The sequence below is a fragment of the Salarias fasciatus genome (genome assembly GCF_902148845.1).
Source record: "Salarias fasciatus chromosome 7 unlocalized genomic scaffold, fSalaFa1.1 super_scaffold_4, whole genome shotgun sequence".
Classification (NCBI taxonomy): domain Eukaryota; kingdom Metazoa; phylum Chordata; class Actinopteri; order Blenniiformes; family Blenniidae; genus Salarias; species Salarias fasciatus.
In genome coordinates, this window is record NW_021941229.1 from 5,341,107 (window position 1) to 5,453,887 (window position 112,781).

A 112,781-nucleotide genomic window follows, 5' to 3' on the forward strand; every position below is an offset into this window, starting at 1 on the left:
AATGTGGAAATAATGTGTTTTACAATAATACTAATTTAATCAAGCATCTGCAGAGGTTTCGTATGAAAAGAAGAACAGGAGGAGTTTGTGCTGCTCGAGGCTAAGAAGCCTGAAAGCAGCAGACGCTCACGGAGGCATTTCAGAGGCTGCTGATCTATTAATCTGATTTGTTTCAATCTTTTACCTCTGTGCTTGTGTTAAGTAATCATAAGCGACACACTCTCGATGTGCGCATAAGACAAAAGAGAACAAAGTGAAGAGGAGTGGAAAACAGAGAGAAGAAAAGACACCCAGTTCAACAAAACAAGATGTTGTGATAATAACCAGAAGTTCCAGTTCTACACGTCAATGTTGTAAATATTCTAACAGAAATCAGAAGACCTGAAGAAAGCTTGAACGTAACACTGAACTGCACGTAAACGTGTCCGATCGCGTCAGAAATGATCCATCATACCAGCAATCAAGCACTGCTGTGCCCGTTCCTCTTGTTCCTTTATGTTATTTGTGTCACAGTGATCAGGTGACGCGCTCTGAATGCAAGGTGAGGTGTACTGTACTGTACTCCACCCACCCACACACACACACACACACACACACACACACACACACACCAGGAGAGCCTTTAAAGCAGTGAAAGTTTTGATGCCAACAAAACTGAAGTATTTCCACATTAACACTATGAGAAGGCAGGAGAACCAGTTAGAAAACCTTTGAATAACAAAAAAGAAAGATGTGAAGTATAAAAAAAAAAAAGATGTGTGTGCCAAAGTACATGTGTAAAACCTATCAAGACTTCAGAAATGATACTTGAAGGGCCCCAAATGGAAATGTGCAGGGATGTGGAAGTGAGGAAAATGAGATTAAAAAGTGAAAGCAAGGAAAACTAGATTAAAGAAGATGTTGGGGGCAGAGGAAAGCATGAGAGGGAGCAGAAAGCGTTTTATCTCTGATCAGACATGTAATGTAGTCGTGGGGCTTTTATCCGAGAGGTTTGAAGAGAGCGGAAGACGTCGGAGGGATCAGTCACGGAAACAGACACTTTTCATAATGGAAGAAATAATCAATCCCATTCAGGAACACATCCGAGCTGCTTCATCCAGGCCTCAACCGATCGAACGAGAGACCCATCAAACGGTTCTTCACCGATGCCGCGTGACCACGCATTAAATGAGTTCTTGGAAATTATGGTTTAGTCAAACTTTCATGAGGTTTGTAGGTTTTTAAGGCATTTGGTAAACGTATGCACAAATTCAGTGTATCACTAACCTGGGAATCAAAAAGGCTGCTTGAACTAAGACCCAGTTTCAACTCTCAGAACTACATGGAAAGCACTACTTGACAATCACTGCAATAGAAATTTAACTTTGTCGTCTGTCCACACAAATGTCTGTGTACACCTATTGTTAAAGCTCGAGTCCGGAGTTTCAGTTCGTTTCCAATTAATGCATCATTTTATAACAAAGCTTAAATGTGTTATTCTGGTCCGATACTACAATATAATATTAGCATAAAGCAATATAAAAATGTATTTATGAGCCCCGCCTTCGTCTCATAGACCCCCATGTTATCCGAAAAAGTGCCGGTCAGCTTCAGCCAATAGATTTCGAGCTTCCGCTTTGTCATGCTATCAATCAACGTGTGCACGCAGCCAGAGAGCACGGCCGCTCGCCCAGGCAGAGGAGAGTTAGCTACGCAGCAGCCGCCCCGCTTACCTTGGATTTATCCATGGTCTGCTGAACATCCACCGTAAACAGCTGAACGTGTCGGATGCTGTAGGACTCGGAGGCTCTCATTTTCAGCCCACAGGTAATGAGCGCGCACAATTAAAGGGGCGTGGCTTGGTTGCTCACTAAAGTAGAGGGAGGGCGGAACCTGGAGACGTTGAATTAAAAAAAACTCTCATTCTTTCAAAACTCCGGACACGAGCTTTAATGTTTATAGCTAATCATACTGACTACATCCTTTTATTCTGTCTTTTACATGTAAACAGACATTGTTTTCAAAACACTGTCGAGTGAACGCAAAACTTTTCTGAAACTAAAACGCAAAAACAATGGGGCACGTGCACTATACTCCAACAAATCAAGCAAAGGCCGTTGCTCAATATTGACATTACCAGCACAAACAGGCTCTTCACACACTCCAAAATGTCAGATTCAAAAGATCAAGGTCCTGTTTGAGAAAACAGATGAGTGCGACAATGAACTCTGAGCAGACAAACTCAGAAAAGAGGGAAAGAAATGAGATGTTGTCATTCTCGAACGGTTAATTTGTTAAATCGGCCCAAATCATCTTGGGCTTTGTTCAGTTCTTGCACGATATAACAAAGCCGTCACCAGAGGAGGTCCAACACAATGATTCACCATGACAACCACGGCAAGAATTAAATATTCATCTTCATCACACCACTAGTTAGCGTGGGCACATTTTCAGAAAAAAAAAAAAATCAACTGAAGCCATCCATGAAAGGCAAAGCAACCCAGAGAGGAATGCCAACCAGTTCAAATCCAGCAGAAATAAAGGAAATGTAATATGGAGGATTGTATTGTGACTTGTTACTCTTTGACCCACAGCAACTAAAAAGTGCGATCAAGTAAACAAATAGATGTAAATAATGTAAACAAATCAAGCACATAAGGAAACCTCTTCATAAAAGTCCCCTTTGGCTAACACTATGGCAGTTCATTTTCCCACATTATTTGAGCATAATCATTTAATTTAAAAAAACTGCCGTTTGCAAATACCAATAGTAGAAAAAGTATCCTCCACACATGGCACACATAGTCCTCATCCAACAATGGCAAAATTCAAATCAGTTCAATAGGTCAGTGACGTCCACTGTCTGATACCTGATTCAGAGTCAGGACAAAGAATATAGACGAGCTCCCATTGCGAAAGAAACTCTGAGAAGAGCCTTCCGGTGGATACAATCTCAGTGTTTATACAAGCTAACTTTCTGAAACAGAAGGCTAAGTTTCCCCTCACCTCAGGGTGAAATCACTCGGATTTCTCACCAAAACTGACTGAAATGTTACTAAAGACGACCCAGTTTAATGTGAATTTGTCACACAGAACCGCCCACAGCTAAAATCTGTGTGTTGCCTTTCACCAAGGACTCCTTTTCCTGCTGCGTTGTCAAAATCAGATAAAATAATTTATCCTTTTATGTTAAAAAGTCCTATTTTTGTTAGAATGAATGTGTCCATGAGCACTAAGATGTAATGCTTTAGTGTATCAGGAACCAGAGACGACGTTCACAGCTGGAAAATCATGCTGGCTGCCTTGTGAGCGCACTCACCCTCCAGCAGGACTGTCTCCGGTGTTTGCCGTTGTTGTAGGCGTGACAGTGCGGGTCACTGAGCGTCAAAGAGATGAAATCCTTTCTGGAAGGTGGATACATCCTCTTATCGAGGCAGGCAGGTGTCGGTCATAGAACCTGGAGTCAAGAAAAAAAAACTGCTTATAGATGTTTGATTTATAAGGAGCAAAGGACTGAAACAATCAATCCATACACACTTTTTTTCCCTTTTAAAAAAAAGAAATCAAAAGCTGCGAAAACTCGTCAACACTTGAAGGCACACCACGTTTCAGTGAAGAAGAATACACCATACATACAGAGAAGCCATGCAGACTGTATCATGGAGTCCTACTCATACTTGGCTGACAAAAAATGAAAAATGTATTTCAGTCTGAATTATGTAGAAGCTCTCGTTCTGTTGCTTTCTGTTGGACTCTCCTGGTCCGTCACCGTGCTCTCAGTGTCATGAGCCCCACGAGGAAAAGGAGACTAATGAAAGCACTTTTTGACGAATTACTGCACACTGTGAGGGTACCTGCAGCATAAAGACTTGCACTGTTGCCCTCTGCTCTTTCATTATGCGACATCCGCTGCCTTGATAAAAACGTCTGACACTGTGATTATTAAAGGAAAACAGCCAGCACACCATTTGTTTTGTTGTTTTGCACACACTTCATGGATAATCCCTTAGTGCATTTCATAAATAAAGCATCAGTGTAGGGAATATTCATTATTTGCTTTTTTAATATGTATTAATCACCATTCACTTCAGCACCACAAACGACCTTAATAACCTAAAAGAGAACATTCTCTGTCTCTAACTGGGCCGTTGCATGACAGATGGCTTAATTCAGTGTTTCCAAACATTTTCCTTTACATATACCTCAAATGAGATTTTCGAATCACAGTTCTCGGATTTGCAAAATATCACAGAGAAGCTACATCACAAGAAGGAGCGTCTCCCAGGTTTTTTCGGGACTCAAATAGTTTTCCTTTGACCAGCGTGACGGTATTGAAATAAGCTATATTGCACAACTGAAAACAAAATTTCGATCAAGTAGACAAACCTTATGGACACAAACATGGGAGAGTGTTCGCTAAGGGGCAGTTTGTTGGGGTAAGAGTGGCCTAGAGGCTCGAGAAGTGAATTTGGGAGCATAAATGTGCCGTGTAGGTTTGAATCCCACCGCAGACAGGTCACCACTGTGGGTCCCTAAGCATGACCCCTGACCCTGCATCCTAAAAATACAGTGGCGGACCGTGCATTTCACATTAAGGCCTTCAGAACAGATCCGCCTGAACCAATCCACCTCTCAATAACTATTTTGTCTACAAAAAAAAAATCCTATTATGCATATATGCACATAAAGAGTTGTTGCACAGCAGATAGATACTTGTGCAGCCAGAATAAATGCCTTTGCTTAAGTACACAAGTCTCCTACTACATCTGTGCACATACAATGAGCATCAACAACTTAATAAAACAGCAATATTATTCAGGAAAAGAGGAACATTTTGCTCACCAAAATCCCGATTATTTGAAAACAAAATAAATCCACCTTTCCTTCCTCAAAAAGAGTTCAACTGCTCTGTCATATAGATTATCTGTGCGTTTCAGTTCCATAAAGCCAGGGCTGAAAGTCCAGCTTGCCCTGTGGTATTTCTGGCTTAAGTTTTATTTCTCTTCAGGTCTTCTTCTTCTTCTTTGGAATAATTGAGGTAGGCAACCAACAACTTAGGTGCATACCGCCCCCTACTGTATCTCTTGGTGAATGTAAATCAGAGGGCCTGGATATGCTGTTGTTAGAAGCTAGAAGGCGCTGAGTCGCCAACTCGAAATCTGATTGGTTGAAGCAACTGTCTGATTGGTTGAAGCAACTGTCTGATTGGTTGAAGCAACTGTCTGATTGGTTGAAGCAACGTCTGTTTGACGCTTCACTTTACTTCACTGCGCCATCAGGAACGGATAGCGAAGGCCTCGGGCAGATTTCTTTAACCCGAGCAACAGATGATGCCTGAAATCTGATTGGTTAAATGATTTAATATGAAAAAAACATGTCTGGAAGCAGCGCAACCACGGGGAAACTATGAAAGGAACTGGAACATACCGTTTGGAATCATTTATTAATTATTTATGGGCATAATATAATTTACATCAGTCTGTAATTCAGATAATTTTTAGGCCAGCAGAGAAGGCTTTGCAGGCCCTGACGGCCCACCACTGTAAAAATAGGATGGGTAAATACAGAAAAGGGAATTACCAAAAGGGTATTAATAAAGTACTTTTTTAACTCTTCTTAGCTTAATTTTAGTGATAAAACACACTAACATTGATCAGACAGTTACAACAACAAACACGTAGGTGAATACAGAAGCAAAATTACAGTAAAGCTTATGTATGTAATTTTAAAACTTAATAAGGAGATTTACTTTCGGAATAAGATGCATACTTATCCCAGTGAAACCTGGATGATCTTGAACAAGGGGACCGGTGCAGCATAAACTCTAATCTAGATCCATAATTTAGAATAATCCTCAATGACAGAAGCAAAACATAAAAGATGGCACTTGGGATCGTAGCACATATTCAGCACTAAAAAACGTGACATGAGCAAAACTAAATATGATATAATTACAACATATTGAAAGATTCAGCTGGTCACTACAGAAGTTTTAAAGGTGAAGTTGAACGATTTACAGGTAAATTTGAACCAAGCAGAGCTACTACACAGCAGGCTATCAGAGGTAAACAGGCTGTCCGCAGACAGATATTCCTGACATGTCATTTAAAGCCACATAGAAGCAGAAGTCACAGACTGGGTGAGGCTGCCAGCTGTCGTTTCCTCACCTTTGTACCTGCTCGTTTTCCTCCCAGAGACTCTTCTTCCTCCTCCACTCCCACACAGCTGCTCAGCTAGCCGCCGCGGGCTAGCCGCCGCGGGCTAACGCGGCTCTCCGGCTCCTCGCCGGATGAACCGTGTCGCCTTCCGGCTGTCAGACGAGCTCAGGCGGGGCACAGGCGTCCGTCCGACCGCCACACGGCCCGAACCGCCGCCGCATGGAGCTGACAACACATCAAAACGAACAGAGACGAGGCTAAAGATGAGGGACGGAAGACCACAGGGAGACGACGCGGAAACGACGTGACGCTGTGTGTCATGTGACGTCAGCACGTGCTCCGGCGGACGTAACTTCAACCCTAAATCACCTTGATAATAATAATAATAATAATAATAATAATAATAATAATAATAATATAAAAATAAATCTAAAAATAAATAATGTTAAATATTAACATGTGCAGGGAAAAAGCAGCAAATGGTGACTGGAATAGGAAAAGAGAATGAAGGTTGAATCAAATTAGCCTTTATTTATAAAGAAACGTTCATGCATAAAAGCAACACAACGTGCTTTTCAGCATTTAAAAGAAGAAAACATTACAAAAAAAAAATTGTCCCTCCCCTCCCGCAATATATACACACCGCACACACAGGCACACAAACGCACACTCACGAAGTTAATGTAGAAAAATAAAAAACACAATTTACAAGAGGAATATTGTACAGAGTCTTACAACACCGGATCTCCCATGACTCTGTACTACACTGTGGTGGTGTGAGTCTGTTGCTGGAGGTGCTCCTACTGTTGTTGGGTTGTTGGGTTTTCTCTGTAAAAGTGTCTAGAAATGACAATATTGTAATTGGAGCTATATAAATCAAGCTGAACCGAACTACTGCTGATCAGGTCATCAAGGAGTGTCTGAGAGACATTTTTCAGGATGGACCTCAGTTAGAACCAGATCCTCCGTGGTGTTGGCCTCTCTCAGCCTGCTGCCCCAGCATGTTGGTTCATAGAGGCGAGAGATTTCCACGAAACACTCAAAGAACCCCCTCAGCATAGTGTGACAGATGTTGAAGGACCTCAATAAATGGCCTTTCTTGTAAATAGTTTTGGTCTTCTTCACCTAGTTTATGATCAGTGTGTACCATCAGGTACTGATGCTCCTCCACAGTGTTCAGACTGGGCCCTTGGATGAATACGGAGGACACAGACACCCTGTTCTTCTTCAGGTCCACCACCAGCTTTTTGGTCTTTGTCACATTGAGTGGCAGATGGTTCTAAGTTATCCACAGTCGTCCTGTACTAAGTCTCATCACTCCTACTGATACAACCAACTACAGCAGAGTCTCCAGAGAGCTTCTGGAGATGACAGGTCTCAGTGCAGTATGGCTGAAGTCCATGTAGAAGGTGAAGAGGAATGGAGAGAGGACGATTCCCCTGAGGGGTCCCGGAGTGTTTCTGACCACTATTCCTGGTGCACATAATGCAGTCTGCCTGTCAGGGTCTTCATGATGTGGGATGTCAGTGTTACAGGCCTGTAGTCCTGAGATCAGCAGGGACGTAGCGTCTTTGGCTCATCAGGTCTACAGGACATCTGTCACAGCAGGAACCCTCTGACGCAGGCTCAAGTTGAAGACATACTTACCGCTAAATTAAATTGGTGTCGGTATTGGCCGATTCTCAAGTGTGTGGTATTGGTATCAGACATGAAAAAATGCTATCGAGCCATTCCTGCTATGAATACTAACAATAATGTAGATTCAACTTTGACCTCCAGTGGACTGGAACGGTGAAACCATCATACTCTTTTCTTTCAAATTTTCTGGTAATTGCAAATGTTTTTCTGAGAGAACACAAAAAATTCAAGAACAGTAGAGGCTTATAGTGCAGAGATTCTCCTGTTTAAAATGAAAACAAGGATTTTTTATTATTATTATTATTTTAAACAAATGTAATGTCGTAGGTTCCAGCCAATAGGGGCCGAGACCCTGTCAGGTCCTTCACGGCTCAGGTGGTGTTATGAAGGACATCCGGTGCAAAACTAAATCAAACATGTTGATCACATGATCCACTGTGGGAACGTGGGAAGGAGCGGTCAACATAATGTCACAGATGCCACTAATCTTTGGTCCTGTTCTTAAATTCTATGAGGCTCCAACTTTCTTTAATATTGGTTAGGAATTAGATTCCTGTATATTAAGTCAGATCTGTGAAAAAACATCACTAAGAGCGGAACAATGTAATCAATCAAAGAAATCAGTGTAACAAAGCCTCTATTGTGTAATATTATTGCGGTTGTGACAGATTTTTTTTTCAAATATGCATCATTGTTCCAGAGACCTCCAACTTGGAAGTGTTCCAAAATCAGAAATCATTTTATGCATGTACATTTGCCTATTTTCTTTGTTAGTCTATGTATCGCCTTAATTCATTCAATATTATTGAGAAGCACTGTTTTGTTTCACATTAGTATCTGATAAAACACATCCAGGTCTTCTTAAAGGACTTCTGTAAAGCTGCTCTCATGCATAACACTCACATCTGAGGACTTCTCCGTCCGTCTGTAGGCTCTGCAGCTTCTTGGCATCGAGCCTTGTGCCTCAGCATAATTTACAGTGCAGCTCCTCAAGGGTCTCAAACCAATCACAGTGTAATCATTTTGCAAGAGAAACAATCAAGGACAGCAAATTGGGCTACGGGTGAACAAAGATTGAGAAAAATATTCGCCAGCCTTTCTCAGAGCCTGTCTTGTACTTTAAAAGTGTCTGAAACTTTCTATCTGCCGTCCTCTGTTTTGTGTTATCCTGATCGGGTTTGTGAGGCGAAGCAGGAGTCAGAAGGGACAAGAAAACTCTAATAATTACAGAAACTTTGAACAAAATCACATTATTTATTGAAAAAAATAGAAGACTTGAAGCTGCAGTTGCACTGGCGTTGCTCATTATTCCTGCAAAAATGATCTGCTCTCCGTCTGGAAGCCGACTTCGACACAAATAACACTTTGTCTGATGCCCCGTGGTAAATCTTCCTGAAAGTATTTAATCATTTAGAACACAGTGGACAAAGTTTCATGGACAGAACTAGTTTTTTATGTTTTCTTTTTTTTTATGCCCTCTTTTGTGGTTTCTTCTCTTTAACCTTGTTTTCCAATGTCTTCCTCTCCCATCAAAAGTCACTGTGTCTACCACAGGACTTTACCACAGGAGCCTACTTTAATTGTGAGAAATATTTATCTTTGTTTATAACGTACTGTATTTATACAATATTTTAACTGGTGCAGGCTTATTTGGCAGGACGATCGTGGATAAGTGTGTGTTCAGTGGTGGTTTGCAGGATTAAAAGCAGCCTCTCGTGTATATTTTTTATATGTGCAAAATGTTGTTTTAAGTTTATGCTTTACTGCATTTTACAAATTAAAAAAATAAGCTGCCCTTTTTTTAACTTTCATTCATAGTATGAGCCATAAGTGAATATTTTCTCAGATTATTAAACACATGAAGCATGCAGTCTATTTAATTACTCAGTACAACTCAGCAAATGCTTATTCCCAACGCTGCCATGATGAAGAAAAGATGAAACACCATCAACAAACACTCGGTTACAAGTAGGTTTTTAATTCAGCCGACACGATTCTTTGAACAACCAGATGGAGGGATCACACGAGACAGATGTCCAGCATGTCGTTTCATATCTTTCAAAAAGCCATAATTTGTACAAAACAAGTGAAGTACCAATGATCGGTCTCAGCCAGCTAAGGCAATCATACCAACATGATTTCAAATCTCTAAATACAAAAAGAAAACACAGAAGCTTAAACACATGGGGGAGAATCGCAGACCCAGATCAAACTCATCTGGTTGACATGTTGCACTGAAAGTGGTACAAAAAGAAAAACTAAAACGGTTTCAGCTGCTGATGTTGGTTGAGCTTGCAGATCACGCTCTCACTACAATACTCCCTGAGATCTTACTGAAATCCATCCCCGTCCTACACAACACACGGCTCACTGCTCACCAGCTCCCAGATACAAAGCCACAAACACTGCCAAGCAGCGACGAGGTGGGCTGCTTCCTCACTGGTCTCATAATATCTCATCTTTTCCTCAAAGCTCCTGTATTTTGAGTATTAACAGGCATATCAGTTTAGCCAGGACTTTAGTCATACTTTATTTGTGGTGAAACTGTTGCACAGACTGTGATGTACAGTGAAAAATATCAGCATTTTTACTACTTACTCTTTGGTATGAATAATGCTTATGGACGATGCTTCTCACTGGCATTGTGTGAGGGTTGGAAGCACTGATTGGTTTCAAGCTCTGTGAGAAAACACTGAAAAACCCTGCTAATGAATGAAGCAGCAGATTTCGTGTCTAATATGAATATTCATGAAGTGTGATACCTGAGTCATATGAAAGCACCAACACGTTACAAAATGCCTCGCGTTTCACCCAAACAAGCTCAGCTGGTAGCAGACAGCATCAAGTATGAGGAAACATGACCCCTGCGGTCAGTTTTAGGATTAAATTAACTCAAACAGAACTTTATCAGCACCTTGTAAGTCATCAGAGAGACTCACTTCGATTACAGTACTACAGAGTGGTAAGAAGAGGCGTGGAAAAGCAAGAGAACCACAGAAAAGCCGTGTTCATGGGAAGAACACATTGTTAAGAGGTCTGGAAGGAGAATCTAACGTTTTATATACACAAGACGAAACTGTAGGAGAATCCCTAAATACACAAAAAACATTCCAAAAAAATGTATATAAAAGATAAAAAATACATTTTAAATTATTTAATACAAGATCAAAGTCTCTGTAAACAAAAGTGACGTCTCCTGGTTCCGCCTGAGCTGGGCGTGGGGGTGAGGAGCTGGAGGAGAAGGTCCTGCTTGTCTTCTCTGAAACAGGTTTCAGTCCCGAAGCGGCGGCGCTTCCCTCCACCTCTAGCTGAAGCACACGGGTCCGATCGTGAGGCCGAAGCGGTGCGTGAAGTTTGCCCCTCCCATCAGAGCCACGTCTCTCAGCGGGAGCAGCTGCAGGTCCTCGAACTCCATGACCGACTCCCGAGGGCCAGGCGGCATCTCCTGTCCCGGCTGACGCACGACAGCAACGCAGGAGTTTACATTTCACCAGCATGAAAAGCTTTCTGAGTCACTCTGAAGCCGACTGTAGCTTTGAATGCACACTGTTTTTACATTTACACTCTGGTTAAAAAAAGATTACGAGGATTGAATGATTTCTGAATGAACAAGATTCGGGGAAACAATCGTATTTAATCAAGCGTATGAAGAGAATCAACAACAACTTAAAAGAAGCGATTAAAGAAAGTGTTTGTGATTGCTGAATACTGACTCGTACCACACAGTCGTTCAGCGTTCCGAGGTAACTCTGCCTCCTGGTGTCGGTCAGGAACTTCACGTCCCTCTCCGTCTGGCCCAGCCTGTGTCCCGGATGGCACGAGTACGTCACCTTCTGAACCGCCGCCGTGCTGTGCAGCCTCAGGAAGCGCATCTGCACCACGTTAGCGCCGGGGTAGGAGAACTGAGGAGAGAGGTTTGACACTATGGAACAACTTCACAATAAGGAGGAAATACAACGAGATCATGCTGTGAACAATATGTGTACAACAGTATGCACGTTTCATGGCCATCGAAGGTTCTCTTAAATTCTGGGTTTTGTGATACTAACTCTCACCTGACTGAAGGGTTTCCTCACCTGAAATCCCTGATCCAGCCTGCTGAGCCACTGAAACGCTGCGTCCTCTGTCGATTCTTCCATCCAGGCTTTCATGGGCAGCTGCCAGCACAGAGACAGGAAAATAAAGGCTTACATTTGCAAACAGATGCAGGTCCTGCCCTCATACCAGGCACATGCAAAGGTCGATGATGGTCAGACGGTGGCCAATGAGCCTGGATCAGCGTGCCATTCGAGCATGAAGCACAAGCAAAGAGGCAAAAAACCTCATCACTTAAAGTGACTGGAAACCAATTCACACTGTTGTTTGGTTGACTGAGCCGGTAGTTTGTATGGAATTAGCTGTTTGAGTGGAAGAGGTGAGAGCAGGGGACATGTTTCAAGTTTTTATACTGAGAGAAAGGCAAAGAAAGGGGCACTGATGATGTGAATCACAGCATTGAACGCCATTTGGATTGTTGGATTGTCGATCACATGTAAAGATTGATTCCTTCTACAGGTAGAACCTGACTTTTAACAGGTAACATCAAGTTGAGGCTGTTCTTGTTGCTTTTTAGTCCTTATAAGATTATTCTGAGCAAATAAAAGGACGAAGTGGTGCTTGGGATGAGCTGCATCTTGTCAAAGACGTGTATGGACCACAGTCTGAAAAAGGCTGAAAGAATTTGATGATTCATTTACTCAAAGTTTTTAGTGAAAACACAATGTTTAAGTTCCACGCTTACAAACCAACATTCTGAAATCAGTGTTCACTGTGGGCTCTGGTGGTCGTTTTCCTTATGAAGCCAAACGTGTGTGCAGAGAACAGTACGCTACAAACGCCACAGAAGATGAAGTTACAGGTGAGTCTCTATAGAATCAACTATCAAAGATAAAACAACAATTCTTAAAACATGAAAACATCTACTAAAAAATGGCTCAAAAGTAAAGGCTCTAGGATTAAAGTTTGAGACGGTTGAAATGCAAAAAACGGAAGGACTTTTGGATGAAAGCAAGCTGGTGTCTAACAGGTGGATAATTCCACTAAACACTATTTAAAAGGGTTCTGCAAACAGCTGAGTCCAACAGGGAAGTTTTCTTTCTTCTAGATTACGCTTGAGGTTAACAAATCATACAGAAGGGCATGGATCCTTCTCTGGGTTGGACTTCAGGTCTGCCTGTCTGGGGTTTCAGTTTCTCTGCTTCTATCCTCTAACCCCAGCTGGAACTCCACTTCTGTATCTGGTTCTACATGTTTCTTCCTATGCTTGCACATGTGGAGTGTTGTTTATTTTTTTTCTCTGTAAAGTTGAATTGAAATGACTGTTTGGCACTATTGAAATAAAATTGACTTGAATTGCAGTTGACATGTTTGTTTAGTGCGTACAGGACGTTTTGTCCAGTACTCTGGCTTCCTTCAATTGAAAATAATTGCTAAATTGCCTGTAGTTCTGACTGTAACTGTGTGTGTGTGTGTGTGTGTGTGTGTGTGTGTGTGTGTGTGTGTGTGTGGCCTGTCCAGGGCCTAAGTGCACCCACAAGCCACATGTACTGCACCCTGTTATCTTGTACATATGTCGCCTTTGCTCTTTAGGTTTTATTGCTGGCTGCACCACAAATTGTCCATCACGGACAAAGTTGACTTTCTGGACAGGATTCATCCCACTTGCGGTAGACGTGGGCCAGAGCAAAAAGAGAATCATGACTTAAACACTTCTACAATCAATTTGAAATGAATGTCTATCAGCTGTCGGAGCAAATGGAGTACCTGAAGAATACCTGCAGCGCTGGAGGGGAAACATTAAAACTCTGAGCTACGACACTGCGCAGTGACGGGACTATAAAACCAACCAGTGGATTTGTTATTGTGTTTCTCAGGTGATAGGTGGGTTTCATTAGTTGGGTTATGGACAGACAACAAAGCTGGGCTGCTATTATAGTGACTCTCAGTTCTAAAACTACCAAGACACAGGAGAACATGGACTGGGAGTCACGGCAGTCTGGAGGAAAACGTTATGTGGATGTGCAGTCAGAGCATTTTTAAAGTGTTTTAACCAACATTCGGAGCATTTTCAAAAAGTTCCACCTTGGCACATACTTTCAAAAAGTTTTCAGTGGCTCCAAGCAGCACTGTTGCGTTGCCCTTCAATTATGGAAGACCACTCTTGGTAAACACCGAATGGCTGCATTAATAGCTTGATTCCCAATTTGTTCTGCATATTTAGCTCATGGTGATCATTTAAACATATCCCGATCTTAAAGAGCAATCTATTTTCCCAGTGAGTCCGTGCTGAAGATATGCCGAAGGACAAAATATGTCACATTCTGTCATGATTCTACATTTGGAAGCCAGTCAGCTCGTGTGCAGACACTGCAACCAAGCACTGACCTGAAAAAAAGGAAAAAGAGAAAAAAAATCTCCTGAGAGGTGACAAGCTGGATGACAGGTTCAAGATCAAGACCGCACAGATGTGTTCGCAGCAGACATGTGAGGCGACTGGCAATTCGCCGCATTGAAATTCATGTCCTACAACACGGCCGCGTCAGGTCCGTCGGAGCGCCATTGATCCAGAGGAGCAATTTCCTGTGCGGTCCTCGTACCTGCGACTCCTGAGGGTGAAGGCAGGTCTGCGCCGCCGCGGGAGAGAAGCTGCAGTAGGCCAGCAGAGCGTCGACCACGCTGCCCTGGTTTGGGTCAATGTAATACATTCCTGTGGGGGGGGGGGGGGGGGGGGGAAGGTCAGTGAGCGCCGAGCACATCAAACTGACAGCAGCATCGGCAAGAAAACACAGGACGGGCTTCAAAAATAGATTCTTTGCACGATATCTTAAATTTTGTATTTCTAGGATTTGAAATTATATTAGAACGTAAAGAAAAGTGCGACAAAATCGACCAAACACTAAAAAAAATAGTTGCCTTTCAAAGCCAGTGTTTATCTCTGTGACGTACGGCGATGCTTGAAACACAAACGGTCCGGCTTTAGAGGGGGCTGTAACTCGGCACAGATACATTTTGACACATGACACCGGCTCCGGGGGAACGCTTCACCGAGTGGCAGTAAAACGTCCACGGCACCCCGGAGACAGCGCCCGAATTAAAAGCTATCATTTAGGTTTACTGTGCCTAAAGAGGCGTAATAAACTGCCTGACCCGGACACGTCACGGGGAGATTCTCACTCCTTCTGCCCACGATAAAGAGAATACAGAAGCACTGAAGAAGAGTCGACAATGAAATCGTTTGCATAAATAAAAGATTGTAGTGGAAGTGATTTGAGTTTTTGTGTGTTTTGGAAGCTCTGAGGTTCATCTTGTTTTGTGATGATTACAGAGGAAAATCTTTTTCTTTATGTTAAGACACTTGGATACTGCAAAGACTCGGTAGTACTCCGATTTGCATTTAAAACACAAATTCTAAGAGAGTTTAGAAAATATGACAACTGACTCAGATTTTAATTATAAAATATTCTAATGTATATATAACAAATTTATCAAATAACAAAACGGCTGGTTCAGATGGTATCTCAGCTGAACATCTAAAGTTAGCAAGCGTGAGACTCGCCCCACTGTTGTCTCTCTGTGTTACTGCTTTTCTTGTGCATGGATTCCTACCTGATCCCATGCTAACTGTCCTGTTGGTTCCAGTTATTAAGAACAAAACTGGTAAAGTTGGTTGTTCAGACAATTACAGGCCCATAGCCCTGGCTAGTGTAGTGTCCAAAATCATTGAGAGTATCCTGTTGGGCAGGCTTGCTAAGTTCATCAGAACCACAGACAATCAGTGCATTAAAAATAAAGTAAAAATAAATGCACATAAAGGTGCATTAAGGAGTTTGCACGTTTTGTGCGAAACAGCGCCCCCTGCATGCCTTGGGCGTAACGCAGCTTAGTGAAAAACTCGTCCCTGTGGCTCGCATGCACGGAAGAAGGGGACTCCGTCTTCGCTCGTTTAGAAGCGCTCAAGTAAGATTTAAGTTTCTTCTACCTGGTGGAGTCTGTGCTGGAGCTGTGGCAGTGCTAGAAGCCGGTCTTTTCTTACTTTCTGGAAGATCCTGCTCAGTTGTTGCTCACTAAGCATCTGGCGGAGTAATGGCGGACAAAACGAAACTTAACCAGCCGGAGCGAGCATTACGTCATTCCTTTCAAATTCTCCCCAAAAAAATGCTGGTGCCGGACCGGCACTGTGACTTTCATGTGACAATTTAGCGCTGTTAGAGGTACTTGTAATGAATATGTCAGGGCACACTGTACACATCATTAAAAATGTGTAACATATTTATGGTGGAAAATAAGTATTTTTAAGGTTGTAAAACTCCTTAATGCACCTTTAAGGCCAACCGAGGAACAGACCTGTGTATATATGCACTTAAAGAAAATATTTGTAAGTATAAAAAGCAAAACTCATCAGTCTTTGTTTTTTTAGATGCATCCAAAGCTTTTGACAGGGTAAATCACAAAAAGCTGTTTATGAAATTCCGTGCAAAAGGTGTACCCAGCTATATAGTACGCTTGCTGGCATACTGGTACGAGCAACAAACAGTCGGGGAATCTGTCTACCCCCTTCAGTCAACAATGGTGTCAGACAGGGGGGGGATTCTGTCCCCAGTGCTATTCAATTTGTATCTCGATGAACTGTCAACTAAACTAAGAGCTTGCAATACTGGCTGTGTTACTGGAAACATTGTTATGAATCATTTAATGTATGCAGATGATATAGTATTATTTAGTCCGAGTACAGCTGGTCTACAGCAGCTACTCAACATATGCTGCGCCTATGGCCTGGTACATGATATCAAATTTAATACTGCCAAGAGTGTGACTAAGGAGGACAAGTACATGCTGTTTCCTGAATTTCATCTGTCTCATGATGTTTTGACTGTTGTTGATAAATTCAAGTACCTTGGGCACATCATTACTGAGGATTTGTCAGACGATGAGGACATTTACAGACAATGCAGAGTACTATATGCTCAGGCTAATACTCTCACAAGAAGGTTTAGCTTGTGCACTGAAAATATAAAATTATGCTCTGCATGTGCTTTTGAGAAAGCCGAGATGGACTAGTGCCACAGAAATGTTTGTCAATGCTAGAGTTAACACTTTACAGGCACTTTAACAAACTCCGATGTATAATTTTATTTGTAGACTCAGCAGGTCTGAGAGTGAAATGATTGTTTGTCTTACAAATGTCACGTTGAGCGTTACACGTTTCCTGTCTGATTTTTGGAGACACCGGTATGCATGTCTTTTTAACATGCCAATTTAATTGTTGTTGTTTTTTTCCTTCTTCTTCTTTTATTTTTTTCTTGTATGTCTGTTGTTCCTTTTTATTGGACTAAGAGTCTGGAATAAAGATGAATTGAATTGAATTGAATATATAAAGATGATTTACGATATTTTCATTAATAACACTCATACGCACTGAAACAAATATTGAACCTAGAATTAGGGTTAGGGTTAGCGAATGGCTCACAGAAAGGACAAAGGAGAGAAAACTCATTATTAATCATAATTATGAGGATGAGATTCCTCATTTGAAGTTTGAAAAGGTTACAAATATCCTTCTGTGGCCGTCTAAGTTTTGGACTTTTCAAGGACGAAGTGAAAAAGGGACTGGCCTTCCCTTGAGCATCTCAACTTTAAAATGTTGGATGGTTGAAATTCCACATTTGTGGGTGTTTTCTGATGCGAACCTGCTCCACTGAAGATAAAAGATTCAGACGAAGCCATTGTTGGAAATTAAACTGTTGATTTTGTGTGTTGATTACAAGTTCAGAAACGATGGCGTTAATTGTGATTTATTTAATTTTAGTTGATTGACACCACGAGTCTGTACACGTCGCATAAAACGATCGTGAAACATCTTACACACACGGAAGACCATTTGTCAGTGTATTTAAACTGTCCGCGGTGCGTTGGAGGGACTGACCGCTGCTGTATTCGGGGTGACAGAGCCGCAGCTCCAGACACGTGGTGGCAGGACGCTCCTTGCTGCCGTCCGGAGGATCCAACAGCAGCCGCAGCTCCTGCTGCAAAGAGTCCAGGACCGTCTGGATCAGGGGGTAGTTGGGTTTATCGGAGACATAAATGAGGTCCTGGACAAGAGAAGATTAAAAAAAAAAAAACCATTCAGTGTAATGGATTATCATGACTAAAAAAAAGTTTAAAGGAGGGTTAAAACGACTTGCCTTGAGTTGAGTCAGTGTCATATTTAACGATGGTCCTGGAGGACCTGGAACCCCAGGTGGACCCTAAAACACAGAGCTGACATTATAAGACCATCAATACAAGGCTGGAGTGTCCACAAGTCTGGTTCATGGTCCAAACGTTCCAATCAGGAGAGGCTGCTCTACGCCTGTTTATCAGTGTGTATTTCCACACAGCCTCACACCAACACGCAAAGACAACACCACTGACTGAAGACCTGGCACAGCCACTTTACTCTGACTCAAGGCAGCCATACAGCTAAATCCATCTCAGTTTAGAACCCTGAAAAACATGGGCTGAAACTAAAATGAATAAAGATGCCACCGTTTTGAACTAAGATATTGATGCAATGTGTCGCCTGTTTGGAGCAGGAGTTACAGGGTTACTACGGATTATTCACTGAGTGTCTAGTAGGATGAACTATGCATCCTGCTGAATGCACGGACTTTCCTTATCAACATAAAAATGACAACTGCGTACATCTATCTATCTATCCACCCAGGCCACAAGATGGCGCTCTTGGTTGTTTTTATATTGAAACCACACTCGTGTGCATAAGCTTAACAATTGAGAGTAACCAATATTGGCATGGACAGATGATGAGCTGGTTGTTATTAAGGGTGAATCTCTACTATCAAACAACCAATACAGACGATAAAACTGGAAAATGAACTGGGACTCATGACGCTCTGGAGGCCACCATGTTTGTTATTGCCCTTTTTACCACTCAGCACTACTTTTAGCTCAGCAGTGGCACACATGTGCAGTAGCATCGCTCCCACTGTATTCCTGGACAGAACACGAGGGTTTCAGAAAAGCTGAACCTTGGGAAATATTTTCAGGAGGTTTCATTTTCAGTGGCAATGATCACCACTGTTGTGTAAAAGCACAATGAAAACGCAAAGAAAGTTTATCGATTTCATAAAAATGGGACTTAACCTGTGAATTTTTTTGAACTGAGAGAGGAAATCGAAGTACCCAGAGGGGAACCTACACACACACACACACACACACAGGAAGAACATGCAAACTCCACAGTGAAAGCCCCAACCAGTATTTGAACCCATGGCCGTCTCGCTGTGAGGTGAGACAGCTCACCACTGCTCCACAATGAAAACCTGCCAGAAACGTACCGGGAGCCCCCGCCGTCCAGGCAGTCCAGGTAGACCTTGGTAGCCTTTCAATCCCTGCAGGGGGAAAAAAAATCCACACGGTAACCACAACATCAGATTCACCGCCGTTCGCGCCGCTCGCTTCCACGCATGTGGAAATGAAGGCTTCCACAGCGTGACAGCTGGATGATTGCAGTGTACGGCGCAGCGCCGCTGGCTTCAGGCACTTTCAGGATATGAGTGGGAGCTGGAGAGCGCTCTATGTGTGGGGACAGCAGCGCTCGAGTTGATAATATCCTACCTTTAATCCAAACAAACCCTGCAACAGAGAAGAGAGCAGCAGAGGAAGAGGGCATTAGTCTGATTTTCAACTACGAGGCGCATTTATCGACAGAGAGCTTCCCAGCGCGTTCGCCGGCTGCATTAAGAACCTGTCGGCCATGCAGTCGCAGATTTTATAACCGCAGTCGATAGATTTTTCTCCACCGAAGACACAGTGGACTTAACGTGGACATAATAGGCTGCTGAGCTGGGAATAATGTGACAGACTTGCAGGCGAAGAAAAGAGCAGCTGGCTGATAGACAGCAGTCTGGGCTTTACGGGAAAGAAAAGGAGTATTATCCAACGTTTCCAGAACACGTCCCGCTGTCTCCATTATTCAGACTCAATCTGACAGATGAACTGAGGATTTTAAATAACGGCAGTTTAAGGATGATAACAATGTTTACTGTGCGAACTGTAACATATCTCAAATGCACTTACAGGGAATCCAGGAATTCCTGCAGCGCCTCTTGGTCCCGGGGGGCCGATGTTCCCCTTGATAGAGATTCATAAACTCATATTTCAATGTGGAAACGCTTAAAAATGCAGTCAAATCCAAGCTGTGTGTACCTGTTCTCCCTTCAAGCCGACTGAGCCTGGCAATCCGACAAGGCCTCGAACACCCTGACAAAAAAATAAAATAATTAAAAAGTTAGCTTGACGTTGCTCGTTAGCGTAGCTGCTCTGATCAGCAGTGAAATCCTTCAGTGCTTCCAGAGAGTCGCTGTTCTAACTGGTGACGCTGAACTGAAATCCTACCTTAGTGCCATCGGCTCCAGGGGGTCCAGGCGGTCCCATATCTCCCTTTTCACCCTGAGGATGAGGAACAAAAATAATTCTTTGAAATTTGTACTATTTGCTTGGCAGTTCTTCGGAGCCTCAAAAGAGACCCGAAAACACAGAGTGTTGAGAGACGCTTCAATACATTAGTATTTTAACTAACTGGTTCAAAAACCCATATTTTTTTGCTCCAACACATAAACTTTAGGTACTGTACTGCCTGCTTTTCCAGATGCATCAGGTTCAACAAGGTTACTGTCACACCCCGCCTGTCAGGGGTTTCATTAACGGCGTCTACATGTGTTATTTACCGGTGCTGATGCCGTCTTCCTGCAGCTGCTCAAAGTTAAAAGAAATCCCCTGGTACCCAAAAAAGCTGTTTGGTAATGAGATTTTTTGCTTTATGCTATGCTTGACAGTTTAAATGTTCCAATAAATTTACTTTATAGCTTCCTTTTCAAAGATCATCCTAATTATATAGTATAGTTCGATGGCGTTTTGTCGTCTTTCTCCCGCTGCTGTTCTCTCAAAATGCCGTTTCAGCCACCACTGCCAAGTGCTGATTGAGGACTTAATAGGGTTTTTAGCCGTAAGATTTAAAGTCTTGACCTTATTATGAAAAGTGCTTGAGAATTATTTATGTTTTCATTTGGTGCATTATAATTAAAACTGAAATGAATAAACGGAGTGTGTATGAAAGGGCTTCGTTTAACACTCACTGTCATCTCTCACTGAAAAAAACAGTGGATGGCGATATCAAAAGGATCAGTGGTGCTAAATGTTTTTGGTAAATGTTTCATGATGTGAAAGAAGATCTTTCACATCTTAAAACATTACATCTTAGCTGAAAGCAACAGGTCAGAGGTCAGGTTAAAAGAGATGGGTTCTTCAGGCCTCGGTTAGATTTAAAGTTGGGTCAGGGTGACGATTAAAGCCACGAATTAGCTCTTGGATGAGAGCATTAAAGCTACATTAAATGAGCAGGGAGGTCCCCACAGCTAAAACTGTAAAAAAAAGAGTGTGTTTGTTGAAATATCATCTTACTGGTGGACTGCAGCAAAGGGAACCAGATCTTGGTCTCAAATGCAAATCTTCTCCTGAATACTGAATCTGTTGGGTTTCTTTAATTCTTACCTCTTTCCCCTTTTCCCCCTGGTCCCCGGGCTCTCCGCGTAAACCCGGAATTCCCTGTGTGGCACAAGCAAAGCAAAATAAATCAGTTTCCTGCCTGGAGAAAGGCGCCCCTGCCGTGAAACGTATCACTTGGCGGCTCTTTTCTCTTCAAGTCGCCGGAGGTGACGGACTGCTGAAGGAGCAATCCTCCCTGCTGCGGGGGTGAAATGGCGAGCTACGATGCATGAATGGATGTCCGGCGAAGGATTAATTGACTTACGATGAGGCCCGACCACCCGGGGACGCCGGCGACCCCCGTGTCGCCCCTGCTGCCCTGAATGACAAAAACACAATCTACTGTCGGATCGTACATCATGATTAAATGAGGCGTGCAGAAAGCCCCCCGCCGCGCTCTGAGACTCCTCACCTTTGGTCCTCGCTCTCCCCGGACGCCTCTGACCCCGGCCTTGCCTCGTTTCCCCTGAGGAGGAGGTTTCCATGTTTGTCAATGAAGAGAAAATGGAGGAAAAGCACACAACCCATGTTCAAATTCCTTCTTTCTTTTCCCATTTTACAACAGCACGTTGCAACAACTCAACACCAAACACAGGCTCAATATGGATCTTGTGCAATTTAGCACAACTGCAGGGTCTCTGCAGCATCTTCACATTAATCTTATCAGCTGCCTGCAAAAAAACTGAAAAACTAAAGCCCCAGTAGCTTTTGTTCCATAAAAATGATGTTTTCTCTCGTCGCAGCATTTTAGAAAAGTTCCACCTACACATCAGCTGTCGTGTGAACACCCCCCAAAACATAAAAGTTTCCTGTTTTCACTTGAAAACATTGCTGAGGTGAATCTCAGAGGTCGTACCTTCCTTCCGCCTGGACCCGTCTTCCCCGGCGGTCCAGTCTGGCCGTCGTCTCCCTGTTGGAGGGAAACAGGGACAAACACCAATCAGCTGTTTCATCTAAAACTGTATATCGCAATGTTTAGCAGCGATTACGCTACGCTCTTAGTACATAGACAAACATTTTTCACTCTAAAGTTCCATGCAGGTGAGTTTAAACTTGAATTAACTGCCATCTTCAAAGTAGCTACAGACATCAGATGAAGAATTCAAGGTTCTTACATCAACTTCAGGAAGGAAACACAGAAAGCTCAACTTTACTTCGGTGGTACGGAGTCAGTCAGGTAGTTTAGTCTTTATATGAGTCTAAGAAGCTTTGAAGGAGTCACCTGATATTTCAATAACGTGGTTTTGTTTTCTTGGGGAACAAAACAAGTAAAGAGTGAAATGGTGTCTTTTTTAACAGGAACATTTTTAAGCTGAGCTGCATTTCAGTGAGTGAGACTAAAAGCTCAAGGGCTGCTCTGTGCAGACATAAAAACAGACACATTACTCAAACAAAGTTCAGGATATTCTGCTTGGGGTGGAATTTCAGGATGAATCCAAAATGCAAGGTAACCTTTTCAGGTGAACTGAATGTGATCTTCTCTGAACTTTTCGGCACATTTTGCACAATTTGCTGTTTAACGACAAAATATACAACATGAACGGATCAATGAATGGATTGTTTCAGTGAGAACTGGTATTTAAACAGTCCTCATCTTCATGTTGTTCACATTTTGGCATCATGAGACCAGCAATCATTTTAATGAGGGTGATTTATTGACATATATTATTTGGAACAATACCTCATTAAACAAAAAATCAATGTTTTATTATTTTTTTAAATATTTTTCCTCAGTTTTTAGCATCTAGCTGTTACCTTCTCTCCTTTGATGCCCGGATTCCCTTCAGGTCCTGCTCTTCCTGCTGCTCCCTGTAGACAAACAGCCCATGCTGTCACACAGAGTCTAAACAACACATTCAGAGACTTAATGACGACTTTCTCAAATCCATAATTAATTAATTCTCAAATGTCTCAATGTCTTTTTCAATCAGGCAGACTCACAGGAGCCCCGGCGGGACCAGGGAGGCCCTGCGACCCCGTCTCACCAGGAGGCCCCTGAAACGATGAGGGAGACACACGAGTAAAGCGAAACCCGAGGTTCAAACTGTTTTCTCCATCCATAGTGCGTTCAGCTTTACCTCGAGCCCCTGCAGACCTGGAGGACCCTGGATTCCTTCCAGACCCTCCTCACCCTGGATGAGGGATTAACCTCCATTAGAAATACACTGCAGTGTTATCGGACGGATTCTTCAGCAAGCAACACGCAGTGTCACTTACCGGTTCCCCCGGTGGACCTGGAGGTCCAGGCTCCCCATTCTCTCCTTGTGTTCCCGGTTCACCTTTGGCTCCCTGGTCTCCCTGAGGTCCCACCTGTCCAGTCGGACCCTGCCACGAAGACACAAGTACAGCACTCACAACTTGAAACGGTGTTATGGTGCTCAGAATCAGGTGGTGTGAGAGAAGGTTGAGGACGCCATGAAAGATGCTAGCTAACTAGCATTAGCCTCAAAGCCATGCTGTCAGGGTGGGTTTGTAGGAGAAGCTTCTTGGACATTCCACCTTATTACCACAAGAAAGTGTCTCCAAATCTGGCTTTTTGTTGAAATTTTAGTCATTTTTAATAATTAACACTAAACCCACAAATACTTGTAATGATAAAATGAAGTAAATCTCAGAACATAAAGCAGTTCTGTTCACTGTTTCCTCGGCAGATGACCCAGGAGGCGATACTTACGGGCGGTCCGAGCCTCCCCATGTCTCCTCTGGCACCACGGGGTCCATCAATTCCCTACAAACCAAACACACACAGAGAAAACTCCATGGCTTTGCTCAGAGTATGTTCTGTACTGTGTTGTATAAGAGAGTGTGTTGTTTTACCAGAGGGCCTCCTGACCCTGGAGGTCCAGCCGTCCCTGCTTGTCCAGACTCCCCCTGTAGAGACGGATGAGAAGCTTCAGCAGCCCGTCTGCAGAAACGTCCTCTAATTCAGCTGATTAGGCCCCAGCAGAGCTCTGCAGGCGGGGAGCTAAACTGAATTAGGGCGGAAACAGGAGGGTTTATTTACAGTCAGGCAGGGGTCCTCTCAATCAGGTGATTACTGATTGGAAAGCTTGAGCGGTTATCAAAATGACCTCCTGCAGAGCGCCAGTAACGTGACGCAGAACGAGTTCCTCAAAGGAATCATTTCATGGAAACAATTCTGTTTACTTCAATCTCATCTGATGCTAAATACGAGACTACGACTGGACTAAATACTAAATCAATCAATCATCCTCAACTCTGCGACTGTTGTGAGAGACATCTTTCATTTACTTTCTGTCCTTGGGGTCCGTCTGGTCCTGCAGGTCCTGGAGGTCCTGCGGCTCCCTAGTATCAGCAAAAAATACGCCACAGAAGAAGGAAGGCATCGTTTGAACATGTGTGAGACTACCTGCAGCGTTCATACAAACAGAACCTGAACCGTTCAGCGAGTAAATGTTCTTTAAAGTCAACAGAGCAGCTCAGTCTCATCAAGTTACCTCCAAACCTGCCAGACCTGCAGGGCCCAGTTCTCCCATCAGTCCTGGGGAACCCTGCAAAACATGTAGAACAGTTTTAAAAATCTCTTTTGGAAAATTCAGCTTGATGAGTAGAGCTGGATAATGACTTCAGTTCATGTTTCATTAAGATTTTTCTTGAATTTGAGAGAAGTGGCTGGCGGTACGGGTCAATATGGCGGGTTCAGCAGGATTAGTAGACAACAACAATGCAGGTTCAACTCACCATCAGCCCAACGTGGCCTTTCTCTCCTTTTGGACCTCTGTTACCATTTTCTCCGATGTCTCCCCAGGGTCCCTCCCGCCCGGTCAGACCGGGGGCTCCCATCTCGCCCTGCTCACAACAACCACCACAACAACAACAACAACAACCACAGCCTGATCGTTAACCGTTATTACCCAGGATATCAGATTATTGATCTAAAGTCCTCAGCTTCCTCGGAGTAAAAAAGCAAAGCTCACCTTTTCTCCTTTGGGTCCAGAATCTCCTGCGTCACCAGGAGGCCCCATGTCCCCCTGTGGGGGAGGAAAGGTGTTTTATCTTTTAAGAAACTGAAAAGTCTCTGCAGGTTCTTTTCTTTTTTGTTTGTTTTTTACACTAAACACATAAAGATATGGGGTGAATTTATATGGGTCTCTCTTGCTCTCTCTCTCTCTCTCTCTCTCTCTCTTACACATTAATGGAGAAAGTGGCATGAAAAGATGAAAGCTGAAAGGTTCATTCATGCTCTATGTTAAAGGAATACTCTGAAGATTTTTGACGCACGCCTTTTCCCTATCATTGACAAAATTAGACAAGCTCATAAATACCTTTTTTGTGTGTCTGCGTCCAGTAACGGGTTCCCAGCAGTTAGCATCGTAATTAGCTTAGCTCAATTGCTGTGCAAAACGTTATTTTAACGGATTGAAAAGATAACATGTCTTTTAAAATGTTTTCTAACCATTCGGATTTACTTCACGTGCTAATACGCCGTACCCTGGACCACTGGAAGGAGTATTTTGTCCACTTTCGTCAGTCTGGCTCTGTTCCCTATTGACTTCCTGCAATTGAGCTAAGCTAACTACAGTGCTAACAGCTGGGTTCCAGCCACTGTATGCAGAGACACAAAAAAGGTATTTATGAGCTTGTCTAACTTTGTCAATGATAGGGATAGGGCGTGGGTCAAAAATCTTCGGAGTATTCCTTTAAGATATCCTTACAGATATGCACAGCACCATTTCTCCAAGGCAGTGGCATTAACACCAAATTATACCCACATATATATATTTCCAGGGCAGAAATGAGCCTTAAATACCGGCTGCCAAGCTGGAGAGCCAAGAATGACCTATAAACCACCTCCACGGGGTTTTTTAAAAGCGCTTTATGGAGCGATGAAACCGAAGTTGATGGTGCAGATGTCCAGTGAGCGAATGCTAATGAACACAGCGGGACGCCACTAAAAGCAAAGCACCAACAAGAGGTGCAGACACGAGACTTCTGTGGCCGTAAACGTAATGCAGATTTTATGGCGATGCTTTTTAAAGCATTACCTCTTTGGACAGAAGATCTAAAGAGGGAAGGGTTGTAATTTTTTTGCTTTTAGCATCATATCAATGGGATGTTTCACCAAGCAGAAGAAAAAAGTTCGTATTCCACGTGTCCATGGTTCCATTTACACATTTCAAGTGAAAACACTTTTTTTTTTTTCATGTTTTTATTTCAAAGAAGTTTTGAGCTCAAACAGGGAAAAAAAAATCATTCAGAATTGGAACAAATGTCTTGTTGGCAAAGCCAAACTTTTATCACAGTCAAATGACAACAACAAACAATGACAACAGTCATTGTTGACAACAGTCAAAACAACAATGAAAACAAACATTTGTGACACTTTTGTTCCAGTGATATTTATCAGATTTTAGATTTTTTTTTATCCCGCACTACTCAATATTCAATAATGACCTGGTGATTGATAAATGCATTTTATGATGAGCACCACAAAATTCAGGAATTTAAAAGGAGAATGTCGTCGATCCACAGATGGCCACACACACACACACACACACACACACACACACACACACACACACACACACACACACACACACACACTCTCTCACTGAGCTTAATGTAGTTTCCAGAAAAAACAACATCAATCTTAGGGAGGACAAAGAACCTCTTTAAATTACACTCTAATGGAAATTTCTGAAAAAGGCTGGATGTGTCCCTCCTTCTATCTTGGGTGGTGTTCAATAAATACAGCGTAATAAAATGTTGTGTACTGACAATGACATGTTATGTTGTAAACACGAATTTAAGCAAAGGACCTGTCCGAGGCCTCTTCACGAGAAAGAACATTTTCAGGTTCTGCTGCATTCTTTCATGAAGCTCAGCTAAGAACCACAAAAATGACAAGAAATGCCTTTTCTTCCACGGCCCATTATATAATCGAGATGTAAAATCGTTCAAGGGGAGGCTAAGCTAAGCACTGTCATCACTGCATCTTCAGACGAATGCAATTCCACGCTTCAGGTGGCAGCAGCCGCTGAAAGAATGCTTTAAAATCATTTCTCTGCTTCTTTCACAAATGATATCTTTGTATATTGTCAGCTAAGCGCAACTGAATTCTACCAGGAAATACAAAAACAGGAGATGTTGGACTTCCTGTTTGTGTGTTTCTTTGCATTCTTCACGGCTGTGGTAAGAACGAAGCTCCTGCAGTGATATGTGTGAGGCAATATCTGTAATCACTTAAACCAGGGGTGTCCTACTTGAGGCCCACGGGCCAAAATCTGCCCGCAAGATCTTCTAATCTGGCTCACCAAACCACCCAGCAAACGGTGTCATTAAAATTATAGATTTTTTTCAGTCGTATTTGGTAGGAATCACCAATTGGGCTGTTGGTTGACCCTGAATTAAGATGTGCTTCATTCAAGCCGATAATCTGATGAACTGAATAATGCACCGACCTCTTTGCCGACTGGCCCAGCTGGTCCGGGGGGGCCTTTCAGGCCCTGGAACCCTCTCTCTCCTGGTGGCCCTGGTGGACCGGATTTTCCATTTGGACCGACGTCTCCCTGTCAAACAGGAGGGAAGAAGACGAGAAGTCAGTTTGCACAATCTGGAAGCCTTTATCAGTCCCACCGTGGGAGATGCTTTTAAAAAGTTGCATTTTCAGTGGCGCCAAGCAAATGGACGCCCGGTTTTCATTTGAAAACACTGGTGTGTTAGCAATGCCTAAATGGATGGAACTTCATTGCGGTTTGAATTTTAAACTCTGAGTAGCGTCGATGTTCATCAGAAAAAGTCATGTGTGACGACGTTTTCACTGACCTGGTCACCTTTTGCTCCAGGTGGTCCCTCCACACCTGTCTGTCCAGGAGGACCCTGGGAAAAAAAAAAAAAAAAAGTCAAGGAAAACGAAATAAAATATCTTCTGTCTGAAATACACAAAGCTGGCAAATATAATAGATTAAAGGAACACTCCGAAGGTTTTGGACCCACGCCCTTTCCCTATCATTGACAAAGTGAGATAAGCTCATAAATACTTTTTCTGTGTCTGGGCGTCCAGTGGCTGGATCCCAGCTGTTAGCATCATAGTTAGCTTAGCTCAATTGCTGGAGGAGAAGAGGAGACAGAACCGGACGGACGAAAGTGGACAAAATACTCCTTTCAGTGGTGCAGGGAATGGCGTATTAGCACGTGAAGTAAATCCGAATGGTTATACAACATTTTAAAAGATGTGTTTTCTTTTCAACCCGTTAAAATAACGTTTTGATACACAAAGACCTGCGTATGAGCAGTGCTCCGCAGAAGGATATACCGGAGCACAGCAGTAGAAGCATAGACTCAGCCGCTGTGCTCCCTCTCCTATTCACCTTCAGCAATTGAGCTAAGCTAACTACGATGATAACAGCTGGGATCCAGCCACTGGACGCCCAGACACAGAAAAAGTATTTATGAGCTTATCTCACTTTGTCAATGATAGGGAAAGGGTGTGGGTCCAAAACCTTTGGAGTATTTCTTTAAGAACCTTTTTTACTGTGCTTTTCAGCATCAAATCTGGTTTTTTTTTTCTTTATTTTTCAGGTGTTTCACTTTAATAAGTTCTGTGCAATGAGAATGTTAAAATTGTGCAAATGATTCCTTCCAGTCTTCCACTCATTGTGTTCATGGTGCTTTCCTGACCAACACCGGAGGTGACATAGATTAGATTTAAGTTTCTAGTTAAACAAAGGATCCATGTTCTGTCGACAAGCTTCATCTGACTCTTACATGACAAATCCTGCTGTTACGCTACAATAAAATACTTTAGTCAATCCCTTGTTTCGCTCCTCTAAGAAGCATTGAGTATATTAAATACATTTTATTACGGGATATTGCGACTGGTTCCGTTTGTAGAAATGAGTTTCCAGACATCCACAGACCTGCTCTCCACGGTGTCCTGTGAGTCCTGCTTCGCCAGGTGGTCCCATTAAACCCTGAGAGATTGAACACAGTGGCGGTCGAGGAAGGTCACTTTCACAGATATTTTATAATGAAGTGTTGTTGGAAGGCCGGTGCTTCACCTTCGGTCCTTTCTCCCCCGCTGCTCCCAGTCCTCCATCAGCGCCCTGGGGACCCTGATCACATCAAACACTTGGTTTAGATGCTTCTCTCTTATGATGATTCGATTAAAAAAAAAAAACAAGTTTTGTTCGACTGTTAGGAAAATAACAGCTCAAGGTAGGTACCCACTCACTGGCATTCCTGTGGGCCCCTGCGGCCCCTCAGGTCCCGGTGGTCCTTTATTTCCTCTGGGTCCAGGTTTTCCAATAGGGCCATTTGAACCTGGAACACCTGGAGGGCCCTGAAAATGTAATTAGATTACATTTTATTTCAAAAATTTCAAGGCACTTTGACAGTGAAAAACCAACAGCTCCACCGGAGCAGAACATTGAAGATGTAGCGTCGACGCCGAGGCTGTGTGGAGACTGAAGTTATCATTTATGGAAGGAGAATAATTTATACGTTAAGGCATTTAGTTAGTCCTGGCACCGGTACCTGGTATCAGAAAGTAGCTAAAGGTTAGCACTCGTCCTTTAAAAAAGCGATTAAAAAAAAGCACCTCTAAAAACTAGAAGGTGCTTAGTGAGCTGATGCTTAAGAATCCATGTAAAATATCAGTATTCATCATAAATATTCCTTCTGGGTCCAACATTTGGCATGTCAGGATTCTTTTAAACATTTATTGGTTTTCACAGCTGCTTTCCCCTTGAATTGGATGTTTTTTTAAGCTGCGATCGGAGGTGAATTGCAGACAGTGCTTTTTATTTTCTGTCCCTGTTTCACGGTCACATTTTTAACTCCACATACTGGAAACAATAATGAGGCAGTTTGTTCCCTGGAGTTCAAAAACTGCCCAATCTTTCATTGGACTCAAATTTCTTTCCAAAACTTTGTGGTCGAAAACCGAAACGAGAGGACAAATTTCTCATGAATATATAAAACACAATACAGACTCAAAATGACCATTTCTCATATGTGGTTCATGGCGGAGGCATCTCCTAATTAAAAAGTGTAATATTTGGAATGGTGGCTGCATTTTTAAAGCTACCTTTCCTGGTCTGTCCCCCTCAGTGATTCTGAGGCAGCGACTCATGACCTTTATTTACCATAAAACTCCTCCTCTCTGATCCACGGTTTGAAAAACACGCCACTGATACCAAACACTGGCAAACACAGATTTGCTCCATCCATCCATCCATCCATCCATCCATCCATCCAGTATACTCCTTAATCCAACTTATTATTTTCTATAGCCTCGATCTGGTGGCTGATTGAATCACCTCCTTCTCAGAATGATACAAATTCAAGAAAAATACACCAAAGATTTTTTTTATAATGTGAGTTAATATGTATTTGGTGACAAAATCCCGACAGACACATTCAAATTGTATTTAGAAGTTTTGTCTGTGGTGATTATCCTCCGTCAGATATTCAAAATCGATTGTCGGTGAAATTCTTAATATTTCTGGAGATATATAACAAATCTGAAAACAAATCGACACAAACTTCTAAGTAGCTGGAAAACAACTGTCTCCTACATTATTTCTATATTATAGTATTCTCTCACATTGGTCTTCAGAGTGGTTTTCGCTGCACTGATTAGCTTTACTCCTCCTCTAATCTCAGGCTCAGAAGATTTGGATGAAAATAAAGCCCCAAAAATGTGTTATGTCTGATTTGCAGATGAGGGGATATGCAGAACTTTGAATTTTAACGCTCAATAAAACACTGGTGACAGCCCTCCTCCTCCTCCTCCTCCTCCTCCTCCTCCTCCTCCCCCCCCCCCCTCGGGGCGCTGGGCAAAGCCAACCCTAAATGTGCCGCAGTGCAGCGCTCGTCCAGTCAGAGAGAAAGCAGTGCGTGTCCAAAATGCAAAAACGCGATTTGCCCGAGCGAAAATGCATCTCGTGAAGTTTGGATGCAAATTCGGCGACTTCTCCGACTTACTGGTGGGCCGTCGACGCCTTTGGGTCCCTCGTCTCCGAGACGACCCTGTGAAGAAAAAAAGCAGAAAGCATCGAGTACGGAGACGCAAGACATTCATCAGTGCTGCTGGGGATGTCTGTGCTTCAGACGAGCCGTTTCGGAAGAATGCGCCTCATCTCCAGCTTTTAGCTTTAAAATATATTAAAAGACGCATTATGTAACATGTGAGTCTGAAGCATCAGACGCAGCTCCTCCCGAGCCTTTCAGCAGAGAGGTCATCTGTTTAGCGGGGTTGACCTCAAGGCCTCGTCCTCGTGGGCAGTGAACAGCACACGTCCAAAGAAAGGTGACCGGAAGCCATCTTAATCAAACGCAGGAGGTCCGAACGCTTCACCCTGTCCGTCAGCTCTGCCACGCTAGGAAACTCCATCTGATTCTGATTCGTCCCAAAGTCCCAAAATCCTTCACCATGACAGTTCTGCCATCTCTTTCTCCAACCTAATAGATTCCTCCTCCCATCATCCCTGAGACTGCTGAACTCTTTCACCTGATGTAGGTTTTCCGACTTACTTTTAGAGGACATGCCAATTTTATACACTAAAATATGAGCAGGGGTGCACATAAGCGGTGCGCTGGTGCACATGCGCTACCAAATTAAAAAATGCGTACCTGATGAAACATTGTAACGCTCATTTGCGTATCAAGATTTGGGGATAGCAAGGTGTGCATCTGTGTGTCGGACAGGCCAGTGTTCACCCGTACAGTCGGACCGGGGGGGACGGTGCTCACTCAGAGCTTTCTTTACAGGTGTAATGTTCTGCTGTTGTGAGTAAAATGACGTGCAGAATACTTCAGACTGCTCTGTTTAGTCCCGCGCTGGGGGTACGGCAGCCGCACAGGGGCAAAAAGCTCGCCGCGCCTCCAATGAAGCCCTCCGGCGCCCCCCAGGGGAGGGGCGCCTCACACTTTGAAAACCGCTGGTTTAAATGATAAAAAGCAGATACTGTACAAACACCTTTATTTTTCAGAACTTTAAACACCATTTTGTGAAAGTTTCAAGGTTTCAGACATTCTGTTGCACTGCTTCTCTTCATTTTCAGTTGAAATTAAAGCAGGCTATGTAGCACCGTCCACACATCCCTCTATTTTGTTCTTCCTGTAGGTAGGCGTGGGAAAGAAATGTATTTAAAAATGTGAGGACCAACCCAACCCAAGGTTCTCCCCTGAAAACCAGACAAAAAATATTACGTGCACCCCTGAATATAACTGACTCAGACTTGTAGTTGTTGTTTATCAGTAAATCAGTATCGTGCTTCTTATTGAAATGCTCAGTCAAATCATTCTCTCAGCCTTCAAGTCTGTTTATGAACAGACTTCAATGAATTTTTGTTGCACATTATGTTGGATTTACAAAGCTCCGTTTCCTGAATTACAATGCGAAGCGCTCGGTATGACTGAATATAACACTGACAGCTGCTGGCGTCTCGGTTTAGGTCCGCTGTCAGCGAGATGCTGAAGCTAAAAGGAGAACTCTGCCCTCTCACCTGAGGCCCTCGGGGTCCTTTTTCCCCAGGTGGACCGGCCGGACCCTGCAGGAGGAAACACACAAAGCAAGTCAGAACATGCAAATCACGTGCACGACTCACACCTCCACCTGAGCGCTGTAAGCGAGGCACTGTTTGTGTAAGACGACCCTGTGTGAGCATAAAACGAAGATATATTTCAGCTCAAAAAAGGCTCAGGATCATCACTGTCAACAAGTTCAAGGATAAAGAGCAGAGCTGAATTTATAGTATATGAAAATCTAGCTATATCTATATATCTGTGTTTATATCTATATCTAGTTTCATTTCATTTTCTCTTATCCTATGGTTTCATGAGAAATATGTCAAAATAAAAACAGCTGAAAGAAAATTCAGAATTAAATTAAACAAAGCTTTCCAATATTGATTTGTGCAAAAAACAACTAAAAAAATGTTTCCCATGATAACCACACTTTCAATCAAATCTACTTCCTGAAAGAAATCAATAGGGTAAAATGCTGGATGTTCCACCGTGGTGCCTTCAGGCGCATTTCATAATTTACCTGCTCAGGAGCAGGAGGAGCGGCTCAGACTGGATTACACCACTTTTTACTCCTCTTTAGCTTTCTTTTAATACCCTCCATGGATTATCTCTGTTATAAATTCAGATTTTTAAAGATTTGTTTTTCCCTAAACCTTTACTGAAGCTGCTACAAGTTTAAATTTGAAAGAAATACCCCCTCTCGACACGTTCTGTCAACTCACATCTTGATTTTCTTTTTGAGAAAAGAGTAAAGAGTAAGACCTTCACAGTGTCAAGTCCTGACTTTAACAATGTGTTTAGTGCTGAAAGTGGAACCTGCCGAATCCAGCTCCCCCGAGCTCTGCCCTGACTTTCCTTGATGACAGATTGATGGATTTCGCCCCCCCTGCAGCAGCGGGCAGTCGTGGAGGAGACTGTGAACTTTAAAACATAGTCTCACTTCTATTAGTGAAAGTAACTATTTCCATGCAAGACGGACTTTTCTTTTCCCCAAAACAAGAGGGCCGAGACCAAAGAAAAAAAGCCCCTTCAGACAAGAAATGATGTGTATAGGTCACAGTTCTGAGATGAAGCGAATGTTGAAGGTCAGGAGTTCAGTACTGAGACGATATTTTACAACCCTGAGTGTGTGAGTCAGCCTGCAGTCTAAAATGTCACAGCCTTCATCCGGATAATTTTAGCAAGAGCGTACACAACAAAAGCAAAAAAAAAAAAAAAAAAAAAAAAAACTGCCCACAAAAATAAGTATGAACCCGATGACGTGGCTTTCCAAGGACTCCGACCATCGTGCTTCCATTTAGTGTCTGGGTTCGACTCCACTGATTCCATGTTGTTTCTCTATCATTGTAGCTCTTCCCGTAAAGCCCAGCGTTTAGTTCTAGATGTGACGATCGCAGTGACCTGGAAACCAAAACGTCTCTTCTGGGACTTCAAATGTGTGTGTGGACTGAGGAAAATGAAAACGTTGGGCCTGAATCTCGCTTAGATTCAGAGGTCATTACTTCATGCAGAAAAATGGGTTGAATTTTGCTGAAACATATGAAAAAAACCTGCTCCGCCACTGCAGGTGTCACCTGGCTGATAGTCTGAGCTCTCGAGGCCGTTTAAGAAGGCAATCTATTTGTCTTATATCAGCTAAACTGTTCGTACACTCCACTGGGAGATTTTCACCCATTGGCCCAAACCAAATCAATCCCGGCGACCCGTTCGCGTCTTTAACTCCGGCACGTCGCGCACGGCGGGCCAGCGCTTTGATTTACAGGCCATCCTTGGTCTGACCTCTATCGGAACGGCTCTTAATCTAATCCGCCGCACAATTCTCAGCCCAGCTGAAGAGCAGCCGAGGGCTGAGGCTCAGGAAATAGAACTGCAGAAGAAACTCTGGACACTCACAGCAGGCCCCGGCTTTCCAACCGGCCCCGGCAGTCCTCGTAGGCCTGGCTCTCCCTGGAGGAAAAGCAGGAGAGAGAAATGCAACCGTTTGCAAAGCTTTTTTTATTTTGCACACCAAAAATATTACGTGTTTCCTAAAGAAGCCCAGCACTGCTGTACATTCAGGTGAACAGAGAGACAACCTCACCCTTTCTCCACGGAAACCCGGAGGTCCACGCATGCCCGCGGCTCCCTGGATCCCCTGATGAACGGCACAGAGAATATCGTCAGCTAGCAAACAAAATCTACTACGAAGAAAGAAAAAAACAATCACATGAGACGGCCTTGGTCTATCTGAACCTGAAAACCTGCAGTTCTCTTCAGCTTTGGCTTAATAATTATGTAATAAAGTGCCGAGTTTAGCCGAACTCTTCCAGTCTGATGATTTGCAGGGAGGCAGCTGGCAGGATCAATACTTTCCTGATGCACATGTCTGGAACCAGCAGGGCGGTTTGCTTCACTTTAAAGGAATACTCCAAAGATTTTGGACCCACGCCCTATCCCTATCATTTACAAAGTGAGATAAGCTCATAAATACCTTATTTCTGTCTGTGCGTCCAGCGGCTGGGTCCCAGCTGTTAGCATCGTAGTTAGCTTAGCTCAGCTGCTGGAGGTGAAGAGGAAACAGAGCCGGACTGACGAAAGTGGACAAAATCCTCCTTCCAGTGGTCCAGGGGACGGCGTATTAGCACATGAAGTAAATCCAAATGGTTATAACACATTTTAAAAGGCGTGTTTTCCTTTTCAATCCCTTACATTAACGTTTTGATGCACACAGATCTGCACAAGCATAGTGCTCCGCGGAAGGATATACCGGCGCACAGCGGCTGAGTCTGTGGCTTCAACTGCTGTGCGCCGGTATATCGTTCCGCGGAGCATTATGCTTGTGCAGGTCTGTGTGTATCAAAACGTTAATTTAACGGATTGAAAAGGAAAACACGTCTTTTAAAATGTTTTATAACCATTTGGATTCACTTCACGTGCTAATACGCCATCCCCTGGACCACTGGAAGGAGGATTTTGTCCACTTTTGTCAGTTCGTCTCTGTTTCCTCTTCACCTCCAGCAGTTGAGCTAAGCTAACTACGATGCTAACAGCTGGGATCCAGCCACTGGATGCACAGACACAACAAAGGTATTTATGAGCTTATCTCACTTTGTAAATGATATGGATAGGGCTTGGGTTTAAAATCTTCGGAGTATTCCTTTAAAAAGGCCGTATTTACTGAACACGTGTCTGTTTGTGATTCAGCAAAATCACAGGAATGATGCATCGTCTGAAATGCACTCACTTCACTTCAGAAATTCATCAGCTAATTTCTGTTTGTTTTTTTTGCAGCTCTGGTAGAAAATGGTGTTTTACTATAATATATCACATCGGGATTTGTACGAATAAGTCTGTGCAAGACGACAACAACATCAAGATTTGGCCCATGAGCCTTATGTTTGACACCAAAAATGTAGTGTGTGTCCGTGTGTGTGTGTCCATTCTCTGCTGAGGAATCACTTACATACATGCCTACTGGGCCCTGCGGCCCCTCAATCCCCGCCGTCCCCGTGAAACCCTGCAAACAGAAGACGTGTTGACTGGAAACATCAGTCATTCTTCTTTGAACAGGAGTGAAACGTGTTACAGGAAATGAATTATCAAGGTATAGTGATTCTGTTAATGGTCGTTTTGTTCGTCTCACCCTGTCTCCTGGGGGTCCCGGTGCACCCGGTGGTCCCGCCTTCCCCGGTGGCCCCTGTTAGAGAAATCCCACAAAGAATCTTCACGTCAAGGCGGATCATCAGATGCCGAGCCCATTAAATCTGCAGGATTATTGACAAACAATCAATCCTCGGAATCGTACCGGGGATCCCGGCGGGCCGTCCGCTCCTCTCTCTCCGGCGAGTCCCGAGAAGCCCTGGGAATGAAAGGCGTGCTGAGAAACAAACAAGACTACAGAAGCTCCGAGCGAATGTGGCAAAAAGAAAGCCTGTAATTTATTTATTCCAATTAGCAGACGCGCAGCGAGCCGTTAAATTATTGATTTAAAAGAGTGGCTTCAGTATTTTACTGATCGGTATTTAATCAGGCAGTTAATTCACGGCTTCCTGGTCATTCCAGGGGATTAGAGTTATGAGGCTGCAATTCAAGTGTCATTATGGATGAAAGACTGGAAATGAGGATTTTTTTTTTTTTAAACTGGGACGTTGGAGTTTTTTCCAGAAGCTTTACAACATTTCTTTTTAACAATGAAAAGTTTTGGTTCCACTTCGCCACACTATCAGTCAACATGGGGATTAGAGTGTGTTTAAAGGTTAAATTTCACCATCTGCTTCCACAACCTGGAGAAAATCAGACTGTAAATTTAACAAATCAAGACCCATAACTTTGGAATGTCATCAACAAAAGTAAATCAATTAAAAGCCACCAGACATAACAGCTTCTGGAACAATAAATGAGTTTATGCTCACTGTAATGTAAGCAAGTAAGTAAGTAAAATGTATTTATACAGCGCTTTTCACAGACAACGTGTCACAAAGTGCTTCACAGTTTAAAAATCACAAAAAAGACGATTCACAGTACATGAGAACATATCATACAAAAAGAACAAGTTACTACCAAGACAATACTGACTGGGGTCTAGAATGCCTTCTGAAACAAGTATGTCTTTAAGAGTTGTTTGAAGGCATCCAATCAAAGTAATTACAATTTTTCTTTAAGTTACTAGAAATAGCAGCTCTGTCCATGAGGCTTCTCAGCTGAACGTTTCCCCACATTTGATTTAAATTTATTAATTTAGATTTTCTGTTTCAAGCAAACCTCCTCCTGAGGTGAATAAAATATCCTCCACGTTACAGTGATTGGCCGTTTTGGTTGATCACCTGTGAAGAAATGGAAGAACATACTCCTGAAGTATGGAGGGCAGCTTTAGATTAGCTGAAGAAACCGTTTCTGCTGGATTATTTAATCCCTCAATATCACGATGTTGGCTTTGGTTTTGAAGGCTTTTTATTAAATGCTGATTTGTTGGGGACAAGGAGACACAAAATGTGACTTAAATCCTGTTTCCAAGACGTTTCAAGAGAAAACGCATCACGTTTAGCGTTTGAAAATGATGTCTGTTTACACCGAACTCTAAAAACGATGGATTTCTCCTGTTGAGCCACTAGTGGGTGCTGTTGTCCATTTGTGCAATGAAGCCAGTTACAGATTCAGCAGCTCTGAGCACAGTTGTGCTCCAAGCTCCTTATTTAGTGAAGGGTTTGCATGTTCTCTCCATGCATGCAACATGTTTCTTTAGTCAGCCCAGTTTCTTGACTTATATTTCAAAAACATGTGGGCTGAGTCGTGATTTTCCTGCTTTGTCATGGTGTCAGTTCAGTTTGGATTACAGCGTTTGGATTTCATATCTCAAAATAACTGCAATATAATGACATTGTATTATATAATGGTATGATAAAGTGCAGGAAATTTTGACTTAATTATATAATAACATGTACATTTTGTAATAAATACAATATCTAATTTCCCTCCATGTGTTTTCCAGTAAACCGTCACATATCGCAGTGTTGCCTGAAAGTATAAAACACAATGTTTTAGAAAATAATGAATTAAAAATAAGTCACTCTTCTGTTTGTTCAACTGTTATGGTGTGCATGCTGCAAAATCCAGATTGTTTATAATGTGTATAATTGTAATGAGTATTGTGCAGCAACAATGGCATGATTTTGTAAATGAGACAAGTGGTGTAGGGTTTTATAAGTTTGTTTTTTAACTTCTTGCTACTCCATTTGAGCAAACAAGCTTTGATTCATGTTCTTTTATTTTGAATTATTGCTCAAATAAATATACAAAATCAGATCAAATCAGTGTGTGTGTGTCTCAGGGATTATTGGAGGAAAAACGGTCAAGCAGTTTTTCCCCAGTTGATGCCACCGGTACGCTAATAGTATAGGACAATTTACTTAGATAATTTTCAGAAAGCATTCGTGACAATTACTGTAATGAATACTGATGAATACAATATTGTAGACTTGCTATCATCACATAAAGAACTTCGAATTTTGTTAAGATAAAAATAAGGAATCCACACATTTTCTAACAGGCAGGGTTATGTTACAATTCATGAGAAAATGTTTGAATGAAAAGTGTGTGTTACTGAAGCATGAAGTGAAAGCATGAATCATGGGGTTATGATCACATGGTGCTTTTCATGGCCTGCGGCAAATTTATGACTTCAACCCAAACGGCTACACACATTTTAAGACATTTTTAAGACACCAGTTCAGATTTTAAAGACATCTTGGGACCCGATTCCTCGTTTTCACAGAACACACTGATACGTGTTGCCCGGCTGGGACTCCTGTTTTATCGCCCGCTGGTGAATCTGTGAAGCGCTCTATAATTACGTCTAGTAAAAAGTGTAATGGTGTGTTAGCTGAACCCCGGGGGTCGGGGGGAGCGAGGTCACCCGGCGGTCGAACGCCTTACCGCCGGTCCTTTACTGCCGGCGCTGCCTGCTGCACCCGAGAGACCCTGAAACACAGAAAACACCCAAAATGCAATTCCTTTCCAGCGGAGGTCAACGAGAGCGCCGGTTCAGGCTTTTATCACTTGCTCCCACAGAAATAATAAGTTCTGCACTAAATAGAGAAAATGCAATCATGTAATGGCTCTCTGAGTTACAATTAAACTCCCCAGCCAGATAAAGGCTTCAGAGTGAAGGAAGACTGCCTCCTGCTGCCCGACAGCTCCTCATCCACAGCGCCGCCGCCGCCGCCTCTCTCAGCTCCAGGCTGGAGGCTTTGACAGTTTGAGGTCATTTCTATCCGAGCACACTTCCACAGCATCGCTCCTAAATATCTGTATTCAGCGGGAAGAGCAACGCAAAGCGTCTCATAAACAGAGAAACCCCCCACGAAGCATCCGGGAAGAGGAAATCTGGCGAGGAAAGAGAGAAAACACTGATCTGACGCTACTTCTGTATCGATCCCTTCAGGACTCAGGAAGCAGAATAATTATAAAACGATTCATATAATCTCCTTCTACCCCTCATCTTAAACTCCGATCAGTGGCGACCTTAACCCTGAAACCACCGTCAGGTGAACGGCTACAGGTTAATCTCTGAGAACAACACAAAGAGAAGCATGAAGCGCGCACAGCCGTTTGAGGCGAGGAGATTGGAATATGATAGAGAATGGGAACCTGTGTACCAGGCTTTCCTTCTGCTCCCCCTGGTCCGGGCGGGCCTGGCAAACCCTGCGAGAAACACACAAAAACACAAGCGTGGCACAAAGGAAGCAAACTTGATCGTTGATTGGCTTCTTTCTCTGTTTGGTCGTCATGGATGAAGGTCCTGCCTGCTGAAATAAGACTAGAACAGAAGAAACTCTCTCTCTGGGTGTAGATCATACACTCTGCAGCGTGAACTTTAACTATCAGCCCTTTTTAGTTTTCAGCATTTTGAACCTTGGATTATGTGTGTAACTTTACCGATGGGCCCGGCTGGCCGGGGTGGCCCCTCGGTCCAGAGTAACCCTGGAAAAGAGAGGAGGTGGAGGAGACGTCAAGGGCGGCAAAAAGTGAACCTTGATAGAATTTACAAACAAAAATACTGATTCTTCAGAATTAAAAAATGTGGAGAACTCCCATTTGAACTGTATTCCAAACACAAAAGCATCGAAACAGTGTGGCGACGCTGGGATCCATCTCACCTTGTTCCCTCTGGGTCCTGGCTTGCCGGGGCGTCCATCGGGTCCTCGGTTCCCCTTTAAGCAGGTGAAGATCAGATCAGAGGAGTCAAACACGTTTCAGTTCAGGGGCCACACAAATCCAGCTTTGTCTTGAGTGGGTCGGACGGGGAAGATAGTGTCGTGATAACGTTTACATCTTCAGTTCGCTGTGACACAGAGTGTTCGCGATGAAAATGTCCAAACCTTCCAATGTGTGCTGGATCGGACTGAATGGTTTTAATCAAATTCTGAGCCTGAAAACAACATTTTCAGGCTGAAACGTGATGTTTTCCTGTTAAAGCGGTGTATGTTGTTGCACAGATTGCCGTGGCGGTGGAGGCGTTTCCAGACTCATTACTGGTGCACGGCTGTATCGACGCAGCAGAGTCCAGCCGCGCTAATGAGCGTCTTCGACCAGCTTTTCGGTCAATAGCACAGCGTGTTGCTCCTCTGAAGGCTCCAGACAAACCATGTGTCTGCACAAACAACGGACCATTTCCTTGCTTGTTACGTGTGTTTAGTCATAATCCCACGGTTCCCTGAAGTCGTGGTGTTTCCAGATGTTTCCAAGAATCTGTCCTCTGGCTTCACGAGAAAACAGACAGATGTGTTTGCATCTGCACACGGGAGGACGACCTTCATATCACCCCTGATAGGAGGACGGTATCTGTTAGCAGATGTATTTCTGTATGTCTGTAACATCGTGGAGGAGAGGCTGAGCGGACCACGATGAAATATTGGTGAAACTAATGAGTTTTTGGACGATTAAAGCCGTTTTTGGAGCGGCGTTACCGATGCCCCGTCCACTAGACCTATACGGATGTCCGCCGCTCGATTTTGGATCTAAATTTCTCCCGAAGCACTGTTCGGATCTGAAAATCCTTCCGGGTGAGTATATTGTTCTACTTCATTCTATAAACAACGTGAAAGCTGTTTAAACCGAACTCATCCTTTAACATGGAATTGTATCTCTGCACTGGTACATACGCTGGTATGGCCCTCCCTTGAAAAAGACATACTTATCTCAAAGCTGCTTTCTGTTAAATTAATAAGACAAAAATAAATAAATAAAAAGAACCCTGGTGATATAATAGGTTTTTCCACAACAAGAAGTGCTTACTTTACAGAAATTAGGTAAAAAGAAAAGCAAAGACTCTTGAATGATGAGCGTCCTCTATTCATGGTGTCACCAACTCTCCTCCATCTATAGCAGGGGTGTCAAACATAAGGCATATGGACCAAAACTGGCCCACAACAGGCTTCGATCCGGCCCGCCAAACTAGCAAATGGTAAATGTAAAAAAAAAAAAAAAAAGAACTTCTTAAGATTAGTGGACACAACACTGAGTAATTGTTGTAATATAAAAATTTTCTTCACATATACGCTGCAGCGCAACAAAGAAAAACCGTAAAGTTTAAATATGTTAATTCCAGTAGAAACTGTGCTGTGTTTGGCCCCTGATCACTCCTGGTCTCCAGCATATCGATGTTGAAGACGTCATTTTATCGCCTGTTTGTGGAGGCTGTAGTAACTTCCTGTCTGAATAACACCTGGAACGGATTTCCGAACTTCAGAAGAAACGGATAATGAAAAACACAAAGACTGTCTGTCTGTGCGTCGTCTGCTGCTCAAACTCTTTGGAGTCATTAATAAAACTGTGTAACGTGGATTAATGAGCTTATTTTTGAAACCTTTTTAACATTAATCTGCTTTCATGTCCTGTTTGTAGAGAAGACAAACACAGTATCGTTCATCTCTGGATTATTTCTGGTCCCACAATCAGAGGATGATTCCAGCTGTGACAAGTAATTCCAATTATTCTCTTAATCCCTCTGACATGCAGTCAGTTTTTCTTTACAATTATAAAAATGTTGAAACACTTCCTCTACCTCAGTCAAATAGTTACTAGTTAAGTCACTCAATGAAAAGTGTTGGATTTACATTCAGGAGGCTGCTGGGGAGCGTGACGCTACGCAGCGACCCGCCGGTGTTTGGATCAACACGTGAAGTCATCTGAATCATCACTGACCTTTGAACCTCGGCTGCCCTGTTTCCCCTGCGGACCCGTTTCGCCGCTCGAGCCCTGAAAGAAGGAATCATTATAAAATGAGTCAAGCTCTTGCTGTTGTCACCACAGCGCCGCTGCTGCAGTAAACTGATGAAAAAACACCATTAAAGCAGCGAGTCACTGTCACAGGGTCAGCACAGACCAAACACGAGGCGCCGGCGGTCATACCTGGACGCCTCCGGGACCCGGCTGGCCCTGGACTCCTGGGAACCCTGGAAACCCGACGGGGCCCCGCTCTCCCTGAGGACCCTGGATCCCCACTGCCCCCTGAACACCCTGGAAGAAAAACACAGCACTTCTGACTTCTGCTTCTTTAAAAGGCGATCTGGACGTTTCAACGTGATCGGTGCTTTGATCTGACGTTCTGCTGGAATAACAAATTATAAAACTGTTGCAGTGTTTAAACATCGACTCGTCTGGAAGGGTTAATTTAACACTTCACATACAAACTCTGGGAAAATGTCAAATTCAAATTGGAGGGTGTTAAATTTGTTTTCAAGTTCGCTGTGCCCTCCCGTGTCTCTGAAGTCACTTCCCTGCTGAGTCTCAGGTCAGGGTCGGAGGAGGTGCTTTTAATTTGATATTATGGAGCTTCTCACAGGTCGGCAGGAACTCATAATACACACTGACACCACTTAACCCACGGCAGGCTGTCGGAGCCTGTGTTACTTTATTTTACGGCAGTCTAGCTGCTGATGTTTTGGCAGACTGTATTCTCGATCCTTCCTGGATTTTTAAGCGTTGAGTGAACTGAAACAGCAGAATTAGACAGTTGGTTTTTGCTTGATTTGTGGCTTTTCTTCGTTCCTTCGTGTTCGAAGCTGTCGGTGATGATCTGAGCAGCCTGATTATTTTCATTGCCAACACTTCAGAGTCCTTATTCCTCCTCAAATTTATGAAATGAAGTAGATAAACGCAGATCAGGATCTCCAGCAGTGATCACTTCAAACCCATTATTTTCACTACATTTCATCAACGAGAGACGATCAGCCTTTGTTGTTAAATACTTCTGACTTAAGGGGAATAAAGATTTGAGATGTAGAGTGAGATGCAGCTGAAGTGTGACTGGTTTCAAGGAGGATTGATTTTGGATGCAACTATTTAAAAAAGGGTAATATGTGAAAAAAAAAGCCCATACGTTCATGATGAGTCAGGTTTAAATCCACATCGATCCAGCAGCACCAGAGACTTTCTGTTTATTGTCCGTTTCCGCAGACACATTGATTTTCCGCTGTTGGAGTGAAGCAGCGCCACATTCAGCTTCTCCAGATTTTTAATCGGATAAAGTTCCAGTTTGCCATCTGTTTGAAATATCAGAGCAAACGGCCGGGGGGAGTCTGGCTGGAACCATGACGTCCAGCATATCCCGGAGAAGACTTTTCGGCGAGGGTTTGTATTCCGGACCCACGGGAGAGTTTCTCCCGTCTGAGGCTCTTATGGGCCTTTCTGTGTAGAGTTTGCATGTTCTTCTTGTGCATTTGTGGGCTACACAGTACAAAAACACGCATCTGAGCGCACCTGGTGTCTTTAAATTGTTAGTAGTCTTTTAGGATCAGATTCTCAAATCTATAAAAATGGATTGATTGAAGTATTTTTTGTACAGAGGACAGATATCTGACAGGAAAAATCTATAAAAATGCCACTCGGTTCACAATTACTAATAAATGTGTTTAGAATCTCTAGTTGTCATACGAAGCAATGCAAAGTCAGTTTGTTCTCTTTGTCAAAAAGTTCGTACTTTGTCTCCTTTCGGTCCCGGATCTCCCTTGTCTCCATCTGGGCCTCTGCTACCCTGTTGAGAGGAAGACAATTCAAATAGAAGCAGAGTCCAGCGTGTGTGTGTGTGTGTGTGTGTGTGTGTGAAGATACACAAACACCGACCGTGTCTCCGCGAAAGCCCACGTGACCCGGGCCGCCTGGTGAACCCTGAGGGGAAACAAGCGAAGAAAGCCACTCCGATTGATGGATGGATTATTGAGTTTTTAACTTCATGGGAATCCTCCATTCAACATCATTTAAAATCTACTGATTTATAGTGAATGAAAAACTTTTACTTGAGCACAGGTTGATGAAACAGCATCCAGTCATCATGCACTGAGACTTTATCACCACTAGATGGCACTGTGACGCTGCAGCAGCTCTTCTACAAGCCACCTGCTTCTCCAGTGCACATGGAGGATGTGTGTGTATGTGTGTGTGTGTGTGTGTGTGTGTGTGTGTGTATATATAACACTGTGAGGGTTTAAGGGTAGCAGTGCAACATACCATGGGCCCCTCGAAGCCCGGGTCCCCTCGGCCACCCATGGGCCCCACAGGACCCTGGCATTAAAAAAAGAAAAGCGAGCAGGTAAAACAACACGATGATGCCAGCGTCTCTCACATTCTCTCTTAACGCAGAAACTTTTAATCCTTGTAGAATAGAAAATGAACAGAAAATTCAGTGATATTCATCCACAGTACAGACGGAGAAACATCCGTCAAAAAGAGGCCTACTGGAAAAAAATCGCAGCAAATTTAAAGCGACACTAAGGAACTTTCAGTTTTCGTTGATTTTGGCGGTGCCAGTGGACAAAAGCGGTAGTGTTTTGCCTGAACGAATACCACAGTTCCCATGAGGACTAGCGCGTGGCATCGTAAATTGCTGCTCCTGGTGGCGTGCTGTCGGACTGAACTCGCCTACATTTGTTTCCAGTGGCTGTGTGAAGGACGGATAGCGACGAGGTCATGAATCTAATGGTGGCTAAACAATGTTATATCATGATGTGACGCATGCCGTAAAGCAGTCCGCACATTTGCAGTTTTTTAGTGTGCAGGGTTCCTACCACCCTCCTCACAGCTGCTCAGTCCAAGTGAAAGCAATACTGACGCCCTCAGCCCGTGACAGAGGGGTCAGTCAACTAGTTGTAAGTCGATGTATCATCACAAAAGATATTAAAATGTTTTATTAAGGTTGAAAATTGCCTTGGTGTCGCTTTAAGGAAAATGATTAATACTTCTCTCCATTTTCATCAACATGGATTCATTTGACAAGTCTTGTCAACTCCAGTGAATTTTGGAGGCATTTCAATTGCCAGATTAGGTTCAGGATGTTCGGGGGGAGAGGAGCAACACGTCAGTTTCCCGTGTCTGACCTGCAGAATGAAGCAGCCTGGCTGAATCAAACCTGCTTCTAAAGAAGCTGGCACATTTCAAAATGTGACGGAGAGACAAAATCATGAGATTTTCAAAAGATCTGATATTTATAATTCAGAGGCTGACCAAATCATCCATATTTCATTATCTCTACATTCAAAACTCATCTAAAGCAGATAAATCGCTGAATGTATTTCCACCCGGCTGCAGTACGACAGCCGGTGGAAGGGCGGACCCTGTGCCTTGATTCAGATGTGTCAAACACCGGACACACTGCTGCATTCTGAGTTTGTATCTGCTTTCATGGGAACATTTTTAACTAAATGTACATTTAGGGTTTCGAGTCGTTTTGAATTAGAAACCATTTGTTATTGAATAGAAATCAAAATGAGGAAACCAAACTCACGGGATCTCCTTTGGGTCCGGGAACGCCCGTCAGTCCCGGCTGTCCCTGTCAGGATGCACAGATTGTCAAAAACCCCTGCATGTTATCCACAGCCAGTAAGATGCCTTTATGTTGTCCTTACCTGAAGTCCTCTGAGTCCTGGAGGTCCCATCTGTCCCTCCAAGCCCGGAGGACCCTGGTTGGTAGGAAAAACATGGAAAGTAAGACATTTCAGGTCAAACACACTCCAGGTAAATCAGTACGGTAAATGCAGAGGTTGAACCTGTGGGCCCTGGAGGCCGGCGCTGCCAGCAGGTCCCAGGTCGCCCTGAAACAAACACAGACATTATGAAGGAAACTGATCACATTCAGGCCGAGAACTACGAAACTATGAAACTATGAAACTATGAAATGTTTCAATGATGTGAAAAACCAACTGACAAGAAAAAAAAATGTTTTAAATTTCCAATTTCGATTAATTCCAATTTTTTTCTGTAATTAATTTATCAATTCAAAGACATTAATGTTTCACTGAGTTTATTACAGCAAAACAAATCACTTCTGGAGTCTTAGACCTAAAATCATCATAATATCTTGGTCTGAAATGAAAAAGGGAAAGTGGATTTTTGGAAATCAGTCTGAAAAAGCAACGTTGTCTTTTCTGTGTGGATTAATTCTTAATTCTGCTCTGCTCTCATATTGAAACTGAACCCACTGAGCTGATGCTGTGAAAAGATGCACTGCAGTCATCTTCCTCCCCGCCTGAAGCCCAGGGAGGTCACCAGAGGTCAGGTCGTGTCATTGGGAGTTTTGATGATGCCAAACACTTCTAAACTGCTGATCAGTAACTGAGAGGAGGTGAGTTCACGTCACTTGAATAGTAATTATACCCTTGAGCCATTAACTCCTTGAGCTCCGACTCGTCCCGTAGCACCCGGTGCACCCTGCAACACACACACACACACACACACACACACACACACACACACACACACACACACACACACACACACACACACACACACACACACACACACACACACACACACACACACACACACACACACACACACACACACACACACACACACACACACACACGAACAGCAGGCGCTGATTGAGAATTTGCACAAACTCAACATAAATACCTAAGTTGTTTAAATCGAGCTGTGTGCTCACCGGAGGGCCCGGAGGACCCGGGGGGCCGTTCACGCCGCTGTCCCCCTGAGAGACAAGACCGTAAGAACAGAACGCTGCAGTACAGACTGTCATAACTCCAAACCTTCCCTCTGGTCTCACTGCCACTTTAATTATCAAGCAAACTAATAAACTTTCTCCCTCAAATGTCTCTATTGATACATGAAAACCAAAACAAAAATCAGGTGATATTGTATAAAATGTAATAAACAGCAAGCACTGATCTGTGATTTACTTAAATTCTGTCTTCGGTATAGAATGCAGTGAAAACAAAACGTCATTATTTTGACCTCCTGCATGAATTACACCTGTTAACTGAGTCTGGGTGCAAAATGGAGCCTGGTTACATTCATCACCAATGAAAGTTGAGAAAAATGAGCGAAAAAATGAGTTTAAACTGTCTAAATCAGCGATGTTTAAAACTGGCCCACAAGAGGCTCCAGTCCGGCCCACCAAACCACCCAGTGCAATGTGAAAATTTCAAAGAAAACACTTTTTTTTTTTTTTAAACAAATTTCGGAAGAATAGCAACGCAACGCGACACTGAGACCTGAGCTGAGATATCGCTGAAGCTGTGATAAACATTAACTACCTGGTTGATACCAAAGCAGCCTCAAAGCCACTGCTGCCAGGGTGAGTTTGTAAAAACATCCACAGTGAGTGCAAACAGCTGTAGAAGTTGCCCCCCCCCCCCGACATTTCACTGTATTTTGAAGCAGATGGTTAAAAAAAAATTGACAATATTTTGAAACTGCGGTCATTTTCGGTTTGATTTTAAGAAAACAGACATTTTCATCACACATAGTTTGCACCATAACAAAGAAACGATTAAATTAGGCCACATGGGGCCCCCCCCAAATCCCTAAAACCAGATGAGGAAGGAGTGTTACTGTGTTAAAGAAGTATCAGGCAGGATTTCAGTTCTCACACTCTTTCTGGATGTAGCTAAAAAGGGAAGTGATGCAATGTTTTATACTACATTCAGTGATTCACACATCTTAGCAGCAACTTTTTTTGTAATTTGGAATGGATGCTAATTATTGATCACATGAACCCAGTTCAGTAAACAGGTCTTAAAAAAAAAAGAAAAAAAAGAAACACACTTCACATATTGAAGTAATTTCTTCACAACACTGAATGATGCAGTGACGAAGACCAACTGTTCAAAATCATAAAAGACTAAATGAAGAAATGCAAATAAATCTGTTTATTTATGTCAGAAAGCAAAGCAGTCAGTTCTTCACTCACATCAGGGCCATGTGGTCCCTCTGGTCCCAGTCCACCCCGGATCCCCTGAGGCCCCTGCAGACAAGACGGAAGTCAATCTAAAGCTGTGAATCACAGTTAAACGTATCTAAAGACTCACGAGGAGACTAATAAATACACTGAACACTGCATGCACCAATGCACAATACATTTTATCTGAAACGACCCTTGATTAGGAATCAAGGTGAATTCAGCTGAGCGTGTTTTTCTCCTAATAAGACGCCAAACATGTGGGCTGAGGGCTGGTGTTTCGTCTGTCTCATTCTTTTCGTTGGTCCTGTGATGTACTCCAATCATGTCGGGAGATAGAGAGTGAAGCAATGCCCTCTGGGTAATAAATACTCGATTTAACCAAAGGGGTTATACATATCATGGAAATCCCTCCCGACAGCAGTGTTTTTGGGGTTTCTTCTTGGATGCTCAGAAGAGGAGACTTACTGGAGGTCCGACGGGACCAGGAGGACCGAGTAGCCCATTCGAACCCTGAGCAAAGAAAATACTCATCAGAAAACTAATATGATGTGGAATTACAGCAAAAGGGAGAAAAACATCTATCCATGAAGCGAACAGTCAAATCAAGATGAACATCTGGAGTCACAGCAGCGCGAATCCACTGCAGCATGAACTCCGACTCATCAGGTACCAAATCATTCGCAGCAGATCTTTTAAATCAGGGGTGTCAAAGATAAGGCCCGTGGGCAAAAACCGGCCCGCAAAAGTCCGACTGTACTGCAGTGGAAGGGTGAAGACAATCGGACGCATCACGCTGTACCTTTTCACCAGGTTCACCGGCGTCTCCTCTCGGACCCTTCAGGCCAATGAGACCCTAAGAAGAAGAAAAATCAAAAATTTGCATCAGCGACACTTGAAACTGTTGGTTTCTCGCAGGTGATCGAAGGCCTGAATAAAAACATGAGCAGGTATCGATATAAAGCACCTATAATCAACATTCTTTATTACAGTGTTCCTTGTGACGTTCTCTTTCCTTTATCCATGTATGAAGGCTCCTGGTGCCATGTTGGAGAGTTTAACAAACCAATTCTCTTTACGTATGCAAGGCCGACTTGGTGAAGTTTGGTTTCTCTTGTGTTGAGTTCCTCTTTTATTGTCTTAGTTAAGATTGGTTTAATTAACAATGATAAGCTGGATTGTTTTTACGAATGACTGAAAAAGCCTGAGGAGAATGAGGACTGTAAACGCTGTTGTTATCGTCCATCTGCTCCTGAGCGTGTGGAGAAGAACTCTTTACTTCTTCTGCAGAGTGAGGAACTAGAGAGTGGATATAGTCTCTTCAGACGCTTCCATCATCTCTGACATGACGTGGTGATGAGGATCCTGTTTGATTGGTCATGACAGTAGTGAGTGGGTGGAGGAGGAGCTGGCTGTGATCTGAGCGCTCGGCTGGACTCCTGATGGATACTGAGCCACAGTCAAGTCGCTTGTTTCAAGTGGTTCTGGGAAAAAGAGCCTGCAGCAGAAGAGGAATCTGACTGTCTTTCTTTGTCTTTCATCAGATCGTGTCTGATTTACATCAAGTGCCTGAGTGAACGTCCGGGTTCTGGCCACAAAAAAGGATTTGCTGTTAAAGTTGTAGATGCTCAGTTTCAGCATTTTTTATGATTATTATTATGGTCAAGTAGAGTGTTACTTTATGATTGCTATTAAAACAATAACACATTTTTTCATTGTAAACTGCCTCTTAGTTGCTGATTTTTTTGTCTAAATTCAGAGGATTTTACTTTTGTTTCTTCATAAACCCTTTCCTAAATCCATTTTCGTTTGATTAACAAGCTTCCATGAAGCCTCCAGGTCTGTGGACACAGCTGCAATTTGACATCAGCTTCACTGTTTTGCCAGACATGCAACATATGCACGTAGCATACAAGTTTAAAATAAAGATGTTCGACAGGCAAACCTGAGCTTTCACCACCTTTAGTGTGAAGACCAAAGATTATGATTCCATATTTATCTTTTCAACTTTGTGAATCTCTGCAAACTCCTGTTTTGTTTTACTGTATTTATGCTGCAGCACTTGTATTTTCTCAAGCTGTGAGCTTTTCCGTCAGTCCTGCTGAAGAATGCCATCAGGGCAGCAACAAATGAAGCCACTGTTTACCATATTATGCTGTGCATGGTGGGAAAACAGGTTTACTAAAATGCAAAGGCACAAAAAAAAAAAAAAAAAACCCTTTGCATTCTTAATGTAGTTTTAGATAAACAGTATTTGTTCCAGGCTCCACACATGTTTAATTTCACAAACAGTAAATCCCAGTTTCTGTCCTACAAAAGCAGCTGTGGCGTTTAATTCCTCACCTCATCACCTTTTTCCCCCTTGGACCCTCGCTCTCCCCTGTACCCCCACGGGCCCTGCCGTCGTGGAGACACAAGACGGAAAGATTTCCACAGATGAAGAAACAGATCGGGCTGAATCATTTACCGTCTACGATACAGTTTGACAGGATTGACAGAGCGCTCACCGGCGGTCCAGGAGTCCCAGGCGGTCCGGGCTGACCGTCCTCCCCGTTTTCGCCGTCCCTGCCCGGGGCCCCGGGCCGTCCCGGGGGGCCCCTGGGACCTCGATCACCCTGCCACAAAAAAAAACAAAACAAAACACTCAGTCATCATTAACACACCGACATTCTTGTTCTCACAACATAACAAAACGTGAAAGTCTGAACCCAAACCCGGCGGGTACACGGCGGCCGCCGGGGGCTTCACAGGCGGCGGCCGGCGGTATAAATTAGAGGGCTGGACGGCGGAGACACCGGCTCTCTCCACCGCTCAGCGGAACCATCCATCACAGAGACAAGCCATCACCTGAATCACACTGCACTGTCAGGACGGGCCGGCTCGGCCGTAACTCTGCCGGCGGGCAGGTGGGAAACACGCAGAGGTCCAGGGCCGAATGGTTAAACCACCTGTGCCGCCACCGCCGCGGCAGGATAAATACACGGCTGCACTTGCTGGAAAAATGAATTACGCTCAGAGCAGTGTACTATTTATTCAGTACACACACAGTGACAACCGGTGATAAGTTTTAAAAGCATGTAACACATAAACTACACCACGGTGTCTTCATAGAGACTGAAAATGTATATATTCCTTTTAACTACACAGTGACAGCTTAACGGCTGTTTTTCCCCATTTCCATTCATCTGGTGTTTCTGTCTGAAGTATTGGCGATCCACTGGAGATGTACTAAAATGTATAAATATACACTTTAAGATTAGACTACACTGGGGGTGTCAAAAGTACATTTCAGGTTTATCATGTGAAAGTTCATTACATGTGAACTTCAATACTTTGTTGTACAAAAACAAAGACAGATATTTCGAGTTATAGTCATTTATATATTAAAATACATTATTTGGTCCAGCTCACTTGAGATCAAAGATTTCACTAAACTGTGCACAAATCATGTCCTAAAGTGTTTTATGTGGCTTATCTTTTAAAGTAGAGATATAAGTAGAGAGATGCATCTTTGTTTTTTTTTTCCTCAAAGTTTTGCCAAAGTTTTGAAAATTATGTTTATTTACATTGAAACGGCAGAAACAATGTAGTTAGCAGAGCAGTAGCAGGGATTCAGAAGGTTGCGCTGTCCCCTGCTTCCACAGAGACAGATTCGGAGCGTATCAAAAAGTTCCACCTCGGAAGCTGTTTTCAAAAAGCTGAAAAAAGTTGTTTTTTCAGTGTGTTGGAGCTCTGTTATTGTGTAAACGGACACCTAAACTGCAACAAAAGTGTGTATGTGAGACTGAAGCTGCTGGTTACGATGAGGAAGTGTACTGTAGATCAACAGTTACCCTAAACCCACAGATTACCCGAAATGCATTTAGAATTTAAATAACTGTTAACTGAACTTGTCTGGATGTTGGTAGATTTTCTGAGCTCCTAATACCTGATAAAACTTGTGATGCACGAGCACTTCACATCGCAGTCATATGCGTCAAAGTTCAAGGTCAAGGTGAATCACTGGGGTGGCTGAAGGGACGATGTGCAATTCATATAAATATATATATAAGTAACGGCGTCATCTGCATAAAACATGACAATGTTTAAAATGACTCAATCATGTATATGTGTATAAAATAAACAAAAGACAGGACACATGCTGTTCATTGTAACTCTGCAGAAGCTGTAAAAATGTGCTATGGAGGCTCCGTACTTACATTTAACATTGCATGATCTCTGCTTTTTAATGTACTCGAGTAGTTCTCCCCTCACTGTTCCTCACATCATGCACACACTGATTAGCCACCATGCACAAACAATAACAGCCAGAGCACTGCTGTCCTCAACCACACGGGTTCAAACGGAGCAGACGCCAAAGGCGAGCGAGTGTTTCCAAACCGCATTATTCACCATTCCCCAGCCGAGACCTCACACAACACATGGCAGAGCCGCCGTCTCCCACTGCCCCACTGGACGCCCACCACCGCTGTCTATGCTTTTCAAGATGATCTTAAATGAAGGCAGATGAAGGCACATTAATGGCAACCAGGCAAAGAAGCGACAGAAATGCGGAACATCAGTTAAGCAAAAACTTATTTTAGCAGAAGTACTCCGAGTTTATTCTGCAAATATGAGAAAAGTGACTTCATAGGGAGTTTCACGCACCGAGGGTTTTCAAACACCCACTCCCTCTCACCAGCGACACGACAATAAATTCTACCAAACACTTCATCTTCATAATGGAGCGCATGGACAGGCGCTGCTCAGAGGCTCACACACACCGGTTCACATCCAGGGTCACCAAAGACTAGGTCTCACATTACAGTGAGCTGCAGCATAAAGATCATCATAAAATAAGACATTTATTTAGATCAGAGGTGTCAAACTCAGTTTAGTTCAGGGGCCACGTTCAGTATAATTCCATCTTGATTCACAGGATCTATCTATAATTAACTGTGTGTGTTCGCTATAATATTTGGTGCATCTCGTTTCTCACCTTCAGAAATCCTCATCTGATCAGACATTAGATTGAACAACTTCAAGTATGTAATAATTTCCTTTTCGTGGAGCGAGACGTGCTAATTGGTCTCCTCACCATCTCTCCAGGCGTCCCCGGCCGTCCTCGCTCTCCCGGTTCACCCGCTGGCCCCTGAGGAATCAAACCACTTCACTCCATAATGTTCACATCCATGATTTGCAGCGATAATAGAGGATAAAGCTGATCTCTGACCTGCATGCCGGGCTTGCCCATCTCTCCAGGTGGTCCCTCGGGGCCTTCTTTACTCTGCAAGCTCACAAAAAAAGGAAGCGGCCTCAGGTTCAGGACGACTAATGAAACCACTAAATCCCAACAAAGACAGGATCCCAGTGAACTCACAGGCCAGCCGGAGCGGAGCAGCTGGTAGAAGTTGGTTTGCTGCAAGAAGAAAACAGTTAATTTAGACAATTAATTACATAAATATGACGCATGTCAGTGGTTACACACGCAGACAAAACCAAGAAAAAAAAAAAAAAAGAAGCTGTTAGACATCGATCTCTGCTTTCCCCTCACAGGATGAATGGACGCATACCTCCACAGGTTCAAAGCACACAGTAACAAATCGGCCCTGCGAACCGCTCTCAGACTTTTATTCCAGCCATCTTTTTTCAATAAGAGACTCCAGGTTCTCCATCACACTGACATACTGTGTGTACGTCTGTGTGTGTGTGTGTGTCTGTGTGTGTGTGTGTGCACTATACACTATACAGCCGCAGCCAAAGAAGAGAGATTGAACAGATGAGGACAGACCCTCAGTTTGCACGCACAACGGTCGGGTCGAAGGTTTTAGGGATGGACCAGAGACCGAGTGACTGGAGGGGAACAGAGCCGGCGTGAGTCTGTCAGGTGGCATCCTCACCGTGAGTTATCACAGGGATGAAAAAGGAATAAAAAACGTCTCTCGAGAGAATGTTTGAGGTGACACTGAGAATGGAGATGGATACAGAAAAGACAGGATATGGGGATGGATTTCAACTCTCGGTTTATCGAGTCACACCTGAAGAAAGTCACGTTTTTAAGTGGATCTGTTTACAAGACAACGGCGCTCTGAGTCACTGAAAAGACAAGTTTTTTGAAATGCTGCAGCTACCGAATGTGCGCTACGGCCACGGTAAACACTACTTCTGCATATATCTGTCATAAAAACTCATCAAATGTTGAAAAGCGAGCTGTTTAATGAAGTTCACAGAGCCGAGTCACTGGACTGTGGCGTTTCCTGCAGCACGTTGCAGGATCAATGTCTCAACTTTGAAGGAAGAAATCACAGAGTTGCCATAAAGTTGACTTACAGCAGAGCTTTCTAAAGACGCGGGGTACTGATGTGCAGTAAAAAAGTAAAATGCGGTGGTAGAATTGGTGGAGTCTTCTGGTGTTACTGTTACTGTCTCGTTTTATCTTGTCCTGCTCTTAAAGCTCACAGTTTAACATTTTTCTGTCTGCCTCGTATGTCTTCTTGGTCCAGGGGAATACCCGGTCTCTCTCTTTCTCTCTTTGAATCTTCAGATTCAGGTCATATTTTATTCTTACGTCATGCTTTAAAGATCACGTTTTCGTCTTGTCTCGTCAAACCGTCTCTGTCTGCTGCTCCCTTCATTCCTTCTTTAAGATCGCTTGTCTCATAATTCATCCTTCCAGCTCTTCTGCTCCTGAAAGTCAAACATTGTGGTTCAAGCTTCTATGTCTAATCTGTTTTCTCGTAGTAATCAGTAATATCGGATCAGCCCCAGTTTTTACAGACGCTGTCAAAATCGAGCTTGACTGTTCATGAATGAACTCTTGAACCATTACTGTCTCAAACCATGTGAATGATGCCAAACTGATGATGTTGTGAATGAAAACGATGTTTACCAAGTTTATCTGGGAAGTTTTTCATTTCATTGAACGTAAACTATCTGCTCAAAAAGTAAAAAGACAAAGAATACTGATGCTGCTGCTGATAAACTGTGATTATAGTCATTTTCAACAGTAATTATTCCACGTTGCTGAAATACAGACATTTTCATCACATGTAGTCTGAGCCACAGTTTTTTGGGGTTTTTTTTTTAACAATGAACAGGTTCAAAGAAAAGAGAGAGGAACGTTTAGTTGAAAGATGAGAGATAATCAGTTCAACAACTTGCAAAAGCTAAGAAATGTAGTTTAAAGAGAAGCACCTGGAAAGCAGCCCACTCCTCAGCAGTGTTCCTCCAAAGGTACAGGGTGGGTAACCCCGGTAGTCCAGGAGGTCCCAGCTCCCCCTTCTTCCCGGGCCTCCCTTCAAAGCCCGTCTTGCCCTACGGCCGAGAAAGAGACGAGGTCCAACATTCATGCCAGACAGTTTATGTGCAATTCAGAAGATTGTGTTTTCCTATATTACATCACAGAGCGATCCGATACAACGCTGGGGGGCTCGGCCGTAAACACCCGATCCGGGTAATGACAGGAGGGACAAGGCTTTATTGCAGTGGGGATTAAAATGTCTGAGGCTTTAAAATAGGAAACCGTCTGAAATGCTGTTTCAGACGACTGAACCGGGGTGGACTTAAATCTTGAGAAGTGCAGGACTCAACACAACGTATTAGTTTCTCATAGCGATGCACCGTTAGCTACCCTGAAGATGCCATAAGGCCTGATTTATATATCAAACGCAAACGATCCACGGATGCTAAGTGTTTAGTGTACCGGCTATTGACGGTGCTGACGGATGACGTCGACTACTTGTCAAGTTGTACCGCAGATTTTGTATGTCTACGCTGCACAGAATCAGACCCAGTACAGATGTCAGTGGATCCCGTTTCCCGCATTCCGTTACCTTGTCACCTTTGAACCCAGGATGGCCGGGCTCACCAGGGCAGCCCTGTGGAAACAAAACATCTCTGAAAATCTAAAATACAGAAATATGAAGAGGAGGAATCAACATTTAAGATGCAACAATACTAAAAATAGTAATTGTTAAAAATCTTGAAGGTTCGTTAAAAAAAAACAAAAAAAAAACAACTGTTAATTAATTTCAACACTTTAGCCAATAAAACATCAGATGCTGTGTTTATCACTCTTGCTTTTGGGAGTGTGAAGGTTTAATTTTCTCCTCTCGGGCTCCAGTGCTATTTATGCTGCACATGCAGCTGCACCCATGGGTGTGCTGGTTTCACGCCGAGCTGCGGTCAGCCACATGCTGCATGCTGTTATACCGAGGCAGCAGGAAACAATGAGAACACTGACCGACTAAAACCAGGCTTTAAGAAAATGTAGGGTTTATTTTGTGGGTGCTGACTGGCTTTGCATTGTGATTGGGTTATTAGATGTCAGGATTTTACTTTACTGAATGAGACATGTCCAAATTCAGTTAGATCATGGGAGAAAGATTTTCAAATTAAAACAATATATGCTTTGTGGACGCTGCAATAACTAAACATTTGTTTTAAACTGCTGAATTTCGCCATAATTTCTGCAAAAGAGGTTGGCAGATCCCACATTTCCCATGCAGAGCGTCGTCACAACAGCAACAGAATGAACCTAAACAGCATGTTCTGGTTCATGATGCAGCCCAGTGCGGTGGTATCTCACAGCGGGGATTTCCAGCCGGGGGTCAGGGGTCATGTTGCAGAGGGGCAGCAGAGATAACAACGGGGTGCTGAGGGCTGACCTGAGAAATTTGAACACGCCAGAGAAAACCCTTTGTGTGCAGACTTTGCATGTTTTCCTTGTGCATGTGACATATTACCAAGTTTGACGTTCAACTGTTGAGTGGGAAGCGTCAGACATGAAGACCTGCGATGCAGCGCATGGGGGGAGTGAAGCCAACAGGATGTTTTATCTCATGTTCCGTACAGCCGGACTGAATCACGGTAATCGTGCCAAGTGATCCCACGGATTTTATGGCGGCGCGAGTCCAGACGTGGCCAGATGTGCTGTCTGCTTTCAGTTCTGTCTGCCCCGCAGTCCCCGTCATGACCCGCCACTTAACCCAGGTAAGGCCTGGGGACGGGACGGGACGGGGCGAACCGCTTCACCAATCAGACAATGAGTGCCGTAATGAGCAATGCGATGACAAACTGCCGAAGCTTCTTAACTATGTAATCCTCCGAGCGCTCGCGTCACGGCATCAAAGATATGTGGATCAACACATGCTGGATCGCCAGAACAGCTCCTGATCGGAATCAGATGCGGCTGATGGAGAACAGCTCTGGAAGCCCTTAAACACAAACAGTTGTCACACTTCCCTCATTCACTGGACTCGTCCTAACATTTTTATCTCATTCAGCATCAGATAGGTTTGATGTGATACGTTCGATTTAATGTTAAAGCCTATATATCGCAGAATGGGGGATTGGTTTTCCTTTCTTTATGACACCGAAGGGCTGGATGATATATGAATACTGTGAAAGTATCAAAGGACCGATGCCAGACTCACTAACCCTGACTGCATGGACTCCATTAGATTAAACATTTATGCACATTAAAAGAGAATTATATTGATCTACACACTTTTCTAATGTCCCTAACCCACGGTCTCCCCACATCTTAATACACTTTTAAATTTTTGATCAGGCAGGAAGCCTAGACTACAAACCCTGCTTACTAGACACAAAGCTTACTTTGCATTTATGAATAAATCAGACAGCAACCCAAACAATTTCCATTTCTTCCGAGAGCAATGAAGCCGATGACTCTTGGTTCCAGACAAAGCGACTCACCTCTGGCCCCGGGGGACCCATCCTGCCTGCTGGCCCTCTCTGGAGCCGGTACGTTTTGCCGTCTGAACCCACCACCAGGTCTCTGTCTCTGGACAGAACAGTCACGATGGCAGGCCGGTCTCTGTCGGGTTGTTTACCGTCGTACTTGACTCTGTGATCAAAGTGTGTGGGGCTTTCTGTCACTGCGGGGCCCCCTTCCCCTTCTTCACTTCCTGAATCAGCAGATGAACCAGAACTGACGACTTTATCTGAAGGTAAAACCGTCCTGGCGCCTCCTCCAAGCTTGTTGGAATCTGTGGACATTTTGGGACCTGGAGGAACCTTAGTCGGTGAAGGAAATCCTGCTGACGGCTTCTTAGAGGAACTCCCAACGTCCAAGTCGACGATACCCTCCGAAGGTTTTCTGGGAAACAGGGACGGAATCCTTCCCCCGGAATCCGTCTTCTTCTCCGTGGTTATGTTCTCCTCCAGATCTTTTGATGATACCTCCGGCTTCCCTTTCTGACTGCCTTTAAGTTCATTTCTTGAGGGTTTCCACTGAGGGTTCACTTGTCCACTGTTTTGGAAGACTGGATCCAACAAGTCGGTGTCCTCATCCACCACGAAAACATCCCCGCGACCCACTGAGCCTTTCCGGTTTGGTCGACTGGGCAGCGTTCCGTCCCCTCGAGAGCTCCCTCGTCGCAGGAATGAGTTCTGTCGAGAGAGACAAAGAATTGGGATTCATTTGAATCGTTCCATTTATTTTCTGGTTTGTTTTGATGTTGACAGCTGGGTTATGGATGTCCAATTGTGGAGCCAAGCTTCATCGTGGTGGAATGCCAGAGGGGCATTAAATATACTTACTGTCTCGTCAGACAGAAGAACAAAAGACGCAATGACAGCTATATTCACATTAATCAGTGTTTATTCATTATCTAATCAGGGAATCTAGAATTTATGATGACTAAACATTGATATTTAAAAGCTAAAATTGCCTCCTAACTCAAGTCTTACTCAGAAGAAAGAAATGCTGGTGACCGTATCCCCTTCTCCACACAGACATCTGGTACCGTTTCATCTGCCTTCTAGTCAGTTCATCTTTTCTTCATGGTTAGCACTGAAGTATCTGCTGCTGAAAGCTGCACACCACTATTCATCTTGTCTTTTCTTTTCGGAACACTTAAAATGGCTGGCTGGAATCATCACTTCCGCGAGGAAACCAAAGCTTCTACTGGCGAGAGCAGTCAGGCCCCATTTACACCACAACGTTTCAGTGAAAAATCATCATTTTTGTGTTTTCCTTTCATGTGATGAAGCCGAAGAGACAGCCGACGTAAACACATCGATGCACATTAAGCCACACCGCTGACGGAAAGCCGTCAAATCTGCGCGGTCTTATTGTATTGAAAGTCTCTTCTCGCACTTCTACTTATCTCCAGATGAATCTTTCTCCACACTAATCTGAGTTGTTCCTTCTTTAAGCTGCGGTCTTAGAGACTGAGGAGATTTTTTTTTTCCCTGATATATTCTTTTATCACAACCTCACCCACGTCTGGAGTTACACACCCACTGCGACTGTCAACACGGTCTTTGTTTGAAGGGAAGTGGTTTATACAGCTGACAGCTTTATTCTGAAGAGCTAAACTATTTCAAATCATTCTGTACTTCTGCTCCCTTTAAAGCATCTTAGCAAGCGTTCAAAACATTTTCTTGTCTTAGGCGTGGTGCAATAACGATCCTCAGTCTGCAGGTACAATACTTAATTAATCCTAATTTTAATCTCATTTTTCCATACATAACTGGATTTATTGGTACTTTGCTCAGTAACCATCTGACTTCTCTCCTTCCATACAAACAGTCCAGAGCCAGAAGTGACGGTGCAAACACTTTAAAATTAACACTGCAAACTCTGTGTTTCCCCCTGACTGATCATGTTGCAATACACACTCACACACACAACAAAGCGAGTAAAACTGCTGGGCCTCGGGGAACGGCGGTGCAGTGAGAGAGGGCCTTTCAGGGAATGGGACCAAAGAGCTATAAATTTTGTTTGATGACCCCAACGGGCAGAAACGGAGAGCACTAAAGTGGAGCTGAGAGGCATATGGAGAGCAGGAGGATGGGAAAATAAAAAGGCAGCAGCGTAGGGGGGAAGCACCGAGAGCATTTATCAATATGAGTGATATACAGCCCCGTGGCAGAGAGAACAATAATAATAATGTTAACGCTTCACCTTATTTCAGAATCCCGAGACGCATTCTCACAATGTTCCTGGAAACTTTGCTAAAATCCAGTGAAAAAACCAGACTGTGAGTTCAATTCCTCAAATATCAGACACATTTCAGAAATACCTAAATACATTTGTAGTGTAGAGGAGGAAAAAAATCTCATTTCCTCTCTGGTTAAAGCGATTCTCCCAAGACATGAATCGATAGAGTAGACACTTATCATATTATCAGAGTACAGAATACCAGACATGCTTGACAATCTGGAACTTAATCAAATCCTTTTCATATTTCAGATGTTTCATCGTCGGTCTAAGTTAAAAACCCAACATCAATAAAATCCAGTCAACTGGATCAATGCATGTCTGAAAACAGGAAGCCTTTACTTCCTCTCTCCTCCTGGAGCTCATTCAAACAATCAAGCACTGCGTGTTTACCTCCGACAGTTCGACTGACATCCCCTGACCTCATTTCTCTGAAGATTCTCTGTAAATGACCTCCTGATCTGGAGCTCCCAACATTTGTTACCTAACTAATTAGGGACTGATGAGAGAGCTTTAAATGGTAATATGCTCGGTGCAGTGGCTTCAATTTCAATCAGTGTTTTTGTATTCGAAGGCTCCAGTCTTCTACAGCCCCACTGGATAGATAAATGATTGGCTCAGAAATTGCAACCGGTACATCCAGATGTGAGCAAAACAAAGTTATATCAACAGAGGGACAGACCCTATGAGTGCAGGGCTAGAAAGAGGATTTATCCATCAGTGTTGAATGATGAAGTTCACTCGATGATACTGTATAGACATTATATATATACTTGTGAACACTCAGCTGAGTGAAAACAAACAATACACAGTTAAAATATTTTGTAATAACTGCAGAAACAAACTAAATGTGTAATTATTTAAATGCTCCATTTATTGCTGTTTAATAAGTTGCTTTTTTTGAAGACTACAGTTGTTTTGATGAAATGTGTATCTCAGATCTGACATTCCGGATCTCCATCTGCTGTGGGAAGCAGCAGGACTTGGGTTGAGCGGTTTCAACAGATACTGAAGTTATTCTCCTCTGATTCACTCAAACACTGCTCAAGTTAGTTCTCTATTATTTTGTGGCTTTTTTTCCTTTCATTTCTAGTTTAGCTGAAAGGTATTATGTTAGCATGGTCATCACACAGGAAGTGGAACATTTTTGGCATAATTCATCTGAAGAACCCCTGTTTTTGTGGAGATGGATGGTTTTTCATGGGTATAAGTACCAGACTTTGAACAAAAGTGCTGCCATATGAGCACTGGCGGGATCCAAACAAGTGAAATGACAAGAAGCAGACCTCAATTTACTTCCAAACAAACTTGGAAGCAGCTCAGCAGCATGAGTGGTCAAATGGACCAAACACAAGCTGTGACAGGTGTCAAATCCTCAAACGGCTCCTGCTGCAGATCTTTGATCAGGTCCAGCGTTAGATTACGGGCTGCTGTCTGAACTCCGTCACTGCATTTAAACCAGCAGCCGTTGCCAGTGAGCATGCAAACCAAACTGGACCGATTCCTGCTGCAGAACAGGGCAGACAGCAGAAACAAGCAGGAAAAAATAAAACTGGAGTGAAGTATTGAGATCCAAACACTGGATCTATGATGCATCATTGAGGCAAATTGAAATATATTCCTCTGTTTATCAGGGAAGCTTAACTCTGATCCAATAGTATCAACTGAGTTTTGAAACATTTCTATCAATTTCATTAATTTCAACATAATGCATCATAACTCCTCACCTAAATACTCTTCACACTATGTTTTGCTGGCCTGTGCTGTATTCACATTTTAATATAATTTCACCTGAATTAGGCTGAACCTCAACAGCAAAACCTTCCAAAGCTCTTGGTTCATGTGTGCGATTGGCACTGATAACATGCTTTAACTGGCCATCAATGCCAATGTAAATGTTTTGAATCACAATGAAACAGAAATCACCAATGAATGTATTCCATGTATTCCAGGCTCTTATTAGTTAGAGTAAATACAGAAGCATCATCGGCGAACTTTAAGCTCCCCAACATGACATTTAAGTCTGAAACGAGAGCTGAAGCTGCTGTTTAACGTCAGCCTCTGCAGTGCCACATAAAAACACGATTCTCTGTGCTCCATAAGAAGTAGAGTTATAAATACAGTCATTTTACAGAGGATCTCCCAGACGTTGGACTCCATCCACCTGCCGTTATGCTGTCAAACCAGCCTAATAATCCCTCTGAGCCTTTATATCACAGGCCGAGACAATCTCCTTCTGAAAGCTCAGCAGGAGCAGGCTGGAGCAAGCACACTGCCCGTGCACGGCGTTTGTGTGTGTGTGTGTGTGTGTGTGTGTGTGTGTGTGTGTGTGTGTGTGTATGTGTGTGTTCATAGCTTTGTATCCTCACAGCACATGCACTGGTGGTACAGCGTGAAACGTCCTACTCCAATATACTGCAGGTGAATTAAGACAGTCAGGATGTATTGCTAGAGGCAGATGAGCAGACAGAATTATTTTACAGATGTTCATAAAACTTCCTTTTTACTCCTGTCAGGCTTTTTTTTTTTTTTTTTTGTTCTTGTTTGTGTATGTGCTTCTTCCCTTTTCCCACCCTCAGGCACCTAAATGCCATTTTAAATTTAAACTACCACTGACACCTTTTAGGCCCAATAACAGGTCATTATTTGTGCATGTAGCACACTTTACTGATGTTACGACTCTTTTAAAGATGTTTTCGATGTTTGACTTACAACAAAACAAACTTTTAGGTTTTATGGTTGCGTGCATAAAGAAATCTAGCAGGCGTGGAGTTACTATGAAAACTCTGGGACACACTCAAGTAAACTGAGGCCCCATTTACACAGCGTTACATTTTCATGCCTCCATACGAACAAGAAAACATCTGATTGGTTCCAGATTTTCTCTGCAGCAGAGTAAAATGATCTTAATCATATAGGCAGTGTCATTAAGTCCCACCTCAGAATATAAAGATGAATTATTCATCTTGGAAGGAATGGTTCATCCCCCACAGAGTCCTGAGAACAATATCATGCAGTCTGTTTTGAACCGAGTGAAGAGACAGAATAATCTGAGTCATGCTTCATCTGCAGAGGATCAGCGATACGTTGTTTTCAGTCTATAGGAACAATATTTCTGCGGAATTCTTTTGTGAACACTGTGCAGGTTTATGTCGAAGAACTGATGCAGCTGCTTCAGGATATTTTCTATCTGCTGCAAGAGAAGCGTTTCAGAAAAGTTCCATTTTGATCTTGTTTCCACAGAGACGCAGAAGCATTTTCAAGAGCTCCACCTTCAGATCCGATATCAAAAAAGTTCATTTTCAGTGGCTCCGAGCACGACTGACACCCAAAACACAACGAAAGTTTTACGTTTTCACCTGAAAACGTTGCATAAACAGGGCCTATATTAGCCGTGAGATCCTGCCAAACTCTACAGTCGTTCCAGGGACACAGTTCCTCCGTCCAGGCATAAGCTGGGTATTTTCCACTGTGGTGAACATTTCACTTTGTAAACATGACATAACATTCACAACTACAGCAGGAAAAAGAAAAGATTGGCTCGTCTCCCCAGCATATCAAGGCCAACACCAAAACAATGTCTCTATTTTTGTTTTCCGCTGAACTGTTCCAGCCTCCAAGGCAACTGCTTGTCCGACTTGCAGGGACTTGAATCTTCCTAATTCATCACCTTGTTGTCTTTTATGATTCTCTTACTTACGGCCCCATTGCGTGTTCATGCAGTTGATATAACGTAACAGTGTTTCAACAGTTCTGCTTATGAATCTGTTCAAGCCTTTAGAAATACTTGCTGAATAAGAGTTTGGGCAGATGTTGACAGGCACACTTGGAACAGATTAATGGTTTTTCTTGCTAATCTGTGTGTCCTTCCATCGGTGCAAGTCCCTTCAGGAGCCCGATGAAGCTGAGCTGAGCGGGCTCCATCGAGGCCTCGTGGTCAAACAGGATCCCTGCAGGCTGGAGCACTGTCTTTACCATGCACTTACACTCGCACACATGCAGACTGTGTACACTTGCACCTACAAAGGGCTAATCAAATGGCAAGGTCCGTAAATCTCGCCGAGACACAGGTATGCAGACTCTCTCAGACCGGCATGGTCTTGCAGGCAGCAGGAGGCAATTTGGCCTGGAACAATTCACGACGACAAGCGGTCTGATGTTTCAGGAATATACATGGAAGCACTCCCCGGCTCCCACTTCTCAACTTTCCACTGCACTGGGTGCACAGCCTGCGAACTGGTAACTCACAGTTTAGCAGGTATTGCTTTAAAAACACCAGTTTATGGATGTAAGGCCACTCTGAAGCAAGAGATGGAGATTTCAGGATCTTTTCAGTGCAACATTAACGACTCACCATCACCACCACCCGACAGCACAACAAGAACTAAAGAGTTTCAGACAATCAAGACTGTTTTTGGTAAAAACGAAACAGACTTTAAAGATGAAATTACTGCCTTTCTTTCAATTTGAAAGTCAAAACCTGCTGATTTTCTGGGAATGACGCCAGAATGACGTCAATCTGACTCCACACGGCGTCCTTCTTACTGACCAATCACCTTTACCAACAGGAACAAGAAGCAATCCACTGACTAAAGAAACTCTTCAACATATCACTCAGATCAGAGTCAGTGAGTCGAGTTTCCTTGTACGCCAACGTCATTCATAGTTTACTGTTCTCTGTGAACATGTGTGTAATTTTAGGACAAATACAAAAAACAGCACCCACTAGTGGCCCAACATGAAGACCTTTCTGGAAGGAAATGATGAAAAACTGGAAATAAACTGGTCTTTGCTGAACAATTTGCAGCTACAATAATGAATGTGTTCACCTTTTTTTCAATGGCTGTTTTCTAGACAATGCAATGATGCAAAAAAAACTGAAGTCTGATAAAGAGAATCCACAGTGGAGCAGAATGACTGAGGGATAATGAATAATCTCTGACTATAATTTGATTCAGTACGATTAATTCAATAAAAATATTAAACGAGTGAACACAGCCAAAGCTGCTGAAACTCAAGAGTTGAGCTAAGGTCACTACAGTGTTTAACATTAACTCTTATTCTTATTCATATATGCACATAATGTAAAAGGATGCTGTCAACATAATTACAGCCGTGTTTCTGTTACTGTGCCGTATTGTCACATCGCATCGCAGTGTAACATGACCGATCGTGTGTGTGTGTGTGTGTGTGTGTGTGTGTGTGTGTGTGTGTGTGTGTGTGTGTGTGTGTTCTTGAGCTCCGGTCATGTGCGTACATGTTAGCTTGTGACTCAGCGCTGCTGGCCGGCTCAGCGGGTCAAGCGTGGCACTAACACCATCGCGGTCTGGAGGGATTTCGTCCCCAGCAGGACCACCCATGTTAAGAAACCCTGCGGTTCGCTGGGATCAAAGCTTCCAGCCGCTCTCCAGTGGTGGTCCCCGGTTATATAATAAAATAAGATCATGAAGGACAGGAAGAGAACGACACAAAGAAACGGCAGCGCCACAAACATAAGCTACTGAGAGGACAACAATGCAGAGGTGTAGCTTTTAAATAAAGATTTCTGAATACAAGAGAAATGATTAAGGTGATCTTTTCTCCACTGAATGGACTGAAACAATAATATCATTGGCTGCACTTGCAGTCAAGTGCACCACAATCAAATTGAGAAAACTCGGTTCATTTCACTGAATGGGGAAAAGACTGCGTCTAAATTTGAACTTGTTAAAATAAGAGTCAGTGCCCACCAACACAAATTATTTTTTTTATCTTGTTCCAGTTTGCAACCTTCAAACCTGCAGCAAAAAGCATCCTTCAAAGTCTAAAACTAGACTTAGAGGGGTGTGTTCTTATAAAGTCAGCAGATTGGATGAAAGACGGTTCTCGTGAAATTAGAACAACATTGAAGATTTACAGCCTGCAGTCAACTGTAAAAAGGAGTCCAACATCCTGAACCGTGCACAGAGGGTGTGTAGAATCTAACAGCATGGATGAATGTTGCAGTTTTACCTTCCCGTTGTGCTGTCTTTGACCTTGAGCGTGCAGCCCTGTGAGACCCAGCAGCAGCAGCAGCAGGTAGCATCCACCACGGCAGCGCATGACTGCAGGAGACTCCGCAGGTCTGTCTGCACTTCAAGCTCTGCTCGCATTGTGCCCACAGGCGGACCTCCGCACGGGAGGCTGATCCGGCTCCCAGCAGACACACCCACACACCTTACCGGGTGCACACACACACACCCAGCCCCCGGCCGCACACCACGTCTCTTTAATGCACTTAATCCGGTGCATGATGGGACAGGAGCTCCGGCCAGGAGCTCCAGGAGTGCATGTGAAGGATTCATATAAACAGAAAATGAACATTAACAGGGACTATTTAAAAACAAGAGTTGTGGCACAGAATAGTATAGATTAGAATCCAGTGTCTGTTTTTTTTTTCCTCATTTCCAGATGCTTCAGGTTGCGTCACTGCAACGTCCCGTCTGGCCTCCGTCATGCTGCAAGTTTTTATTTCTGACAGTTTACTGTACATAATTACCCAAATTTTCAGGGATCATTTTGTTGACGCTACATCTTAAGATGAGATTGAGACTTCTTTTGGCCAGTCCAGATGTGTCAAACATAAGTCCTGTGGGCCAAAATCGGCCTTCAGAAGGCTCTGATCCAGCGAACCACCAAGCAAGTTGAAAACATTGTCAACAAAACATTGATTTTTTTTTTAATGTATGTTCCTCCAATCAGTGAGAAAGAAGTATAGAAAAATGCAGAAATTACTTCTGATGTCTCTGACAAAGCATTTTTCCTTTATTCTGCAAAGCTGAGACCACATGGCAGATGTGCTAAACTCATTCCATCCCTAAAGCACAGCTCTCGATTCGCCAAACCGGAGAGTGAAGATCTGATCGCAGCACACACTGCGACGTCACGGAGAGCTTGAAAAAGCTGCTGGAGTGAATAACTGCTCTCTGGAAGCAGAAGAGGGAAGACGTGAGGGAATCCCCTCAGCTTTCACACATGGACGGCTTTCTGCTTCGGAAAAGGGGGGGGGGGCTGCAGAGGAACAGGAACAACTTCCCCGGAGAAATTAGGGGAGTGGAAACCACAAATACCCAGAGTGAGTGTAATAACCACAGCTGAGGGAAAATTTGAAGCGGAGAACCGGCCGCAGATTATCTGTGGCCGGTTTGATTCACGCCGTCGTGCCGGCGCGGCGCAGAGCGGAGCAGCCGCCCGTCGCGGGAGGCATGACTTCGTGTCGATTAGGGGAAGAAAGAGAGGCGGTGCAGTGGGAATAAATGAGAGCAGAGTCGTGCTGAAGCGAGATCTGGCTGCTTGGAGACTGCAGGGCAGATGTGCGAAGAGGAAATCAGTGATCTCCTTCTGCTTCCAAACATCTTCCCCGCCCATGGGACCTCGCCGCTCGGTAATGGCTTCCAGAGGTCCCCTGCTGTCTGGGACGTCCTGCTGCGAACCCTCCGCCCTGACGGCGATCATCTGCTGACAACTTTCCATCACTCGTCATTTAAAGTGTTTGATTTTCACAGTGCCGATACCCCCGGTGCAGATTACAGCTTCCGAGAACAAAATTATTATTGTGTGGGAAGGGAGAGACGCAAAAAGAGTACGATTCCTTCCAACGACGTCTCTAAATCCTCCGGCTCGTCTTCGTCCTCTTTAACAAGCACCTTCTCCCTCATATCCTCCGTCATCCACAGCCTCGCCACTTGTCTGTAATTACTTGTATTGGAAGTCGTTTTAAATCCCATCAAGCAGATGAAACATGACGGCCGTGTCTTCGGCTCTGTGCATAAAAGAAAAGTTTGACAGTGTCCAGAGCTGTTGGTTGATTAAAAAAAAAACCCAGAGGGATTGCATGCAGATGCTCAGTTTCACAACAAGACACAGACCATGTTTCTGTGTCCTCAACGCTCTAATTCAGCAAATAACTGGCTCGAAGTGTTGCATATCGAGATCTGCGTCTTTGATGCGTCCTGCAACTAAGAGAAAACAGCAGAATGACATAATTGAATAATCTGGAACCTATTCCAGAAGTCGGGAAGTCGGAGTTGTTGAGTTCTGGGTATTCGAGCAACAGTCTTGGAAAAGGTTCGCTGGATCCCGTTTGAAGTGAAAATGCATCATTTTGAGTTTTTGTTTCAGAAAATGTCGTCTTTACACGGCAACAGCTCGAAAAAGACGTCTGTCTCCATGGAAATGGTATCATGTTGTACCACTAGAGGGTGCTGTTGATTGATTTTGTCAAGAAGACACATGCATGTGCATATTGCAGATTAACAATGAGAACATGGACATTCCTAAGGAAAGACGAAGAAGTCGGATAGTTATTCCAGTGACTATCAACTCTGAAGCTACCAGTTCCAGGAGGATGTGGACTGGAAGACACTCTGCAGGAAAACATTTTTATTGCTGCCCATCAACTGAGCATGTATAGAAGAATTATTTACAAGTTTTAAAAGAGTTGCAATTCCATTTTTGTTTAAGCCGACCTTGAAAATGAAGCAAAAGTTTTGCTTTTTTCCCTTGAAAACATCATGTCAGTGCGGTCTGAACCTGCTCTCTGCAGTTTAAGTACATGAGGTTTGTGAAATCTCTTTATCTACACCACTGACAACCAGATAAATTCCAAACTTGTCATCTGCAAAACAATTGGTGCCAATATGGTACAAGTGTAAAATAAGCTACTGAAGCGAGAAACACGTGGCTATTAAAGACTGCGTGGAAATTCCAACCTCAAAAGTGAGCATTCACATCTTCCCAACAGACCGAACCGAAGCAACAATCACACCAGTGTTTGACGAAATGGGGCAAGTGAGAACACAGCTCTGACAGAGGACCTTCAGAGAAAACAGCTTCAGCAGACCCAGGCTGAAAAAGCTAGAAGTATTTTTATTGAAGTAGTGTCATCTAACTAATACATGTGTATACATGTGAAGCAAAATATACAATACCTCCTTTAATCCAACCAAGACGTTCATTGGTTCTGCCATTACGACACACTGGGAGAACAGCCGTGATACACTCACTCAAAATTACACCGAGAGCAAATCCAGTTCAGGTACATCAAAATTAAAAACCACGTAAAGTAAATTACTTTGTCTTGCCTTGAAAATTGAGGTAAACTGCCTTCAAGCTTCAATAGAACTGTTTGTGGAAACATTTCTTGGTCCCATCAATCCTCCTTAAAGGCTTTAAGATGATCGGCACTTATTTATGGTTTGATTGACTGAGTATGAATGAACTACTGAAAACAGAAACTTATATTCCTGTAACCAGGACAAGAGACTGTAGCTGAGCCAAAGTGTGAATCTCTCCCAACACTCTGTCTGTCCGATCCTTTTCTCTCTTTCTATCCCTAAGCCCCAACCAGAACAGCAGAAAGTCTCCTCTGCATTGACACAGGGCAAACACATCAAGACTCACACACACACTCTCCCCTGCAGCCATTTCAAGTCAACAGTTCACCTAAAGCACATGAAACACAGTGAGAACATGCAATCTCCCCAAAGAAAAGCCATGAAGTCAGGAATGGATGCATGAGGCTCAGTGATGAATGACGGAGACAAATATTGAAGATGTGACCATGACAGCGCTGCGTTACTCAGTGAAGAGATTCTGGGACAGCGCGGTTCATTCCTCGGCCTTTTCTCCGCACACCGCTGCACCGTTCATGTCGTCTCAGCTCCTCTGACAAACAGGTGATACACTACCCAGAGTTCAGCTGGTAATGGAGGGCCTGCAGGAGCAGCTCATGTCCTCACCTTGTTGGACAGGAAGGGTTACAGGCGGGCTAATCTCCTCATCTAACGCTCTCTCCCCGACAGCCCGGCAGGATGAAGCTTTCCAGGCTCTGATCCTTGACCTCCACATCAGCCGGCTGCAGCCTCCGGGCAAGTCAGTAACACATAGAAGAAGCTGCATTCTCTAAATCTGTGCATGAGGAAGGTATGGAAATTATTTTCTTAATGCTCAAGTGCAGACAAAATCAATGCTTTAAAAGTCAGTTTATATTCCTCATTATAATTCAAATGAAGAGGAAAGAGATTATGAAATATCTGAAGTTGTAAAATTGAATTTTCTCAACGGTTTAAGATAAATACCTTCATTAGTTTGCTACAGAAGTTAAAAGCATCAACTGGGGGGAATGAAAGCGCTTTAATTGTGGTTGAAACAAGCTCTAATGGGTTATTCAGGGTTAAAACAACTTCTTGACATGTCTGAACTTTTGCCAATAGTTAATCTCAGCTTGGATCCATATTCCAGCTCAGATAAAGTCATTTCAGACAAACTATGTGGATTTCTTCAGATTGACAGAGCCGCGGAAAAGTGTCAAAATGATGGATCTTTTTTTTCCACTTGTTTTTCGGATATCGTTTGAGGGGCTTTACGGCGGGGAGGCCTCTTCAGAGCGCTCGGTGGAAACGCCGGGCTCAGATAGGATCGGGAACACGGGAGGTTGGGACTGCAGGCGTGTCTGAGTCCCGCTCACTGACAGATGTAGCTTTAAGGGATCAAGTGTGAGCGGTGTTCCAACTTATGAGACTGAGAGCTCTCCGCTACAAACAGGAATCAGTTGCCTGGTGACATTCAGAGACCAGGAAAAAAAAAAAAAAACTATCAAGTTGTCATGTAGTTTTCTCACAAACAGGATCAATCTGGGTGAGAAGATTTGCACCTGAACAGAAAGACTGCTTTATGTTTGCAACATCAGAAAACAACTGTGGCAGGAGAAAATTAGGCTTTCAATCTCTGAGAGTAAAACAGATTTAAAGTGTTTTTTTAACAACTGAAACTATCTGAACAAGCTGAAAAAGACAGAATCAATCCGTCGACGTCTGTTTGTAGGGAACCTTTCATGAAGAAAAGGGTTATGAACAAAGAAGTCATCAAAAACAGCTGCAACCCGTCTGGAACTAAACACAGGATACAGCGAGGCAGGTCTTTAGTCCATCACAGGACAGAGATCACGCACACTCACATTCACACTCGGAGGCTATTCAGGGTCACCAGTTGACCTCACATGCGTGTTTTCAGACTGTGTGAGGAAACCCATGCACACGGAGGAAGAACATGCAAACTCCACACGGAAAGGACAAGTCTGGACCCATTCTCCTCACTGCTCTGATGGTCTCGGTGTCTGAACACGTCATGCAGTCAGGAAACCTCAATGTTTCACTTCAAAAGTCACAGCAGCAGACAAGTCAAGGGGAGAGTTAATCAGTAATGTTGTTTTATTGGCTTTTTAAAGCCTTTTCTAATGTGTAGAGTGAGAGGAGAGCTAGAAATGTCAGTGAGATTCTAATGAAAGAGAGCTGAACTACAACTTACGGGAAACTTTAATACACAATTAACTACCAGACAAACGCCAGGGTTTAACTGTAAGCTGGACTGCAGGAACAGTCAGGTTTAACAGATCAAGGTGAGCAAACGAATGGAAACACAAGGAGAAGCACCCAGAAGAGGCTCGGCCAGACGTGATGACAGCACGAAACAGAAACAGGCCGTCAGAGTCCAGAGGACCATGAGGAAGAGGCCAGAGGAGGGAGATTCCTCCACATCCACAACAATCTGGAGCAGCTTGTTCCCTGCAAACAGGTCCGTCCATCCACATCATCACAGAGGCATGCCTCTGCCATCCTCATCCACTGTGTGTGTGTGTGTGTGTGCGTGTATGTGTGTGTTTCCCTCTCACATTGTACACTGTAGTAGCACATGGTAAACAGAAACAGATCCTCACTGATTGTTTAAGGCGTTTCTTTCTATAGAGAGAATAATGTCAACTCAAACCAGCTTTGCTTTTTGCTTTTGTTTACAATTCAAGACCGCGTTTCCATTTCCAGCATGTGCCGAAACGAATCAACTGCACGTAGCAAGTGTATGACTTTCCAGAATTGCATATAGTTTGGTCAATAGGATGAAACTGCAGGGTGCACAGCCGCAACGGGACCATATGTGCTGCGTAACTCCTGCTAATGAGGCCTACTGCGAACGTTCTGAGCAGACTGAAACATTCGTCATCATCAAGAGGATATCAAACACACGGGGTGGAAACAAATGCAGAGAAAGGCAGCTTAATGCAGACGACTGACTGGACAGAACACGGCGGTCCAAAACCAACACGAGCGCCGAAGCTTTGTCTGACCTGCTAACAATCCTCAAAATATGTCTTTGAACATGGAGGAAAACAAGTTTTGAAAGCACTGCTAGTGTGAATGCATGTGAAAAATATGCAATTCAAAAAAATTTTAAGTGAATATTTTAAAATTTAACATTTCATCATCACTGGGTAAATTGTGTCAAGTTACAACATAAAAAACTGATATTAGAAGCTGGGATGAGCTTCACCAGCTGTGTTGATATCTGTTCTTGGTTTTTAATTTTTTTTTTTTTTTGAAGATGCTTTCCTATTTCCTATTTCCTTCCACATTGTCTTTGGCAGAGATCAAAAGAAAAGAGTCGTTTTCCCTGTAATTTATCAGAGCAGACTTTCAGGCAGCAGCATCCAGATGAAGCCTTTTACAGGCATCAAAGACGGATGAGAAGACGCAGACGGATGGGAGCGGAGGTGGACAGGTTCAGGCGAAAGGTCCATTTGACGGAGCTCACACACACACACACACACACACACACACACACACTCACACACACATTGATGTATGTAAACTGGAGCAGTCAGCTGGAGCTGGGCAGGGTGTGTGTGGTAGGCCTCCGACGCCTGAGGCTCTGCACTGAGTTAATTACTGACAGACTGGTCTGGTGCCTTCACTGACACAGAAAAGAGAAGATTCGGGCCAGAAAAGGCAGACCTCTGGTTGGTATATCCAGCTGCAGCTGGCAGTCGGCGCACAGCTGGATGCAATTACGTTCGAGAACGGTCTGCTAAACACACCCTCCGACAGGAAAACGGGCAACGGTGAGCTCTGTTCCGTTTCCTTTGGTTTTAGCGCCGCTCCCACATGACGTGCAGACACTCACGGTTCGGCCGAAGCTCAGGAGGGCCTCGTCGTCGGGGCTCCCCAGCAGGTCCTCCAGGTCGTTCGAGGACAGGAAGACGTCCTGCGTGGAGACAGAGGTGACAGGTTCTCTAAGCCGCACAACATCTAAACACTCGGAGCTTTTTTAGATGCACCAGACTGGATCGAAAACCCGCAGGAGTCAGCGCAGCAAATCCCCCGATGAGCCCCAGGAATGTTTATATTACAGCATTCAACAGCTTCTCCTGGCTCTGCATTAACGGCAGGAGTCGGGTTGTCTGCCCCGAGGCGTTCAAAGACATCTGGCTTTACCCGAAACGCCGCGGCGACACCTCAGTGCCTCCCAGTGAGCGCCAATCAAAGGAGCAATGCAAACACGTCTCCTGATCTCTCCTTCCTCACCTGCAGGGCGCTGTTGGTGCGGGGGTAGCGGGGCGGCTTCGGGGCGGCGGCGGCGGCGCTGCAGCGGGGCGGGTGGTGGCTGCAGTGCCGCCGCGCCGCGTCCGGATCGTCCATCAGGAAGGACAGCTGTCCAATGTGACCCTGCACAAAAAAACAAAAGAATTAATGCCAGATTCATTCATTCACTGCAAACTGGAGCCGATCTTATTCAAAACGCACCAGTATCAATATCAGTACTGATCATCGGGTCTGACACTGTACGGAGAACTCCGAATAGATCTTCAAGCTACCAAGGGAATATGACATAACGTCAAACATTAAGAACATCAGCAGTCGTTTCCGAGCCGTCTGGGAAATGAGGTAATGTGATAAAGTTGAAATAATACGTAAAAATGATATTTGGAGACGCAGTTCTGAGAAAACAGGAAAAACAAATGAATCGGAGTGTCGAGTTCCCAAATGCTGTAAATGATCTCATGCACATCTGCATAGCGTGCACACACAATAAAATCGGAATTGTATTGCTTTTATTACTGTATCTTCAGTTTTGCTATTTTATATATACTTCTATGTATTATGTTAATTACAGTATTTAGTTGCTTTGTTATTTTTCATTCTGTTTCCATATAGTTGAAAAAGTCTTTGTATTCGTCGAGTGTTGAACCTGTGTTTCCAGAGGTGTGGCTGATGGCTCACTGTGTATTCTTCATTGTGTTTATATTAGCTGAAATCATTTTAATCGGATTTTAGCTTCTAAAAATGTGTTTTTGTTAAAAAGAATAGCAGTTGTATTGTTGTTTAATGATGTTTTTATGATTTTCCTCACAAGAAATGATATCAATCTGCAGCACTGATTCAAAGCTCGACTTCAACGATCAGAGAAGTCCTTCAGATGATGTGTGAAAAGAGCCGACGGCCTCGGAGGAACACGATTGTAATGAAATGGACAGTTTGAACCAGTTCAACTGTCACAACAGCACCGCCTGCTTCCTTATTTATGTCCCGGTGCTATTTCTGCCTGAACCGCCGGTGCGTCTCCCGGGATGGATCGCTGGCTGTCCGGTCAAAATAAATGCGGTTGATTCTTTCTTTAAAGGGCAGAAATGTAAACATTCAGACTGGAAGTGAGTCACAACCTGACCAGGACGTATAGACACCAGCAGACAGAGCGGTGGCCGGATGGTCGCCTTTGTACATTCAAGTATAGACAACATGACATTATCCACACACACAGAGGGGTTTACAGCAGGTCCTGTGTGTGAGTGTGTGTTTTATCAAGACTGTTTGATCTCAGCTGTTTGAAATCGGAGTTCTGGATGAATCCAAAGTGGCCGACAAACAGAAAGTAACAACTTTACCCGAGCCGCATCTAAAAACAGAGTTTATACGAAGCGCAGCTGCATCGCTGTGTATATTCTGAAACATTTCAAGATCTCTGGAGGAGAACCGAGGCTAGAAATAGACGGGAGATCAAAGGACAAATGTCTGATAAAAACCTGTACATCTGCGGTACATTTTCATGATTTATTTAATTGGTGATGGGGGTGTGTATCAGACAGATGGAGCCGATGAGTTCTGACAACGTGAGCCTGAAATGATGCAGCAGGCAGAGAAATGCCACATGCAAGAAGAATCAGCTCAAGGTCACATGAAGACGGTTTAGCAGAAAACTCGACATGGAAAAACAAGACATGACATCAAGTTTAAAAAAACAAACAATGGAATATTTTCCAGTTCTGCTGCAGATTCAATAAAGTTTAAGATTTGACAACACAGACTTACACACAACACGGGCTTGACTAAAGCTTTGGGAAGTGAAAGACTCAGCAGGATCCACTGAGGGTTGGCTGAGCTTTTTTTTTGTGGATTATAGACATGCTGAAACTGTTTTCTTGTTTCTTGGTCTTCCTTGATTCGTTTCTGGCATTGCATGGCTGTCCAGTCATTAACTGGTCGATTTAACATGTGAATAAATGTTTTCTGAGTAGTCAATCAAAATCCAAAACACGGTCCAATTTAATGTTTTTCCAGTTGTAGTTTCTGTTTTCCACCATTCCAGCTTGTGCTGGAAGTTTATTAACTTTGTGCCCGTCACCCGCTGACTGCGTTATTTCAGCTTTGGACAAACATAAGTTCGTTTGATGACAGCAGACGCTACAGACAAGAGCGACGCGCGGTCTTCGATGTTTTAACAGGGCTGAATTCAGAAAGACTGCCTGGAGAAAAAAGCTGTCACCACCTCCAAGCGTGGAAGTGGCGTGTCCTCGGAGCGCACTAAAAGGCCGTCGCCACGGGATACATGGAAATGGAGAATCCATTCTATTTGATGTTAAGAGCAAATCCAGATGCCGCTCCTCGCCACGCCGAACTGCGGCTTGGTGCAGCTGGGATGGGAAATCCGCAGCGTACGGCCGGCCCTTCGTGGAGAAGCCTCGGCTGAGCACGGATGCAGAGTTGCTCTACCGACACGTCCTCCCATATAATAACATGCAAACATCTGCATCCAAATATTTGTCAAGTGTCAGCAGAGACGGTAACGAAGGCTGAGCTTTCTGTCCAAACACTCGTCGTTCTGTAATTTCACACAACACCCGGGTTTCTACAAACACACGGATTCCAAACATCACCACATACACGTCTCTGAGTGTGTGAACGCCAACGGGGTCGGAAAGGACCAGGGGCTGGACCCGCTTCTTGTGTGTTCTGCTGTGTGTGTGTGTGTGTGTGTTTGTGTGTGTGAGACTGTGGGAGTGGACAGATATGGGAAAACATGCATGACTTTTCAGACAGAGTGAGAATGATCCAGACTTGCCTGGAAGTCGGGATGCGATTGATTAGCCTCTTAAAGGCCATCTGGATGTTGCATAACTGTAACTGGTCATAAAATGTGTTTTTAAACACAAATATTATAACAAATTTAAAGAAAAAAAATCAATGCAACTTCAATTTCCATGTTGGACGCTGCAGCCAAAGTTAATATAAAGTACCTCAAGCGTCACGGAATGATTCTAAATGCTTGGTTCTTACTTCAGCTGGAACCATCTTACCTCAAACGGGGTCTCGAAGCCGTCGATGATCCCCCCGACCATCAGGAGCCCGTCGGTACTGATCCCCATGCCGTGGTACACCCAGTCCACGCTCTCCAGCAGAGAGCAGTCCACGTACAGCGCCAGGCGCCTGGCCGACACACTGACCGCCACGCGGTGCCACTTCCCATCCGACAGGCCGCTGAATGGGAACCTGGCGAAGAGGCACACGGGTCAATCTGTCACCTGAAGCTCAATCCAGGATTATACGAACTGGCTAGCAAATGATTTGAGGCAGTGACAGGTGACGCCTGTCTGATTCAGAGCTCTGTCATTGAGGCTTTGCTCTTCTCTTTGTCATTAAAGTCTGAGCTGTCATCAAGCTGAGACCTGCAGGAGAAAAGACAACAGATGCCTTTGATCCTGCAAAAAGATTAGGAAAGCTCCACGTTTACCCCTGTGACTGCATTCTGCTGCTGGAGATGGGCAACCAGTGTTCCTAGAATTACAACTATTAAAGCTAGGGTAGACGATGTTGTCCAAAAGCACTTTTTGTCATACTGAGTGAAATGCTCCTTGCCCCCTGGGAGAAGTCAATACATTATGTGGACGGAAAAAGGTGCGGAAAAAATCTGACAACAGTAGCGGCCAAAGGACAGTAAAAACTCCGACCAATCGGAAGGCGCGGACCGCTCTTAAGGAACCAATCAAATCCCTTCGCCGTTCTACCAGCCCCCTGCGCGTACATTTCAATGGCGTGCACTGGCCCTGGTTCAGAGGGCGCGCGCGTTGCCAAGGCACTCTTGGCGCTCGCGGCTCGCGTGAAAAATAGAAGGAAGCGTAGCGGGCGCGCTGCGCTCCTATGCGCGTTGTGTGCGGGCAGTCAGAAAGGTTAATAACATTGGAGGCGATCACAAACTCTGTGCGCGTGGCGCTTCCGTGCGCGTGGCGCTTCCGCGCGTGCTCGCTCCCAACGGGAGCTCCTCCAATGGGGTGGGAGCTGGGCGGAGCCTTGGGGAGATGCTACATTCAAACACATGCTGGTTTTCCAAGATCGCCGACCCTAGCTTTAAGCCCTGAAACATAACTTGACTAGAACTTTGCTCAATAACAATTATCTCTTGATAAAAATCTATTTTTAACACAATTTTAAGAGCTATTTTTGCTCTGCGTGACTTCCAGTCTTTGGTCTGGGAATGATTGAGTTTCTTTTTAAAATTTTGAATTCCATTAGTAAATAAATAAGAACCATATTTTTTCATTAGCCATGCTTTCTTTTTCACTTTGAAACACTGATTTTGTCAGTCAGTTTGGACTTAATGTACTCAATATATTAATATAAGTTTCACAACAGTATCAACAGGTGTGTCTGCAGCAGACGGGCCTCGCACCATCTGCACAGCGTGGCGGTGTAAATGTTCTGGTTTCGGGTTTCTGGACCGCCTCGGGGACTGGACAGTGTGCAGTAACTGATTCAGCTACGAACGTCGGCTCACATCAAAGAGGAGGCGATGACAGTGTGAGGGTCGTGATGGGAAAGGTAAAGCTGAGCCACATGTGGAACATCTCAATGAGATGATTCAACAGATAGCCGCAGATCCACAGAGGAATGGCTACAAACGAAGAGATGGACAGTTGGGGAATGTCAATAAAAAAGATGTAAAGTGAGTACAGTAAAGTAAGGAAACCCTGCAATGTCTTACAGCTGAAAGACGTTTTCATAAAATATCTCAAATGTTATCTAGGCGATGGGAAAGTACAATCATGATACTAGCAGGACGTCAACCCCTTCTACAGCCAGGGGGTATTTACTTTTATTGGTGCTTTACTGGGGAATAAAAAACATAAAATCCTTCGTGGCTCAACGGTTTCTTTTAAGAACAATTGAATGGAGATCAAATCTTTGCTGGTTGGAATTTGCCAAGCAAATTAAATGGAATATTTTTGCTTTTGAAAACTACAGTATGATGTATGCCTCAGCAGGAAAAGATAAAATCTATTAACACGTGATGAACAAAGCGACCATATTCGAGAAGTTAGTGTACAGCATGAAGCATTCCTGAGCCACACTCTGAGGCCACGTTTACTTGACGTCTCAAGTGAAAATGCATCAATATTATTGCACAAAGCATACATAAATTTTATTTTTAACAATGACAATAAAATTTGATTCTGATATTGGGACTTAAGCGATAACACCTGTGAACTGGGGTGTCATTCAGCTCACTTTACAGACCAGAAAAAATAAATAAAATCCCCCACAAAACTCAGCAGTTTATGCACATGGATTAATGTACAACGCCCAGTGTGATTTAATACATCTGAAAACATTTTCCTTGTTTATGATTGCATCCGTTTTCACTTAGAATCAACAGGTGGTGAAAATAAGCTGAGGTTTTAACATCTTGTGCTGGGAGGCATGTCTCCAGCTGGCTCCACACGACTTTTGTTTTTAAGGACTTTAGTAAAAATTAGTTGTTTTTTTTTGGGGTTGTTTCACAAATTGTTTGTTTTATTTTGTTTTTTTTCCAAATTCAGATTAATTAGCCGAAATGCTCTGCTGAGCTTGATAATGGGGGTCACATGTCATTTTGTCCTTTTGGAGGCTCAGTCTTTAGATCACATCATGGCGAATACCGAATGAGCATGACAGAGAAACCATCATTCTCTCAAACGAACGAGGCATAATGTGGGTAAAACCCTCATTTGAACTTCATATTTACAAATAGATCAGAGTAAATCACTCCTTAAAAGAGACACACTGGAAGCTTAGTCTCCTTACATGAGCATGGCCAATTGTGTTTAATTAGACCTGGATCATTTCCACATTAGTTGTTGTATATTTATTATTTCAATTGTTCAGATTCCTGGTAGATCCCACTGTGGGTGGCAGAAAGAAAAGTACTGTTTTAAAACTGCATCACTTCAGTACTTTACATTCAGCAGTTTAAAGATTCTGATGTCTTAAACTGTGTAAATCTACCTAAAAGTATCTTAAAATGAAATGAGCAGAAGGAAGACTCGGCACTCCCTAGTGGTCAAACTTGATTCTGGACGCACAAACTTCATGAAAATGCACACTTGATGGATCGGACAGAACTTTGAAATGAGTAGAAATAAAATTACCATGTGAGGATTAGTAACGTATCCCTGTGTATCTCTCTCACGGTTCATTTCTCGCCGCTGTCTCGCAGTGATGTATTACTCCAAGCTCTGCACTTCCAGCAGAGGAGAGACCTGCCAGGAGCTGACTAATAAATCATTTCAGCAAAAAGTCCGCCAAACGCAGTCGTCTCCAGCATGAAGACTCAGAGACAGCTAACTAACGGACGATGGAACTCCTCGTTTGCTTGAGTCAGGGAGCAGGAATGGGCATGAGAGTGCTTCTTTATTACCTGACGACAGATGTTACCATCATTTCAGCATCTGGATTTTTAGGATGCTGGGTGATGCATGAAAGTCAAAAGCATGCACTTGTACGGAACTGCCTCTAGTCCCTAATTAGACATGAATGAAAAATCTTTTTTAATCTCCTAAAGAGGCGAAACTTCAGTCTTTACACATAAATGCTTGTTTGCGGGAGGAAAAAGTGACGGCGCTCGCTCACTCGTAGTGCCGCTGCTGCGTTCCTATGAAGATGACGGCGAAGGCGCTGACTCGGAGCTGCAGCATCACCTGGCTGTCGGGGCTGAGCATGGTGAAGACGCTGCGCTCCTCCCTCTGAGGACTCCGCAGCTGCACCAGCAAAGTGAACTCATCGTCAAACCTGAGCAGAGACACGCACCGTTTAGCCATAAATTCACTGCTCATAACACTTCACAATGAGTTCCTCTGGAATAAGCTGCAGCCGCCGGCAAGAACTGTTCTATAAACACTCGGAGACACAGATCTGCAGTGAATTATGAAGCCCAACAATAAAAAGATACAGGTGACTGACGGAAAACTGTCGGAAAGCAGCCCTGAGACTCTGAAAAACGACAGGAAAGAGGAAACTTTACCCATCAGGGAAGAGTTCTCGCACAGGAAGAGCCAACGTGGAGTACTGTCCCACTTGTAGGACCGGACAGCGGCCTTCTTCCACGGACATGGAGGAGTTGCTGCTGTTTGACACCTGGAGGGACAAGTCCTGCAGGACGTTCACCTCATCTGTGGAGAGACGAGTATCGGAGGAAGTTATTTAGATTCCAAAGTGTTACCATAACGCAGTGGTCTCCTCAAGTCGTACGTTGGATGAATAACAAGCAAATATGTAAGAGAAAAGACTCTTTAATGATTTATCATTCACCATAAGCTGATACAGAACCCATCAATTCATAAGAAGAGTTAGCAAATGCACATATATAGAGGAAAAGCTCATTCCCTAACCATAGTGGCTGTAGTAACAGTGTTTCCCATTCATCCAAATTGTCTACATAAACATATTGTGAACACACCAGTGGCATTACTGAAAAGAGGAAACCCACTGGTGGTGCTTTAAACCTGCAGGCTGCTGCTACAGATTCCATTTTCTCTCCCTCTTCTGGCGGCCCACAGTGCCAATCATTGTTCCCCCTCCCTCACCGGTCGACTAACTTCCTGTCATTAGGCGCAGGTTCTGGGAGAGTCTTTTCATTCTTGCCCCATGTGAGCAGGTAAAGTGCCATTCGTCATGTCTTGCCCGTAGGTGGCTTTCGCTGATTATCCTGCGCCTGAACGGTTCCTTTCTGCGGGTTATAAACGCAGCTCTTCATCGCTTTTGGAGAAAGTGAGTCATGTAGTTAAAAGGCTGGTATCTAACCTGGGAACTGACTGTGATCATTATAAACCGAAATGCCAATACTGTTATGTAATCGGAGGGTCCAGAAGTAATTAGGCGCATTTAAGGAGCATGGCGAAAGAAAGAGAAATCCATTTTAAGACCGCGGCCTGAGTGACATGCATGAGCAGAGCCTGTGAGATCTGAACCACCACAGTGTGCATGTTTCAGACCGCCTGGGGACTTTTTAGCAGAGCTATAGGATTGCTCAAGCAGATCAAGCTCTTTTCTCCTAAAGGATTTTCTCTAAATGAATCCATGTCAGCCCCCCCACCCCCACCCCCACCCCCGAGAGCCCTCCGCTCTGGAGAGTCGTCCTGACAGCAGAGCCAGGCGAGTCACTGCTCTGCAGAGTGCTGTGTGGTCACACCCGGCTGCCCCGAGGAATTACATATCTGATGTCCTACATACCATCCTTTCCAGGAAGACCCAACGACGTGCGAGCAAAAGACAAAGGAAGAGAAATCCCTCTTACTGGAGATTGTTTTTTTCGACCAACAACTGAAGTCAGTCAATTGGAGACGGCACGTTAATAATTCATGAGCCAAACAGCTCTGCAGATAACACAGTCAAGCATACGGTTACACTCAAGTCTCATTATGTGTCATGTGGACACACTGATCAAATACGCATTCCGCTCATTTAGACTGCATTTCAATTTGCAGTCAAGACCATAATATTGATTCAACAGAGCTGTTCTGCCAGGAGCATTTGATCATTTTTCAACAATATGGTTTTGGAAACGCATCAAATGCAGTTTTTGGAGAAGGCCGCTCGTTCGTCAGCTGGATTTTCACCAACGGTAATTTCAGAGCTTCAAACAGTGTACAAATTGCAATGGACCATAATGACAACATTAACATCAGTCACACAATCTAGAAACTCCTCCGTCGTGCCGCGGAGTGAGCAGGACTGCTGATGCTCCAGGATCTAATCCAGCCCCGGGAAGAGGAAAATGTTCTCACACACTTAAAGATCAGATGCTCTGATGGTCCTTATGAAGCCCCACTTGTGTGAGAAAGCTTAAAAGAGAACATATCATGTGCCAGCACAGAGCCCTGAAAGAAAAACCAAGGAGCAGGGGCTTTTTCCCTCCACCCCCACTTCTCCAAAACACTGTAATCAGAGGATCGAGCCATTAGGACGGGGAGGGAAGACGGGCTGCCGATCATGATTGCTGTGTTTCCCGCAAAAGTCAAGCACATGCTGGAGTTTGGTAAATGTGTGAAGAGTGAGGACTTTTAGCTCCATGTTGGGGCAACTTTGAGGGTTGTGAAATGAAGATACAGTCAAACCCAGTCGAGAATTTATTTTTTCACCTTTTTTAAGCATGTCTGTCAGCATGTAAATAAAAATATTGAATAATGTTCTGTGGGCTGCTGGCACCAAAACCAGGAGTCAGAAAACAATAGAACACCTTATGCAGGTGAAGCTTTGTAAAGCTTGCCTTTTAGGCTGATTTGATTGGTGAATGTTAATATTTGCTGCGCAGCCTGAGGGCAGAACAGCCAATCAGAGGCAGAGGAGGACAGCAGGTGGGCAAATATTGCTAACTGACAAATTATTCATTAATTATAGCAAATATTAAGCAAATACTATGAACAGATTGTCACTAAACAGACCAGTTTTCCACTATTTCTAAAGGATGATGTTCCTGATTTGCTTCTTGTGAAAAGCTTTTTTTGTTTTGTTTTTTTTGTTTTTTTAATAGCTCATGTGAAAACACACTTAGACATCATAAATTACAAGCACAAACAGCGTTACCAACACATTTTGGATGCCACCTGTTGCAAATTGCTTTCCGCATGAGGCCTTGATGCCCGACCGGTCGGGCCACATGATAGGATGAGGAGAAGTCTGCGTGCTGAAACATGCTTTGCAGGCTTCCAGGAAGAAAACATTTCTTTTCTTTTCTACCTTTACAAGAGATTCAGTAAAGTAATTAGTGCATTTATGATGAATATCTGCACCCAAAAAGAAGGAAAGACGAACGTGTGTATCGTGTGGCAGCATTCGTGCGTATTTATTGTTGTTGGATGGAGGCTTCCTCTGCAGAGGTATTGCACTCCGTGCAGCCGCTGGCTACTCACATCTGTCCAATCCTGCGTCAGTAACTACGGCATATAAATCATCCACAGCCCGTGCCCGTCTAATTACTTGTCTGAGGAAAATGAAAACTGTCTTACAATGCTGTCATACATTCTTTAAGAGAAAAAAAAAAATCTCTGACAGCAATGAAAAATGATTGGCTGAAACTTTTAACACATTGAGCAACTTAAAACCAAAAACATTTCAAATAAACGGTTCAGGGGGAAAAAAATGGAGTGAAAAAGTGAAAAACCTCAGACATTTAAATATTCTCATTCCAGAGGGATGAGGCAGCCGCAGCGTGAACATGAACACCAAGACTAGAAATGGCATTTTATTGTAACGTAAAGCAAAAAAATCTGTATAAAAATGCTAATGAAGCTCCGCTCTCCTTCATGGTTGGAGTCCATAATTGCAAACGTCTCTCAGTCAGGGTAATTCTTTGGCTCAGACCGGAGCAGAGCATGTAAGAGGTTTACAAGTCTTGGCACCAAAGCATTTGTCCACCAAAAGCGGCGTGGCGGCACCGGGCCAGACTGAAGCCCGTCTCGTCTTCTGCTCTGAGAACCTTCTAGACTTCACGCAATTATCAGAGCTGGCCTGCTCCCAGAATTCTGTCGGTTCAGTCCAGCCTGGAAAGCTGGGAGGCTTCATTCAGACACATTTCCCAACATGCTTCTAATGACAGTCTAAATGCAGAAACTACTCCTGAAATTTTCCGTTCTCCAACAGTATTTTTAATTATTCTAACCCTGATTTAAGACCGGATGATTGCTTGAGTGTAGTAGTTTGTTCTCTCACCTGATAAGAGGAAAAATCTGGTTCTACTTAAGATTGGGTTCATATTCAGCTTTGAATGACGTGATTGACAGTGGTGACTAAACTGGTCTGTGAACCAGTCACCAGTCTGCCAGTTAGTGCCAGACGAGTCATTTTGAAGAATAAAGTGACTTTACTGTTATCATGGGTTTCATTACACGTCCGGCCACGCACACACACACACGTATATAGACATGTTGGACTTCCTTCAGCGTTACAGATGACAGCCAGTCAAACACAGTTGCACCTGGTGCACCAGGCGTCTCCGAGGGCCGCAAACATTCAGTGTTTCCTGACCTCCAGCCACACGTTCTCCACAGTACGTTAACTCTGCGAGCAGATTGGCAGGGTCCATTTCCTTCTCAAAAACCTGGACAGGCATGTTTCGGTTACAGTGAGCCGACAGGAACATGCAAACTGTGCTAAACTCGCCGCAAACAAAGTTGGAGGGAGACTCTATTAAATCTCTGATTCATGGGAAAGAATACAGTAATTATAAGATGTCATGCTTACCGATTTTTATTTATATATTTTCTGTGATGCCCCCTTCTTAGATCTTACAATATTTTCTGAATGTATTAAGTTCTAGTTTTCCCCCATAGATTAATCTTTTCTCGTGGATTTTTTGGGGCCAAATTCTGATTTAAATCCATTGTATCATCTTCATCATTTCATAAGTGTTGTCAGTTCGTCACATGCAGAAAATTTTATGAATTCTTTTCAACCCCAAGGTGCAATAAGATGAAAAACAATTATAGAAAAGACATTACATATCGTGGGAGCTCAGTGCTCCAATCCAGTCACTCCATGGTGAATGCAAACAAATGAACAGAGAAACAAAACTGTTTCCAGCAGGCATTCCAACATAAACAACGTCCAACAGATGCAAAACTCTTCATTGGATTATTTGTGCTTGATGTCAATCATGGTATTCCTCCCAGTTGATTACCCACAAAACATATGCAAACTGAAAGCGCGATGTATTTACATGCAGATGATCACACTACGCAGACAGTCTTCATACATCAATTTGCAGTTTTCCCTCATTCCTACTAGATGTGTGTATGTTTGCTATCAGAGGCCTGTAGAGCTTTATAAGCAGATCAATTGATCTTATGTGATCAAAATATCTAACGCAGCTTAAAGGTGCTGTAGGCAGGATTTTGCTAGTCAGTGCTAATTTTTCTGTGTTTTCTTTGGATTAAATGTTAGAGTATCCATTGATAATCCTTTAGGAGTGTAGCATAATTGCACTACCGCGAGGGCGCAGCGTTTCCATCTGTCTCTGTTCTGAGCTGAAAAGGAATCTTGACAGCTCCAGGTATCTTTGACCAATCAGAAGAGCCCATGAGGCTCTAACCGTGATTGGTCGAGGGGCATTAGTTGCATGTGCTTGTGGGAGGGGCTTAACTTGCCTAAGGGCGTGATGTCAGAGAAAACAGGACAGGATTGGCTGTGCTGGGTTTCAAATCGCCATCTTAGATGGGTCAAATCGCCATCTTGCTTAGGTAAACCTAAGCAAGATGGCGGAGATGCCGAATCCTGCCTACAGCACCTTTAAGAGAAAGATAGAAAATGATGAGTTGGCATGTTGGGCCACTAGTGGGTGCTGTTGCTTGGTTTTGTGATGAAAGAAAACAAAATGAAAACTGAAATGAAAAGTTTTCCGTTTACCCTCGAAAACACTGTGTAGACGGGGTTTAAGTAAACCTTCCCTCATCCCGCCGCGGCCTCCTGGTCTGGATGATTTCCAGTAGCCATAATCAGAGGGGAAGTGGAGCCGGCCGCCTCTCGGTCCTGAGGTGGGATCACATTACTTTAAAAGACCGGGACGGAGCAACAGATAGCTCAATTACCATGCTGGTACAATTACCCGCCTCTGCTGTGGTCGAAGAAGCCGCCTAAACAGACGGAAGATTAAAGACTTCCACCTTGCCCCGTGGAAAAGGACAGTCTGGGATCACTGGGCCAGATAAGTGGGAAACGAGAGATGGAAAGTTGGGGTGAGCACAGGAAACATGGGAAAGCTCCGCGTTCCTAAACGTCTTAATCAGTCGGACTGATGAGCACACCTACTGCCACACAGAGCCTCGGCTCAGCCGCAGACTGAGGAACACTCAGATGGAAATACCTCCTGCTCGTACAGTTAAAAAGGGACTGACTGTCCATCACACAGTAACAGGTCCAGAGCCGGGATCCTGTTTCAAGAGTTGTTCTTTACAGCGGGGTGTAAAAGACGAGCTTGTTAGGCGGGCTTACAGCCACTCAGGGAGCTCAGAGGGAGTTAAGTGGCCTGAATGGATAAAACAGCCGAGCAGCTGGTCTATACTGAACAACTGCCTGCATGAGGATCCATCCATCCATCCATCCATCCATCCATCCATCCATCCATGGCTTTTGGCTTTTGGTATAAAAACTACTGGGTTAAGTTTGGAGAACAGATAATATGTTCAGGGATAAAATTGAGTATTTAATGCAGGCTAATTAGACAAATAGAACTTTGCTTAGCTTCTCTCCAAAGCATTAAAAATTGCAGTAAACTAAGACATGTTTACTTTCAAGAGAAAACGCACACTTCTGTTGTGTTTTGCATGTGTGTTTACATGTCGACGCAGCAGCAATGATAGGAATGTTTTGGGGTCTTTGGTATTTCGTATGAATGTCACTGGACTGATCTATCAAATCCAACCTTCTTCTAAATGAGGACTTTTGGACTTGAATTTCATTCAGCCTTACCAGCATCTCCAAAACATCAACACGAAGTCAAACTGAGCCCCACAGAAAATGTGCTTTCACATCAAAAATCATTACATCTGCAGCTGCAGGTGGAGACAATCACAACTGGGAACTCTATGCAGTTTCTGAATGTTTAGCACATTATTAGGAGGGTAATTATTTCCCATTTAATGAAATTTCACTTTTCAGTTACTGCAGTTTGTCTCTGAACGATGACATGAAAATCCTGCAAATGGCTTTTTTTCATGTAGTTAGCAAATTCACCAAACAAGTCCAGGACTTTGAACCACCAAATTACACAAAAGGCTCTAAAAGAAACTGCAATACCAGCTGTCAGACTTCAGCGCTTTGACTATCTGTGGTTTTTGTCAGAGTGCAGTTCTACTGTGAGCGATTGGCTCAAAGCAATAGATTTAGGATGTGGCTATAAAAATGTTACAATAGGTCCTTCTTTAGGAAAGGAGGGGAAATGAACGGGGGGATTAGAGTGCCTCGGGGATAGATTTGGAAGTAATGATGTTTAATAGGCACCAAAATTTGAACCACTAAAGTCTGCTCAAAGATTCAAACCGGAGTCGCAGCAGTAGCACTAAAACACGTTCAGCATCTCGGGAATCTGGACATTTATTGAGGATTTTCTGTAACTCAAGTCTAAACTATCTGATTCCTAAATTGTGTTCCAAAGGTCTTTTTCTATTTTTGCATGAAGAGAATCTCCAGGCGCCTCATGTAAACATGCAGGCTGCAGGACTCAATCTTTCTCTACGAGTATTCAAAAGAGTCGATCCGGCCAATCAGTCTGTCCCGGAGTGCTGAGAAAGACATTAGAACCTTCATTTGTCGTTTCTGTCACTTAACTGTCCACGACAAGAACAAAATGATGGATGATTCTTTCTTTCTTGAAGTTTCTACTTACAATCTCAACCTTTTGCAGCAATTGACAAACTATTTAGGACATCAGGACAACGTTCTGGTTCTTTACGGTGGATTGAAACAAAGTCAGAACGTTCAAGAAAACCATCTGACTTTTGGAGTTTCCAGAAACACCATATCCTTTTGCCGTTTCGCTGAACCATTTCAAGTTCAATTTAATCAGTGTTGTGATGTGATGCAGCTCTTCTGCAAGATGGAGCACCACGTAAAGAGTTGCCCAAAACGTAGCAAAAGTTTATCGTTTTCACTTGAAAACGTTGTGAAAACAGGGCTGCCTCAGAATCCAGCGAGCTGCTCTGACTGTGGGAGGAGTGTTAAACAGGCCACAGAACTGACGTGACCCAATTCCTCCAAGTAACCTTTGCTTATTTTCATTTAGCACAAGGCTCCAGTTGAACTGCGTTTGAACTCATTCTACATTAAACCATTCAATGATCCAAACATTAATCATTATTTCAATACAAGAAAACCCAAAGGTGAAACATTTTACTGAAGACCAGGGATGTAAATAACATGTCGTTAAAACCCCGAGTGCCGTTTAGCAGCATGATCGATGAAAACAGCCGCTCTAAAGCTTTCAGCTCGGCAGCCTCGCTGAGACAATGCTCCATAACTTCTCCAGGGCAACTTTGAACTCAGGAAATGTAGAACAGCACCAGTCAACACTTGCCCCGGACTGGTGCGATTGGAAATCCATCAGAGGACACCAAAGGAAGCACACAGAGTGATGATCGCCCCCCTGCTGTTTTTCACAGGAGTGACTTACACCGACTGATACGGAGCTGCAGGGCCTGACGGTGCTTCACCTCTTCAAAACACTGCAGATGAGAATGAGGACTAATACTCATCTCATTTCAGATATTTACACAAGATTCCTCCACATCTCAATACTTGTTTTATCGGTCTTTCCTGACGGGAAGGGGTTCTGAACTTGAGACGCTGAGCAGCGGGATGACGGAGCTCCAGCGCCGTAACGCTAGCCGCTGATGTCTGGAGACATCGGGGCAGAGGGCAGCGGAGAGAGTCTGACTGCAGGGAATCCGGCACATCCATCAGGGATTTGTTCCACAGTTTGACACTCGCTCAGCGACCCAGAGGTCACGGAGGCCGAGGTCAATGCTGGTGTGACTATAAGGACAACAAGAGGATTTTAAAGTCAATGTCAAAAGTCCAAATGGCTCAGGAGGTTGATATACGACAGCATGGCAGGTGTTCCTCAGCTCAAGAAGCGGCTTTTGGGTTTTTTTTTAATTAAATATCATGATCAGGTTAGAAGGTCTTCAGGATTGTCAGATTATTAGCAGGTTGTAAAAACGGATGAAGATATTTTTAAATGATTTAAAGCAAAATGTGAGAAAGGCAGTCAATCTGGGAAAAAGAAGAAACAACTCTTGTTTCATCGTACAAGAATTTTACTTTTTTTTAGTAACTATCATAGAAAGTACTGGACTAGTAAAGTAATTCTAAAACGTATATTGTGCATATATAAATATTCTCAGGCTCAGAGGTGCTAACATGTTTCCCTGGAACGAACTAAATGTTCTTCTTAATAACTTTTTCATGAACAACTGTATTTTAAAATGCAACCTTTTTTTTGGTCATCACACAAAACAATGACAAAATTAAGAGTATCTGTTACTGAATGAGTACTTGGGCTAAATTCTTCGGTTCTGAACTAAAATTAGTTTGACAATTCAAAGTTAGACAAATAAAACATCAGACTGACACAAATCAGGCCTTCTGGATGGAAACTGATCTGAGGCTCCTTCGGAAGTGACAGACAGATCTCGACTTGGGCTTCGTTTACAGGACAGTGTTTTCAACTGAAAGTGGGAAACTTTCGCTGCACTTTGGGCGCGACGAGATGAAGCATTTTCAAAAACGGTCTCTGCACTTTTCAAGGAACTCGAGTTATCGAATCAGCGTCATAAACAAGGATGTAAACGATCACAAAGCGTCTTTTCAACTAAAGTCGGACACAGTAGACTAAATCCCATTTTCTTGAGTTTTTTTCTCAGAAATATTTATCTGCAACAAAACAACGACTGATCAGTTGTCAAACGCAAACATGATTTTGTAATCACAAGATGGTCAGACTCATTATCAGTTCATTGTTTACCAGATACAACAGAAGAAATCATCCAACTCCTTCCCTTTGGAACACAGCACGCACTCAGATTTGGAAACTTTGACAGGAACAATCTGCCTGTTTTCACAGATGTGAGCTTGACAAGTTTGCTTCGCATGAGAGATGTTTCGTTTCTCGCCGAGCGGACGCACGACGCACATCCAAGTCCCGGGACGGCGTTACCTCCCCGGGCCGCACCTACCGAGGGCTGCGGAGCAGATGAGAGAGGTGAAAGGGCCTCAGCGGACGAGCCCGTCGCTCCATCTGGAGAAGTGGACTTCACAGACAGCCAGTCTCTTAAGCTGGACCCTGACCAGGCACATAAACAACACCTGCTGTAATTGACTGGCCAGCGTCCCACAAAGCAACACGAGACGCCGCCGCTCCGCGCCAAGCCAGGTATTTAAGTGAGATTTATTTAAAGTCTTTGGCTCCAGAGCCACACAAATGCTGGAATATGGGGGTATTATGTGATTACATGCTCTTTAAGGCCATTATAATGCTATCGTGCCCTCTTTGCTGAGCTCTGGCCTCCTTTCTTTCTTTTTTTTTTTTTTTCGCGATTCCTAGAAACGAACATGCCAGATGAGGAATGTGTCGGCTGAAGCTGCGAACGCATGAGGCCCGGGAAAGCTACATGTGTCGTACATACCAGTTAGAAAAATAAAGCTGCAGAGGGCGGGTGAGGGCAGAACAGCCTGTAAATTAGCATTTTTACATGAGATGAGGAAAGCTTGGGGGGGCGGGGGCCAAGGGGAATTTTTTTTTTTGGGTGGGCCGAGGGGAGTTGGTGAGTCAGATAACAAGCCTACTGCCGCACTGAAAGACGAACACATCTCAACTGGAGTGGAAACGCAGCGAGTGAAATGTTGGAAAGACGACAAACCAGCAGATCCCGGCCCCCGCCTGGAGATTACCTCGAGACGGAGGGGGAGGGCGGCCTCGTTCGTGGAGAAGAGGCCACTATTTCCACAGAAAACATTAATATGAGCGTCAGCACTGTCTCAACACACCGAAAATTAACTTTTAATTTACAGCACCCTGAAGTTTGTTGATTTATTTTCACGACTGTTGTTGTTACCTGTGGATCTTATAACCAGGAACCACAGAAGAAAAACAAATTAAGGCTTTCCATATTACATAATAGATACTTTATCAACTCTACTGGGAGCATGTTACTGAGTAAGCAGCAACCTGATTCGGGGGGTTTTCTTTTTCAAGCCGGAGCACCAGAGTGTTTTCAAACTGACAAATTAAACAGGACCCAGGCCGACCGGTGCATGGGAACGCCGCGGCGGCGCTGACACCGCGCCGCTGTCTGTCGCTCCTGCACAAACAGCGCCGCATGTCTGCTGTGCAGCGTCTGTCTTCACACGACAAGCGCTCCAGACGTAAGCTAAACACTGCGAGAAACAGACGTCTGGCTGCAGCGCACGTCTGAAGAGTTGCATGTAAAACTATTGAGCTTTGGCTCATAGAAGAGTCGTGTAATTTATTCACTCAGGCCCCGTTCAGAGGACAGCATTTCAAGTAGAAAGGTTCTTCAAAAGACGGCTGTTTCATATGTAAAGTAGGTTTTAAATATGATTTATTCAGTCCAAAACTGTGGTGAACTTCATGACTGCAGAGAGTCTTGATGGAAAAGCTGCCGCAGGTTACAAAGCGCTCGTCTCTGCATCAGCTGGACGAGCTGCTGCGAAGCACGGGTCCAGCTGCTCAAACAATTGACCGAAGCAGTGAGGTGAGCATCTCCACATCTGCTGCATGGATTTACACAGAATCTGCTCCAGAAATCCAAAGTTCCCGGAGAATGAATCTTAATGACGCCGAGGATCCCTTGTGCTTTCCAGTCTCTGCAGCATGAGGTTCGCATTTGTGGTTTCGAGGAAAATGACTGAATGACTAACAAACCTATTGACGTGATGAGAGTCGCCCCGGCTCATCTGCTCCAAGGAGGATTCGCTTGGATTTCAACATGCTCTATTTCCAATTGTGTTAAAATAGCAAACATGGAGTTTAATGCTAGAATTCTGCATTGCAAGGTCATTTGGATTTGTTTGAAGTTTCGAAGGATGTCAATTGTCAGATTTTTGGGGGATTTACAGTTCTGAAACCATAAGAGTGACGGTTCTTGTCGTGTGACTCCTGAGCTCTTGGGCCCATCATTAACAAGGAAATACCAGCTCGGAGCACTTTAATGTAGAGCTAATCAATCTTTGACACTTCAGATGCTAACTGACATTAGCTTTCTTTCAGGTGAACACTATTTGCTTTTACTTTCGTTTAATCAGTCTGGACCGTATTTTGACTACGGCTGCTTTCAAAATGAATCTTGTCCAGAAAATGTAAGAAATATTTCCAGTGAAAAGGCTTCATTTTTCCATTTCCTGTTTCTGAAATATCTGTATTCCCACATCAATGTTTTGATGTACGCTTACAGAAAGAAATGCTGAAAATGATGTAGTTGGACTGTTGGGCCACTAGTGGGTGCTGTTGGCTGCTTTTACAATGAAACCACACACGTGTGTGCAGACAAACAACATGCTGTAAACATTAACAAACACTCAACTGTGAAACTACCAAGTCCCAGGAGAATGTGGACTGGGGGTTGATGTTTTCCATCTATTCACGCATGTGCAGACGAACTACTAGCTCCAGCTGTGGCGCACATGTGCAGTAGCGGTGTTTTGCGCATCTGCATTGAGACGGATTTTTCCAAAAGTTCCACCTTGAGAGCTGCTTTCAAAAAGTTGCTGTGAGCACAAATATCATGTGAATGGACGCCCAAAACGGAATGGAAATACTGAGTGCTGCAAATTCTCTAGTGGTGAATGAGACTGATTTGATTGAGTTGTTTTTCTTAATCAATTGTTGGTATTTAGGTACCATTAGGAATAAAAAGGATGTCGAGCTTGACAGTGGCCAAGCAAAGTTTTTCTGACCCCAGACGTCTTCGCTGTCTTCGTAACCACTGCCCTGTCTTGTTAGGATCCTCTTCATCATGCAGACAGACTGGATGTGGTAAGAAAACACCACAGTTGCACCGACATCCTCATTAAAGTGCTTGTAAAAACTTCTTGTAAAAACCTTTACAAGACTTTCTGGTCAAAAAGGTCTCGAGCTGAATGAATCCTGACCCGGGGAGTCAAGTGCGACCGAGCCGGCCGCTCTTACAGCCTCCTGTGAGACCGTAGCGCGGTACAGTCAGTAGAACAATAGGCCTCACTGTTGTTCCAGGATAACAGACTGGACTCAGGGCAGCAGCCTGCCAGTCACACGTTCATTAAAGCAGAAGAGTCTGCACATGAGATCCGTCCTCCATCTGACCTCCACTGCATCGACTGGTGGAAACACGATCTGCAACAAGTCTGTGGCCCTCAACCCTGCTCAGACATCCTGAGGTGTGTGTGTGTGTGTGTGCGCACGCGCCCTGGCAGTGCAAATACTGGCGCTTCTCTCCTCACGTCTGTCAGCCACGCAGACCGCAGTCGATTGCGTCACACTCCTGAAATCAGAGCTGAGAGAACAGCCGGGTCAGGAGAACCGGGTTATCCTCGCTTCGCTTCGGGAGGGGGAAACGCGGGAAAACAAGAACAGAGACAAAGACAGTGACGAGACATCAACAGTGATGGATGCCAGAGGACTCTGCACAAAGAGGTTGTTATGTGTGCGAGCATGCATCTGAGAGTTGTGTTACTGTACTTCAGAGGAAAACCTATACCATATAGTTTTCCAAATGCTGGCTGCCAGCAACTGATTGATAAATGGCCGGATTCAACACCTCGGCTGCAGAATGCTTGGTCTGCAACCAAGCTACGGAAAAAGTAAAGTAAAGACACGACTGAATGTCATCCAGAAATGATCTCCTTGATCAGTGAAAAAGAGGGGTTGAAAGAAAACTTTCTCTCTACATTGTCTAAGAAAGTTTGAGGAATGGACAATTTAATTATGAAGAAAAGGTAATTCTGTACCTACATGATGATGCCAAGCTTGGATGGAAACAATATCTGATCGAATTTCTTCCTGAACCTTTGTTACAATCCTCTCAGTGTGCAACTGGCAACATAAAGCTGCTATCCATCATCCTTAGTCAGTCAAGGCAAACCAGAGGCAGACCACCACACACACGCACACACACACAAACACACACACTCAGAAGAGAAAGCTTTATAGTCTTTATGCAACAAGCTTCTCTCTAAATATAAGTGTGAGGGACTTTGACAAGCTACACAGTGGCGTCGTGGATGCAGCTCTCACTTCATAGCAAGCTTTCCCCTGACTTGAAGTTGCATGTTCTACCTGTGCATGCATGGTTTCGTCTCAGTTAAGGTTAAAGTATGTTTTCTCTAACCCTAACCTCAGGAAGGGTTCAGAGCCCAGACTCAAGTGGGGGATGATCCCACTGTGAGACGCCACCATAAACATTACAACAAAGACTAAAAACCTGCAACTTTCTAGTCATCCATGTTGTATCATCTAAAGATGTCATATAAAAAGCAACTCAGAGGACCAGGGTACCAGTGGAGCGGCCTCGCTTCAGTTGTAGAAATCTGGCACCCCCCCTTCTTCCCCTCCGTGTGTGTGGGGGGGGGGTTCCTGCCCATGTGAATCAAAGTGGCTGAAGTGTAGCAGGAATGTAGCTGGTCTGAGGCTTTATCTGAACACTGTCAGTCTGCATGTACAGCCGCACGTCTCTCAGGTATGTGATGCAGACAACAGGGTACAGTTACCGCCTTGTGTGTGTGTGTTCGGATCTCTTCATTGTACACTGTTCACATGCTTGGTGTGTGTGTGTGTGTGTGTGTGTGTGTGTAAGCATGTGCAGGCTGCTGACATGCCTACATTTGCTGTACAGTTAATGACAGTCATTGTCGCTGAGCTGATAAGAAGATAAAATGCAATCATCTCATTCTGTAGCCTCCACCCAACCATCCATCACGGTTTATCCAACAGGTTTCAGGGATATGGAGTTAATCCCACCCGGTTTGAAGGACACATCTTGGTCTGATCAACACTTAAAGATCGGGTCCCAAATTATCCAAAGAAAGCCCAAGCATGCACAATGAGATCATGCAAACTCCTCAAAGCAAGAGGCAAAATGCTTTTAAATTACCATCCTCCTGCTGTCAAGTGATCAGTAATCTCTTCTTCGCCATCTGCCAGGACATGAACAGAGTAATAGCAATCCTGACAGCCATACTCCAAACCAATTTCAACCAACGTTTGGTCAAAGGGTTCTGGGTGTGATGAACATAAATGAACAAGCCACTGCCTGCAGTTGCATAGAGCCACAAAATCAAACTACAATCATACATCTCACTGTAACCTGGTCATTACTGTACTTACAATTCGTTGAAAATAAACTGTGAAGCACAGAACCAATCTATTCCTCAAATTTGTGCATATGTCGACATGCAAAACTGTATCTGACTCAAAAGACTATTTGAGACACACAACACAAAAAAACCATCAATGAAAAGAGAGTTTTCTACTTCTTGGGGTCGTGCCGAGCATCTGTGATGGATTCTGTGTTTGGGGGAAGCGGCTCCGGTCGGAGCGGCCCGGCGGCCACGCAGCTGACGGACGACAGCCTGAGGGTCGGCCGCCGGGCTTCGGTCCCCGGCAGCAAACCCACCGGGGCCGATAATAAGCCTCCAGCCGTCTGGACTCCAGCGTGAGCAGCCGGGGCCACATACCGGACCGCGAGCGCAGATTTCACAACAAATCAATCACGTTAAAGTAAACAAGGGCTTTCCAGGTCAGACGGGTCCTGACAGACAGCGAGGGCACAGTTCAGCCGTGGAGAAAAAATAAAAAAAAGAGAAAACACAACTGTTTTTGAAGACTTTCCCCTCCGGCCGTCACACACAGTGTCGGCCGGAGTTCTGTTATGAATAACCCGAGTTGTCACCTCTTCATCAGTCAAGCTCAGCCACACCAATAAAGATAAGCATCGGCACATGTTCGTCGGGGCGGCGCTCATTTCGAAGGCCGTCGGGGGGCTTTTTCATTTCTGTCCATCACACTTATCGCTTCACCTGAAGACCTGCTGCTTTTATTGAAGGTTTTACAAGTTCATTAGCAGCTCAGGAACCCGAGGAATGGCTTCACGGCACCAAATTAACTCCAAGAAATAACAGAACTGACAGAGAAGTGACGTGACTGAATGTGAACTTTCATATGGAATGAAAGCTGCAGCGGGTTCTTACCATTAGATCATGTACAACAGGGGAGTGTTTTCAGGTAGAGGCAACAACCAGCAAGAAAATTAAAAAAAAAAAAAAAAAAAAAAAAAAAAGAATTTCATTTGGATTGAAGGATGTTGAAAGCTGGGTAAGAGAAGAGTGAAAACATTAAAGTTTGGTTGTTCTTTTGACATCTGTTCACACAACGGTGCTCCAGCCACTGAAAACACAAGTTTTGGAAAACAGCTATCAAGGCAGAACTTTTCGAAAATGATCCAACTCTAGTTTCGTGGTCTGTCCATACAAACATCCTTCTAATCGCCTTTGTTGATGTTTACAGCTTATTGTTCTCTGTGGTTTCATTATGAAAAAAAAAAACAACCACCAGCAGCCACGAAATCTACATCGAATTCAGCATTTCTGCCATTTCTGTGTAAACAAATTTTAAAACTTTTAAATTTTCTTTGCTGAGGAAATGCAAAACCTTTTTGAAATGAAAACGCAAAAGCCAATGTTTCCACTTGAGACGCTGTCTTGTGAGTGAGGCCTCACATGCATTAAAACATGAGTTTACATGAGGTTTACACATAAGCGGACTCCTACAGTGGTGTGTTTGTGAACACTGGAGGAAAAGAACAGCTGAACGAAGCCAGAGGCCGCTTTTTATTCAAAATCTAAATGCGTGGCGTGCACACAGATAAACACACAGCCTTACTCACACACACACACACACACACGTATATACATGCAAACAGGTTTTTTTGGGGGAAAGGAACCCCTGTATACACAGACACACTGTTTCATAAAGCATCTGGATTTTCCTGACCCTGAGTGACATGAGCAAGGTGCGCGGTGCGCTAAAATAAACACGCTGTTGGTTCTGTGTTCAACGTGCCATTCATCCGCCGCTACAGTCCACTCCAAACGTCCCCTAGTGAGCCGCTGTTTTTCCAGCAAACCAAAGGAAAAACAAGAAAGTTTTCATGTATGTTTATTTTTCTCAACAAAATACGACCATTAGGCTGTGAAGGGATCTGAGAATCACGAAAAGTTTACACACACCCACCCACACACACACACACACACACACACACACACACTGATTACAGTCTATGAAGTGTTTTGAACCCTTTAACGGTGTTGTACAGCTAAGTGGTGCAGCTCATTTTGTTTTTGCTGACTTCACTGAAACTCCTCTTCTTGAAACGGTCCTGTTTAAAGAATGTTCAGTATGTGGTGAGTTTAATGACTCGTCACAGAGTCTGGATCTCGTTCAAAGAGTCGGGCTCTGGTCTGAATAATTCACGTTATCTCAAAGACTCAGGGTCTGGATTAAAGAGCAACTTGAACCGGCGTGTCTTTAACCAGAGCAAATGCAATGAGTTGGATCACAGATTCTGATGTTTTAGAAATGATCCCAACCTGGAATTTAAGGCGATATATTGAAATGTAACTCCTCTGCTGCAGTTAGCATGCCAGGCCACTAGTGGGTGAATTAAAGAACAATGTGCTGGTGCGTACGCACAATAACAGCATTCCAGAAAAGTCGTGTTGTCTGGAGTTTACGGATAAACGGAGTCAGGGTGTTTTCAAGAAGTTGCATTTTGTCCTCATTTCCACAGATGAGGAATTGGTTTTCAAAAGGTTTCCTCTTGGAGGCAGTTGTCAAAAAGTTGCCTTGTTAGTGGCTCTGAGCACAGCTGTCCCAAAAGCACAGCGAAAGTTTTGCATTTTCACTTGAAAACATGTAAACAGGGCCTTGGTGGGTTGGTCCATTGAGTAGGACTTTAAATCATGTTTTAGAGGTTCAAAAGTGACGTCTGATGGCCCATAAGGAAGTTGTGGAGGTGAACTTTTCAGACATTAAACCATTAGTGGAGTTTGAATCCAGACACAGAGTCAGAAGCCATGTTCAGTCTAAATTATGTCTATAAATCCCCCTTAATAAGAGTTCTGGGCTTCCGGGCTGTGTCAAGTTCTCTACCTTCAGAATTCAGATGAAAATGTCCTTTTCGAGGGTAAAAGAGGAGTGTGTGTGCGTGTGTGTGTGTGTGTGTCCGGTATGAGACAACATTGCATCACCTGGCATCTGTTTTGTGGAACACAGCCGTATGAAGGCAGCTACACATGTCACAGCTGCAGCAGTTAAAACCGGCCTCCCGGCTCCACCGTGACTCTGTTCTCATGATGAATTACAATAATATGATAGTTTAAACAGGACCCGCGGGGCAGATAGACGCCAAATAAAGTCGGGATTTAGTCATGAGACGCCCGTCCACCAGCAGATTCAGGCGGAATGAAGCAAACTGAGCACCTTGTTCCAAACCACTGTTGTGTGACGGCATGAAGACAGACTTTTTATCTCAAGATAAATAAGAACCGAGCAGCTGTTGTAAAAACAAAATATTAGCTAAGAGTTTATCAAATCACTAGCTGGAGCAAAAATTAATAAAGCCCAATCAATTCAATTATTCTCAACCAGCTTCTGAGGAATCTGCACTGCTTCATCAGTCAGGTGGAGAGCAGTAGGTACTGACAACGGCACAAAATCTGTCTAAATAAAGCTAAAGAGCAACACTGCAGTTCAAAAACACAAACAATAAGCTGAACTCTGCAAGGACGGACACGTCGAATTCCAATCATCAAGAGATGCTTCTTTTAAAACGGATAAAGATTACTGCATTGATGATGTGCTCCTGAAAGGTAAGTCAGCAGCGAGTGCATTTCTACTTTTCTATGGTTTCTGGGAAGCAAAGGAAAACCAGCTATGCATCACTTACTCTGCAGTACTGAACCGTTTTTGAGTTTTAGGTAACAAAATCAAATGAAAATGCTGAGTGAAAAACCATTTTAGAGTACAATTATATGATTTTATCATCAGTGCCATACTTTAAAGTTTGACACCATATGGGATTACAAGCACAAGAGCTCATAGCGAAAGGCTTTATTGACCATTTATTTCCACCACAGTCCCACCTTTTCACCCAGTCGTTCCTCAAAGTCTCTTATTCAACAAGTAAGAATGTAAATTGCTGCACCAGAACAACAAAAACACGACCCCTGGCAGCCTAAACAGATCATACCTGTGCAATGGCATCACTGCAAGGTTTAAACGCCACAACAAAACAGGTGTTCAACGTTTGCAAGCTGTGAAGATGCGTGCAGAGAAGGATAGACAAGACTAGTCAAAGCAAAACCACAAACAGAGCAGAGGGGGAACAAACAGCCAGATGGTGGAACACGCTCCTCCACAAAGGTCTGCTGCAGGCTGACTGATGGGAGACGCACCGAGAAGCAACACTACAAAGTCATCACTGAGTTAAGGCCATAAATGTTACAAAATCAAGAATAAAAAGCTTTTTTCTGTTATTTATGTCTCGCCCCAAACATCTGAGGAGCTGCAGTCTGAGTGTTATCAGCCGCTCCATCGGCCATCTGGTTCCAGTTGGGCCGCGGAGGAGATTACAGTCATGGAACAAGATTCTGGTTCAACATGTGGTTTGCACCTAGCCCCCTCTCCACCCGCGTTTGTTCACACAGAGCCAACCGCAGCCCGCGACCCGCTCCGCTCCCAGAACCACGGCTGCGGCCCGGTCCACGTGCACGGTGCACGGTGCACGGTGCAGGCGGGCCTCCGCCTGGTTACGGCCCGGCTAATGGGCTCCAGGTCAGTTTCTCGCCGGGCACCCAGGCCTCAGATCGCGTTTCATTGGATGCAGATGTGCGGTTATGGATCTGGCGTTATATTGGCAGTGACATCATGGGGCTCAACCTGCTCGAATCCCGGCGACATGGCGGGTGCTGCACGTTTGATCTGGTCTCACTGGAGGGCTTCAAGATGTGACATGGGTGCTGCACGGGGGGCTTAAGTGAGTCTGAATGGCAAAGATCACCAAGCGGTGGGTGTTGAGGTGAAGAGAACAAAAACCTTTGAAAACAATACAGATCTTTTTCATCATAATGTAAAGGAATGTGCAGTTCCACAATCAAAGTCTTTAAAAGGAATAAACGCAAAAAGTGTTTCGCCTCGCGGCGGCTGCAATGCTCTTCACACAACAGTGTTTCTGTATAAACTGAACAAAGAGTGAATAGTAGATCCTAACCATATGTGGATTTGGAAATATTAAATATCAATCATAGGATTGAATTAGATAAAATATTAAAGTGTTATCTGAATCAAAAAGACATGAGAGCACAAACGTAATATTTGATGATATTGCACATCTTTGGCTCCCAAATACAGGAAATCCAGATTACTGAATATTAAAAAAAATGGAGCTGCTCAAAGATTCTGACCAGAAGTTAAAAGATAAAAAGTTCAGTCTGGAATGTGCAATGAATTTCTTATGATGCATCTTATGCCAAAGAATTATTCGACTAATTATTTCAGCTTCAGCAAGATTTCACTTTAATTCCATGGAAGTCCATCCAGCTAGTATCTGCTGCTGGCCAGATAAACACATCCCCTCAGGATCCGCTCCTCATCGGGCAAGAAACATTTGGAAACTGCATAATTTAAACCACGTTCACATCATCTCTGGTAAACATGACTGAAACATGTTTTTCTCTTTCAGATAAATTCTTCCAGGTTACGAAAACTTTCTACTGGAGATGCGAGTGAAGTCTGCTCAGTTTCCCCTCTAAAACAGAAGGTCCAGACGGTAACTCAGCCAGTTCCACCTCTGAAGAGGGCGAGTGAGAGACGTGGAGGCGAACGGGTCCTGAGAGGGATGGAGACACAGGAACACCTCCCAGAAGTCTCGCAGGCCTGTTTCCCAGCAGCTGCTCTGGAGATACCCATCTCACAGGGTCAGAGGTCAATGCATGCTATACGAGACAGATGGGTGACGGGTAGGAGAGATAGATGGACAGACAGATAGAAGGATGGATGAATGCAAGGATTAGAAATGACACCCAGGACTGGACTCAAACCCCTTTGAAGCTGTGTGTGTTTTCTCCTCAGGAAGTGCGGAAACTGCCTCCAGATAAGTTACTCTGAAAATACAAGGTAGTATACGGCTGACGCCATTTTAGGATGGGGGTCTGAGATTTGTTTCCACCATCCAAGTGGTGGCAGGTCCATCATAGTGCAAAGTGAAAGCGAAGTAGTGAGAGTAGTGTGGCTGCGGTGAGGGGATGGCGAATATTCAGATCTCAAAATTAACATCTGGCTGTCACCACAGCGGCCGAGTGTTGGAATGTTTAGCTCTAGGTATAGCAGCCTACATAAAAAAGTATCTTGAAAATTATTTCCACAATGTTTTTAATTGAAAACAGAAAAACTATGTTGTCTTTGGCACTCTGTGTTTGTATTTGGTGTTTTTTCTTTAATAAGATGATACACTGGGAAGCTTAAGAATGTCCATGCTGTCACCATTGTTAATGTAGCGTATTGCTGTCTGTGTGCATGTATGCGTGGTTTTATAATAAAAGCAGCCAACAGCACCAGCATACTGACTACATTGTTATCTGTATTTCTGCTGTTTGCATGTAAACAGTCTCATTTTTTTACTTCATTGCAGAGCAGACAATCTTTCAAGAGATATGTCAGAGTTTAATGTGACACTTGAATGAAAGAATGCTTCAGTCATATGTCGAGTATAATGTGTCACATGACACAAAGTCACCCAGCTGCTACCTTTCACTTTAGGTGATTGATGTCAAAATGTTGAAGACCACAGCGCACGTTAAGCTTACCAAGAAATAATAACATGAAGAAAAGCCTCAGAGGAAAACTGGAAGCTGCGTTGATGGTGGACGGACTAATTTGGGTTCCTTTTACACAACATTTCAAGTTAAAGCAAATTGTTTTTGTGTTTTGAAAATGAAGCATTTACACGGAAACAGCAGACATGTAGTAAGTACACTGGACCACTAGTGGGTGCAGCTGAGAACCTGGACTGGGAGTCATGACATTCTGAAGATAAACATAGTTCTTATTGTCCATCTACTCCCACATGAGCTGAAGAAGTATTTACTAAGGCCGTCTTGAATATTCCCATTGGCAGCATTTCAGAAACATGTTTCCCTCCATTTACACGCAGCCAAAGTCGGAACATTTTCAAAAACAGCAATTGACCCCAATATACAAAATGAAAGTTTGGCGTTTCCACTTGGCATTATCGTTGTGACTGCCAATGATGCTTCACCACTATATGTGACATGTGGGTACAAATTAACAGCAAGAAAAGGTATAACATAACTTCTAAACTGGCTAAAAGTGGCAGATGTTGTCAGAGGACCGATAGTTTTACAGTCCAGAGTACAAGCATAAATTTGCAATTGGAGGAAAAACAAACAAAAAAAAAGCAATTTTATAGTCAATATCCATGCCTCTTTGAATAAATACTCCCACTAAAACCATTTTTCCCTCTGCCACACATGAGCATAATCAGAAGCTTCTGTGATCGTCTTCTGTTTGTGCAGGAAGTCATGTTGGTTATAAAGGAGTTGTTTTAAGGCTTTGGAAAGTTTTGGAAAGTCATAACACACTCCTTTAATGACTTTCCAAAGCAGCTTTCTTGGAGCGATAAGCAGTAAGTAGGATTTAAATCATTGAAGTAATGACCACATGTCTCCATCAGCAGCTGCAAAATGAACCGAGGTGAAATGGAAGCGGAGTTTAAATGAGTCAGATTTGTTGTCATTCAGAAAAGTTTACAGTTTAGTTGAATCATTATACAAAGGTTTGTTTCAAATTTACTGAATCTTTGGCCAAAGGCCAACTTCGAACCCCGTACCGATAATCTGACCTTCCATTCCTGAAAGACATGGCGGACGGAGTCTCGGCTCCCTTGCAGATTCATGTCAGATGGGATTAAAGGCCGGCAGCACGGTTATCTATTCAGCACCAGGCTTTAAGGTGCGCACACCGCTCTGCCCGGCTTCAAAGTCTAATCTGAGCTGCTCGGACAAAGACGCCTTTGTACAACAGATAAATCAGCCACGGAGGAATTTCTCGTCCAACGTCGCAGCGAGAACGAACACAATTCATCACGTCCGAGTGAAAGGAATGTTTCATGTACTGTACAGGTGATTTATGGACAACATGAAGGGCTCAGGAGCAGAGGTGAGGATTACAGGATTACACAACAGACCACAGTGGAGGGTATCATGTACAGTTCTCTCAGAGAGCTCTGTTGTAATTTCACCCGTTGTCTTGTAAACGGACACCTTGTTGACTGGCTATACTGTCGTGTAAACAACACTAAGTGGTGAAATTTCCACCAATTTATACTGAATCAACGTGCTGCCATGGCACCGCGCACTGCTCATCCTTCTATTCCCCCTGAGAGCGCTCGCCCATGCCATACGACTAAAGACTTGGTCTTGGTAAAGACGACAAATGAGTTTGATGAATGCAAAATGTGAATGGCGCAGAAGTCCAACTGCAATCTTCATTGGTAAACCTAAAGGAGAACCCCGGGATAGTTTCTATATCTGCTTTGGCAACATTCATGATATGTAAACAGATCTTATCTCAGAAAGACTGACAGGTGGAAATGTCCAAACTGGTGATACTTCCACACAAACCCTGGATCAATTTGATTAAAGACTGATAAAAGACTGAAAACCTCATCAGAGGGTGTGGCAGACGAATTCCTGCAGGTTTCTGGAATCCTTCAGATCCCTCCTGGTTAGTTCAGAGCTGGTAGAAACACCACTTAATCCAGAACACAACCGAAATAAGGAGGCTTCGGTTGATCCGTCACACCACGACAGATGTCCAGCACGTTTTTCCGGACTGGTTTTTACTCATGGCCGTCAGTGCAGAACAGTTTTTTTCATCCTCCCTTTGTATCTGATTTGCAGCATCAGCACAAATTTCTCAATAAGGTTCCATCTGGAGCAGGTCATTGTACAACAAAGGGAATCTGACAGTAAAATAGTGAACACATGAAGAATACTGTACCAAACAGCACTGAGAGGACTCCTTCATATTACTCCCGAAGACTGACAGGGTTGCATCTTTTTGTTATTTGAGAGGAATCACCTGAGGCCGAACTGGCTCCAGAATGTTCCCAGACCTTCTGGATGCTTGAGATGAGCAGCTTGGTCTGTTCTCACTGATCCCATCGCTGCGGCGTTACGTAACCATCCACACCAGCACAATGTCATCTACTTGGACTGTGAAACAGAGGCAGGACTCCGTCAGCACGCAGCAGAGTCCGTCTGTCAGCCCATCGCTCCAATCCAAACGCTCAGCTGGTTCCCTCACAGACTTCTCTGTTTGGGTTTCTTGGTGAGGGCAGAAACGGAAATGTGATAAACCACCCCCCGAGAAGAGTACACAACGAGTAATGCTGTGGAACCCGCTCAAAACACACACGAGCTCCTGGCAGAGGTCCAGCCGGAGACCAGCCGGGTTTCAGGTTGCATTAAAAAGCTCCTCTCGCATGTGTCACTGTGTCAGCAGCGCTGATAAAACAAAGATAGGTCCGGACAATGAGAGCAGGGAGGAGGCGGCATGGCAGCACGGGGAGAACAGTGTTTTGATTAGCCCGGGTTGGCTTGGCACAGTGAAAGCATTCCATGTGATTTAATAACTACACACGACTTTTGGCTTGAGCTCCCACATGTGTTACATGCAAACCGAAGACATTTTGTCAGCCTGATGTATCTGGCAAGTCCGAACATCTCTTTCGGGTCATGTAAAATGGATCTGTCAACCAAACCGGGCTGGTTTCTCTGCAATCCGGTTCTTTAATAAAGAGATAAAGGTTGTGGTTTAACGATTGATCAAGGCATTAAATTCACAAAAAGAGGTAGAAATAATGCAGATTTAATGCTGTTTATTGAATGCAAATCAATGAGGAACATTACAGGATGAGCAAAGTACTAAAGAGAGACCTTTAAGTCTTAGTTTAAGAACTTTAACTTTATGACGAGACTTGTTGATGTTCAATAAAGGCTTTGGGTTCCCCAGACTTTTAATTAAAACTACAAACATGTCTTAAAAGCTCTCCATTTTTGAGTTTGAAGAGCTGTTGTTGGAGTAATCACAAACTCCTGTTAAAAGTAATTGGACTGCAGTGCAAATAGCCCAAGCCTTATTGTTTCATCATGGCCAAAGTCTCGTCCTGCCAAAAGCTCCTCTCCTCCCCCCTCACCCCCCGCCGGGCCGCGGGCAGAGCAGATCTGCTGAGTCTGAGGAGCAGCTGATCTGAGGTGGAAGTTTTTCATCTGCATTCACACTGCGCTGACCCGAACGCATGACGTCAGGCCGGCCGGCGTCCCGCTGGGTTTTAAAGAGCCTCGGAGGGTAAAGACACCTTGTTATTAGCTGCATGAGCACATCAGGTTTGACTGGCTGAAATCACAGCTTTCAGAGGCAGAAGAAGGAAACTTTCAGAGGTCTGGACTGATATTTGAGGGCTGGGGGGGGGGGGGGGGGGGGGGGTCCAAGATGAAATCGCTTTATATCATTGGGGCATTGAGTTTTATTACTGATAACTTTATAATTCAATTCAGTTTTATTTTATTTTTAGTCTTTTCGAGGCAGGAAGGTTGAGAACGGATAGAAAACACTCTCTTGAAGGGATGAAACCTGCAGAAGCAGGCTCAGAGGAGGAGACTTTCTGCAGATTTATGTGGCACACCTATTGACACAAGGCATTCTCCAGTCCCTTCCCTTAACCTTACCATTACCCTTCAACTTAACCCTGACCCTAACCTTAACTGAGCACTAACCTTTGGCCTGAAACCACAGTTAGGTCCCCATGAGGTGGGCTGGACCTCATAAAGTGAGTAAATCAACACACACACACAAAGTTTTTAGAGCATAACTTCTGGGACCCAATCAATAACATATTGAATTCCCTGCCTTTGCATTTCAGTGCGCACAAGGCTGAAGAGACCAAACAGTTCTCGGGTTGCACAGCCCACAGTGTAAAGTCATACAGTGCGCGCACACACTCACACACTTTCACAGCATTTTCCTCCAAGGACCCACCTCTTAAAATTATTAATTGTTGCATTTTAGTCCCTATATTTCAGGCTGGAAACTACAAAAAAAGTGGATGCTCAGATTGCAGACCCCACAATGTCATTAAAATAAGTGCACGCACACACACACATTTTTTACAGCCCATTTCTTAACGTAATGCTTTCCCTTCCATGCGTTTTGTTCTCCCTGAGGCAAGTCAGATCCCATCAGCGTTCTGAGTTTTTTACAGCCTACACATACGGTGAATGGTCATTACCTTACACTGCATTGACGTTGCATTAAATTCTAGCAGATTTATTGAAATCGAACTTTAAACATTTCTGCTGAAACTCAGACTTCGGCTTAGATCAGGGGTGTCAAAGACATTTTAGTTCAGGGGCCTAATACAGAGCAAATTCATCTTGAGTGGCTGGACCAGTAAACTTCTGCCAAATCAACCTTTAAAGTCGAGTTTTAAAGAGTATATGTGATTAAAATGTTGATATTTTCACAAAACAAAGCATTCCTCAACATAAAGGCAATTTCGATTTATGGTACCAAAAAACAAAGCACATTTCAAGTATTCTTGGCAGTTTGGCGGCCAGATTGGAGACTTCTGTGGGCTGATTTTGGCCCACATGCCTTATGTTTGACACTCTGTCTTAGATCGTAAGATTTTCATCAAAGCGTGTCCTCATGAGACAAGTTACCACACAAATCCAAACCAGTGATGCATGCTTGTAGCTCAGGGATCAGGGATCCTGCATGTTTTAGCTCCATCCCCGAATCCAATGATTCTATTAACACCAACGCAACATGCAGGACTCTCCAGGACCAGGACTGAGGACCCCTGTTCTCAGTTATTGATCTCACAATGAAACAACAATGCACACACAGAGTGTTTAGTGTTTAAAATGTCCTACTTATAGCAAAAACTGCTTTTAAGTGTGAGATAATTTCCTCTGGAATCATAGAGAATATCTATTCTTAAATCTTGTGTTCTATTCTATAAGGGGTGAACTTCTATTAGCACATGTTAATTAGGTTAATTGAAGTGATAAACTTATACATTTAAGTTCCTTGACTGAAAAACTGAATTACAACCAGTTCTGAACGCACAATGCAACAAAACAATTCCACGTTTATCTTTAAAGTCTTTTAAAACATCTTTTCTTACTTCCAAGCATTTTTCCCACCTTGTCAGCAAAAAACTAAAAAAAAAAAAAAAAAAAAACCGAAGTCGTTAACTTGCTGTCATGTTTATGACCACAGACATAAAAGTGTGTGTGGGACTTGTTATCCAGTGGAAAGAGGCTCGCGGAGCTCCTCAGGTGTGCGTCTTTACGCACGGCGGCTCTTACCTGCGCGCAGCATCCCGGAGCCGGACTCTCCTCCAAAATCCTCCGCTGCGTCCTCACGTGAGGCGGCGCGCGACGTCAACAGCCCCACGAGGCAGAGCGAGCATTTAATCAGGCAGAGCAACATCTTCCCGCCTATGAGCCGCACGTGCAAACCAGGAGAAGGTGATCAGGATGGACGCAGCAGCTCCAGGCGAGAGGAAGGAGAAGAATCTAATAACTGAGGAACATCTTTGAAGTTTTCTGAATTCTGTGAAGAATGGCTTCACTGAAACAAGCAGGCCATCTTCCTCACCTCTCCTCCTCCTCAGCCTGCAGCAGCCTCTCTCCTCCTGCAGCTGCACCTCCTCACTACAGCCAACAGAGGCGCCGCCCCCTTTCTCCCCAATGCAGGCCAATTAAATTCCTGCACGGCCTCCACCCATTCTGCCCCCCAGCCCTGTCTCCAGCTCCACATCATGAAACATCCAGACTCCGACACTCCAGATTCCACACAGCGGAGGGCCAATGGGAAAAGCAACAGGCAGTCAGACATGATTCAAAATGTTCAAAAAAACTTGTATAGTTGATGTACTCCGCTTGCTTTTACAAACTCAACCACTTATTTTTAATTTCCATTCATTTCATTCTGTATTTATTGATATTAAACTCTGGATATAAAGATTTAGGTGATTTCGGTAAAAAAAAAATTCTGAAATCAAATTATGATACATTCTTCAAAACTTCAAGTTAAACTCCTCCTCATGTCCAGTTTTCCTTTCTTGGTCTGCTTGTGTTAACCTCCAGTCGATACACAAAAGTGACTTTTAAATAACCAAAACAATCAAGCTCTCTGTTCAGATATGATTTTCAGAAAGCCTTGACTTTGTTGTGAGCGACTGCCATATAATTTTCACTCTAATCCTGCTTTCATGTGTTTCCTCAAGAGCCAAGCCCAACTAACCACGGGTGAAGGTCTTTCAGTGTGTTTATGTTCTTCAGTTTCATTATCTGGAAACCTGCTCCTAACTGTCTTTGCGTCGCTGAGCATTCAAACTAGATTTTGGCAGAATTTTTCGTTTTCTCAGTCCTGAAATGTTGCAGATGTAAATACAAATTCATAAGAAGAGACTGAATCAACCTAAAATCCCCAAAGTACGACCTGTAAAACAGAATTTACCGTTTTCACCTTTTCTACAGCTTTCACAGTCGTGCTAAACAAGCAGGCAGCAGCCAAAATGGTTACTCGCATTAAATGGTCAAATGGTCAAAATCTCAAAGAAAGTTTAGATTTTTTTTCCAACAAATTTCTTAAAAGTAGGCTACACACAACACTGAGACCCGAGCAGGGATATGAGGTTTATAGGAGTGTTTTAAATTAGGATATTAAAAAGATTCCTCAGGTGTGGCTCATTTGAAACTCCTTGTTTTCTGCACTATATTCCAACTGTGTATTAGTTCTGTAAACACGCAATTCCCCTCTTAATGTTATTTCATGCAGTCCAGGACGGTTTGGATTTCCATGTGGAAATCGATTGTAGTTAAGATTGCTCCATACAGTTCATGGTTTGTTCCAGAAACATAAAAAAACAAGCCAGAAACAATAACTGGTTGACATCAAGTGCATTTTCTGTATATGTGGGAAGACAACCTCATGCTGATGTTTTTTTTTAAGGCATTTCGCCATTTCCAAAATGAGCTGCTCTGAGGATAAGAGAAAGAACCAACAGGATTTCAGTGACTTTGACTGTTGTATGGATGTTGGTGCATGACTGGCTGGTTTGATTCACATACTCTGGATTTATAGATTTTTTTTTTTCTCCATCGTTAGAGTCATTGATCCATTTTCAACCATATGTCCAGGACCTGGTTGTGGGAGGAGTAAACTTCCCTATCCCTAGACACTTCCTCCAGCTCTTTCAGGATGATCCTGAGGCATTCCCAGGTCAGCCAAGAGACACAGTCTGTCCAGTGTGTGCTGCATTTTCCCCGGGGGCTACTCCCAGTAGGAAATGCCCGGAACACCTCCCCAGGGAGGCGTCCAGAAGGCATCCTAAACAGGTGCCCAAGCCACCTCAGCCGACTCCTCTCAATGTGGAAGACGAGCAGCTCTACTCCGAGCTCTGCCCCCCTATCGCTAAGGGAGTGTACATCCACCCTACAAATGAAGCACACTCAGCTGCTTGTATCCGGTATCTTGTCCTTTCAGTCATGACCCAAAGCTCATGACCATATGTGAAGTCATTCCATTAATTGAATGAGATAGCCCGGACCCAGTAGGTGCAAGCAGTTTACTTAACCCCGGGCTCCTACCATGTGGAACCGGCTCCCAGTTCTGATTCACTTCTCTCTTTTCTTTCATGTAATGTTTCATAACTACGTGTCATTCACTATTGTTTCTCTTGTAGTCTCCTTTAGTTTCTTTGTTTATACATGAAATGTGCCTGTCTCTCCTAATTCTTTCTCTTTCTGTCCCCTCGCCCAAACCGGAATTGCAGAAAGTCGTCACCTCTGAGTCTGGTTCTGCAAAAGTTTCTTCCTTTTAAAAGGGAGTTTTTCCTTTCCACTGTCGCTTATGCTTGCTCATGTGGATCTGTTGAGTTTTCTCTGTAAAAGAGTCTATAAATGACTATGTTTTAAGTAGCACTTTATAAATAAAACTGAATTGAATTGAACTGAATTGAGGGTAGGAGTGAAGATTGACCGGTAAATTGAGCGCATCGCCTTTCAGTTCAGCTCCTTCTTCACTTCAACGGACCGATACAAAGACTGCATCACTGCAGCTGCTGCACCAATCCGCCTGTCATCGTCACTCTCCATCCACACACACACACACACACACACACACACACACACACACACACACACACACACACACACACACGACCAAAACCCACAGATACTTGAACTCTTCCACTTTGGCAAGGATCTCTCTGCCAACCTGGAGAGGGCAGGCCACTTTCTTCTGGTTGTATTTTGAGGTGCTGATCCTCATCCCCATCGTTTCACACTGCAAACCACCCCAGTGCAGGCTGTAGGTCTAGGTTCAATGAAGCCAACATTAACATCATGTACAAAAGCAGACAACAAATCTAATTGTTCCTTAACTGGACCCCCTCCAACCCCTGGCTGCTCCAAGAAATTCTGTCCATAAAAACAATGAACAGAACCAGTGACAAAGAGCAGCACTACCAGAATCCAACATGCACTGGGAACAGGTCCAACGTACTTCTGGTAATGTGGACCAGACTCCTACTTTGGCCATACAGAGTTCGGACCACCCTTAACAAGGGGCCCCAGACTCTGTACTCCTGAACCATCCCCCACAAGGCACCTCGAGGGACACGGTTGTACGCCTTCTCCAAATCCACAAAACATATGTGAACTGGTTGTGCGAACTCCCAAAAGCCTTCTTGTACCCTATGGAGGGTATGTAACTGGTCCAGTGTTTCCCAACCAGGAAGAAAACCACATTATTCCTTCTGGATCCAAGGTTCGACTATTAGTCGAATCCTCCTGGCCAGTACCCTGGAATAGACTTTCCTGGGGAGGCTGAGGAGTGTGATCCCCTAATGTTGGAGCACATCCTCTGGTCCCCCTGTTTAAAAAGATGAACCACCACCCTCTTCTGTCAGTCCAGAGGCACTTTCCCCAATTGCCACGTGATGCCACAGAGACGTGTCAACCAAGACAGTCCTTGCGCATCCAGAGACTTAAGGTACTCAGAGCAAATCTCATCCACCCTAGGTGCCTTGCCACCAAAGAGCTTACCAACCACCTCGATGACTTCAGCTTAGGTAATGGATCAGTCCAACTCTGAGATCTCAGCCTCTTCTACTTCCACCACGGAAGATGTTGCGATGGGATTGAGGAGGTCCTCGAAATATTTCTTCCAACATGCTATAAATCTCTTGTTGAGGTAAGCAGCTCCCCATCTCCACTGTAAACAGTGTTGGAGGAGACCTGCTTTCCCCTCCTGACGTGCCAAACGGTTTGCCAGAATTTCTTCAAGGCCAACCGATAGTCCTCCTCCATGGCCACCCCGAATTTCTCCTGCACCCCAGTTTTTGTCTCCACAACCGCTCAGGCTGCAGTTCGCTTGGCCTGCCGGTACCTGTCAGCTGCTTCTGGAGTCCCATGAGCCAACAAGACTCGATAGGACTCCTTCTTCTGCTTGACGGCAGCCTGTACTTCCGGTGTCCACCACCGGGTCTTGGGGTTGCCACTACGGCAGGCGCCAGAGACTTTACTACCACATTTCTGAGCAGCTGCTTCAACATTGGAGGTGGAGAATTTGGTTCAGTCAGACTCAATGTCTCCCTCGGGATCTGAGAGAAGCTCTCCCAGAGGTGGGAGTTGAAAACCATGCTGACAGAGGGTACCCCCAGACATTCTCAGCGGACCCTCACAAAATGTTTGGGTCTGCCGAGTTTGTCCGGTTTCCTCGTCCGCCAGCGAATCCAACTCACCTCCAGGTGGTGATTGGTCGACAGCTCTGCCCGTCTCTTCACTCAAGTGTCCAAGTGGCCGGAAGTCAGATGACACACAACACAGTTGATCATCGATTTCTCAACCGCCACCCTCCTTCCAGGTCTCACTGTTGCTGCCTACGCATTGAAGTTCCCCAATAGGGCAATGAAGTCCTCAGTTGGATAAGTGTTTAGCACCCCTCCCAGGGACTCCAAGAAGGCCGGGTACTCTACGCTATTTTTCGGACAATAAGCCGAAACAACAGTGAGGCACCTATCCCTGACCCGAAGGCACAGGGACGCAACCCTCTGGGGTGAACTCCAACACATGGCGGCTGAGCTGTGGGCCAAACACAGACAACTCCACTGCCTCTCACCATGGGCAAACACGGCGAAGTCGAGAGTCGAGCCCCTCTCGAAGGGTTTGGGTTCTAGAGCCCAGGCTGAGTGTGGAAGTGAGCCTGACTATATCTAGCTGGGACTTCTCAACCTGCCTCACAA

At 43.9% G+C, this 112,781-nt stretch overlaps 2 protein-coding genes across 7 annotated transcripts in view; both read right to left on the reverse strand.

Annotated features, from left to right (window-relative positions):
- man1b1a (mannosidase, alpha, class 1B, member 1a) overlaps nucleotides 1–6,435 on the reverse strand; it is a 19,794-nt gene extending 13,359 nt beyond the window's left edge. The window contains exons 1-2 of one of the 3 annotated variants that reach the window (XM_030084705.1): nucleotides 6,147–6,435; nucleotides 3,299–3,436 (exon numbers count right to left, since the gene is read on the reverse strand). In XM_030084705.1, coding sequence (XP_029940565.1) covers nucleotides 3,299–3,400 — 102 coding nt within the window. In that variant the 5' untranslated portion in view covers nucleotides 3,401–3,436; nucleotides 6,147–6,435. Of the gene's footprint in view, nucleotides 1–3,298; nucleotides 3,437–4,821; nucleotides 4,878–5,748; nucleotides 5,841–6,146 lie in introns of those variants that run through there. The other 2 variants (XM_030084707.1, XM_030084706.1) reach the window with 2 other exon arrangements.
- Nucleotides 6,436–9,733: 3,298 nt separating this feature from the next.
- LOC115382789 (collagen alpha-1(I) chain) lies at nucleotides 9,734–108,117 on the reverse strand. 4 transcript variants are annotated; one of them, XM_030084682.1, is made up of 68 exons: nucleotides 107,836–108,117; nucleotides 80,864–81,011; nucleotides 80,473–80,631; nucleotides 76,887–77,079; nucleotides 73,840–73,980; nucleotides 73,439–73,519; nucleotides 58,216–58,911; nucleotides 56,331–56,375; nucleotides 55,693–55,812; nucleotides 53,879–53,917; nucleotides 53,732–53,785; nucleotides 53,597–53,650; nucleotides 51,027–51,134; nucleotides 50,863–50,916; nucleotides 49,322–49,375; nucleotides 48,988–49,032; nucleotides 48,532–48,585; nucleotides 47,266–47,310; nucleotides 46,977–47,030; nucleotides 46,370–46,414; nucleotides 46,229–46,282; nucleotides 46,108–46,152; nucleotides 44,835–44,888; nucleotides 44,451–44,495; nucleotides 44,308–44,361; nucleotides 42,738–42,845; nucleotides 42,531–42,584; nucleotides 40,484–40,537; nucleotides 40,263–40,307; nucleotides 39,975–40,028; nucleotides 39,261–39,305; nucleotides 36,634–36,687; nucleotides 36,472–36,525; nucleotides 36,292–36,345; nucleotides 34,930–34,983; nucleotides 34,743–34,796; nucleotides 32,828–32,872; nucleotides 31,305–31,349; nucleotides 29,551–29,658; nucleotides 29,378–29,431; nucleotides 29,237–29,290; nucleotides 28,143–28,196; nucleotides 27,779–27,886; nucleotides 25,295–25,348; nucleotides 25,059–25,166; nucleotides 24,815–24,868; nucleotides 24,609–24,662; nucleotides 24,174–24,227; nucleotides 24,031–24,084; nucleotides 23,574–23,681; nucleotides 23,435–23,488; nucleotides 23,298–23,351; nucleotides 23,112–23,165; nucleotides 22,213–22,266; nucleotides 21,769–21,822; nucleotides 21,622–21,675; nucleotides 21,363–21,416; nucleotides 20,208–20,261; nucleotides 20,019–20,072; nucleotides 19,890–19,943; nucleotides 19,428–19,445; nucleotides 19,148–19,201; nucleotides 17,996–18,058; nucleotides 17,737–17,902; nucleotides 14,411–14,520; nucleotides 11,852–11,932; nucleotides 11,495–11,677; nucleotides 9,734–11,229 (listed from the first exon to the last, which is right to left on the reverse strand). In XM_030084682.1, exons 1-68 carry the CDS (start codon nucleotides 107,957–107,959, stop codon nucleotides 11,080–11,082), a joined length of 5,514 nt encoding a protein of 1,837 aa, XP_029940542.1. In that variant the 5' UTR covers nucleotides 107,960–108,117; the 3' UTR covers nucleotides 9,734–11,079. The 4 variants fall into 4 exon arrangements, with proteins under 4 accessions (XP_029940542.1, XP_029940541.1, XP_029940544.1 ...); XM_030084681.1 differs by having other exon boundaries at nucleotides 11,489–11,677; XM_030084683.1 differs by lacking the exons at nucleotides 9,734–11,229; nucleotides 11,495–11,677; nucleotides 11,852–11,932 and adding an exon at nucleotides 13,043–14,198.
- Between the last annotated feature and the right edge of the window lie 4,664 nt (nucleotides 108,118–112,781).

Excerpts from the sequence above, each read along its gene's own strand:
- LOC115382789 (XM_030084681.1), bottom strand. The coding sequence starts at position 107,959 with ATGTTGCTCTGCCTGATTAAATGCTCGCTCTGCCTCGTGGGGCTGTTG. Across the intron at positions 73,981-76,886 it reads GCTTCGAGACCCCGTTTGAG|GGTCACATTGGACAGCTGTC; the intron begins GTAAGATGGTTC and ends TTTTTTGTGCAG. Across the intron at positions 55,813-56,330 it reads CTGGGTTCAAAGGTGACAAG|GGCAAGACGGGCTTTGAAGG; the intron begins GTAACGGAATGC and ends TCTCGGCCGTAG.